The sequence below is a fragment of the Marmota marmota genome, unplaced genomic scaffold (genome assembly GCF_001458135.2).
Source record: "Marmota marmota marmota unplaced genomic scaffold, marMar, whole genome shotgun sequence".
NCBI classification, from domain to species: Eukaryota; Metazoa; Chordata; class Mammalia; order Rodentia; family Sciuridae; genus Marmota; species Marmota marmota.
The window spans coordinates 7,239,009-7,383,187 of record NW_026000077.1 but is presented as its reverse complement, the minus strand read 5'-3'; the positions used below and the strand labels follow the sequence as shown (position 1 = coordinate 7,383,187).

The window sequence follows — 144,179 nt, the reverse complement described above, 5'->3', positions numbered from 1 at the left end:
TTAAATTCCAGGGATATACTGTTTGGATCCATGTGTCTAGATTTAAATCTATTCCTCTTTAAGACTTAATGAGATCAGAACCTTGATGAAGCCACAATCAATATTCATGTCTCTATGGGCCCTATTCAAAAGAAAGAAAGATTTTGTTTAAGTTAAATTTCCTTATGTATTATGTACCAGAAATCTTGTTCCTTTTTTGCTGTGGTGGGACTTTTTCTTTGGCTATCGGGGTTACTTTATCAAAAATCAGTCCTTGATCTGTGAATCTGCTTAGTAATCCTAAATCTCCCCACCTTTTTGGCTTCCTTATTCCTTGGAGCTACCATAGAGAAAAGCATATATCGAGAGTAATCACTAGATGCCTTCTTCATTCAGATAGGTTTTGTATCATTCAGCTTACAAATATTCCCGCTTAAGATGATTGATGGTAATGCTAGGAATGTGACCCATCTCAAGAATGGAGTTCAACCTTCCTATGTCTCCTTTAGTTTAGGCAGGGTGAGACTTTCCATCTCTGACTAGGCAGGGCTAATGGCATGTCCGCTTTCAGGAAGACAGACCTTCAACCTTCATGAACCCTTGAGAATAAGAGGTCAAAATCAGGGTAGGAAGAAATAAGGTGGCGTAAAAGTCATAGGATAGGTAGAAGAGAAACAGACAGGGAAGGAAAGAAGGACCATCACTATCCATCTAAGATCTCCATGAAAACACTCACCTTTACCCCACCCCCACCCCAGGCCTGTTTCTCCTCCCAGGACCACCTTCTTAAAACTCAATAAAACTTAAGGGTATTGAAGTCCAGTTCATTTGTGCCTATGTACCTTGTTAGCTGACAGAATGAATTTTTAGACTAATATAAAAAAGCCTAGAGAGAGCAATGGGGAAAGTCTAAGCACTACGAATTGCATGGTGTCAATCCAAAGATTCTGAAAGAACCAGACTCTTGGGACCCACGCATGCTCAGCGGTCATCAAAAGAATCAAGATTATGCTGACGCCACCCCACCTCCGCTCATGTCCACCCTTTACAAAGTGTCCTTTAAAGGTCTCCTGAGCCCTTTTCCTCTAGAGTTTTAAGCACATTTTCCTCTAGAGTTCTGCAGTCCCTCTCCCTTTGAGTGCATATTTTGCTCTATTGCTTGCTTTCCTGAATAAGTCTCTTCTTGTGCATCCTTTGTCAGGTCCTGAAATTCCTTTCTGTGATGTTGATGAATCCTGTAGACTACCTTCCCCAAGTGGGAAGACAGTGGCCAGGGCCAGGCTCAGTGTCTCTCTTAATTCTCCCACACAAGACAGTAAGGGGCATGAAGGCATTCATTGGTCCTTCTTTGTCTGCTCCACTCACCTTTGATCCTTGCCCTGTTCTTTTTAGCCTTTTTACCAGTGACCAGGGCAGAATTGCCTGCCTCACACTTTTCAACTGCCCTTAATGACGAGAATGTTTTCCTTCCCAGATATATAGTGCTCAATGCTGTGGAGACTATGGAGAAGTCGGCACACTCTAACACTTGCACAGTGAACTGAAGGCTGATTTTGTACCTGGCCAATCATCAAACTCAGATTCCTTGCCAAGTATAAGTGTGACTTTTGACATGTTGAGTAGGAACAAGTTCTCTTCTGTCTCTGAGGGCATTCCCTGTTGAGCTTCGAGCAGATTTGTGTGGTGAGGCCAGGAGGATGCTTTTTAATATACACATCTTAAATGCTGTGCATTTATGATCTCATAACCAAGCAGACTCAAGGTCAAGCCGATCACTCCTGAGGTCTTGTGTTACTATAGAACATTCTGTCAACAGTGCTGCAAATTGGGCAATAGCCACTTTATCTGGCTTGTTGGGCAGTATATGTCCTTGGAGACACTAACAGAGACAGGGCTGGGAAAGATCTGGCTACATAAATGTCTTCCTAGATGCATCCTGGGCCAATGTCTAATTGAAAGCAATGGAAGCCTCATGGGTGGTTTGCTGAGGTAGTTCTACTGCTCTCTAGGTTCAAGTCTACAGGTGCTGTGGGCATCATGTTCATGACTGCAGACCCAGACTGTTGCTGGCCTTGAATAGCCACCGTTTAATGATGCTGGAGCCTTGGCCTAGCACTATATGGAGATGACCTTGTCTGTGCAGGGGAAGGTACGGGTGTGCAGTAATGGGAGAGATGCACAGAAGATCATCCACTTCTAGTGCAGGTAGAGTCAAAGTCCTAGTATGTCTTGATTAAGAGACACCCAGAGTTCAGCAACCTCTGATACATTCCCTAAATCCTGCTTATCCTGGTCCTGCATCCCTTTCCTTATGCACATCGGTTTCTTTCCTTTTTCATCCCACAGCCACAGGCTGGACAAGTGTTTTCTGGATGCTTGTTTCACTCTTACATTTGAATTCCACAAAATGTTTTGTCTGCCCAGCAGGAGACAGGGTTTCTTCCCCATTTGTCTAGGATTTTGTCAATCAGTTGTTTTGCTTAGTGGGGAAAGAAATTCTCCGAGTCAAGTCTTGGTGCATATTTTCCCACTAATTAAAATTAAATAAAGAACTCATATCAGATCGTAAAGGCCAGCATGGGCCTTAAGTGTGTGTACTGTAGCCCATGAAGCTATCCTTCTAATATTCACAGTGGCTTCATATACTCCAGCCAGTGCAGGAGGAAGTAGGTTCTGGGCTCTGGAGAAGGTTGCTCCTGCACTCATAGACAGTGTCCGGGGAAGCATTAGGCCCATCCTTCTGACCCCTGAACCCATTCTGGAAAAAGGGCTGATGTTGCTGGTACTGGGTCTTGTGTTCTGAGGATACACTGCACTCTTCATAGGGAGCTTCCAGTTTGTAGAAAATATTCACAACTGTTCCAGAAATTGCAAGCGACCCGCTGTCCTAAACTTAGGAACAGAATGGCAATGCACATTGTGTTCATTCTCTCTTTTCCTCTGTACCTCTTGATGAACCCCTTCCTTCCTCAGAACATGACTCATTCTCTGATCATTATTCTTGTGTGGCATATAGGACCAGTAAAAAGGGAAAGAAATGTCTCCAGAGTCTTCTGATGTGCATATCACTACCTCCAGTGGGATCAAGTTGTCCTCACCTAGAATCATCAAAGATGACTTTGAGGAGGATTGCAGTTTTAAAATGCAGAATGTCCTCATTTTCAGTATAAAATTATTGGGGGCTTTACTTAGCCTCAGGATTATATCTAATTTCCATTCCCATTATAATCTTTGCAACTGGTTTTTGGCTTCATGGAAGTTTTTTCTGTTTTTCCTCTCATGTTGTTTCTATCAACTCCCTTCCTCACTAACTCCTCTGCACACAGTGAAAATGAAAATGATTTCCTACCACATCCTCCCAAGGCAGTCTCTCTGTTTCTTGAGTCTCATGAGGGTGACACAATTCTTAGGTTCGTTGACACCTTAAAGACACACTGGTATTGTGTTTTTCTCATTTAAAACGTTCTGCCTTTCTGACTCCTTCATTCAGCTTCCCTGAATATGACAGCAATTCAGTTTAGCTTGTTTTTGTTCTATAGGTTTTAATGTCTATCTGTCAGTGAATCTATCCATCCATCCATCCACTTATGCTGTGTGTCCACTAGCAACATAAAGACGAAATGGTGAGTTTGCTCACAGGACACGATAATATAGAGAATTGGGCTGAATAGATAAATAAATTAGGGTTATGGAATTAGCATACGAAACACAGGGAGGTGCTTAAATGAGAAACTTCTTTTGGTGAATAAGGAACTGAGAACTATTTGCCAGCAAGAGAGTTGGGCACCCTCTAAGCAGAAGAACTCTGTGCTCACATGAAAGTACAGAATTAAGCAAGAAGTTCCAAATCATGGTTTATGGTTGGAGCATCAAGTTGGATAATGGGATGGCAGAGCAGGGGATTCATAAGAATTTAGTCTGAGGTGGTAGAGGGGTAAGTCTTCAGGCCTTTGGTATTATACTCAGGTTGTCAGACCTGTCCTTGTCCTGGGGCTCAACTCAATGTTTTTAAGGGAGAAAGTGACCAAGTTTGATGTGATTTTGGAGAGACATCTCTGGCAACTATGCTCAGAATGGCTTTAATGGGTGACTGCCCAGGCAGGGAGGCCCTGTGGGGGGTTAGATACAGAATGACAGGGGTCTGGACCAAGGCTGGGTGACCAGGGAGGAAGATGACATGTTATTTTGGAGGTAGAATGGGTAGAACTGAATGAGAGGATGGAGGAGGAGTAGGGGATGCCATCAGGTTTATGGTTTGAGAGAGTGTTGCATGGGACCGATGTGACCACCTCAGTCTGTCCACTCTGCCCTGGCTTGCCTCGGCCTGCACCCCACATTACATTTTGTTAATGTGACATACCCCAGGCCACCATCTCTGGACTTAATTCCATTCCTTTCCTTTCCCTCTCTCCCATTTCTTTTCTTTTCTTTTTTTCCTTCCCTCCCTCCCTCCCTTTCTTTCTTTCCTGCACTGTGCATTGAAACCCGGGGCACATTACCACTGAGCTGCATTTCCAGCCCATTTTGTTTTTTACTCTGAGACATTTCTCACTAAGTTTCCTAGACTGGCCTTGACCTTGGGATCCTCTGGCCTCAGCCTCCCTCATCACTGGGATTATAGTCATGTGCCATTGTGCCCGGATACTTCAAGCATCTTCCTCATCCCTTGCAATCCATCCTGCAGGGGTGATGCTGCAGTGATCTTTTCTGGGAAAACAAAGAGAGAGACCTTCACTGCCTCCCATGGCAAACTGAGTGGTGAGTGCCCAGATCTGCTCTGTGACTCTCATTACTTATTACTGTTGGAGATGACCTCTTTTGCTATAGAGTCGGAATGTTAGAGGAGATGAGGCATAAAAGTGGAAAGTAATAGAATGTCCAGTGCTCTCTAGAAGGAGCACACAAGGTGTACTCTGAGGCGAAGAAAGAAGGAGTGGGTATCTCCTGAGGAGACCAAGGTGTTTCAGGCCTGTGTCCCTCATGCCTGTGCAGGTGTATCCTCCACTTCTGGTCTGCACCTGAGCTCTCTGCTTGACCCAGACACGTCTCCTTGTGCAGGAGCAGGACCCCCTTTCCTGCATGGGCCTCTGCAGATTCCACTGTCTCTGTCTGGAGCACTGCCCTCACCTTTCTGCCTGTGGAATCCTCCTGCTCTCCACACCCAGTCCAAATGGTTGGGCCTATTGAGCCGCTGCCCAGGAGGGATCCTCTGTGTGCTCTGCACAGTTTCCTGAGTGTGCAGCAACCACCTGGTCTCACATTGTATCTCCCAGCTAGACCAGAGTCTGGGAACACACATGGAAGGGTGTAACCCATAGCACTGGCTCAGGCCACGGAACATTTTCTCAGTTTGCATACTTCTTTTCCCATATGGTGAATTTATTTTAAAAATGATAGCCTATTTCAAGCATGCAGAAATGTCAAAATAAGAGAAAATAGAAAGTGGGATCTATCTCCAGCAATGATTAGAATAGACTGTTACCTTCAGCACCCAGTGGTTAAGAAACATGATTTTATACTTAAACTTGGAACTCCACCCACATATCCCCTTCCTGGAACTGGTCTTTGAACTTTTATTTATAATGTTTAGAGTGAGTTTGCAATATTTAGAGGTAATAATAATGACATAAAATTTGTTGTTCTCACTTTCTGGAAGTTCTGGCTCAGAACTCACCCTCTGGTTTCCAGCATGGACCCCATTTGGCTTCTGAAATCCCATCTGCACTCTGAGATTTCTCCAACACTGTAGGCTCAGCTGCTCTCTCCATGCTTAGTTATTCATAGAACTTTAGCCAGTGACTGAGTACCTACCTGTCTGTTCTCTTATTTCTTTGCCAGAGGCTGCAGAGTGCCCATATACTGAAGGGAAGGGAAGGACTTGTGTAGGCTGCCACTCTCTGTCCTGTCTCTGCTGCCCCTCTGTGGTGCATTTTATATGGTGCACACAGGCTTGTGTGCAGAAGCTCCCACTGCCTGACATTCTGTGCCAGTGCATGTAGAGATAGTGGATTTTGTTGTTCAAGGCCTTATGCTCTTTCAGTCAGGTCCACTGTCCAATCCCTTCATGCTACTTGTCTTCCTTTTGGAGATGAGGCCTCATCCTATCCCTGTGAGACTGCCCTGATAGGTAGAGTGATGGATTTCACTTGTCTGAAAAGGTGAGAGAGGTTCCTTGCCAAGAACTCATGGACATCCTATGATGCTCCCTGTGGCGCTGGTTGAGACCTGGAGAAGGTGTGCATACCTCAGCAGAGCTGGGCTGCACTGGCTTTTGTTCTTCAGACATCTGAGCTGCCAAAGGGGAGGCTACATTTTTCTCTTTACCTATTGCTTGGGGACACTCCATCCCTGTGCTCACTGCTGATTCTCTGTCCCTTGAAGAGTTGCACGTGGCTCCTCAGTGGTTTTTTTTTTTAATCTTTCTCTCTCAGAGGACTGTCTTAAGCTATATCCTTGGTGATAGCCAAAGTCAATCAAATTAGTAATTTGTATATACCCAGGTGTCAAAATACAAACTTTCAATACATTGAGTTTAAAGATGTTTATTGGCTTTTACTTTTGCATCTTTGCTCCCAAGATGTAGGCTCTCTATTCACCTCACAGCCTCTAGTCCTCTCCTGTGTGCAGGGAAACAGAGGCAAAGGACAGGCTTTGCTGTCCATGGCTCTTGGAGACCAATGTTCACTCACCTTCCCCATGGGGGAAGACAATGGCCAGGGCCAGGCCAAGGGCCTATCTTTGCTCTTCACCAGAGGAGGCAGGAAGGGGAATGGGATGCTGCTACTTTCCCTTCTCTGCTCCACTTGGCACTATTTTTTCATTTATATATGACAGCGAAATGCATTATAATTCTTATTATATATATAGAGCTCAATTTTTCATATCTCTGGTTGCATACATAGTATACTCACACCAATTCATGTCTTCATACACGTACTTTGGATAATAATGATCATCATATTCAACCATCATTAATTACCCCATGCCCCCTCCCTTCCCCTCTCATCCCTCTGCCCTATCTAGAGTTTGCCTATTCCTCCCATGCTCCTTCTCCCTATCCCACTATTAATCAGCTTCCTTTTATCAAAGAAATCATTTGGCATTTGGTTTTGTGGGATTGGCTAACTTCATTTAGCATTATCTTCTCCAATGCCATCCATTTCTCTGCAAATGCCATGATTTTATTCTCTTTTATTGGTGAGTAATAGTCCATTGTGTATTTTTTTTATCCATTCATCTATTGAAGGGCATCTAAGTTGGTTCTACAGTTAAGCTATTGTGAATTGTGCTGCTATAAACATTGATGTGGCTGTGTCCCTGTAGTATGCTGTTTTTAAGTCTTTTGGGTATAAACAGAGAAGAGGGATAGCTGGGGCAAATGGTGGTTCCATTCCCAGTTTTCCAAGGAATTTCCATACTGCTTTCCATATTGGCTGCACCAATTTGTAGTCCCATCAGCAATGTATGAGTGTACCTTTTTCCCCACATCCTCTCCAACACTTGTTATTATTTGTATGCATAATAGCTGCCATTCTGATGGAGTGAGATGAAATCTTAGAGAGGTTTTGATTTGTATTTATCTAATTGCTAGTGGTGACGAACATTTTTTCATGTGTTTGTTGATTGATTGTCCATCACCTTCTGAGAAGTGTCTCTTCAGGTCCTTTGCCCATTTATTGATTGGGTTATTTGTTTTTGTGGTGTCTAGCTTTTTGAGTTCTTTATATACCCTAGTGATTAGTGCTCTATCTGATGTGTGAGGGGTAAAGATTTGCTCCCAAGATGTAGGCTCTCTATTCACCTTATAGATTGTTTATTTTGCTGAGAAGAAACTTTGAATTTTGAGCCCATCCCATTTATTGATTGATGATTTTAATTCTTATGCCACAGGAGTCTTATTAAGGAAGTCGGGGCCTAATCCCACATGATGGAGATTAGGGCCTACTTTCCTTCAATTAGACACAGGGTCTCTGGTTGTATTTCTAAGTCCTTGATCCATTTTAAGTTGAGTTTTGCACATGGTGAGAGATGGGGTTTAATTTCATTTTGTTGCATATGGATTTCCAGTTTTCTAAGCACCATTTGTTGAAGAGGGTGTCTTTTCTCCAATGCATGTTTTTGGTAACTTTGTCTAATATAAAATAATTGTAGTTTTGTGGGTTAGTCTCTGTGTCCTCTAATTTGTACCATTATTCTACCAGTCTGTGTTGGTGCCTATACCATGCTGTTTTTGTTACTATTACTCTATAGTATAGTTTAAGTTTTGTTATAGTGATGCCACCTGCTTCACTCTTCCTGCTAAGGATTGCTTAAGCTATTCTGGGTCTCTTATTTTTCCAGATGAATTTCATGACTGCTTTTTCTATTTCTATGAGGAATGTCATTGGAATTTTGATCGGAATTGCATTAAATCTGTATAGTGCTTTTGGAAGTATGGTCATTTTGATAATATTAATTCTGCCTATCCAAGAGCAAGGTAGATCTTTCCATCTTCTAAGGTCTTCTTTGATTTCTTTCTTTAGGGTTCTGTAATTTTCATTATATAGATCTTTCACCTCTTTCATTAAGTTGATTCCCAAGTATTTTTTTTAAGCTATTGAGAATGGAGTAGTTTTCCTCATTTCCCTTTCTGAGGATTTGTCACTAATATACAGAAATGCCTTTGATTTATGGGTGTGGATTTTATATCCTGCTACTTTGCTGAATTCATTTACTAGTTCTAGAATTTTCCAGTGGAACTTTTAGGGTCTTCCAGGTATAGAATCATATCATCAGCAAATAGTGCCAATTTGAGTTCTTCTTTTCCTATATGTATCCCTTTAATTTCTTTCCTCTGTCTAATTGCCCTGGCCAGTGTTTTCAAGAACTATGTTAAATAGAAGTGGTGAAAGAGGGCATCCCTGTCTTGTTCCAGTTTTTAGAGGGAATGCCTTCAGTTTTTCTCCATTTAGAATGATGTTGGCCTGGGGCTTAGCATAGATAGCCTTTATGATGTTGAGATATATTCCTGTTACCCTTGGTTTTTCTAATGTTTTGAACATAAAGGGATGCTGTATTTTGTCAAATGATTTTTCTGCATCTATTGAGATGATCATAGGATTCTTATGTTTAAGTCTATTGATGTGATGAATTTCATTTATTGATTTTTGTATGTTGAACCAACCTTGCATCCCTGGGATGAAATCTACTTGATCGTGGTGCACAATCTTTTTTATTTTTTTGTATTTGATTTGTTGTTCTTGTTGTTGATGTGTCTTTGTCTTGTTTTGGAATCAGAGTGATATTGGCCTCATAGAATGAATTTGGAAATGCTGCCTCTTTTTATATTTCCTGAAATAAATTGGAGAGTATTGGTATTAATTCTTCTTTAAAGGTCTTGTAGAACTCGGCCGTGTATCTGTCTGGTACTGGGCTTTTCTTGGTTGGTAGACTTTTGATGACATCTGCTATTTCATCACTTAAAATTGATCTGTTTAAATTGTGTATATCATCCTGATTCAATTTGGGCAAATTATATGACTCTAGAAGTTTTTTGATGCCTTCAATATTTTCTATTTTATTGGAGTACAGGTTTTCAAAATAATTTCTAATTATATTACGTATTTATGTAGTGTCATGATATTTCCTTTTTCATCATGTATGTTAGTGATTTGAGTTTTCTCTCTCCTTCTCTTTGTTAGCATGGCTAAGAGTTTGTCAATTTTATTTATTTTTTCAAAAAACCAACTTTTTGTTCTGTCAATTGTTTCAGTTGTTTCTTTTGTTTCAACTTCATTGATTTCAGCTCTGATTTTAATTATTTCCTGTCTTCTGCTGCTTTTGGTGTTGATTTGTTCTTCTTTTTCTAGGACTTTGAGATGTAGTGTAAGACATTTATTTGTTGACTTTTTCTTCTTTTAAGGAATGAACTCCATGCAGTGAACTTTCCTTTTAGAATTGCTTTCATAGTGTCCCAGAGATTTCGGTATGTTGTATCTGTGTTCTCATTCACCTCTAAAAACTTTTTAATCTCCTCCTTGATGTCTTCTGTAACCCGTTGTTCATTCAGTAACATATTATTTAGTCTCCAGGTATTGGAGTGGATTTTATTTCTTCTTTTATCATTAATTTCTAATTTCATTCCATTATGGTCTGATAGAATGCAGGTTAGAATCTCTACTTTTTATATTTGCTAAGAGTTGCTTTGTGGCATAGTATGTGGTCTATTTTAGAGAAGGATCCATGTGCTGCTGAGAAGAAAGTATATTCTCTCGTTGAAGTTTGGAATATTCTATATATGTCAGTTAAGTCTAAGTTATTGATTATATTATTGAGTTCTATAGTTTCTTTGTTCAGCTTTTGTTTGGAAGATCTATCTAGTTATTAAACAATTGTGTTAAAGTCACCCAAAATTACTGTGTTGTGGTCTATTTGACTCTTGAACTTGAGAAGGGTTTGTTTGATGAACATAGCTGCTCCATTGTTTGGGGCATATATATTTATAATTATTAAGTCTTGTTGTTGTATGGTTCCCTTGAGCAGTATGTATTGTCCTTCTTTATCCTTTTTGATTGACTTTAGTTTGAAGTCTACTTTGTTTGATATGAGGATGGAAACCCCTGCTTGCTTCCACAGACCATGTGAGTGGTATGATTTTCCCCAACCCTTCACCTTCAGTCTGTGAATGTCTTTTTCGATGAGATGAGTCTCTTGGAGGCAGCATATTGTTGGGTCTTTTTTTTTTTTTAATTCCAATCTGCTAGTATATGTATTTTGATTGGTGAGTTTAGGCCATTAACATTCAGGGTTATTATTGAGACATAATTTGTATTTCCAGCCATTTTTGTTTATTTTTGGTATTTAACATGACTTGGTTTCTCTTCTGGTTAGATTTTCCTTTAGTGTAGTCCCACCCAATGCTGATTTTCATCATTGTTTTTTATTTCCTCTTCTTGGAATACTTTGCTGAAGATGTTCTCTAGTGCAGGCTTTCTAGTTGTAAATTCTTTTAACTTTTGTTAATCATGAAAGGTTTTTATTTCATCATTAAATCTAAAACTTAGTTTTGCTGGATATAAGATTCTTGGTTGGGATCCATTTTCTTTCAGAGCTTGGTGTATGTTGTTCCAGGATCTCCTGGCTTTGAGGGGCTGGGTTGAAAAATCTGCTGAGATATGAATTGGTCTCCCCCATATGTGATCTGATTCCTCTCTCTTGAAGCTTTTAAGATTCTGTCCTTATTCTGTATGCTAGGCATTTTCATTATAATAGAATGGTGTAGATCTGTTGGAAGTTTGTACTTTTGGTGTCCTGTAAGTCTCTTGTATTTTGTTTTCCAATTCGTGCTTCATGCTTGGGAAATTTTCTGATATTATCTCATTGAAGAAATTGTGCTTTCCTTTGGTATAAAAATCTGTGCCTTCCTCTATTCCAATAACTCTTAGATTTGGTCTTTTGATGCTGTCCCATAATTTTTGGATGTTCTGTTCATGGTTTCTTACTGTCTTCACTGTGTGATCAACTTTATTTTCCAAATTATATACTTTGTCTTCATTATGTGACAGTCTTTCTTCCACGTGATCTAGTCTGTTGGTTATATTTTCTATTGAGTTTTTTTTTATTTGATTTATTGTATCCTTCACTTCAAGGATTTTTGACTTTTTTTTTTCAGGGTCTCTCTCTCTCTCTTGAAGTAATCTTTTGCTACCTATACATCCTGTGGTAGTCAAGTTTAGAAATAGATCCAAATATTTAAAGATGAAAACGTTTGAAATAAAAATTCTATTCAGTGCAACACACACCTCTAGTTCCTGGGACTGCGGATGCTGAGGCAAGAGGATCACACATTTATGGCCAGCCCTGGCAATTTAGTGAGAACCCCTCTAAAAATTAAAAAGGAAAGAATACTGCTGGGGATAAAGCTCACCTGGGCTCATTCCTTGTTCTGATAAGAGAAAAAAATGTCCTTTCTACCACTAGGACTTGAGCAGGACGTCACCCACTTGGACATTCCACTCTAGGTGGGCCCTCTAGGCTGGGCTTGCCCAGTGCAAAGGTCATTCTGGCACCTATGATACCTAATCTCCTCCACCAATCCCTGCTCAGCTGGAGTCAAGCCTCTGTGCTCCCCTCGGGTCTCCTCTCCTTATCCCTCACCTCACCCTGCCCTCCTCACCAGCTCTCAGGCTGTTACTTAAGGTGAAACCACTTGGTCTTCTCCCAGAGTCCCACCTACTCTCTTAAGGTTCCCCCAACACCTTAGGCTCAGCTCTTCTCTCTGTGCTCATTTCCCCTTCTAGCACTTAAGCCAGTGGCTGAGCATCTACCTTGATTTTCCTTATTCCTCCGCCATAGGCTGCAGTCCCCAGGAGTAGGTAGGGGAAGGGAGATTGCAAGCTGGAGCTGCCTGCCATTGATTGCCCTGTTGGCTTTTCCTCCTCTGTGTGCTGCATGTCATGCAGGGCATGCTGGTGTGTGTGCAGGAGCTCTGATTGCCTGTAAGAGGCAGTTCTGTTGCAGTCTGAGGTAGGAATGGAGGACCCTGTTGTCCCAAGCATTTGGAGGCCTTATGCTTATGAAGGACTCCATGGGCTCCAGGACTCCATGGAGGCCACTGTCCAATCCAATATCCACTTCTCTTCCTCTGTTCACCCTTGTCTGCCTTTTGGTGACAATGCCTCCATTTGTGAAAATGCCTCAGTGTGTTCAATGACAGAAATCACTGGGCTAAAAGTGAGAGTAAAGGCCGTTCCCAGATCCCACCTATCACCTTTACTTCTTGTGCTACTGGAATAAGAAATATTGAAGGTGTATAGACCTCATCAGAGTTGGGTAGAGACTTACTCTTGTTTTACGGGCATCTGAGGTGACTGAAGGGACATTTCATTACTGACATTACCCTTATCTTGGACTCCCCGCTAGGTGTGCTGTTCTTTCTGCTGCTATGGGTGTTGCAAGTGGTTCCTAAAGGTATTTTCCCTCCTTTATCCTTCAGACCACAGGAATAAGATATGTCTTAATGGTAATCCAAATCAACTGAATTTGTGATTTGTGTATTCCCAGGTGTCAAAATGTAACAGACTAAGTTTATAGATTTTCCTTGTGTTTTACTTGTGGTTCTAGGATGGGGTAATGCATATTGAACTTAGAGTGTTCAGTGAGTATAGGACAGGAGGTGGCTTTTAGGTGTAAAAGGCCTGAAGGAAACCAAATCAGATAACACAAATCAGATTGATCATTTCAAAGGTTATTTCCCTGTGAATGTGAAAGCAGAGTGCCCCTTTTTTTTGTTTTGTTTTGTTGACTCTACCTGGCCTGTGTGAGAATATGGTCATTATCTCCTTCCTGATTTCTTGATGGTTGGATGAATAATTTATTTTCAGCTTGTGGTGTGGAGTTTCAGCATGAGAAACTCCACTTGGCTTTGGTCTGTGGGCCCTAGCGATGAAGTTCAGTACATGCCTGAAACCTTGCAGCCTGCAGTCAGTCTCAGGATCCAATCAGGCCTTAATCTTGTTTTTCACACCCCTGTTCTTCTCTATTTTTGAACCAGAGGTAGCCATACTTCAAAGACAAAGGAAAATAGGAAATTGCAATTCATGAAAACACCCTTTCTCCTGGTATGCATTAAAACATTTATTGGTCTTTTCATTAAGCTTTATGAAGGAATGAGAGACATTCAAGGAAAAGAAAAGCTTTAGCACTGGAAAGAGGAAATAGAACCAAAAGGAGGCCAGAGGAAATCACTAAGTTGACCATTGTGTGAAAGGGAGGCAGCAGAACCTGGGATGGTTCATTGGTCACTTTCTGGAGGGAGCCAGGTAGAGGAGCTCGACATATAGCTCCTGACAAAACCCAGGCCCCTTCCCTGCCATCTGCCCATCAGGGAGTCTTTTTCTTCAGTGCTCCCTTGTGTTTTTCCACCAGTGAGCCAATCCACTCCACAGTTTTCTCTTTGGCTTCTTCCCAGGTGTTTAAGGGCTTATAACCCAGATCTCGCTGAGCTTTCTTGTAGGAGAAGGTAAACACACTATTTGATGTTGTCAGTAAATAGCGGCTCAAGGGAGGTTGATATTTGTAAATGGGACTCAGAAGGAAGCTCACTGTCTCCAACAGGAAGGCAAGCCAGTACCTCAGAGAGAGAGGAAGTCTCAGCCTGGAGTCAGGGCGGAGGCCCCATTCTTTGGTCAGGTTGTTATGCAGTTCATCATAGCTTTGGTGAGGTGTGTCATCTGTGATGTAGTAGAACTGTCCTTGGATGCTCACGGCCTTCTTGGGGTCCCTCAGAGCCCTGCAGGCCAGAATGTGTGCCCAGGCCGCATTGCCCACGTAGACCGGGTTAGCTACAGAGAACTTTCCTGTATTTTCCAGGACTCCATTGTTCCTGAGGGCCCTATTCACAATTCCAGAAAGTACAGGGCTTCCTTCCCCATAGATGTATGGGGGCCTTAAGGAACAAGTCCACAGGTTGCCCCCATTTTTCAGAGTGCTCCCATTAGCTGCCAGCACAGCCTTCTCAGCCAGCTTTTTGCTGTAGGGGTATGAAGCCGTCCATGTAGTTTCATGATGCTCTTCCTCGTGGCCATTCTGGACAATCTCCTTGTAGGAGTTGGGTCCAGCTACCGCTATTGAGCTGGTGTAGATGAAGAATGGCACACTAGCTTGGATGCAGGCATCCAACAGGAGCTGGGTACCTGTCCATGGGGAATAAATTGTCAGTGTCAGAAAATAAGTCACTATGGCCATTGATTCATATGAACCTCTATCTGCTATCACAATAGAGCGGTTTACTCCTGATCCAACTGTATTTTTCCCTGTCCTAAATTCACAGCTGCAATACTAAGGCCTTGGGGAAAATTGCAGAAAAGATTCTGACATTTGTGATGTATAATGAATAATTTCTTGCCTTTCAGGTTTATAGATCTGTCTTTTCCTATATGTGTGTATCTATTCATGTTTTGCATGTGTGTGTGTGTGTGTGTGTGTGTGTCTGTGTTTTGATTTCAGAAATGAGCATAGGATTTCCAGTTAATATTTTGCCATGTGGCTATTAACATATTGCCATTTGTACTGGGATTATTATTCTGTGGTAGAGTGCTTGTTTAGCATGCTCTGGGCCCTGGGTTTGATTCCAAGAACTTTCAAGAAAATTGGTCAATCAGTCAGCCAATCTTTTTCATGCATATCATTTCATTAAAGAAAAGACCTTGAAATCTAAAAACTCCAGAGCTCATACCGTCAAGGATGGTTGGAATTTTACATTATATAAGCTCATGCATGGTTGTTTATAGAGGGCATGCACTGTTAAATAGATATTACTGTGCTGCCATTTTTCACATTTGCTGAGGATTAAAAAAAAAACAAACTTGGTGACCAGGACATTGTTTGGGTCACTGAGCAACGGTTATTGAGTTGTGGGGAAGTACTAGTGACCCAGCTTCTATTCCTGACAGTGTGTTCCCTCAAAACCCACTCCAAAGTTTTCTATCACTCTGCCTAGTTATGAGCAGTAGCAGTGATAATCATTCCCTTCACTTAGCTTTCTTTAGTGTCAGACTGGACTTTACTACTGAGCTTCTTTGAAACCAAAAGAAAGAATGAGCCTTCTGCTGGGAAGACCTATAATGTTGGCATTGTGTGAAATCCCTGTAGCAGAATAGACCTACAAGTCCTGGAGGTGATGCAGAGTTTCTTGCCTTAAGAAGAAATACTGTATTTGTGAAGTGTTTTATTTATTCTCCCCTTTAAGGTGTAATTTGATTTCTGGAGAAAGAGCCAAATTTGTTACAAAAATCAATACATATATTAGAGAAAATGTTAACCAGCCGGAAACATCGACATTATATTTCTTTATTTGTGCCTCCAGTACAAATTGTTGAAATAGAAGCAGAGAGTAGATAGGAGTACTAATGAAACTCAGGTTAAGTCATGGAAATTCCTACCTTGTGGGTGGTCAGCATATGGCTATGTAAGAAATAGCCAGTGGCATTCTTCTAATGATTTGGGGACTCAAAAGTACCTTTTGGTAGCTTTGGGAAAGGAGTCTCTGAGTCACTAAATGTGGACTTCAAGGCATGGAAGACAAAGAAGCCAGGGCTTGGATTTCACTGGTGTGGTAATTACTGTCCTCTGAGGCTCAGCATAGCAGGTTTCCCTAAGCTAATGTGCCTAATTTGAAGAATTAAAAGGCAGAAATTTAGAACGTGTCACCTAGAATTTGGTAATGAGGATCTGTGGAAGAGTTACCTTGTATCTGAGTAGGACCTGCCTCACAATGGTGGGCTCAATAAGCTCAAGAAGTAGTATTATGGACAATGGAAAATGATAATTGCTTAAATATATCACGGGTTGGGGAGTGCTGGGCCACTCTGTCTAAGCAGACCTTTGTGGGCCAGCTTTGCCAGTATTCTGGAGAAGAATCCTTCCCTGAGGTGGCTAGGAGGGATCGGGATGTTCTCAACAGTCCTGATTGAAGAGCTGAAGCATGAAGGAGGAGGCACTTTCAAGGTCTCTTCTGGCCCAGGCAGGCAGGGGGTGGATGAATCTCAGGAATTTGGAGTAAGTGACTTCGAGACCATGAAATAGAGAATGATGCTTTCCTGTTTGCTCCATGGTGAGAAACAAAAGAAAGCAGATAGGCAGCTTCTCAGCAAGGTGGGTGAACAAAATAAAGGAGTGAGTGCTTTACTGGAACTTAATACTGGCCATTCAAAGCAGATCAGGAACTCAGGAGGTTGGATATAATAAAATAAGGAAGAAATCCCCCAGCACCATCCAGAATGGTCCCTTTGAGAACAAAGTGGAAGGATCAGGGAATTAAGGGAAGCTGCATTTTTAGATGTCCTGAAGCATGTCTGGGAAGAGAGTTTACAGATCAAAGACACTGCCCAACTAAACTGAAAGGCATGATGAACAAGAACCTTGTATGGGAAAAAAGCCACATCTCTCCTGGCTGTGTGTGGAGGACAGAAGAAGGATACATTTTGCAGCCACAGCTCAGAGACGTGCACAGAGGGAACCAATTCCTGGCAAACTGGAGTTTGTCCCAAAACACGGGCTAGAAAATACACACTGTATGAGACAGAGTATGCCTAAGTGACCAGGAGAAAATCAAACATGGAGAGAGTTTTCCACAATCAGGGGACAACTGGTTGTGGAAACCCACCAGGCTATTCCCCTCTATCTCCAATCTGGTTGCTTGTAGGACCATCTGGGAGAGATGCACCTGGCCAGGAACTCAAAAGGGCAGGGATGAGAGAGATTGAGATTATAGACTGAATCTGAGATCAGGAAATACATGGCCTGCAGGCGAGGTAGTGGAAACCAGAGGAGATCCCTGGGGTGCAGTCTTCCAGCATGGATCCCCAATTGCTGGGCCCTGGAGGTGTTCTGATTTAAAATCTTCAGACCAATTGGCATTCGGCTAAGAACGTGGAGCATACCTAAGCCTAAACCCTGCATTCAGGAGTTCTGCCTAGGGAATTAACTCTCTTACTCCAGCAACCTCCATCCTGAAGGTAAAGCAGGTATAACATCCAGACGATCTTACATAACACTGCAGAGAAGGAAAGCTGAGAGTCATTTGAACTCCAACAAAAAAATTCTTTAACTTTTCATTGAGATTTTTTTCTTCTTTTCTCTGTTCAATTGTGATCTTAATAGTTAATGAACACATACTCATATTTGTTCTTTATCTCATTTCTAGAATTTTTGAAATCAGTAATTTTTCATGGATCAGTATTTTGAGGACTAAAATGTTTGGTTAGTATATTTCAGTTTTCTTTTGAATTCTTTATTTTATTTTTAATTTAAAGAATTTTACCTCAAAAAAATATATGTGTATGTGTGTGTGTGTATATATATATATATATATATATATATATATATATATATATATATCACTTATGTGTTTCTCTTGATTATCTCTCTCTCTTTTTTCTTCTGCTAATAGCCTATATCTGTTGTTCTCTCTTTCACTTTTCCTTTAAATTTTTTACTTCTATCTTCTCTCCTCCACCCTCGCAATCATCACATTCTATATCACCTCAGTCCTCTCCCTATCTAACTTTCAAAATTGTAAACCCTTTTACAAATTACAGTTTTTACTGTAGGCAATAACTAATCATATCATTTCTGTTGATTGTGACAATTGACATTTTAGACATCATAGGAGGAACTATTTGATTTAATGCTGTATATAGTTTGCATTAGTGGTTGTCATTATTTGTCTCCCCCTAAATGGTGAGATACTTGAAATTCAGGGACACACTAAGTCCACAGGGTAGAATCACTACTGCCTCAGATCCACAGTGCTAGATGGGTAGACACACAAACATGGAAAAGCTAGGAACGAATCACTCAAACAAACCAAGATATTTCAATAACAGAATCCATAAACACCACAGTGGAAGAAATGTCAGAAAGGAGTGCAAAATGTATAATTCAATCGATCTATGAGGGAAAGAATGTTGTAAGGAGCTAAATCAAAGAAAAACACAGGAAATGAAAGATCGCTTCAATAAAGAGATAGAGATTCTGAAAAAAAAAATCAAGCAGAAACCCTTGAAATGAAGGAATCGCTAAACCAAATAATAGATTCATTGGAAAACATTACTAACAGACTAGACCACTTGGAAGACAGAGTTTCAGGCAATGAAGACAAAATACATAATCTTAAAAATAAAGTTTGCCATGGAGAAAAGACATTAAGAGACCAGGTACAGAACCTTCATGAAATATGCAATAACCTGAAAAGATGAAATTTAAGATTTATCAATATATATATAAAGGCTTGGAGATACAAACCAAAGGAATGCACGGTCTTTTCAATGAAGTAATATCATAAAATTTCCTAAACCTAAACAATGAAATGGAAAAATCAAATTAGGAGGCTTATGTTATGCCTAACATACAGAATATGGGTAGAATTTTAAAGGCTGCCAGAGACAAATGACAGGTTGCTTTTACAGGAAAATCAATCCAAATCTCAACTGATTTCTCAACTCAAGGCACTCAAAGCTAGGAGGTCTTGGAATAGTATGTACCAAGCTCTGAAAGAAAATGGATGCCAGCCAAGAATATTATACCCAGCAAAAAATTAAGCTTCAGAGTTGATGATTAAATAAAAACCTTCCATGATAAATAAAAGTTAAAAGAATTCACAACAAGAAAGTGGGCAATAAAAAAACATACTCAATAAGATATTACATGAAGAAGAATGAAAAATAAATGTGAAAGCCAGCAAAGGGAGGAACTATACTAGAAGAACAGTCAATCAAAGGGGAAAGTAATTCAAAGAAAAATCAGAAATAAATCAAAATCAAAGGGTATAAAAATAATTTCTCAATAATAACATTGAATGTAAATAGCCTGAATTCATCAATAAAAACACAGAGACTGACTGATTGGATTAAAAACAAGATCCAACAATATGCTGTCTCAAAGAGACTCACCCTTATAGGCAAAGACAGCCAGAGACTGAAGATAAAAGGATGGAAAAAAACATATCATTCACATGGATCTCGTAAACAAGCAGGGGCTTCTGTCCTCATATCAAATGAAGCGGTCTTCAAGCCAAAGTCAATCAGAAAGGACAAAGAAGGACATTTTATACTGCTTAATAATCATAAATATTTATTCCCCACACAATGGAGCATCCATGTACATCAAACAAACCCTTTTCAATTTCAAGAATCCAACAGACCACAACACAATAATACTAGGTGACTATAACACACTTCTCTCACCACTGGATATATCCTCCAAACAAAAATTAAATAAATAAACTATAGAATTAAAAAACCCAATTAATTTAGACCTAATGGACATATATAGAATCCATCAATGATTGAATATACTTTCTTCTTAGCAGTATGTGGATCCTTCTCTAAAATAGATCATATGGCTTAGAAAATACCCCCAAAATGGAAATAATGTCTTGAATTTTACCAGATCATAACAGAATAAAATTAGAAATCAATGATAGAATTAAGAATAGAAGCTACTCTAACACATGGAGACTAGATAATATGCTATTGAATGACCACTGTATAGCAGAAGAAATTTTAAAAATGCTTAAAGGTAAATGAGAATAGTGATATACAAAAATCTCTCTGACACTATGAAGGCATTGCATTGAGCTTATTCATTAAAGGAATAGAAAGTCAAGAAATAAATTACCTAACATTATGCCCCAAAGTCCTAGAAAAAGAAGAGAAAACCAACATCAAAAGCAATAGAAGACATGAAATGGAAAGGGAGGGAACCTGTCTAAATCATTTCATGAAGCTAGTATCACCCTGATACCAAAATCAGACAAAGACACATCAAGGAAAAAAACTTCAAACTAATAAACCTGATGAACATAGATGCAAAAATTCTTAATAAAATACCGGAAAATCACATACAAAAACATATTAAAAAGATAGTGCTCCATGATAAAATGGGGTTCATTTCAGGGATGCAAAGTTGGTTCAGGATATGGAAATCAGTAAACATAATTTATCATATCAATAATTTTAAAGATAAGAATCACATGATTATATCAATAGATACAGGAAAAGTGTTTGACAAAATATAGCATCCATTCATGTTCAAAACAGATTCCCACTAGGGATAATAGGAACATATCTCAACATTGTAAAAGTTATACATGTTAAACCCAAGGCCAACATCATTCTAAATGGAGAAAAATGGAAAGCATTCCCTCTAAAAACTGGAACAAAAGAAGGATACCCTCTTTCACTACTTGTTAGTCCTTGAAACGGAGCCAGAACAATTAGATGAAAGAAATTAAAGGGAGAGAAATAGGAAAAGAAGAACTCAGACTATCTCTATTTGATTATGACATGATTCAATATTTAGAAGATCCAAAAACTCCACCAAAAAACTTCTAGAACTCATAATTGAATTCAGCAAAGTAGCAGGATATAAAATTAACACCCATAAATCAATTGCATTCCTTTATATCAGTGATGAATCAACTGAAAGAGAAATTAGGAAAAGTATCACATTCACAATAGCCTGAAAAATTAAAATATTCAGAAATCAATCTAACAAAAGAGGCGAAAGACCTCTACAATGAAATCTACAGAACACTAAGGAAGGAAAATGAAGAAGACCTTAGAAGATGGAAAGATCTCCCATGTTCTTGGAGAGGTGAATTAATACTGTCAAAATGGTTATATTACCAAAAACATTATACAGACTTTAATGCAATTCCTATTACATTTCCAATGATGTTCTACATAGAAATAGAAAAGGCAATAATGAAGTTCATTTGGAAAAATAAGAGGCCCAGAATAGCCAGAGCAATCCTTAGCGAGAAAAGTGAGGCAGGATGCATCCCGATACCAGTTCTTAAATTATACTACAGACCTATAGTAACCAAAATGGCATGGTATTCACACCAAAAGAGACATGAAGACCAATGGTACAGAGTTGAAGACACAGAGACAAACCTATATAAATACAGCTATCTCATACTATACAGGCACCATAAACATACATTAGAGAAAAGATCATCTCTTCATCAAAAGGTGCTAGGAAAATTGGAGATTCATATGTAGCAAAATGAAATTAAGACCCTATCTCCCACCCAGCACAGAACTCAAGTTAATGTGGATCAAGCACCTGGGCATTAGACCAGAGACACTGCACCTACTAGAAGAAAAAGTAGGCCAAATATCTGTCATGTCAGCTTTGGAACCAAATTCCTCAACAAGACTCCTAAAGTACAAGAAGTAAAATTAAGAGTCAATAAATGGGATAGTATCAAACTAAAAAATTCTTTACAACAAAGAAAATGATCAAGAAACTGAAGAAAGAGCTTACAGAATAGAAGACAGTCTTTGCCACCTGCACCTCAGGCAAAGCACTAATCTCCAAGATATATAAAGAACTCAAAAAATGTAACACACACACACATACACACACACACACACACCCCAAAAGGAAACCAACAACAAATAACCCAGTCAATAAACAGGCAAAAGAACTGAAAAGGCGCTTCACAGAAGAAGAAATATGATCTGTCAACAAATATATGAAAAAACAATCAACATCTGTAACAATTCAAGAAATACAAATTAAAACTACATTGATATTTCATCTCACTCCAGTTAGAATGGCAATTATCAAGGACATAAGCTTGGTTCAGTTTGTCTTTGAACCAAACATAAATGAACAGTAGCACCTCACTATAAGCTATATGAAGGGGAGGCAAGTCTAATCCCCAGATAACTGATGAAGTTTAATATCACTAGAGCCAAAATACTGTTTTCAGATCCTAACTCCAGATCTATTATGTGAATCATGTCAAGCTGGAGCTTCAGATTTGATTTACAGTTTGCCCATCAGGTATATTATTTATGTGTTAGTGGTAGCATGCAAATTGGAAGAAATTGTGTGGGAGTTTTTTGGTTTTGAATTATGTGAGTGCCCTTAGGCCAGCCATTGAGTTCTCACCTAACTAAAAAGGGTTTTAGCTGCTCTTCCAATCATGTTGTGAGGACCAGCAAAAGTTTTATGATTTTTGTTAAGATTGCAAAACATTTATAATGGAGACCTTCCTAGTTAAATCTATGATAGTGTCCATTTAAATAGTGCGATTAAGAATATTCTGAAATAAATACAACACAAAATTGAAATGTGCCAGTATGTCAGCTTTCTACTGTACATTTGGCAAAGGTTATGCTTCTCTAAATAGATGTGCTATTTAATAAGCCATATATGCTTCTCCATATGCCCCTTCAGAAACCCGGAATTTTACATATGATTGATTTTAGAAAGATTTTGAAGCTGGGGTTTGATCATTTAATTAAGATAAAAACATATGCATATGTACTATGTTTGAAATATTCAAAATAAAATTTCATGTACATTTATTAAAATAAAGTGTTGTATTGCCATGTGGCTTATTAAAAAGTGAAAAAAGAAAAGAATACAAATAACAATAAATGCTGGTGAGAATGTGGGGAAAAAGATACACTCATCCATTGCTGATGGGATTGCACATTGGTGCAACCATTCTGGAAAGTATTATGGAGATTCCTCAGAACCCTTGGAATGGAACCACCATTTGACCCAGTTATCCCACACCTTGGCATATACCCAAAGGACTTAAAATTAGCATACCATAGTGACACAGCCACATCAATGTTTCTAGCAGCTCAATTCACAATAGCTAAGCTATGGAACCAACATAGGTGCTCTTCAATAGATGAATGATAAAAGAAAATGTGATTTATATATACAATGGAATATTACTTACCTATAAAGAAGAATGAAATTATGGCATTTGCAGATAAATGGATGTAACTGGAGAATATTATGCTAAGTGAAATAAGCCAATCCCCCAAAACCAAAAGCCGAATGTTCTCTCTGATTTGTGGATGCCAACACACAATAAGGGGGGAGGGAAGAATATAAGTTTCAATGGACTAGACAAAGGGGAATGAAGGGATGGAAGCAGGGGGACTGAAATAGAAAAAACAGTAGAATGGATTGGGTATAACTTTCCTAGCTTCGTATTTAAACATAAGACCAGTAAATCTCCACATCATGTCCACATCATAAGAATGGGAAATTTTATTCCATTTATGTGTAATATGTCAAAATATACTCTACTGTTATGCATATCTGTTGGGGTTTAAGTGTGCAGAGTTTAGCTCCCTCAGGCCTGACATTTTGCAAGAGCTGTGGCTGTGATTTAGGTCAGCTGAGGCAAACCTCAGCTAGGAGGAGGAAAAGTTCTCTTCCCCTTATCGCAAGTCACAAGTTCTGCATGGTTTGGCCAAGAGGAAGAAGCTTCCTGCATACTTATCCTGGGAACAGTACATTCTGAAGAAACAAATGCATCCTCAGAGGAGTAGATAATGTCTACAAAGAACTTTAGGAGGGTACTTATCAAACAAACAGGTACAATTTGAATCTAGCTCTGTGTATCCGCTGAGGCATGATATTTGGACAATGTGGGTAAAGTGTTATTGAAGAATTGCTTGCTTTGTTAGAAGAAGTGTATAAAAGGAATTTGCAAATAAACTTCAGCATGCAGTTGTGATTGCTGCCTTGGCTCTGCATCCCCTGTGTCCCGGTTATTTCGTGACCCTTACCCAGGGACCCGAACGCTCTAGACGTTCACACATATCTAAAAAGAACAAATTTAAAAAAAAAGAATTTGGAGTGAGAATCAAGTAAGTTTGGAACCAAGGAACAGTAGAAAGAAGTTCATGGCAGAAGGACCACAAAGGTGTGAGATTACCTGGGGGGCCTTGCTCTATCTCAGCCCTGGATTCCTCACATAAAACCCTCAGAATAACATCCCTGAGCTTTTGTCAGCTGGGATGGGTGAGCAAAGACAACCGGCCCAGAGAACCCCAGGTTTCCATGACGGGGGCTTCTCTACCCCTCCTGATCCTGCTTTGCTACCCTCAGCTTCACCTGTCCCATGTCATCCCAGGCCACTCTACCTTTCAGATTGACATTTATGACGGTCTGTCTCTGAATTATACCCGTGGTGTCAATAATGGCGGCTGTATGAATGACGACTGAGATGCCCTGGCAGGCGGTCCTCAGGCACTGGGCATCCAGAATATCTCCTTCCAACAATGTAATCTTGGTCTTTGTCTGCAACCCTGTGGGGACACAAGGCAGGTGATTAGGAAGCTTTTTGAATGGGCTTGGACATTTCCTAATAAAGCAGACTGCTACCTATATCTTGAAGGACCATCATAGAGGGTCCATGGAAAAAGCAAGTAAAGAAATGCACAGAAATCAGAACATGTAGCATTTTCTCAGAAAGAAAAAGAATGACTGTTTTTAATCACTTTCCAGTTTGGAAAGTGAAACTGTGGAGAGAGCTTAGAAGGATGCCTGGAACACAATTGTTCAAATAGATTCATGGGAAGTTTATCACGTTCATTGAGAAGAGTGGGGAGGTTGTAGAGATCTGGATTTGAGGGGAAAGTTGAAATTTAAATTTATAGGAATGAAGAATCACATATGGATTTGAAATTGATGGAGAAGCAGACAACAGAGTATGGCATAGGAAGCCAACCTTGGCCTCAGCATGTCAAAGGCACAGCTCTGGGGTTTAAGAGAGAGAGCGAGCAGGGTAAGCAACAGGTTAACAGGTATGTCTCTGCTCCAGACCCCATGAGGAGGATCCAAGTCCCAACAGTGGGAGGAGAGGAGGGAGACCCACTGGTGTAAGTATCAGGCCTCCCCCTGACAGGTCCTGTTTGTCACTGGGTCTGGGCCGAGCAGAAAAGAGGAGATCACATCATCCCATGTGTTTTCTGCTTGTGTGATAGAGGACCATGGAGCCATTATCAGTGAGTTTAGGATGGGTTCCTATGATGGATTTAATGGAACATATCTTATCACATATAATCAAAAGTAGACATCAACCCTGAAAATGAATTAGTCTCCAAGGGACTTCCCTTGTAGGCATTTAGTGTTGGGCACTGGATACAACATCAGTGTCTTCAGACTTGCCTTAAATCTTCAGGAATGACACTGTCACCTCAAGTTAGCCCATGAAGCCCACACTGTGCTGCCTGCTGTCTGTGTCAATATCCTACACACTTGGCTGTGCTTTATAATTTGCACATAAATTCTAGTTTGCTACCTTCCTTTCTTCACTATCTTGCAGAGTGTCCTTGTCTCCTCTATAGGTGAGGAGAGTGAGGCTCAGAGAAGTAAGGGACAGCTCTAACTAAGCACAGACTTCTAGCAAAGATTCCACTCTGATTCTACCTCCAAGCCTTGGTCACTTTTCTATGCAGCTCAAGGACAGAACCAGTTGTTTAGAATCAACTTTTCTGAAGGAGAGTATGGAGAAGTGAACTGAACTGAAATTGGGCACGACATCCTAAAATAGCAGGAGGGACAATCTGAAGAGAAAACTCAGGTTTAATGGTGGCCTTTCCTTGGATACAAGTAGAACTGCTCGTTTCCTGGTCCATTTGTGTGTCCTCCAGAACCCTTACCCTTGCAGGCAACTCCAGGAAGGCCCCTGTAGTAGAGGGTGAAGGGGTGGGGAATGGGAAGGAGGAAGGTTTGTCATGAGAGTGGCATTGTGCTGGCTAAGTTCCTGGCACCTGCTCCTTACTCTGAGTCTCCTTTGTGGCTGCCTTCAAAAGGACTGGTGATGAAACTCAGAGCCCAAAGACAAAGGGACTTTCACTTATCCATGCTCAGAGACCCTGAGAATGAGGAGAGGACACATTGGGTGCCATAGTTCCTGCCTTGCCCAAGACATTAAAAACTTGGCCTCTTTTTGTGTACACAGAATAAGCAGTTGCTTTTCTGGTGGGATCTGCATTGGAGGGAGTCCCAGAGATAAGTAATTTGACTCACTATGTTTTAAGAGCTCAGTTGCTATAGCTAGAGCCCCTGGTCTAAAGCACTGATTGATTATTCTAGCTGTGGAGCCTCAGGCAAATTAATTAACCTACCTGTGCCTGTCTTCTTGTGTGCAGAAATGGAATGTAGCAATGTTTCCTATAGCCTAGGGCTGTCATGGGGAAATAATGACTTGATGCTGTCAAGGTGTCACAAAGTGCCTGGCAATGGATGGACACTGTCAGGTTTCTGTACTGGTACCATGCTGCTGGCTCCTGCCTATCCTTCATGCCTTCTGAACTATGACCATTAAGAGGCTATTCCTTAGGGTAAGTATTGCCCTCTCCTGTCATTAGGTGTTAATTTGAAAATATTGCTGGACATAATACATAGAGTTACTGTTGGTGAAACATTAATATTTGTTCATTACAGACCACAATGAATCAGTTAGGGGAGGACATGGGACATTGGAAATGGACAAAGAGGAGCAGAGAAGAGCAAAGGGATGGCTAGGGTCCCAAAGTACTATTGAAGACCCACTTTTTGCAGGACAGTATCCTCTGGGCAGTTTGTTTCTGCAGGTAGACCTCTAGAAAATCCCTGGGATGGGGAAGGAGGCAGGTGACTCATTTGGAGCAAGGAGAGCAAGAGAGACTCTGAGGACTCACTGTGTCAAGATTCATACCCAGTGTCAAGCTGGGCCTTAGTAGTGGGGCTTTAGTCTGGCTTCTGCTCCCCAGGGATCAGATAACCTCAGGCCAGTTGCTTCTCCTTGCTGCACCTCGAGGTCCATTCTGCCCAGGTGGATAATTTCTCTTCCCTGCCTTTCCACAGGGTTGTTTGAGGATCTGGGGATGGAGCAGGTGGGAAAATGCACCATTCATGTTGTGGTTATATTTTTACCAGGAGCAGCCAATTTAGAATAGAAACATGGGCTGCTCAATCAAATCTGCAGTCCTTCACGTTGTGGGTTGAAGAACATAAGGGGACGGTGAGAAAGATGTAGTTAAGTCCAGGTGATGCACATTTGCTCATGTTGGCTCCCACTTTGTGTCTGTCCTTCAGTTGACCTTCTGCAAGTGATCATTACTTAATTTTCTCTGTTTATATCTATGTCTTTCTCTATCTTACTCAGATATTCAAATGCAGCATTACTTTCAACTCATTTTCTATCATCTCTACAAAAAATGCTAAGTGATTTGCCACATTTACCTCCCCGCACCACGCTACCCAAACAGAGCAAAACAGAACAAAATGAACAAACAAATAAAGAGATCCAGGACAATGTTGTGAGGCAGGCTCCAACTGCTGAAGAATGCGGGTGAGTAATCCTCGTGGATGTTACACACCAATTGCCACACCAACACCTTCAGTACAGTGAAGAGTAGTGAGCAGAGGAAAGAACTGATGTGACATTCTCTAGATGGGAGGGACAGAATCCTAGAGGCTCGGTGGCCGTCTACTGCCACCCTGTCCAGTTCTGAATACACAAGGATCCAATCTCCTGACAGCAATGCTATCCCAGATTCCTCCTTATGAGTGTAGACATGTAGCCTTATGGCTCCAAGTTTCCTTGAGTGTGTGACAGTGGAGTTACACACTCAAGCCTTGAGCTCACTTATTAGAATATACATGGGTATCTATATATTGCTATATCATGCTGACTTTAATTCTCTGGGATATAGACTGAGGAGTGACAGAGCTGGTCAATGGTGTTTCCATTTCTAGTCTTTTGTGGAACCTCCATTCTTAATTCCACAGTGTATTAATTTAAAATTCCACCAACACTGTAACATGTTTTCTTTTTCTCCAGATTCTCTCCAGCATTTATTGTTGTTTATATTCTTGATGGCTGACATTCTAATGGGAGTGAGATGAAATCTCAGTGTAGTTGTTTTTTTTTTTTTTTGGTGACGGAGGTACTAGGGATTGAACTCAGGGGCACTGGACGACTGAGCCATATCCTCAGCCCTATTTCATATTTTATTTAGACACAGGGTCTCACTGAGTTGCTTACTGCCTCGCTTTTCCTGAGGCTGTCAATCCTCCTGCCTCAGGTTCCTGAGTCACTGGGATTAGAGGCGTGTGCCACTGCATGTGGCTCAGTGTAGGTTTGATTTGTGTTTCCCTAATTGCTAAATATGTTGAATATTTTTCATATGTTTGCTGGCCATTTACATTTCTTCTTTTGAGAAGTGTCTGTTTAGTTAATTTGCCCATTTATTAGTTGCATAATTGATTTCTTGGTGTTATTTTTTTAAGTACTCTATGTATTTTGGATATTAATCCTTGGTCAGAAGAGTAATTAGCAAATATTTTCTCCCATTCTGTAGGTTCCTCTTCACATTCTAAATTGTTTCCGTTGCTCTGCAGAAGCTTTTTAAGTTGATGCCATTCCATTTATTAATTCTTGGCATTATTTCCTGAGCTTTAGGGGTACTACTGGAAAGTCATTATCTGCAACTCTGTGTTAGAGTGTTGACCCTATCTTTTCCTTTAGGGTTTGTATAGCTTCTGGTCTAATTCTGAGATTTTATCCATTTGGATGTGAGTTTTGTGCCAAGTGATGTTTTAGAATCTGGTCTCATTCTTCTGCATATGGATAGCCAGTTTTCCCAGCACCATTTGTTTAAAACTCTGTCTTTTCACCAAACTGTATTTTCATCAAGGATCAAACGACTGTATCATTGTGGGCTGCAAATTACATCATTTGCTCTGTACCATTGATCCATGTGTCTTTTTTTGCCAGTACCATGGGGTTATTATACTCTGTGGTACAGTTTGAAGTCAGGTATTGTGATATGTCCAGAATTGCTTATTGCTTAGGGTTGCTTTGGTTATTTTGGGTCTTTTATTTTTCCAATTGAATTTCAGATCTGTTTTTCCTTGTTCTGTGAAGAATGTAATTGATATTCTGATGAGGATTGCACTGAATATGTATATTGCTTCTGGTAGTAAGGCCAGTTTAGCAGTATTAATTCTGCCTATCCATGATCATGGGAGGTCTTTCCACATTCTGATGCTTACATTCAATTTCTTTCTTCAGGGTTTCTTAATTATCATTTCATTTTACCTCCTTAGTTAGATTTATTCCTAGGAATTTTTGGAGGATATTGTGAATGGAATCATTTTCCTGATTTCTTTCTCAGTAGATTCAGTATTAGTATTTAGGTAAGTTATTTATTTTTTAAGTTGATCCTGTTACTTTTCTGAATTTATTTATTAGCTCTAACAGTCTTCTGATGGAACTTTTAGACTCTTCTAAGTACAGGATCTTATTATCTGCAAACAGTGAATTAGACTTCTTCCTTTCCTATTTTAATCCCTTTGACCTTCTTCCCTTGTCTAGTCATCCTGGGTGGATTTCCTAGTATTATATCAAAAAGAAGTGGTGAAAGTAGACGTAGATACCCCTGTCTTGTTCCAGATTTTAAAGGAAAAGGTTTCAGATTTTTCCACATTCACTTGGATATTGAATTTGGATTTGTCATATATATATTTGTTATATATATATATTTGTCATATATATATATATATATATATCTCCTAGTTTCTCCGGCCCGTTATGACCTCTATGACTCATTTCATGCTGGCATAGAACTCATTTCTTAAAACTCTTAGGTACCACCTAATATGAACCTTTTCATTCATATCTGCTCTCTGCCTTTGCATAGCATACTGAAACCTGTGGCCAACTTAACCCTCTGGTACTTTCTGTCTCTCTCCGTGTGTGTGTGTGTGTATGTGTGTGTGAGTGTGTGTGTGTGTGTGATGTATGATATGCACCTTGAGTGTTGGAAATATTAGAGATTAAAATTAAGATTGAAATGATAAAAGAACTTGTGATTGCCTTGGTCCTGACACCAAGTGAATCAGGTGAATATTCTGTGAATTACAACTGGTAAAAGTGGTGTAGCTTGTGAACTTAGTGAAAAACAATGAATTATTGTATTTAATATTATCCAGTACATTTTGAAATTTTGGGAAGAAACAAATGTGTCCAATCTCTTTTAATGGCACAGCTATGACTTGACAGTATTAATTTTTTTTTGACCTGTCAATGTCCATTTTATTCACTACACTTCTCAGTAACTGGGTCAATATTTACACTCTACTGGGATGAGACCCTTGACTCTTCTTTTCAATTTTCTACTTTCACTCCCAACAATGTTTTTGATAAGACTCCAAAATTCTGAGATGTTCTATATTCAGAGGTAGGCCAAAGAATGGAAGAGAGCAAAAGATTTTTTAAAGTTATTGCAATAACAGCTTAGGACAAAAAAATCAAGGAACTTCTCCATAATCCTAAGCATATTTTGAAACCCTTGACTTGGAAGGACAGGAGGATGACTATCAAGGGGTCATTGGGAGTCACTTTCCACCCAGAACACTCACCAAGTACTTCTTACAGATTATCCCCCGATCCCCCAACCTCTCCTACTAAGCATTGTCCTCATCTATGGCCAGTGGAGATCGCAGCACTTTTCTTCCCAAAATTCATCCAATGCTCTTAGATTTGGTGTGGCAGATATGTCCCAACCTGTAACTTTTTCTAATGCTGGTAGCTGTAGGACCCACCCAGGACCTGCCTCCTACTTCTCCTCACTAGCATTTGTATGGAAGGGCTCAATAAGCCCTTTTATTTCAGACTTCCCTTAGCCACAAGAGTTTTTCTTTAACAATTTCTACATCCAACTTAACTCTCAGAAACCTTTTAAAATAGTTTACCTTCCCTGGGATGAATCCTATAATTCTACTTCCATTTTCACCACTTTTTTTTCTTAATTAGCCTCTTGTTTATGTTACCAATGGTAAGAGCTATAAGGGGAAACCGAGATACCCACATAGAAAAGTTTTCTCAGAGGTACCGTTACACAGGGTGCCCAAGAAGAAGGGACCTATTAACCAGAGCATCAACCTGTGCTTGACAAACAGGTGAATATCCCAGTCATATTGAATCTAGCGCCACACACGTGCATAGGAGGCATTCAAGCTACTTCACGTGGACTGCTCCAGGCAGCATTTGTGGGGATGTGGCAAGTCCGGTTCTCAGCATGAAAGGCATTGTACAGTGGCTTTGTATAGTTCCCTTGAACAGCTGTTCCCTTGGGATAATCTAGTGTGGGTCTCCATCAGGAAAAGCCATCTGAGATGGTTCCATCTGGAGCTGTGTATCCTGCATCCACCCAAACAGTCTCTTCCACTCTGTAGCACTTAAAACAAACACACTGCTCCTAAGGGGGTTACTCTCACCGTCCATTTGATGAAAGTAGATGAAACTATTTCTTCAAACCAAACCCTCTGATTTCCATAGAATGTTGGTACTGTCCTTCCTCATATGGGTGGCCAGCTGGTGCCCAAGTCCTAGAGGTGCTCTCTGTTATTCTAGCAGCTTTTCCCAGGAGGTCACTGAGGCTGGTGGTCTGAGTTCAGGCAGACTGAATTCTGAGCTTGGTCTAACCTCAGTCAGACTCAGGCTCTCTTCCATTTTCACTTTAGGCATCCTGGCTAACAATGGCCAAGGGACTGGAGATTTTACTGTTTCCTGGTTAAATGCATTTCCACGTGCATCCAAGGGAGAAACTCCCCAGGTGTTATTCCCATCTCCAAATTCCAATGGTAACTTGTGTCCTCAATAAATGTTTGCAAGCACAGCTGCTTTTCTAGACCATGGGTGACCAAGATGCCAGCCAGGGACAGAAGTATTCACATCTCTCACTGTTTTATCATTGGCCTTCCCGCATAATAAGTTTTTGTGAACCAGGGCCATTCTAGCAAATTCCACTTCACTCATCAAGAATGTTCCCTCACCCTTTAGAAGCCAGTTGAAAGTCTCAGGTTGACAGAACTTTGTTTCTGACCAAGTAGCTAGGAAAGAGTTTGATTTATTTGCTTATGTTAATCAAATATCCCAGGAAAACATCTGTGTTTTCTGGTGAAAGAGGATGGGAAATTTCCCATGTGATTTCTGAAGCTTTCCTGGAATAAAGTAACAAAGATGAAACAGAAACGTATAAAGTATTATCTTGCTAGGAAAGGGAAATTCACTGCATGGGGGTATATCAGAGGAGTACAATTTCCCAGTACTCCAATATCATTCAGAAGCTGATAAACCCCTTTATCTACAGGGAGGTGCAAAATGGGGTATTGGACAATTTGGGGGTAGCTATTCATTAATTTTCAGGGAAACACACTGTGCTTGAGACAAAGTATACTTTCCTCTAGAATGAACAGTGATTCTATGGGACATGAATAGAGCACAATGGAATAGAACAAGTCTGAATAGATGTGTTGAAAGACTTGAGTCTTCCTGTGATATGAGTTTAGTTTTAAAATCTCAGTGAAGGAGGTAATTTCTTCCTCCCTGGGTTCTAGACTTTAAGTAGCATGGAGAAAAGCTTTTGTTCAACTACTCTTCCTGTTGCGGGGGTGGGGTGAGAGTGGAGGGGAACCTGGGATTTTCAATGTAATAGACGGGAGAACACACAAGTGTTGCTATGTAATGATATAGATAGTTGTTTTGGTTTGGGGCCAAAAGGGAAAAGCATGTTCTGGCACTTTTTACTCTTTATGTTACAATTTGTGTATATAACCAGCATTTTGAGATGCTTGATTTTGAAGTAAGAGCCTGGAAATCCTTTACCAGTTTATATGATATTATAACAATGACACACATGTAGAGATGCATAGGGCAAAGCATTTGGGAAGGAAAAATACAGCCACTCTCTCAGAACCTCCTTGTGTTCATCCATCAGGAAGCTGTTTGAACCTTGTTCTTTTGCTTTATTAAGGGTACTTCACTGCATAGCTATGATTGGCACTTGGAAAACATTGTGGCAATATCATGGGAAAGAAGGGGATTGGCACAACACTGACAGACTGAGGAGAAACTCAGCAAGAACTATCTGTGTAGCTTTTTCAGCATTTCCCCCTTGAGTGTATAGAATAGGATTTTGGTAGAACCAAGAGGATTTTGTGATCCAGTATGCTTTGTCTTAGAGAGTGATGAGTCAAAAACTGGCCCCAAACCGAAACAACTATATATATCATTATATAACAGCATTTGTGTTTTCTCTGGTCTATTACATTGAAAATCCCAGGTTCCCCTCCACTCTCACCACACCCCCATAACAGGAAGAGTAGTTGAACAAGTATGGAAAGTTCTAACCTCTTATAGTATAAAGGGCAGCTGAAAGAGCCACTGTGCTCCTCTCCTCATTCTCCAAGGCAGGACTGGGTCTTTATATCCTGTGCCCTCTGCCTGAGTCTAACAACCTTGAACTCTTGCTGCATGCTCATTGCCCACCCTCTCTTTGACAATTTAGCCTGGGTGAATTGCAAATGTGTTAATATTAAACACTGGCATTTACTTACTAAGATCTTTGTCTTCAATCCTTATCAATGTGTAAGTTGTTGGGGGAAAACTTCAGAGACAGGTGGGTATGGAGGATGGAACCTAAGGTGCTGGTGAAAATATCAGAGAGCCAGTGAGATCTGGGGAAGAGACCAAAGGGTACACCTTGAGGAAACAGCCTGAGAGCTGGTGCAGAGGGGAGGCTGAGTGTGCAGGTAGCACCTGAAGAGAAATAAGGGGAGTGCAGAAACTTGATGCCAACTGAGCAGGATTAATTGGGACACTTTAGGGAGCACAGGTGCAGACTGACCCTAGCACTAGGTAACCATATCCTCAGAGGTGCCAGGTAGAGTGTCCAAGCTCTTCTCTCTGTGCTCATTTTTTGTTTAGCTTTAGCCAGTGACTAAGCATCTGCCCCTGTTTTCCTTATTCCTTCCCACAGGCTGCAGTTCCCAGGAGCAGGTAGGGGGAGGGAGAGTGCAGGCTGGAGCTGCCTGCCATTGCCCTGTTGGTTTTTCCTCCTCTGTGTGCTGCATTTCATGCAGTGCATGCTGGTGTGTGTGCAGGAGCTCTGACTGCCTGTAAGAGGCAGTTCTGTGCCAGTCTGAGGTAGGAATGGAGGACCCTGTTGTCCCAAGCATTTTGAGACCTTTTGCTTATTGAGTGGAGGCCACTGTCCAATCCAATACCCACTTCTCTTCCTCTGCTCACCCTTGTCTGCCTTTTGGAGACAATGCCTCCACTTTGTGACTTTGCCTCAGTGTGTTCAATGACAGAAATCACTGGGCTAAAAGTGAGAGTGAAGGCCTTTCCCAGATCCTACCTCTCTGCTTTGCTTCCTGTGCTACTGACATAAACATGCTGAAGGCTGTACATCTACCAGAGCTGGGCAGTAACTGGCTTTTGTTTTTCCACATCTTAGGGTCCTGAGGGCATTCTCCTTATCAATTCCTGACCTTTCTCCTGCCAGAGACCCTCTACCCTGATGCCTGCTGCAGACCTAAAGGTGTTTCAGGCAGTTCCCAAGGGATTCTTTTCCATTTCTCCTTCAGACCACAGTTTACAAGTATAGCTTTAGTGTGAGTGCCACTCCACAGAATTCATGATTTGTGTATTCCCACAGGTGTCAAAATGCAAACTGGTAACTTTCCCTGTCTCTTTCTGTAGCTTTCTGAGACCTAAATACACAGTTTTACCTTCAATTCATTTTTATTCACTTCCACTGAAAATGCTAAATATACCCCCACCTCCCAACAAAACAGAGCAGAACAGAACAACAGAAACAAAGAAAGAACCCAATTATGGGCAATTAGGAGAGGCAGGGTTCTACTTATGAATGTCTATGTGATAATCTTCTGTTGATGTTACACACCTATTGCCACACCAACCCTTCGCCACAGTAAAGAGTTGTGAGCAAAGGTGAGATCTGATGTGATATTCTCTAGATGGGAAGGAAGGAGACCTAGAGACCCACTGGCTGCCTACTACCACCCTGTCCAGTTGTGAGTCACAAGGATGCAGTCTCCTGAAAGCAATGCCATCCCACATTCCTCCTGATGAGTGTAGACATTCAAGGAGCCTTATGGCTCTAAGTTTGCTTGAGGGTGAGAGAATGGAATCACACTTTCAAGCCTCAAGGTCACTTACTAGAGAATTCCTCCCTGGTTTCCAGCTTGAAGATCTTGTCCAGAGCCCTAATCTCCTGCAGTTCCTCCTCCTTCACCAACAAGTGGATGATCCTCTGGCCTAGAAAGCCTCCTGCTCCTGTCACCAGGCAGCTCCAAGCAGTCATGGCCAATGCAGGAAGCAGAACTCAGCCAGTAGGAAGTGCGAAGACAGGGTGACCCTGCAGAGGGCTAAAGAGAAGTCCAATGAATACAGTACACAGAAAGCCCTTGTGGATGATGTAAGGGAAAAACCCAGTCCAACTAATTTCTCTCGCTCTTCTCTCACCACACACATCACTTTCATGATCCCATAATATGTGGGAATTTCTCCCCACCATGCAGGGAGTCAATTATGTAGAGGTCACCAGCTGAGCAGTCTCTACTCCAAGCCAGTTTTGACACTCTCTACCTGGCCATGGTTACAGACCTCATAGGGTAATGTTCCCATTTCCAAGACTGTCCTCTTACAACCTAGACACCAATTGTACGCCCAGAGTTATTTGACCTGTTTTTTTTTATGCAATTGTCTAAAATTCCTGGTTCTAGCAAATTTCTTCTATTAAGCTTTTATTGAAGTGATTGAGCAGCTCAGAGAACTCAGAGAAATATTTGCTTGCATTAGATGGTTATAAAAAAGGAGATTACAGAGAATACAGAAGAAGAGATGGACAGGGTGAGGTGTGGGTGAAAGTACGTGCAGCTTCCTGGTCTGTGCTAGACACACCACACTCCAGGCATCTCCACGTGTTCAGCTCTCTGAACTCTGTCCTTTTGGTGTTTCATGGAGAATTCATTGTGTAAACATGGTTTAACCATGGACCAATGTACCAAGACATGATTGGCAGAAAGAGGATGACCAAAAGCAAGCAGACTAGATGGGTGGCTCGGCAGCCCAGTCTGTTTAGATTACTCAGCGTTTCTTCCTAGAGGGTATGGGTTTGGACTCCTCTGGAATGGAGAGGTTTTCATGACCTCCTGTGTCCTGCATTGGCCAGATATAAGAGCAAGGGAATTTAGCAATCACCACATGGGTTCTACTATCAAAAATTTTTATGGTGTGCAAAGGAATAAAACCCATTTTGATATAATTATACAAATGTGAAATATATCTTATACTAATTAGAACCCCAGTCTTGTGGATGTACACTGGTGAGATTCACTGTGGTTTTGTCATATATGTACACAGGAAAATTATGTCTTTGCTATATATATTGAGAAGGGGGATAACTAGGTCAATGGTGGTTCTATTTTAATTTCTTGAGGAATCTTCATACTTTCTTTCCAGTGGTGCAACAATTTGAAGTCTCATCAACAATGTATGAGCACACCCTTTTAACCACATCCCAGCCAACACTTATTGTTACTTGTATTGTTGATAATTGCATTTCTAACTGGAGTAAGATGATATCTCAGTGTTGAAATGAACTCCAATATCATATATATCTAAAAAAACCCAATTTAAAAAAAAAAAAATATATATATATATATATATATATATATGACTAGTAAGAGGTATTGTTATGTTTGAATTCTTGACCTGGGTAGTATCCACATAGTCATGTGACAAATAATACTTCATGGAGTTTTACATTCATATTAATGTGTCTTTCTCCATGTGTGTGTATTATATGTTGAAAAAAGTTTACATTATATAGTAATAATTTATTTATGATTTATCATCACTGTTCAGAAGTAAAGATGTCTGTAGTTTCCTCTTGATTTTATTCTTTTTTTTTTTTTTGAGAATTAATGTGTTTATTTCATTAAAAGAACATTGAAGAGTGGATCCAAGATGGCGGACCAGAGAGGCAGCATTTTGGGTTGTTCCATGACCTGGGACTCAAATAATGACAATAATGCTTCTCTTTGAGCAATATTCCTGCCCTGTGTATGAATCATGGCCACCAGCCATTCAGGGCTCTGTAAGACTGGAAGACACCGCACCACACTATGAATGGGAGACACCACATGACACAGATCACCGAAGAGGTTCCGCTTTATTACAAAAGGCTGTGTGTTTATATAGGTCTAAGGAGAGGTCGCAGGGCTGAGGTAGATAACAGGTCACCCGTTTATTGGCAAGCTCTTCCATATGTCAGTTCCAGAGCCCAAGAAGTTAATTCTTATTGGGGCTAAGGCTTCCACCAGCAGGATTTGAACATTGGCGCCGGCGGGAACGTTTCACACCAGTGAAAGAAAAAAAGAGGAGAAAGAGGGTCGTTAGGTGCCATGTTGGGGTTTTTCTCTGGGGTGCTGCTGCCATTATATGTTTTCCCAACAGGCTCAAGGTCTCAGTATCAGAGTAGGTCTCCCAACTACTCGCCCACACAGGACTACTGGGTGCCTGAGCCTGACCATTGGCCTCAGCACCTGCACAGCAGAAATCATGGATGCGGCTCCCACACAGGACACTTGGCAGCTTCCCACTGCAGGAACTCTGGCCTGGGCAGCCCCCGTGTGGACCCCTATCTACCAAGGTGGGCCTTCCCTGGTGGCCGCCATCTTGGGACTCTGCAGCAGCAGAAATAGTTCCCTACCAGCAGTAGCCTGCCTGCATCAGAGAAGCTCACACAAGCTCTGAAGTAAGCATGCCACAGAGCTCATCTCTGAATTCGTCATCCAACGCCATTGTCCAGTTCCCCCCACTGGACCTGACACCCCATTGGCAAAAGCAACCACCTCCATCTTGGGTCTTGGGTCACCTTCATCATTATCTTTAGTGGGGGCAACTTCCAATTTGGAACTCTGGCTGGCCAGGTACACAGTTTCTTTTTTCTTTCTTTTTTTTTTTAATTTTTTTTATTTTTTTTAATTTTTTATTGTGGGTTGTTCAAAACATTACAAATTTCTTGACATATCATATTCCACACATTGATTCAAGTGGGTTATGAACTCCCACCTTCACCCCATACACAGATTGCAGAATCACATCAGTTACACATCCATTGATTTACATATTGCCATACTAGTGTCTGTTGTGCTCTGCTGCCTTTCCCATCCTCCACCCTCCACCCTCNCTTTGTAGAGCCTTTTGGGTCTGCTAGGTATAGAATCATATCATCTGCAAATAGTGATAATTTAAGTTCTTCTTTTCCTATTTTGATGCCTTTAATTTCTTTCTTTTTTTTAATTGATTTTTTAAAAAAATAAATAACTGGAATGCATTACAATTCTTATTACACATATACAGCACAATTTTTCATATCTCTGGCTATATATAAACTATCTTGACACCAATTCGTGTCTTCATACAAGTACTTTGGATAATGATGTCCATTACATTCCACCATTGTTGCTAACCCCCTACCCCCACCCCTCTGTCCTATGTAGAGTTTGTCTATTCCTCCCATGCTTCCCCTCCCTACGCCACTATGAATCAGCCTCCTTATATCAGAGAAAATATTTGGCATTTGTTTTGTATACCCAAAGGACTTAAAATCAGCATACTACAGGGTCACAGTGACATCAATGTTTATAGCAGCACAATTCACAATAGCTCAACTGTGGAACTAACCTAAATGCCCTTCAGTAGATAAATGGATAAAAAAAATGTAGCATATACACACAATGGAATTTTACTCAGCAATAAAAGAGAATAAAATCATGGCATTTGCAGGTAAATGGATGGTGTTGGAGAAGATAAAGCTAAGTGAAATTAGCCAATTCCAAGTACCCAGTTTCTAACTACCCCTCTCCTCAGCAGCTGCTAACCAGACATAGTGAGTGCCTAACACAAAACAGCTCTCAGTGGGGCAGGTGTGCAGCATCCAAAGCACCATGGTCAAGACCCTTGGAGAGAAAGGTCCCTCATTAGAAAGTAGTAAGGGAGAGGTTGAATGTGATACAGTTTAGAGACTAGTACAGAGACCAGGAACTGGGAGGTCTTCAGGCGAAATAAGGAGATAAAGACAATGTGCTCACATCACATGAATGGGCCCAAAAATGATCCCTGAGATGTAGTCTTTCTTTGGGGATTGGCAGGTCCCATACCCAACTTCCAGGTGCCCTCCAACCAGGACCAACCCTCCCACCCTGGTTACCTTCACCATCCTGAGGGCGGAGATACCAGCTAACAATAGAGGACTCCACCTATTGGATGAGAAGGTAAGCAGGAAAGATAGTGATCTACAAACAAAATAATCCCTGTGTCTTCCTTCAAGATTTTTTGTTTCTTCTCCCTCTCTATTCTCCTGCCCTCACATCCCCAACATACATGAAGCCAAGTACTTTGCAGGAATTAGGATTTTGAGGACTAAGATGTCTGAATAGTATAATACAGTTGTGTTGCATATTCTTGTTTGTTTGTTTGTTTTCTTTTTTCCACCAATTTTTACTATTTTAACATTTTTTATTTTTCTTAATATATATATATATGTGTGTTTATTTTATGTATTCTACTGTCTTTCTACTTACTTATCTACCCAAAATTACTTTCTCTCTCTTCTCCTGCTACTAGTCTTCCTATTTGGTTTTCTTTTCACACTTCCTAAGATATAATAACTCTGTATCCTCTCTTCTTATCTCCTCAGCATATCATCCTTCTCCTCACCCCCGGTTATTTGTCCACCATCAGAAACTGTGAACCCTTTTACAAACCTACTGAGTATATTGTAAATAATAATTGAATTCATCATCTCTGTACATTGTGACCAAACTGTAAATGTCTTAATAGCAAATATTCATTTTTAGTTGTATATTGTTTATATTGGGATCTGTTAGCATTGTCCTTCACCTCAAAGGAGAGGTATTGGAACCCTACAGTGGCACTATAAGCCCATTGGGTAAAAATGGTAAGGTCTTGAAAACACAGTGCTAGAAGGGAAGAACATGAAAAGACAAGGGAAGAAAGTGCGCAAAACAAATCAAGATACCACATTATTAGAATGGCCAGCAAAGTAGAAGAAATTACAGAGAAGGGGTTCAGGATATACATAATAAAAATATTCTGTGAATTAAATGATAATACAAGGGAGCAAATGCAGGCAACAAAAGATCATTTTGACAAAGAGCTATATAAACAAATATAGGAAGAAAAATATTACTTCAATAGGGAGATATAGGTTGTAAAAACAAACAAACAAACAGAAATACTTGAAATGAAAGAAACAATAAACCAAATTAAAAGTTCAATTGAAAGCATCACCAATAGATTAGACCACTTGGAAGACAGGACCTCAGACAATGAAGACAAAATATATAATATTGAAAAGAATGTAGATCACACAGTGAAAATGGTAAGAAACCATGAGCAGAAAATTCAAGACATATGGGATAAGCATGAAAAGAGCAAATTTAAGAGTTATTGGGATGAGTTATTGAAAGAGTTCCAAACCAAAGGAATGAAAAATCTATTCAATGAAATATCAGAAAAATTTACGAACATAAAGAATGAATTAGAGAACCAAATTCAAGAGGATTACAGGATGCTAAAGGTACAGTATCACAACAAATCCACACCAAGGCACATTATAATGAAAATGTCTAATATACAGAATAATATTAAAAGCCACCAGAGAAAGGAATCAGATTACATATAGGGGGAAACCAAAAAGGATATCTGCAGATTTTTCAACCCAGACCCTGAAAGCTAGAAGATCCTAGAACAACATATATCAAGCTCTGAAAGAAAATGGATGCCAACCAAGAATCTTATATTCAGCAAAATTAAGCTTTAGATTTAATGGTTAAATAAAAACTTTCCATGATAAACAAAAGTTAAAAGAATTCACAACTAGAAAGCCTGCACTACAGAACATTCTCAGAAAAGTATTCCATAAAGAAGAATTAAAAAACAACAATGAAAATCCACGGAGGGAAGTATTTTACACTAAAGGAAAAACTAATCAAAGGAGAAACCAAGTCAAATTAAATACCAAAAATAAACAAAAATGGCTGGGAATACAAATCATGACTCAAAAAAACCCTGAATGTTAATAGCCTAAAACTCACCAATAAAGACATAGACTGGCAGATTGGATTAAAAAAGACTCAACAATATGCTGCCTCCAAGTGACTCATCTCATAGGAAAAGACATCCACAGACTGAACATGAAAGGTTGGGGAAAATTATGCCACTCACACGGTCTGCAGAAGCAAGCAAGCATTTCCATCCTCATATCAAATAAAGTAGACTTTGAGCAAAAGATAATCAAAAGGGATAAAAAAAGGATATTTCATATGGCTTTAGGGGGTTATTCATCAACAAGACATACCAATAATAAATTAATATGCTCCAAACAATGGAGAATCTACACTCATCAAACAAACTCTTCTCAAGTTCAAAAGTCAAATAGACCACAACCCAATAATTCTGGGTGATTTTAACACACCTCTCTCACCACTGGATAGATCTTCCAAACAAAAGCTGAACAAAGAAACGATAGAACTCAATAATACAATCCATAACTTACATTAAACTGACATATATAGAATATTTCATCCTTCAATGAATGAATACACTTTCTTCTCAGCAGCACATGGATTCTTCTCTAAAATAGACCATGTATTATGCCACAAAGCAACTCTTAGCAAATTCAAAAACTAGAGATACTACCCTGTATCCTATGAGATCATAATGAAATAAAATTAGAAATCAGTGCAAAAAATTATAAAAGCTACTCCAACACATGGAGACTAAATAATATGCTACTGAATAAACAATGGATTGCAAAAGACATCAAGAAGGAGATTGAAAAAATCTTAGAGGTGAATGAGAACACAGATACAACATATTGAAATCTCTGGGACACTAGGAAGGCAGTTCTAAGAGGAAAGTTAATTGCATGAAGTTCATTCCTTAAAAGAAGAAGAAACCAACAAATAAATGACAACATTATGTCTCAAAAGCCTAGAAAAGAAAAACAAATCAACACCAAAAGCAGCAGCAGAAGAATTTAAAACAACAGAAGACAAGAAATAATTAAAATCAGAGCTGAAATCAATGAAATTGAAACAAAAGAAACAATTGAAAAAGTTGACAGAACAAAAAGTTGATCTTTGAAAAAAATAAATAAAATTGACAAACCTGTAGCCATACTAACAAAGAGAGGGAGAGAGAAAACTCAAATAACAACATGTTTTTCATTAAAAAGGAAATATCACAACAGACACTACAGAAACACAGAAGATAATTAGAAATTATTTTGAAAACCTGTTCTCCAATAAAATAGAAAATATCAAAGGCATCAACAAATTCTAAAGTCAGATGATTTACACAAATTGAATCAGGATGATATATACAATTTAAACAGATAAGTTTCAAGCAATGAAATAGAAGATGCCATGAGAAGCCTACCTGTTGGGAGTCACCCCGGCTCCAAAGACTAACTTCCCCTTCCCCGGAGAAGAGCCTTCCAATGGTGAGCCCTGCTGGCTCACATGGTCCTTACCTACCAATCAGACTAGCCCTGCTGGCTCACATGATCCTTACCCACCAATCAGACTAGCCCTCCTGGCTCATATGATCCTTACCCACCAATCAGACTAGCCCTCCTGGCTCACATGATCCTTACCCACCAATCAGAAAGCACCACATGCCAACTGTCAAACCCTTCAACCATTAAACTGTCATAACTGTCAAACCACCCCCGACTCTATAAATATATAGAGCTGTTCCTCAATAAACGGGCATTTTCTCTGACCATGAGCCTTGTTTGTTCTTTCACTACCAACCAAGAAAAACTCAGAATTGGATGGATACCCAGCTGAGTTCTATAAGACCTATAAAGAAGAACTAATACCAATACTCTTCAAATTATTTTGTGAAGTAGAAACAGAGGGAGCGCTTCCAAAGTCATTTCATGAGGCCAATATCACCTTGATTCCAAACCAGGCAAAGGCACATCAAAAAAAGAAAACTTCAGACCAATATCTCCAATGAACATAGATACAAAAATTCTCAATAAAATTCTGACAAATACAATACAAAAACATATCAAAAACAGTGCACTATGATCAGGTGGGATTAATCCCAGGGATGCAAGTTTGATTCAACATATGAAAATCAAAAAATGTAATTCATCACATCAATAAACTTAAAAACAAGAACCGTATGATCATCTCAATAGACACAGAAAAACCATTTGACAAAATATAGCATCCCTTCATGTTCAAATAATTCTCAACATTGTAAAAGCTATCTATGCTATGCCCCAGCCCAACATCATTCTAAATGGAGAAAAATTGAAAGCATTTCCTCTAAAAACTGGAACAAGATGGGGATGCCCTCTTTCACCACTTCTATTTAACATAGTTCTTGAAACACTGGCCAGAGAAATTAGACAGACAAAAAAAAAGGAATACAGATAGCAAAAGAAGAACTCAAATTATCAATATTTGCCAACAATATGATTCTATACCAAGAAGACCCAAAACATTCTACCAAAAGACTTCTAGAACTAGTAAATGAATTCAGCAAAGTAGCAGGATACAAAACCAACACCCATAAATCAAAGGCATTTATGTATATAAGTGGCAAATTCTCTGAAAGAGAAACTAGAAAAACTACCCCATTTATAATAGCCTCAAAAAAAATACTTGGGAATTCAACTTAACAAAAGAGGTGAAAGACCTCTACAGTGAAAACTACAGAATGCTAAAGAAAGAAATTAAAGAAGACCTTAGAAGATGGAAACATCTCCCTAATTCTTGGATAGGCAGAATTAATATTGTCAAAATGACCATACTACCGAAAGCAGTATACAGATTTAATGCAATTCCAATTGAAATTCCAATAACATTACTCATAGCAATAGAAAAAGCAGTCATAAAATGCATCTGGAAAAATAAGAGACCCAGAATAGCCAAAGAAATCCTTAGCAAGAAGATTGAAAAAGGTGGCATCACTATACCAGACCTTAAACTATACTGCAGAGCAATATTAACAAAAACAGCATGGTATTGGCACCAAAATAGACCTGTAGACCAATGGTACAGAATAGACGACACAGAGACTAACCCACATAATTACAGTTATCTTTTATTAGACAAAGGTGCCAAAAACATACATTGGAGAAAAGATAGCCTCTTCAACAAATGGTACTTGGAAAACTGGAAATCCATATGCAACAAAATGAAATTAAACCTCTATCTCTCACCATGCACAAAACTCAACTCAAAGTGGATCAAGGACCTAGAATTAAACCAGAGACCCTGCATCTAATAGAAGAAAAAGTAGGCCCAAATCTTCTACTTTCTAATAAGACTCCTATAGTGCAAGAATTAAAATCAAGAATCAATAAATGGGATGGACTTATATTAAAAAGCTTCTCCTCAGCAAAAGAAACAATCAGTGAGGTGAATAGAGAGCCTACAGCTTGGGAGGAAATTTTTACCACTTGCAGATAGAGCATTAATCTCTACGGTACACAAAGAACACAAAAAGCTAAACACCAAAAAAACAAATAACCCAATCAATAAATGGGCCAAAGACATGAACAGACACTTCTCAGAAGGTGATATATAATCAATCAATAAGTATATGAAAAAATTTGACCATCTCTAGCAATTAGAGAAATGCAAATCAAAACTACAGGAAGATATCATCTCACTCCTGTCAGTATGGCGGCTATTAAGAATACAAACATCAGGGGCTAGGGTTGTGGCTCAGAAGTAGAGTACTCACCTAGCACATGCAAAGTCCTGGGTTTGATCCTCAGCACCACATAAAAATAAAGATATTGTGCCCAACTACAACTAAAAAATAAATATTAAAAAAAAGAATACAAACAACAATAAGTGTTGGAGAGGATGTGGGGGAAAAGGCACACTCATACATTGCTGATGGGACTATAAACTGGTGCAGCCAATATGGAAAGCAACATGGAGATTCCTTGGAAAACTGGAATGGAACCCCCTTTGACCCAGCTATCCCACTCCTCAGTTTATACTCAAAGGACTTAAAAACAACATACTACAGGGACACAGCCTCATCAATGTTTATAGCAGCACAATTCACAATAGCTAAACTGTGGAACCAACCTACATGCCCTTCAGTAGATGAATGGATAAAGAAAATGTGGCCTGTATACACAGTGGAATATTACTCAGTATTAAAAGAGAATAAAGTCATGGCATTTGCAGGTAAATGGATATAGAGTTGGAGAATATAATGCTAAGTAAAGTTACTCAATCCCAAAAAACAAAATGCCAAATGTTTTCTCTCATATAAGGAGGCTGGTTCATAGTTGGGTTGGAAGGAGGAGCATGGGAGTGTTAAATGAATTCTAAATAGGGCAAAGGGGTGGTAGGGCAGAGGAGGGGTAATGGGGGTATGAAAAACAGTGGAATGAGATGGACATCATTACCCTAAGTATGTGTATGAAGACACGAATGGAGTGAATATACTTTTTATATAACCAGAGGTATGAAAAATGGTGCTCTATGTATGTAATATGAATTTTAATGCATTCTACTGTCATATACAACAAGTTATAATAAAAAAATTTTAAAAAACCCAATGTGTTAGTGAAGGGTCAGAGAGATCATCCCAAATGTGAGGGTCAACTTTCTGTTGAGGGAGCCCTAAGACCAACAGACTACTCCAGCAGTATTATGGACCTTGGGTTTGAATGGAGGACAAAGTGAGGTATAAGAGTGGAAAAGTGTAGAGTTTTGAATCAGAGTGGTGACAGTGTGCTTTAACCCACAAGCAGACCTCAGTAGGCACTGAAAAATATTTCTGTCCAAGGTCTTAGATAAGGATATCTATAGAAGTGGATGTCCAGGGATTAGAACGCAGATGTGTGAAATGCAGGACAGCCCAGAGGAGCTTTAGTGTTGTCTACAATTACCTTTAATGACTGCAATGTCCTGGCTGTGTACCAAGTCTGGTGAGGGGCAGATAGTTTCTCCCCATCAAGGTTTATAGGTAAAGCCTCAATCAGGCCTGAGAAAGCTTAAACACGTCTTTAATCATGTGCTGGACTCATTAAGAACATCGATCTGTAAATTCATTCTGGGACGATATGGATTATTGTAATTTGGACCTAGCACAGTTTCTGGCATTTAGTAGTTACACCATGGATATTTCTTAAAAAATAGTATTTTTAATGAAAACATCAAGATTTGCCTTTTCACTCTAGTGTTAATGAAATTTCTCTGCATGAGAGAACTCACCATGAGGAATGAAGGAATGAAGTTAGCTGACAAGACTACCAGTGACCCATCAGAGGACTTTGTGTTTCCAATCTGCTATGGTTTGGATGGATCCCCTCAAAAGCATGCATTGAGAACTTACTCCCTGCTGTATCAGAGCCAGGAGGTAGGACCTAGTGTGAAGTGTTTTGGTCAGGAGAGCTCCGCCCTTATGAATGGATCAATGCTGATTATAGAAGAGCTTGAGGCTTTGAATTCAATCTCTTGCTCTTTTATCCTGTGATGACTTCCAGCATGTTCTATGAAGCAGGGAGACCTCACCAGGTGCAGCCCTTTGTTCTTGGACTTTCCAGCCTCCAGAATACTGAGCCAAATGAATTTCTTTTTTTCCTAGTATTTTTATTTATATATTCCAAAGCAAAACTCCTTGTCCCCAAAACAACAAACCATATATTAATGCATAAAAAGTGTATTAACACAAAGTGACAAAATCATGTTAATTGTACCTCTTTACTTTGACCCATGGATTTTTCTCAAAATTCTACCATTTCTTTTCATCTTTCAATTTTCTTCACAGCTGGCTTGCTTAAAATCTTTTTACTGCATGCCCCTTGTATTGTTGTTCTCTCTACACATCTCCTCTGTGTCCTCAACTATTGTTTACAAATGAATTTCTATTGTTCTTAAAAAAAAAAGATTTGCCTTTTCACTTATGACTTAAAGAACATTAGTCCAGTGGTATGGTTTTTACAAAACATAGCAAAAGTAAAGCCGAAATCACGAATTTAAAGTTTTTCATTAAAGAATGCTGATTTATTATTCCTGGTACTTTAGCTTACTTAAACAATATTTATAGTTTATATAAGCTGCAATTTTTCTTCTTAGCTCTATTGTTAGCAGTTTCTCTCTTTTATTAATGCTAGATCATAGGTGAATCGGTATATCAAGATGCTTATGAAACAGTTATTATTCACAAGAACTATACAATCTTAATCGAAACATAAATTTTTCAGTGCTTTAAGATTACATAGTTCTAGTGACAAATGTTATCAGGAACAGAAGAACAGAATAACAAAAAAAATCTCATATACAGTTGAATACTCGATAATATAACTTATTTAATATTTTTCATATCTTTGTTCAAATTTCCATCTTTATTTTATTGAATCATCGGCTATTTGGACATTGAAAAAAAAAAGAACATGGAGATTTCCCTTATTAGTCTCAATTCAGCAAATTGAAATCACTTGCTTTTTAAAGATTAAAAAAATGAATCGGGGAAGAAACTACTAATATAAATGAATATGTATATGTACATATATATGCATATTAAAATATATATGCACACTTACACACAAAGAGATGCATATGTGTATGGTTGTCTATCAGCATGCTCCTTTTTTGGCAGGAGTTGCACAGTCTTACCACCATCCTTCCCCTCTGTCCCCCCAGTCCATCAGGACTACAGAGCACTATCAAGCGGGGATGTTCCTTGAGCCTCACTGCTGCTGAATGTGAGCACAGACTTGAGAAGGGGTGTATGGTAGCCCTTTACGCCTTTATCTCTTCCACTTTCAACAACCAGTGATTCAATTGTCCCATCCACTCTCCTAGAAAATTATTACTGAGAACCGTCTCTCTTTGTCCACTGCAGACCAGAGTTGCTTGGTCTGCAGAACTAACATTTGTCTAAGCTTGAGCAAGAATTCTGCTGTGGTCAGTAACCCTCTGAACATTTGTCTCTGGCACTGGGTAAGCAAAGTACAATCCAGAGTTAGTGTCTACTCCTGTCAGGTGCCATGTGTGGCCCTCAGGTCTACCAGCATCAGTATCACTGGCCAGAATGTTCAAGACCTTCCCTCCATGAATTCTGTACCCATCTACTGCCTTTATCCCTTTTGCAGGAAGACAGAGAAATTCCTACTGGCAAGATCCCTGAAAGGATGGGAGAAGAACATGTCCTGATTGAGCCCCATATCTTTCTGCAGTACCATATCCACTTATTTTGTGGACCTAAATGGTCATGTTAATTGGTCACATGGGGACATGGGTTGCCAGTTCTAACAACCTTCCCTACCTGGAAGGAGGTTTTTACGACGGGTGTCATGTCCTACTTGAAAGCACTCCTGATATCCACAGGGTTGCTCCCCACATGGTGGTCCTTTTAGTGCATTGTTTCCTCTGACCTTCTGCCTGACCATGGGAGCATGACTTTTGGCCACTTCCCGTGATTCAGTATATGCCCAGACCCAGGGAATTTTGCCATGGTTTGAGTGTCATTTGTGCAGTTCAGCACAATGAGCTGACTTTTTTTTTAATCTTCTCCAATCAGAGCTGCTTCCATGAAACATGATGTTGTCATTTCAACTTGGACCTGCCACCCACAAGCAGCTTTCTGTTGGCCAGCTGAGAGCTGTTCCTAGGTCTGGGTCCAAGTGTTGATCGACTTCAGAAGCTCTTTACATAGTCCCAATCCTAGGGAAATGGGTTGTGTGCTCATGACTACCTCCTCCTTGCCTCCCTCAGGTAGCATGGTCCTGTGTAAACCATTCCTATTTGATTGAGGTCTCTTTGGGAAGTACCATGCCCACTAGATTTCCCTGATGTCACCTAAGACATTGTGGTATTTCTGGTTTCAGGATGAGTTTAGAAAATCTGTTCATGAGGGTGGCTTGAATTAATTATCTGATAGTGGAAAAGAAAAGTGAAAATGGTTAGAATCAAAATGAGCTCACCGTGGTCAACCCTTACAAACTATCAAGAAAGGTGGGAGTCATGAAGGAAGTGCTTTTATGCATATTTACCTCAAATCCATGATAAAAGTCTCTGCCAGAAGCAAACCTGCAGGAATGCCATGGTCACCAGGGTTCAAAAAGTACTTCAGCAAGGACATATTCTAGGAACTTTATTTCCATTTTCAACTATCCTCACCATAATTTTTAATCTTTGTGGCTAGATAATATTCTTTCAAAATACTTGATGTAATCCTTCTCAGATTTCTCTATAAAAAAATCTCCCATTGCAACAGCATCTTTTAATGGGCCCACGGTTTTCTAGGGCACACCTATTCTCATTGCCCTGCACTGCTATTACAATGATGAGTCTCATTAACTTTTGGAGAATTTATCTTTAATTATTTTTGCGATTCATTGACAGTATCAAGAAAGTACATTCCATTTCAGTGAAATTTACTGAGTACCAACCTCAGTATTCCCTGGGAGGTGCTGGGAGGCCTTTGTCATCAGCCCTAATTTATGTCCCACTTGGCGATCTTGTAGAGAGAATGTGTCCCTGTGAGCACAGCAGAGGTTACTCTACATGCTATGGGCTGAAGTAATCTGACAATTCCCTGTTTAGCATTAATAGTGCGATAAGGATGTAGTTCCGCGCTTTCTGTTTTATAGTATTGGTTAATAAAGCCATCCCACAATCAGATCCTTCCCCATAACACAATCAAGTGGAAAGAGAGGAAAAGATTCACTTTAAGTTGTATCAGGGCAGCTCCCTTGGGAGTTGTTGTTGGGTTACTTAATTTTACTCCCCCTTCCCTGATTTTTTCAAAGACAACATACCCATCTTTTGGCCAGTACCACAAAATTTTAAAGAGAGCCCCACATAAATGGTTAAATGATTACTGCCAACCAGGCAGTGACATACACCCTTTAATCCCAGCTACTCAGGAGGCTGAGGCAGGAGGATCACAAGTTTGAGGCCAGGTTCAGCAACTTAATGAGACCCTGTCTCAAAATAAAAAATGAAAAGGGCTGGGGATGTGGCTCAGTAGTAAGGTGGCCCTCTGTTCAAACCCTTGTACCAATAAATAAATAAAAGATAACTGCCAGATAATCATTCTTGAAAGTTACAGAACCCAGGTTATCTGGTGACATTTGCAATGCCTCCACTTAAGTTCTTAGTCCTGTGTATCACCTATCACAAAGCATAAAAGTGGCTTGAAGTTTACCTTCCTAAGATATAGCATTTATGTATTGAGGAAATACAGGCAGGCATGGTAAGTCAAAGCTGGGATCCCAATGAGGAGTTGCTTTGGTTATTCTGGGTCTTTTATTTTTCCAATTGAATTTCAGATCTGTTTTTCCTTGTTCTGTGAAGAATGGGATTGGTATTCTGATGAGGATTGCATTGAATGTATATATTGCTTTTGGTAGTAAGGCCAGTTTAGCAATATTAATTCTGCCTAGCCATGATCATGGGAAGTCTTTCCACCTTCTTGCGCTTACGTTCAATTTTCTTCAGGGTTTCTTAATTATCATTTCATTTTACCTCCTTAGTTAGATTTATTCCTAGGAATTTTTTGAGGCTATTGTGAATGGAATCATTTTCCTGATTTCTTTCTCACTAGATTCTGTATTGGTGTCTAGGTAAGTTATTTACTTTTTAAGTTGATCCTGTTACTTTTCTGAATGTATTTATTAGCTCTAACAGTCTTCCGATGGAACTTTTAGACTCTTCTAAGTACAGGATCTTATTATCTGCGAACAGTGAATTGGACTTCTTCCTTTCCTATTTTATTCCCTTTGACCTTCTTCCCTTGCCTAGTCATCCTGGCTGGATTTTCTAGTATTACATCAAACAGGAGTGGTGAAAGTAGACACCCCTGTCTTGTTCCAGATTTTAAAGGAAGTTTTCGGATTTTTCACTTTCACTTGGATATTGACTTTGGGTTTGTCATATATATAGCCTAGTTTCTCCGGCCCCTTATGACATCTATGACTCACTTCATGTTGGCACCTGAAACTGACACTTTGAAACAGTCAGCCATCCTGGGTCTTTTACTGTAACTCTGCTGAACTTGTTCCTTAAAACTCTTATGTGACCACCTAACGTGAATCTTTTCATTTATATCTGCTCTCTGCCTTTGCATAGCATCCTGAAACCTGTGGCCAACTTAACCTTTTGGTTCTCTCTCTCTCTCTCTCTCTCTCTCTCTCTCTCTCTCTCCCCCACCCCGTGTGTGTGTGTGTGTGTGTGTGTGTGATGTATGATATGCACCTTGAGTGTTGGAAATATTATAGATTAAAATTAAGATTGAAATGGATAAAAGAACTTGTGATTGCTTTGGTCCAGAGACCAAGTGAATCAGGTGGATTTTCAGTGAATTACAACTGGTGGAAGTGGTGTATGTGGCTTTTGAACTTAGTGAAAAACAATGAATTATTAAATTTAATATTTGTCAATACATTTTGACATTTTGTGAAGAAACCAAGGTGTCTAGTACCTTTCAATCACACAGCTACAACTTGGCAATATTAAATTTTTTTTTAACCTGTCAGTGTCCATTTTATTCACTCTCTGTCTCAGTAACTGGGTCAAGATTTATACTCTACTGGGAAGAGAACTTTGAATCTCCTTTTCAATCTTCTACTTTCACTCACAACAATGTTTTTGATAATACCCCAAATTCTGGGATGTTCTAAATTCAGTGATAGGCCAGAGAATAGAAGAAAAGAAAAGATTTTTTCAAGTTATTCCAATAACAGCAGAGGGCAAAATAAACAAGAAACTTCCCCATAATCCTAAGCAGATGTTGAAGCTCTTGACTCAAAAGGGCACTAGGACAACTATCAAGGGGTCATAGGGAGCTGCTTTCCACCCAGAATACTCACCAAGTACTTCTTACAGATTAGCCCCCTATCCCCAAACCTCCCCTGCCAAGCACTGTCCTGCTCATCTATGGCCAGTGGAGATCACAAGCACTTTCCTTTCCCAAGGTTTATTCAATGCTCTTAGCTCTGGTGTGGCAGACATATCCCATCCTATAACCTGTTCTAATGCTGGTAGCTATGGAACCTGCCCAGGACCTGGTTTCTGCTTTACCCGACTATCATTTGTTTGGAACGGGTCAATAAGCCCTTTTATTTCAGACTTCCTTTGGCCTCAAGAGTTTTGCTTTAACAGTTTCTACATCCATTTTAATTCTCAAAAACCTTTTAAAATAGTCCAACTTTCCTGGGATGATTCCTGTAATTGTAACTCCATTTTCACTACCTTTTTCTTAATTAGCCTCTTGTTTATGTTAGCAATGGTAAGAGCTATAAAGCGAAACTGAGACACCCAAATAGAAAAGTTTTCTCATAGGTACAGTTACACAGGGTACCCAAGAAGAAGGGTCCCCATTAAATCAGAGCGTCTAACACGACATGGGGGATGAGCTTAATAAACAGTTGAATATTCCAGTCATATTGAATCTAGCTCCACACACGTGCATAGGAAGCATTAAAGCTGCTTCACGTGGCCTGCTCCAGGCAGCGTTTATGGGGATATGGCAAGTCCTGTTCTCAGCATGAAAGCCATTGTACAGTGACTTTATATAGTTCCCCTGGCCAAATGTTCCCTTGGGATAACCCTGTGTAGGTCTGCATCAGGAAAAGCCATCTGAGTGGTTCCGTATGGAGCTGTGTATCTTGCATCAACCCAAACATTCTCTTCCACTCTGTAGCACTTAAAACAAACACACTGCTCTGCAGAGTTGAAGTGAAAGTAAAGGATTTTACTCTCATCATCCATTTGAAGAAAGAAAATGAAACTATTTCTTCAAACCAAACCCTCTGATTTCCATAGAATGTTGGAACTGTGCTTCCCAACAGTAATGGCATGGTGCCCAGAGTCCTAAAAGTACTCTCTGTTATTCCAGCAATTTTTCCCAGGGAGTCACTCTGAAGCTGGTGGTCTAAGTTCAGGCAGACTGAATTCTGAGCTTGGTCTAGCCTCAGTCAGACTCAGGCTCTCTTCCATTTTCACTTTAGGCATCCTGGCTAACAAGGACCAAGGGACTGGAAATGTTACTGTTTCCTAATTAAATGCATCCAAGGGAGAAACTCCCCAGGTGTTAGTCCTGTCTCTAAATATCAGTGGTTAATGGTATCCTCAGTAAATTGTTGCAAGCATAGCTGTTCTTGAACACCATGAGAGGACTTCCCTGGGACGTCTCCACATCCCTCACACTTTTATCATTGGCCTTTCCACGTAATAAGTTTTTGTGAGCCAAGGGCTATGCTAGCAAATTCCACTTCACTCACCAAAAATGCCCATTCACCCTTTAGAAGCCAGTTGGAAGTCTCAGATTGACCGACCTGTGCTTCTGATCAACTAGCTTAGAAAGGGTTTGATTAATTTGCTTAAGTGATTCAAACATCCCAGGCATACATCTATATTTTCTGGTGCAAGAGGATGGGAAATTTCCCTTCAATTTCTGAAGTTTCCCTGGAACAAAATAATAAAGATGAAATAGAAAGGTATAAAATATATTCATTCTGGGAAAAGGAAATTTACTGCATGGGGGTATATCAGAGAAGTACAATTTCCCACTACTCCAATGTCATTCAGAAGCTTATAAACCCCCTTTCCTACAAGGGAGGTGCAAAATAGCATATGTAGACAATTTGGGGGTAGTTAGCTATTAATTTGTAGGGAAACTCCCTGTGCTTGGGACAAAGTACACTTGCCCCTGGAATGAACAATGATTGGTAAATCATTCTCTATGGGATGCGAATAGAGGACTATGGAAAAGGACAGGTCTGGGCAGATGTGTTGACAGGCTTGAGTCTTCCTGTGATATGAGTTTAGTTAATGAAATTTCAGCGAGGTAATTGCTTCCTCCCTGGGTTCAGGAATTTAAGCATCAAGGAGAAATCAGGGGGAAGCTTGTTCTGGCATTTGGTGCTCTTTATGTTCCAATTATGTAGCTAACCAGAATTTTGAGGTTCTCGATTTTGGGGTGAGAATCCCTGAAATCTTTCATCAGTTTACTCTATAGGATGTTACAACAATGAATAGAGGTGCACAGGCTAATTTGGCAAAACATCTGGGAAGGAGACAGCCACTTTTCAGAACCTCCTTGTGTTCATCCATCAGGAGGCTGTTTGAACCTTGTTCCTTTGCTTTCTTAAGGGTACCTCACTGCATAACTATGATGGGCACTTGGAAAATCGTGAGGCAATATGATTGGACCCAGGGGCTTGGGACAATGCTGACAGACTGAGGAGAGAAACTCAGCAAGAACTGTCTGTGGAGCTATTTCAGCATTCCTTCCTTTAGGGTATAGGACAGGACCCTGGTAGAATGAAGAGATATTTATGACTCACTATGCTGTGCCTTAGAGAGTGACATGAGTCAAAATCTGGCCCAAAATCACAACAACAAAATATATCATTCTCCAATCTATCTTGGTGAATATCCCATGTTCACATCTGCTCCCCACCCCTGCAACATGAAGAGTAGTCCAAAAGAACACAGAGAGTTCTAACCTGTTATAGCGCAGAGTGCAGCTGAACGCGCCTCGGTGCTGGTCTCCTCATTCTTCAAGGCAGGACTGGGGCTTTAAATGCTATGCCCTCTGCTGGAGTCTAACGACCTTGAACTCTTGCTGCAAGCTTCATTGCCCATCCTCTCTTTGACAATTTAGTCCTGGCTAATTGAAAATGTGTTTCTAAACACTGGTGTTTGTTTAAAAAGATGTTATTCCTTATCAATGTGTCGACTTTTGGGGGAAAAGTTCAGTGGCAAGTTAGGATGGAGGATGGAACTGTTTCACAACTAATCTACACAATGTATTCCTGTCAGCACAGTGGTGCACACCTATAATCCCAGCTATTCTGGAGTGCTAGACAGGGGCATGGAGAGTTTGAGGTCAATCTGGACAATGTGGTGAAATGCTGTCTTTTTGGAGCGGGGGACCAAGAATACAATTCAGGGGCACGCAACCACTGAGCCACTGCACCTCCCTATTTTTTTTTCTATTCTACTTAGAGACAGGTCTCACTATGTTGCTTAGCTCCTTGTTTTTTGCTGAGTCTGGTTATGAACTCTCCATCTTCCTAGCTTATCCTCCCAAGCCACTGGGATCACAGGCATGTGCTTCCATGCCTGGTGAGATGCTGTATCAAAAAAAGAAAAAAAAATATTATATCTTCCTGAATCTTCCTGTCAATGAATCACATGAAAGTGTTTCTTTACTTCCTCAGGCACAAAAATGTAAACTAATGATTACCAATTATACTGGAGGGAACTTATCAATTGGACTAGATTATGTTCAAGTCATTTCTTAGCTAGTCTCTCTGTCCACCTCGTGGAAACTTGCATCAGGAATTTCTCGGAAGAAGTGATCAAGACATAGACAAGAAAAGCAGGAAAAAACATCCTATTTTGTGTTAATAATCACGGCTGGGTCCTGCTTGGTGTGTTCACAAGCCCCTTTTCTACCCAGCAGGATCATGGGAAGGCTGGCTTATCATCTGGAAGGAGGGAGGTCTTGTCCAAGCCTCACTGTGGTGGCTTGAAGCTTGAAGCAGACCAGCTCTTGGTTGCACAGGCACCTCCTGACATCACTGGGATTTACGTAGATAGTGATCTGAAGGAAGAAAACGGGGGCTCTGATCCTCAGAGCTAAACCTGAAGCATTTCCCAGCCTCCATATGCAGGTGGAGCCTCTAACCAAGGACCAATGAGAGAAACTGTGTCTGGTCACCCTGGAATTCCTTGGCTGTATTAGTTGAGGCTAGAGATAGTCTCAACTTCAGAGTGGCTTTTGAACATTTACTTATAAAATGTGGATGTTGAGTAAATAGATTGGGTGGTCAAGCATATGCAATTTTATTTAAGCTATACTAGCGATTTTAGTGGCAAAGATGGTCAAGAAGGGGCTAGGCTTGTGGCTCAGTGGTAGAGTACTTGCCTTGCACATGTGAGGCCCTGGGTTTGATCCACAGCACCACAAAAAATGAATAAATAAAATAAAAGTTTCCATCTACAACTAAAAAAATATTACCTAAAAAATGGTTGGGATGGCTGTAGTATCAGTTATGCATCTCCTTTCCTTCTTTGGGATGATATAAATTAAAAGCCATCAGCCTAAAATCCTTTCAAGTGTCCAGGTGAACAGAGGCAAGCATTGTAAGGCCCTAGGCTTTGCTGTAATGGCTCCGGAGGACCACTTCCACACAGCTTCCCCAACTGGAAAAAGAAAGGCCAGGGCCAGGCCAAGTGTCTGTCTTAACTGTTCACCACACAAGACAGGAAGGTGCACAGAAGGATGCCAAAGGCCAGTCTCTGCTCTATTGAACACATTTTTGGTAAACTTTAGAAATAGTTCAAATGTTTAAACTCAATATAGTTGTTAGGAAAATTTACAGTTGACACTTTCCCACCAGGACTTGAGCAGTACATCATCCACTTGGACACTCTACCTGGCACCACTGAGGTCAGCGTTACCTAGTGCTGGGGTCAGTCTGCACCTGTGCTCCCTAAAGAATCCCAGTTAATCCTGCTCAGTTGACATCAAGCTTCTGCACTCCCCTTGTCTCTCCTCAGGTGCCACCTGCACACTCAGCCTCCGCTCTGCACTAGCTCTCAGGCTGTTTCCTCAAGGTGCGCTCCTTGGTCTCTTCCCCAAATCCCACCTGCTCTCTGGTGGTTCTCCCAACACCTTAGGCTCAGCTTTCTCTCTGTGCTCATGTTTTCCCCTAGCACTTTAGCCAGTGGCGGAGCATCTGCCCCTGTTTTCCTTATTCCTTCCCACAGGCTGCAGTCCTCAGGAGCAGGTAGGGGAAGGGAGAGTGCAGGCTGGAGCTGCCTGCCATTGCCCTGTTGGCTTTTCCTCCTCTGTGTGGTGCATTTCATGCAGTGCATGCTGGTGTGTGTGCAGGAGCTCTGACTGCCTGTAAGAGGCAGTTCTGTGCCAGTCTGAGGTAGGAATGGAGGACCCTGTTGTCCCAAGCATTTGGAGGCCTTATGCTTATTGAGTGGAGGCCACCATCCAATCCAATATCCACTTCTCTTCCTCTGCTCACCCTTGTCTGCCTTTTGGAGACAATGCCTCCATTTGTGAAAATGCCTCAGTGTGTTCAATGACAGAAATCACTGGGCTAAAAGTGAGAGTGAAGGCCTTGTCTAGATCCCACCTCTCTGCTTTGCTTCCTGTGCTACTGACATAAACATGCTGAAGGCTGTACAGCTCACAGAGCTGGGCAGTAACTGGCTTTTGTTTTTTTCACATCTGAGGGTCCTGAGGGCATTCTCCTTACCACTCCCTCACCTTTCCCCTGCTGGAGACCCATTACCCTGGTGCCTGCTGCTGAACTAAGCATGTTGTAGGTGGTTCCCAAGGGATTCTTTTCCATTTCTCCTTCAGACCACAGTTTATAAGTATAGCTTTAGTGTGAGTGCCACTCCACAGAATTCATGATTTTATCTCCTCCACTTTAGACATCCAGTGTTTCAATTGCCCCTTCCACTCTCTAGAAAATTATTATTGAGGAGCATCTCTCTCTGTCCACTATTGAACATAATGGACTATAAAGAGATTTCCTTGGTTTTCAGAACTAATATTTGTCTAAGCTTTAGAAAGAACTTCTACTCTGGCCTGTAGTCTTCTGAGCATTTATTTTTCTCTGGCACTCTGTAAGCATAGCATAGTCCAGAGCCATTTCTACTCCTGTTGGGGCCCATGTGTGGCCCCCCTGCCAGAACGTTCAGGACCTTCCCTCCATGGATTCTTTAGTCACCTGCTGCCTCTATCCTCTTTGCAGGAAGACAGACAATTTCCTATGGCATCATGTCCCTGAAAGGGTGGGAGAGAAACTTGTCTTGATTAAGCCCCATCTCTACTGCAATAGAACCCTCATGCCAATTCATTTTGTAGACCTAGGTGAACACATTCAGTGACAAAATGGGGACATCACATTGTCAATTCCAACAACCTTCCCAACTTGGAAGGAATTTTTTTTGATGAACATCAAGTCCTACTTCATTATGCACTCTGGAAATGTCCACAGGTTGCTCCCCAAGTGTTTGTTCTTGTATGTACCAGGGTTCCACTGCACTTCTGCCTGACTTAGAGCATGACTTTGCTTATTTCCCACGACTCATAAAACCCCAGGACAGAGAGGGATTTTCTCATGGTTTCATTTTTATACATGCAATTCAGCCTTTTATACATGCTTTTTACACATGCTTCCATGGTAATAATTTTCATCCATTCATCTTGGACCTATTAACTGCAAACCAAACGGGTCTCTGTTGGTTAGTTGAGAGCTGTTTCTAGGTCTCCATCCACGTGCTGATAGACTCTAGCAGCTCTTTAAACAGTTCCAATCCTCAGGAAATGTGTTGTGTGTTTGTGAATACCTCCTCCCTGCCTCCCTCAGTAGCATAGTCCTGTGTGAAACATTTCCAATTGATTCAGGTCTCCTTGGGCAGTATCATGCAAGTAGAGTGTTGCCCTAATGTCACCCAAGACGCTGTGGTGTTTCAGGTTTCAAGATGAATTTATGAATTCTATTCATGAGAATAACTTCAATTAATTTCTGATAGTAGGAAAGAAATGTGAAAATGGTAAGAATTAAATGGGCTCAGTGGGGTCAACCCTCACAGGCTATCAAAAAAGCTGGGAATCATGAAGGAAGTACTTTTATTCATACTTACCTCAAACCATGACAAAAGTCTGTCCCAGAAGCAACCTTGCAGGAATGCCATGGCCACCTGAGTTCAAAAATTATCTGAATGTTTCATCTCCAATTATACTCACCATATTTTTAATCTTTGTGGCCAGAGATCATTCTTTCAAAATATTCGCTGCAATCCTTTTCAGTTTTCTCTTTAACAAAAAAAACTCATTGCATCAACATATTTTAATTTGCCCATAGTTTTCTATGGCACACATAGTCCCATTGTCCTGCTCTCCTCTTACAAAAGTATCATCATTCATGGGAGAATCATCCTGTGATTTTTCCCCACCTTTAATGAATAGCATCACAATAGTACACACCCATTGAGTGAATGTCCTCTCTTGCAAAGTCCTATTAGTTGGTTTTCTCTGGATGGTGCTCATAAGTCTTTGCATAAACCCCACTTTTGTCACACATAAGGCTGTTGCACACTAGGGATTACTCTGCATTCTCCAGGCTCAAGCAAAGTTACAAATTTCCATTCACCAATTGTAATTGATATGGTTTGAAGGATGTGTACTCATGCTGTTATGTTTGTATAGGAGCCCACTCCAAAGCTCCTGTGTTAATGCAGAAAAATTCAGATGTGAATTTTTTAGATGAACACAGCTATTACCTAATCAATTGATTCTAGCTTAATGAACTGGCTGAGTTTTAACTGTAGGCAGGTGGAGTGTGGCTGGAAGAGGTGGGTCACTAAGGATGTGCCTTGGAAGGGTTGTTCTTTCCTGCAGCAATTTCCCCTCTCTCTTATTCTGCTTTCTATCAGACATGAATTACGAGTGCTCCTCCATCAGGCCCTTCTACCATGATGTTCTGCCTTATCTTAGTCCCAGTGGAGTGGACTTGGTCCACCATGGAATAAAATATATGAAACAAGGAGCCGAAAGAACCTTTCACTCCTCTACATTTTTGTTGTCAGGCATTTTGGTCACAGCCATGAAAATCTACCTAAAATACATTTTCTATTCTATGGTACTTGTAGGAGAAACACTCTCCCAATTAGATACAAAGTATGTTCCTGTAACATAGTCAGGTGAAAGAGGGGCAGGGACTTCACATAAAGCCTGTTGAAAGATCACACCTCTCCTGTATGCTTTCATTGTATTCCATCAACCCTTACTTTGCTAGCAGTGGCCTCTATTAGGACCTTACCCATGGGTTTTGGCCTCTCTCTTCTCCATAGGGAACCATTCCTCTGCGAGATGTAGTCTTCCTTTGCATCAAATTTTAAGCTAATGAGAAACAGTTTATTTACATAAGCCATTTTACACATTTCCTTTCTCAGAATTCGGTCAACCTTTCAATTTTATGTTCCAGAAATTTCTCCTTCCCCAAGACCTTTATCCCCTCTCCTGTGCAAAAGAATTTGTGTCCCCAGCAGGAGCTCCAGCCAAGGGACCTTGGACTGTGGTCAATCTGTATCTTGATTCCTGACTATTGATTATCTTGATTTCTGACTATTGCCCCAGGCAATATCAGATTCGATTTTTGCTTTGTGTTTGTGCACAACCCTGTTAAGCAACTGGCCTTGGGTCATTGATATTTGAAAGATGTGGTAATAAAATCTTTGTTCAACCCCATCTCTATTCATGGGTTTCATTTTATTTCTTAGTAACCATTTATAATTTCCCATCTACTGTGAAGACTTCTGAGAGTGTTGGCTTACATTTTTTTTCTTCTTACTTTCACCACTACCAATGTTTTTAATAAGTGTATTTTGATATGTCTTTAAATTAGCACAAGGCAAAAGATTAGAAGAGAGCGTAAAAAAGAAGCTATTTGGCTAACAATTTGGGGCTAAACCTATTCAGAAAATACTGATCCACATTCCTAAGTATATGTTGAATCCAGAGACTCAAAACACAAAAGGGCCAGTGGGTTTTTTCTAGCTACCCAAGACTTGGATTTGGTAGGCAGCACCTTTAAGGTAGAGAGAGGGCAGGTGGAGAGAAGTCAAAAGGAAAAGGAGGACAATTATCTGTCAAATGTTCATCATGTTCTGATTTCAACCTGCATTAGTCAAGAAGCAAAATGTATTTGCTAGTATAATCTAATTTCCAAATGTATCCATGGACAATATAGCATCTTCCTTCCCCCAAAGTTTACACGAATGCTCCCACCTGTGGTGGGACAGACATCTTCCAGTGGCTACCTTGACCTGTTGCTGCTGGTTGTGGGAACCTGCCCAGATGTGGTTCTTTCTTGTCCAAGCCAGTGTTCGTATAAAATGGGTCAAAAATATGTCTAGTTTCAGACTTCCCTTGGCCTCAAATGTTTTACTTTAACATTTTCTTTATCCATATTATTTCTCAAAAATCTTTAAAAAATTTCTGCCTTCTTAGGATGAGTCCTGTGGCAGTCCCTCTGCTTTCCACTATTTATTTCCTAATGAGCCTCTTGTTTTTATTTGCATGTGGAAGATGTGGGAAGAGAAGCTAATACAGCAATTTTCAAATGGCTTCTCTGACCACAGCTTGATTTACCTTGAGTGAAGTTATATGGCACCCTTCACTGGAACATTGACTGTAAACTTGGTGATGAGATTTTTGAACAGCAGGGTGTCCAGACCTTCTGGATCTAGTCCCAGAAACTTGCATAGGAGGCATGCTGCTGCCTCTCTTTGGGGCTCTACTCTGCATTTATAGGGGAGTTGGGAGTCCCCTTTTCAGGGAAAAAGACCATACAATGGCTTTTATCCAATCCACAAGGCTGGCTGTTTCCTTGAGAGTAACAAGTATGGGTCTATAAAATGTGTTCTTAAGAATCGTTGGTAAAAAAAAAAAAAAAAAGAATCGTTGGTAAATGGGAAATAGTTTAGGATTGATTTGTTTGGGGGTCTTCATTAAAAGTCAAGGTTTTCAAGAGTTAAAGTTCTAATTAATATATGTAAGTGTATATTCAAAGAATGCAAAGAGTTTAGATGTGCTTTGATGAAAAACCTAAAGGAAAAGCATACAGCACAGTATTTCATTTAGAAAAAAAACTAATCTTTCTAAATTCAGAAATTTTGTAGGAATTGTTCCAAAATACAAACTTAAGGAAAAATCAGCAAATTGGTAAAAGACCTAAAAAGGCTAAAAACAGGAGAACTTTTTCTTTATTTTTGGTACTAAGGATTCAAGTAAGGGGCACTCAACCACTGAGCCACATTCTCAGCCCCACTTTGTATTTTATTGAGAGAAAAGGTGTCACTGAGTTGCTTAGCACCTCAGCATTGTTGAGGCTGGCTTTGAACTTAAGATCCTCCTGCCTCAGCCTCCCCAGCCCCACTGAGATTACAGGTGTGCAACACCATGCCCAGCAGGAAAACATACTTCCAAGGAGTATTTTTAAATGAATAATAATTTCATATGGTACAGTAACATTTTTGTCCTACAACCCAAGACACACATTTCTGGTATGGGATAAAAGAAGGTAAGACAAGAATTAAGGATGTGAACAATTGTACAGTGTCTTAGTTGTAAAAGTTTATAAGTGACAATGTTCTTAAAAATTATGTGTAATTAAGTTGGCTACAATTTTTTAAAAAGCTATTTAAAGTGTTCTTTGAATTTACAATCAAATGTACCAATATCAGGCCACAAGCTAGTTCTCTTAGCTAAGCATGGTTTACCTAAGAGATTGATTTGTTCCTTTGAATGTTTACAAAAAAACTTATGTAGGAAGCAAAGGTTTTCCATTTCATTAAGATAATTTCTTGGGTTTTTCTCTGTTTTTTATAAAGTTTTGATTTCCTAGATAAACTGAATGTTACATTTAAGTTTCATTTAAACATCTATTTGTTTTAAAATCCATCACATGATCACTGTATGCCTCTCGTTAAATCTGGTTTATAATTCTAAATGAATGAGCAATTATTATTTTATAATGATATATGGGATATATATTTTATAATAATATATGGGATATATGATATGGATAAAAACGTTCAAAAGACATTCTAAACCTTAGAAAATCCAATGGTCCTGCCATAATACTATCAATCATGAGGGCTATGTTAAAATACTGTGTACTATGAAAGTAGCTAAATTGTTATGTTAGTTCCTAAATTCTCATCAAAATCCCAACCATAGCTGTCCTGAGTCTTTTGTGGTCCATAGGTCTGATTCTTCTCAGAAACATTTACAACCAGAGTCCTAGAACAGACTCTAACAAGTACTCATAGATATAGCTTTCTGATAAAAATCAAACTTTTTCATAGACAAATGGGTTATCCTTTAATTATCTTATTAGGATTTGGTATGACTAAAAAATCGTTTCTTGATTCAAAAATGCTATACAAACTAAATTTGTTTTGATCTTCTTGGTTTTGTTTCATATTTTTTTAAATTTACAAATAACTTTGTAAGGGTAAAAGAAATTGAAGTTAAAGCGTAAAAGTTAAAGGGTAAAAGACCGGGTGTTGTAAAGTTTCTAAGCTGCAAGGTCTGAGTTAAAATGTAAAGGATTAGGTATTGTTAGGTATCTATGCTACCTGCAAAACCTGAAATTTCTGTAGCTGTTGAGACAATGCTTGGAACTGCCCAGTAAATATTTCCCCTGACTATTGGTTGTTTAATAAGGGCTCTGTGTGGTCGCACGTAGGCATTGCAGGGCCTGGACCAATCAGTTTAAATGTAAACCCCTCCTTAGAAAAGACCTATCACTCCAGCCTGACCTGTTCCCGCCAATGAATGAACCAATCATGTTTAGGAGTTGTTGTTCAATTTTCCCGCGCCTCATGATGATTTGTTCTGATGTATACAAGGCCCTCCGCCCTCCCCAAAAAGTGTACTTAAGCAGTGCTCACCCCCTGCTCGGGGCTCTGGGCTGCTTTCTCTTCTTGAGTGGGCATGGAGCCCCAGCATGCTGGTTCAATAAATCCCCCCTTCTGCCAATTGCATGAGTGGTCACTTGGTGGTCTCTTTCTCCGACATTTCGCGAGATCCTTACAACTTGTTTAAGAAGATCTGTGTCAGCAACAGTTTTTAAATTAATTTTGTTTTTATTAGAAGTATTTTCCTTTTAAAGCTTTGTTAATGTATCCTTTCGGAATTCTGCAGAACTGCCACACCTCATAAGGATCTGGACTGATGTTTTGAGATGCAGGCCATTCCCTACAGAACATACAAGATTTTAAAAAACCTAACAGTGGACTCAGGTAAGCTTGGCCTAAAAACCACTCCTTCTAATCCTCCTTGTTGCCCAAATATGTCAAAAGAGACTTTGACACTGAATCCCATTCAGTAATCACTATCCCTCCAATGTGGGACAGACAGATGCATCCTAGCAATGAGGGACAATCAAACAGGATCAGTGATCAGCAATTGTCTTCAGGAAAACTGTCACAAAGACAAGGCAGCAATTGGGAAAAAAGAAAGAGGCGGGGGTGGGGGGCATCTGAATGAAGGTGAAGTCACTTGTGTCAGTTCTACCAAGAACTAAGTAAAGCCAGGAAGTTGTAAAGAAAGTTCTTATGCATAAAAGTAGCTAAATTGTCATGGTAGTTCCTAAAACAAGTTATTTGTAAATTGGAAAAAAAAAAAAAGGAAAATAATGAAACAAAGCCAAGAAGATCAAAACAAATTTAGTATGTATAGCATTTTGAATCAAGAAACATTTTTTTCAGAATTATCACAGAAGACTCTGCCAGAATCTTAAATTGAAGATTCTGATCTAACAGGCCTACTTACCACTTGGATTTCTGGAACATCTGCTAAAAAAAAAATACTACCAAAAAGTGATGGCTCACACCTGTATTCCCAGCAGCTTGGGAGGCTGAGACAGAAGGACCTCAAATTCAAAGCCAGCCTTGACAATTCAGTCAGGCCCTAAGCAATTGAGTGAGACCCTGCCTCAAAATAATACATAAAAAAGGCTGGGGTTGTAGAAAACCCATAATCTGTCAAGCACATCTAGTTTGTCCCAGGGATATTCTTTTCATAAAGGGTTAAACACCTAACTTTTATGTATGTCTTTATTCTTCCTTTTGGCCATGAGATGAAAAGATGTGTGAGTGGGCTTACATTCTTGAGGATTTTTTTTTTAATGCAAAATGCAGGGGTTGGAGGAAATGGTCCAGAGGCTGAGAAGAAATATGTCTGTGTATTAAAGGCAAAGTTGCTCAAGTCACTGGTAATTAACAGAAGGAATGATCTAGCCTATTTATTTCCAATCAAGGCTGCTTCACCAGTTGTAAGGACCCCAAAACCAAAGGTAGACAGTAAAGTGAGATAGGCCAGTGCTGCTCATCCAGGTTCACTATGGGAATGTATGAGCCTCCTGGAAACCTTACAAAATAAGTATCCTAATAGGGAAACTGGGGATAGAGCAATGTCTCATCCCAGTTTAGATTATATGGAAGAAACTTTAAAAAATGTCCTGTTTTTCTTTAATTTTTTTTTCCAGAAAGATATAAGGAAAGCTTTGAACATGTGCTTATAAGATTATGGGTTGGGCTGGGATGTGGCTCAATCGGTCGCGTGCTCACCTGGCATGCATGCGGCGCTGGGTTCGATCCTCAGCACCACATACAAATAAAGATGTTGTGTCCGCGAAAACTGAAAATAAATATTAAAAAATTCTCTCTCTCAAAAAAAAAAAAAAAAGAAAAAAAAGATTATGGGTAATTCGGAGTCTATCTCTGAAAACTAAACTCAGGTACATATTAAATAACTGGAATTATTTTAAGGCAGAGCACTAGAGGAAAAAGAAACTGATCTTTTTTTTTTTTTTTTTTTTTGTAACACAGCTTGGTTCCAATATAAGTTAGAGAGCAGAAAATAAGAAGGCTCCAAAGAAATGAATCCAGGCTTCAGAACAGGCCTAATTGCTCGCCTTACCTTAAGCAAAAGCTCCCCCCTCCTTCAAAGATGCCCCAAGGCGCCATACAAAATAAGGGAAAAATAACTCTAGTCCCAGAGACCCTGGACACTGGAGCAAGGACTGCCCCAGAGTCCACCCACACTTGCGTTATGCCCCCTATACAAAGAGGGAAATCATAAGAGATAAGATAGTTGATGTGCCATGAAAGGCTGAGGGTACCTGAGGTCTCTCAGAGCTCCCTTTGATCAACTGGAATTACTTCAGAAGAGCCTTGGGTAATTTTGCCATGTTTGACGTGGCAAGGAAGGATGTTAACTGCCCTTTGGACATAGGGGCTTGATTTTCTCCATTGATTGAAACTCCTGGACCTCTTTCCAATCAAACTTGTCTTGTAACCAGAGTTGATGGGACTCCTCAGCCTAAAGGATTAATATACTAACAAGGTCCTCTGGCTCTTGAAAACTCAGCTCAGACACCAACATTTCAACTTGGTGATTATATCTAACTTAAAACTTATGGAAAGGATTTTTCCCTCACATCTGCTCCTTGCAAAGTGAGAAGATCTGTATCTAGATATCTTAAGGAGGCTTTCAGGAGATGGAAAAGCACGGAAGAACGTGCACAGCTTTAAAAAGTTTTTATGATGGCTCCATGGGTAATTTTAGAAGGCCGCGGCAGGGTGCTGGCATGATCTGAGCATGGTGGTGGCCGCAGGAGCATCCTTGATCTGGGTGCAGAATCTGGAATTGCTGAGATATTTGCAATGCAGAGCAGCCTCTTCCCCGCCCCCACCGCAGCCTCTAGGGCATTTTCTTGGGAGTTGGGGCACAGGAGCCCTTCCAAGAATGGTTTAAAGGCGCGGACAACTGCAGCAGAGCGCCCCCTGGGAGAAAGGCTAGCGCAGCGCGGGAAAGCGTGTTATAGGTTTTTTCTTCTTCTTTTTTTTTTTAATAAAAAAATTTATTTATTTTTTAGTTTTCGGCAGACACAACATCTTTGTATGTATGTGGTGCTGAGGATGGAACCCGGGCCACACGCATGCCAGACGATCGCGCTACCGCTTGAGCCACATCCCCAGCCTGAGTACTGGATTCTTCCCTCCCTTCCCCCACCCCAGTAGGATGATAACAGACTTGAAAGAAGACCATGCATACAGAAGGAGAGACTTCAGCATGCAAACTTTCATCAGTTCGGCTTGCACTGTATAGATGCCCCATTCACATCAGTACAGTGACCACCACCAGCCAAATATAAGTGACTAACAGGGTTTTTTCTGCCTTATCATATTCTGACCGGATTTAGCAACCTCTAACTAAACAGAGGCGGATGCCCCAAACCTTCCATGATCCCCTAACTGCTCTCCTGAGAAACTTTCTGTTGACTTGATCAAAACATATAAGCATATTAATGAAGTTTACTATGCAAAAAAGAAGCAGAGACACCAACAGGTCAGGGAGACAAATCTAGTCATAAGAAGGAGTGGAAGGTTTACAATAATGGTTATGATGATGATAGCAATGATTATTGTAAAAAACAGAGAAAAGTGGATGGATCGTTGCAAAATTGACTCCTTGATAGGCAAAGGTTCCTTTGGACAGGCTATAAAGGCATATGATTGGGTGGAGCAAGAATGGGTTGCCATTAAAATAATAAAGAACAAGAAAGCTTTTCTAAATCAAGCCCAAATAGAAGTGTAACTTCTGGAGCTCATGAACAAGCATGACACAGAAATGAAATACTACATAGTGCATTTGAAACACCACTTTATGTTTGGAAACCATCTCTGTTTAGTTTCTGAAATGCTGTCCTACAACCTTTATGACTTAAGGAACACCAGTTTCCTAGTGGTGTCTTTGAACCTCACATGAAAATTTGCACGACAGATGTGCACTACACTGCTTTTCCTTGAGACTCCAGAACTTAGTATCATTCACTGTGGCCTAAAACCTGAGAAAACCCTTCTTTGTAACCCCAAATGTAGTGCAATCAAGATTGTTGACTTTGGCAGTTCTTGTCAGTTGGGGTAGAGGATAATACCAGTATATTCAGAGTCACTTTTATGGGTCTTCAGAGGTGCTACTGGAAATGCCTTATGATCTTGCTGTTGACATGTGGTCCCTTGGGTGTATTTTGGTTGAAATGCATGCTGGAGAACCTCTGTTCAGTGGTGCCAATGAGGTAGATCAGATGAATAAAGTAGTGGAAGTTCTGGGTATTCCACCTGCTCATATTCTTGACCAAGCACCCAAAGCAAGAAAGTTTTTTGAGAAGTTGCCAGATGGCCCTTGGCACTTATAGACCAAAGATGGAAAATGAGAGTACAAACCACCAACAACCCATAAACTTCATAATATTCTTGGAGTAGAAAGAGGAGGACCTGGTGGGTGGCATGCTGGGGAGTCAGGTCATATGGCAGCTGACTACTTGAAGTTCAAAGACCTCATTTTAAGGATGCTTGATTATGACCTCAAAACTCAGATTCAACCTCATTATGCCCTGCAGCACAGTTTTTTCAAGAAAACAGTTGATGGAGGTATAAATACAAGTAATAGGGTATCCTCAAGCCCTGCAATGGAGCAGTTCCAGTCTTCAGACATAACCTCCAGTACATTGTGGAGCTCAGTGGATCACAGGGGAGGAGCAACAGTGGGAGAGACAGGTCAGACCTGACACACCAGCATGGGCACAGTGGCAGGCATTTCACGGCTGCCATCCAGGCCATGGACTGTGAGTCACACAGTCCCCAGGTGTGTTAGCAATTTCCAGCTTCTCTTGGCTGGTCAGACACTAAAGGTCCTACACAAATCACTGCTGAAACCCATCCCATTCAAGAAACAACCTATCATATAGCCCTTCAGCAGAATGCATTGCATCATCAGCATGGAAACATTTCCCATCATTACCACCAAAACCATGGACAGCAAGCTTTGGGTAACTGGACCCAACCAAGGTCTACAATTCTTCAACAAATAGCTCCTGTACTCGGGATTCTATGGAGGTTGGCCACAGTCACCACTCCATGACATCCCTGTGTTCCTCGACATCTTCCTCCTCTTCTGGTAATCAAAGCAATCAGGCCTACCAGAGCTGCCCAGTGGCTGCTAACACCTTGGACTTTGGACAGAATGGAGCTATGGACATAAATTTGTCTATTCCAGTCCTTGCCAAGAGACTGGCATAGCTGGGCATCCAACTCACCAATTTTCTGCTAATACACCTGTATATTACATGACTGAGGGACATCTGACAACGAGGCAATAGGGCTGACGGAGAAGAATCTCCCATGACAGGAGTGTGTGTACAACAGAGTCCTGTAGCTAGCTCATGACTACATTGAAACATGTGTTTTTATAGAAGTGGTGTATTTTTTCCAAAAACAACGTGAAAAACTGCTTGAATCAGAAGGAGATTAACACACTGAACTGCTACAAGTGGACAAAGCTGACTCTTTTTTTTTTAAACTTGAAAAGATTGCAAAGGGACAATGAAATTTTTTAGAGTCATGTCCAAATCCGTCTTCATGGATAGCTCAGAGGTACCCTCTTTTTGCCTCCCCCATTTAACTTGCCACCTCTTCGTCATAGTGGGTTTTTTTTTCCTTCTAGTCAATAAAAAAAGTTAATGTTCAGCTGTTGGTCTTGGTCATTTGCCAACTAATTTTGAAATAAAAAGGCACAGTACATAATTTGCACAGGGCCCATGAGGTTTTGATTGTTTGTTTGCACCAGCAGGTCCAAACTAGGAGCAGGAGTAAACCAGAACTCTCAGCATGACCTGAAGTGAACCGGCTGGTATTTAACACGTGCTTCATTTTGAGATTATGCTGTCTTAATGTAACACAGTTTGGCAGTTGCTAAATGTGTGCTCCTATTTTAAATTGACCAATTTTAGGGTGTTATACTTTTGAGTAATTAAATTGGGAGAATAAAGATATAGTAATTTATTACCTGTCCAGAATCAAAAGAAGCCTAGAAAAGAAGCAGTTCTACCTCTGCTGATAATCCTGTTCAAAACAGTTCAGCAGAACACCACGTTACTTTTTATTGGTTAACTCCATGTGGCTGACTAGGTCAATTTTTTTCTGAATAAAACAGGTTTTTATATGTAGTCAGTGACAAAAGAAAGGCTTAAAACTATGTAAATGTGAATGGAAACTTGGAAATATTCGTTTTTATAAACCACAATTTGCTTGTTGTTGTTAATCAGGAAATCCATATTTATTTTGTAATTAAATGTCAAGACTTTGGATGAAAAAAAGATATTTTAAGTGTATTCACAGTTAAATTTCAGGGATGCACTGCATGGACCTATGTGCCTAGATTTAAATCTACTCTTCTTAAGAATTTACAGGATCAGGACCTTGCTGAAGCCACAATCAATATTCATGTCTTTATGGTCCTGTTCAAAAGGAAGGAAGATCTTAAGTTTCCCTATGTATTATGTACCAGAAATCTTGCTCCTTTTTGTGGTGCTGGTTCTTTTTCTTTGGCTATGGGGATTACTCCACTCTATCAAAAACCAGTACCTGATCGGTGAATCTGCTTAATAATCCTTCATCTTTTACTCTTCAACTTCTTGGCTTACTTACCCCTTGGAACTACCACACACAAAAGGATATGTCAAGAGTAATGACTAGATGCCTTCTTCATCTTCTGATAGATTTTGCATCATTCACATTACAACAATTTCTGCTTAAGATGATGGTAATGCTAGAAATGTTTCGACCCATCTCAACAATGGAGTTCAACCTTCCTGTGTCTCCTTTAGGTCAGGCAGGGTGAGACTTTCCATCCCTGACTAGGAAGGGCCCACACCCTTGTTAGCTTGAAGCAGTTCTGGAAGATAGATTTTCAACCTTCATCAACCTTGAGAATAAGAGGTCAAAATCAGGGCAGGAAGAAATAAGGTGGCATAGAAGTCATAGGATAGGTAAAAGAGAAACAGACAGGGAAGGAAAGAAGGACCATCACTATCCATCTAAGATCTCCATGAAAACACTCACCTTTACCTCACCCCCACCCTAGGCCTGTTTCTCCTCCCAGGACCACCTTCTTAAAACTCAATAAAACTTAAGGGTATTGAAGTCCAGTTCATTTGTGCCTATGTACCTTGTTAGGTGACAGAATGAATTTTAAGACTAACATAAAAAGCCTAGAGAGAGCAATGGGGAAAGTCCAAGCACTGGTGTCAATCCAAAGATTCTGAAAGAACCAGACTCTTGGGACCCACGCATGCTCAGCGGTCATCAAACGAATCAAGATTATGCTGACACCACCCCACCTCTGCTCATGTCCACCCTTTACAAAGTGTCCTTTAAAGGTCTCCTGAGCCCTTTTCCTCTAGAGTTTTAAGCACATTTTTCTCTAGAGTTCTGCAATCCCTCTCCCTTTGAGTGCATATCCTGCTCTATTGCTTGCTTTCCTGAATAAGTCTCTTCTTGTGCATCCTTTGTCAGGTCCTGTAATTTCTTTCCATGGTAAATCAAGAATCTGCTGGGGCTTACATGAGCCGTAAAACCCCACAAATCGATAAGGAATGAAGACAAAGATATTCAGAAAGGGTTTTAAGGCCCATGTCGCACACAGGCGGTGGACATGGGGTTCCCCTCTGGTGGAATGGGCTGGCTGAGAAATAAAAGCAAAGAGAAATAAAATGGCAAAATAATCACAGAACACAGAAAGTAGTTTCAAAGGAGGAGCAAAACAGGGAAGCTGACCAGATGGGTCCAGCTTCTGACACACAAAGAAGCCCACATCTGCTTTATTTATATCGGGAAATATCAAAGACTTTCCATAGAAAGTTCTTCAACAAAATAGGATAGTGGTGGAGGTTGGTAGGCAGCTCAGTTCCTAACAGGTTACTGCCCATCCCTGGTGCTACTGCGAGGGACCTTTCTAGCTGATTGGAGGGGAAGATCACGTGCACTGGGTGGTCTGTCTCTGTGGGAGAGTCATGGGAAGTTCCCAATGCCAGACCTATTCCCTCCCTAGCTGCATGCCTAGAAAAGGTCCTCATGCATTTCACAGATGGCTTCCTGCAGGGCTTGGGGGAAAGTTCAGGGATAGGTAGTTGTCTAGAGGAGGAAATAACCTCTAATTTATAAAATTCTTGAATCACAATGTATTCCCTCAGCTCTCAAAAAATGTATTCCATCCATTCTTGGAAATATAACTTACTGGTTTCTGATGATACTGAAGGGAACCTGTCAGCTAGACTGGATTTTGTTCAAGTCATTCCTTAGCTAGTCTCTGCCCATGATGTAAGCATTGTATCAGCAGTTCATCAGGAAGAAATGATCAAGACACAGACATGAAGAAGCATGAAAGGCATCTTATTTTCATTTAATAATCACAGTTATGTCTCCGACTTTCTTAGTTCACTGACCAGAGCAGATTTTCTCCCCTCACACTTTCTCCTCAGTGTAAAGAAAACAATAAGAGACACAGAGACAAGATGCAGAAGCAGGAAAGATGGCAGAATGGCAGAATGGCCAAGCTACCAGCTTAATTTATATCAATAGGTTATAGTAGGTCAGTGGCATCAGTATTACATTATTGTCCATTGTCATTAGGTAGGTTATAGAGTTAGCAACATCATGCAGCTTATTCCTCAGTTACATACTGTAGTTGCAATACGCAATGTTAGGAGCATTGTGTAGCTCTCAAGAAAATTCATTGTTTAAAGTGACTGTTATGTGGCCAGGTTCAGGTGCAGCAGAGCTTGGTGAAACATTGTGGTTGTCTAACAAGAGAGTTTTGTTATTTCCAGGAGGTGTGTGCTTGAGATCAAAGTCGAGGCTGATAAGACTCTAGTACAGAGCATAAAGTGGGGCACTGCTATAGCAGCCAGGCATCCTGTATCTTTGCAGCCAGGCATTCTGTGTCTTTGCACAGAAACTCCCTAGCCACCAAGCATGCCAGTCATCAATCTATCAGAGACTTCTATCCCAAACACAGAATCCTTACACCTCAGCTGCCCTTTGCAAGCAGGATGTTTTGATGGTGGGAAGATGGGAAGGAGAAGACGGAGAAGCTGGCACATTCTAACACAGTAAGTGTGAACATGAAGGCTGATTTTGTTCACTGACTACAATCAACTTTGACTTCTTTGTGGTGAATTACTCTGCCAACTAGAAGTGTGACTTTTGATGCATGATAGAGGGTTAGGTGGTAAGGACAGGAGGATGTCTTTAGTACCAAGATCTTATCTGCTGTGCATGGGGGATTATTAACCCAGCAGACTCAAGGTCAGTCAGAATCTCTCCTGAGGTCTTGTGTAACTGTAGAACATTGTGTTGAAAGTCCTGCAAATCAGGCAATGGACACTTTATCCGGCTTGTTGGGCAGTGTGTGTTCTTGGAGATACTAGTAGAGACCCGGCTGGGAAAGATCTTGCTAGAAGTGCCCTGAGTATAGGTCTAAGTGAAAGTGATGGAAGCATCATGGGTGGTTTGCGGAGGTAATTCTAGTGCTCCCTGGGTTGAAGTCTACAGAGGCTATGGGCATCCTGTTCATGACTTCAGACCCAGACTATTACTGGCCTTGGATAGCCACTGTTTAACGATGCTGCAACCTTGGCCCAGTGCTGTATGGAGATGAATCCTTGACCTTGTCTATGCTGGGGTGGGTGGGGAGAGAGGAGAGGAACAAGTGTGAGGTGTTGGGGAAGGAGCTCATGAGATCGCAAGTCAGAAGGATCTTGGTAGATTCCAGGAAAAATGTCAGAGGCCAGGAATGGCAAGGTAGTCGCACCCAGGGCTCCTGTGAAGGGTTAAACTTAGGGTTAGGTTACGTGAATCTCCATTTACCCATGATGCCTGCATATGGGGTGGATTCCATCTATCATTTCCCTGGCACATGTCAAATACTACATAAAACTTCAAACACGATGGTAAATCCAAAACCACAGAGGAAAGAGTTAGTTCCCAAGGGACCAGAAATACCTTAATAATATAAAACTTTATCTAGAATATATCATAAGGGTCCCGCGAAACGTCGGAGAAAGAGACCACCAAGTGACCACTCATGCAATTGGCAGAAGGGGATTTATTGAACCAGCATGCTGGGGCTCCGTGCCCACTCAAGAAGGGAAAGCAGCCCAGAGCCCCGAGCAGGGGCTGAGCACTGCTTAAGTACACTTTTTGGGGAGGGCGGAGGGCTTTGTATACATCAGAACAAATCATCATGAGGCGCGGGAAAATTGAACAACAACTCCTAAACATGATTAGTTCATTCATTGGCTGGAACAGGTCAGGCTGGAGTGATAGGTCATTTCCAAACGGGGTACACATTCAAACTGATTGGTTTTAGGGCCTAGAGGACTACGTGACCAGTTACACAGAGCCCTTCAGTTATTAAATAACCAAACAGCCAGGGGAAATGTTTACTGGGCGGTTCTAAGCATTGTCTTAACAGCTACAGAAATTTCAGGTTTTGCAGGTAGTATAGAAACCTAACAATACCTCCTTTACATTTTAACTCAGACCTTGCAGCTTAGAAACTTTTACAACACCCGGTCTTTTACCCTTTAACTTTTACGCTTTAACTTCAATTTCTTTTACCCTTACAATATCTGCCTTAAATTAGTACTGCTGAAATAATATGTTGAGTATTTACAGTAACACCTGGAAATTCTTTCCAATGTACATATAAATAGAATTGTGGAAGCTTTTTAGGTTACCTGTTTTATGGCCTTATGGATTTCATGAACCCAATGAAAACTGAATCTCCATTCCGCATTCCATCTTTTACCTCTAGATATAATCTATTCTTGTTTTCAAGGTAGAGTTTTAAGTGTCTATATTCTTAAGCCTCATTCAAGGAAATTTTGATGTTATATCCTTTATTTCATTCAATTTTGGATGTTATATCTTTTTATCTTGTAGGTGAAACTCCAGATGATCTAATATTGGCATTAATCACCTGTGAAATCCTTCATATGTCCTTCAAATCAATAAAATTTGGAATTATCAACATTTCCTGTGCCAATAAAATCAGGTGTGGAATTGGTAGATTTTATGCAGACCTGCTTCTTCCTTGACAAACTGGAACTACAGTTGCCATTAAGATTGGGTTTAGAAAATGGGAAAGTAGAGATGTTCCTTGGCCTGTGTCTCCAACAGAAGAGATATGTGTGTGTGTGTGTGTGTGTGTGTGTGTGTGTGAGAGAGAGAGAGAGAGAGAGAGAGAGAGAGAGAGAGAGAGAGATCATCACAAGGTATAGCATTAATTGAATTGGGGGTGGCAGAGGTACTTTGTGAGTAGTTACTTGAAAATGTCACAATAGCTGTTTGGTTTGAATAAATTTGCATTTGAATAAATCTGGGTAGAAGCAGCAGCAGAGGCAGCAACCCTGGCCCCAGGCTGGCCACCATTGCTCTGCCCATGTCTGTTCCGTAGGTGTACTATGTGTGTGGCTGGATGTTAGATGTGAGGAGATAGGATAGCTCTGGCTCCCGGACTGTTCAGGTAAGGTGGGTGACATGACCAGCTTAGTATGGCTGGAGCATGCACAGGTGATAGGAGGAGATGTGGCAGTTGCTGTAATATAATCCAGCCGCTCTTGGTGGCATTGAGCTTCTCCTCATAAGTCTCTGTTTCTCAAGCCCTGCAGACACTGCTTCACACTCTTCCCTTTCTAAGTGTAGGCGTGTCAACCTGTTCTTGGGCAGCAGAGTGGTGAGATGGTGGTTACAGCCCCGCTTTACTACTGATCATTTGGGTGTATTTAGGCAAGTCACTTCATCTAACAGGCCTCAATTTTCTCATTGGTGATAGGAAGGAAACCAGAGCTGCAGGCAATGGAATCCCACAAAGACTTTGATCTGCCCATCAGGAGAGAAGGCTCCTTCCCCATTTGCCTAGGATGTAACCAGGGACAGTTGTTTCCCTTGTGACCTGACTTTTGGACTTTTGGTTCTCTGGTTCATGCCTATGTAATTTAAGTCCCTGCACTTGTCTCAGTTGGGCCCCTGTCCTTAGGGAAATTGAGGAGGGCAAGAGGGAGAGATGGAGGGAACAGAAAGAGGCTAAGAATATACAGGGATAAAGTAATATAAGATGGGACCAAAGGCAGAGGGGAGAAGGAAGAAGGAGGGAAATGCGGTTAAATCTGGAACTGAGAGAGAGTGTGATTCCACTTTGCGGGGTGTATAGGCTATATAGAGGTAAATTTTGAGAGGGGATTTGGACCTACTCTCTTTAATTTCCCAGGAATTCATGGTTTTTCTTTATTATGTGGGTTGAAAGTTTGAAAAAGGGTTATGAAGATCCAGAAGGGCCAACACACACATGTTCAGGTGTGTTCTAGAAAGTTCAGGGACTCTGACATTGGAGGTGGAGGCTAGAAGCCTCCAGTCTCATCTTTTTTGCCCAGGGCCATTTATGAAGGCATAAAGACCTCCCAGGTACCCCTCAAGGATTCTCTTGGTTCTAGAAATCCTCCTGCACTGGGCTGGGAAGGAAGGAGGTAAATCAAGGGACCCGTGACTCTACCAGAGGGAAGTAAGCCTGTGCTCCATAGCTCTGCTGTCCCACTGACAAACACGGTGCAAATTGCAGGATTCAGAGGCAAGATGGGAGCTTTCAAGGGAGTCTCCCTGATGAACGGGCCTAGCCATGAACCAGTGACTGTGAGCAAAGTTGCCTCAATTGTGACACGGGAACTGGGATCCCTGCCTTCTAGTGAATCTGCTGAGGCTGGAATGTCAGCCGTCTAGTACATGCCTGAAACATTGTAGGTTAAATTAATCTCAAGTCCTCCTCCAGGCCCCAAAACCAATCTGCCAATGGTTTATTCTCCTTTTCTAAACAAGAGGCAGCCATAACTGGAAATGCAAGGGAAAGTTAAAAAAAAAAAGTGTGTATCAACAGAGAGACACCTCCTGCAGATTAGTTTTTAAACATTTATTGGTCTTTTCATTGAGTTTGTGAAGGAACAGGAGTTTTCCAAAGAAAAGAAACACTTTAGCTTAGGAGCAAGATAATGGAATCAATAGACAAAACTCTAGGTTATAAGATGTCCCAAACAGTCCCAAACTGGCAACAGAAACTGATAACAGCAGGTTAAGCAAAGCAGCTTAATTTCCTCAGAAATTAAGGCAGAAAGCTTTTGGTTGGACCAGTAACTGGGAAGTTTTCTGAGGAAGAGACTAAGTTGGCCATTGTGTGAAAGGGAGGCTATTGGACTTGGGCTTCTCAGTTTCTGGAAGAAACCAGGAGTAAGAACCTGACAGATAGCTCCTGACAGCACCCATGTCCATATCCCTGCCATCTCCACATCACTTAGACTTGGTCTTCATGGTTTCCCTGTGCTCCTCTATCAGGGAAGTGACCCACCCCATGGTTTTCTCTTTGGCTTCTTCCCAGCTATATAAGGGCTTATACCCCAGATCTTGTTGAGCTTTCTTGTAGGAGAAGGTGAATACACTATTTGACAATGTCAGCAGGTGGCGGGTAAATGGGGGTCGATACTGGTGAATGGGACTCAGCAAGAAGCTCACTATCTCTAGCAGGAAGGCAAGCCAGTACATCAGAAAGAGAGGAGGGCCCTGCCTGGAATCAAGACAGTGGCCACCTGCTTTGCTCATGGTGGAATTCAATTCATCATAGCTTTGGTGGGGTGTGTCATCTGAGATGTAGTAGAACTGTCCTCGGATGCTCACGGCCTTCTTGGGGTCCCTCAGAGCCCTGCAGGCCAGAATGTGTGCCCAGGCCACGTTGCCCACGTAGACCGGGTTAGCCACAGAGAACTTTCCTGTATTTTCCAGGACTCCATTGTTCCTGAGGGCCCTATTCACAATTCCAGAAAGTACAGGGCTTCCTTCCCCATAGATGTACATGGGCCTTAAGGAACAAGTCCACAAAGTGTCCCCATTTTTCAGAGTGCTCCCATTAGCTGCCAGCACAGCCTTCTCAGCCAGCTTTTTGCTGTAGGGGTATGAAGCCGTCCATATAGTTTCATGATGCTCTTCCTCGTGGCCATTCTGGACGATCTCCTTGTAGGAGTTGGGTCCTGCTACTTCTACTGAACTGGTGTAGATGAAGAATGGCACACTAGCTTGGATGCAGGCATCCAACAGGAGCTGGGTACCTGCATATGGGGAATAAGTTGTCAGTATCAGGAAATAACCCTAAAACACCATGACCATAGATTTATATGTATCTCATTCTCCTCCTAGAAAAGAGGGTTTGCTACAGATCTATGTGCAATTTTTTTTCTGTGCTGACTAATGCCATGCTATAGCCATAGAAAGAATATAAAAAGGGAGGCTGGGGACATAGCTCAGTTGGTAGAGTGCCTGCCTCACATGTACAACGCCCTGGGTTCAATCCATGACACCTCACACACACAAAAGGGAAAAATAAAAAGAATACACAAAGGATAGGAGGCTAACATTTGGGTTCTAATAACAAAGGATTTCTAGGCTTTGGAGTTTCATAGATTGTGTATGTGTGAGTGTGTATGTGTATGTGTGTGTCCTTTGATTTTGGAAAAAGACATAGGGTTTCTACTCTATTGTTGGACATTAAAGAATTATTTTCATGTGTATCATTTCATTAAAAATAAATCTTTTGAAATCTAAAAATTCAGGAATCCATACTCTCAAGGACAGTTGGAATTTCACATTACATTAACTCGTGCACAGTGGTTTATAGAAGACATGCACTGTTAGATGGAAATTAGAGTGCTGCCATGTTTCCCATTTGTTGAAAGTCAATAAAAACTTTGTCACAAGAGCATCGTTTGAGTCCGTAAGTAAATGGTTATCAAGTTGTGGGGAGGTGATGGAGACCCAGCCTCTGTTCCCAACTGTGTGTTCCCTCAAAGGCTCACTCCCAGCTCTTTCTGTGATTCTGTTTGCCTAGTTATGAGCAGTAGGGGTAGTAATCATTCCCTTTACTTAGCTTTCTTCAGTCCCACACTGGACTTTACTATTGAGCCTGGTTGGAACTGACGAGAAGCATGAGCTTTCTGTTGGGAAGACCTATAATATTAGAGTTGTCTGGAATCCCTGTAGCAGTGTAGATCTGCAAGTCCTGGAGGAGAGGTAGAATGCGTTCTCTTGAAGAAGGAAGTGATGTCCTGAGCAAAGGATCATTTTCATTTGTTTACCTATATGTGCATTTATTTATTTTTATGTTTTTCCGTTTAAAACTTTTACAAAAATTTGATTTTCTGGAAAGGCAACCTCATTTATTTGAAAATTGTTAATGTAGTATCTAGAAAATTTTGACTTGGTTTACTAGCAGAGGGAAAAGTCAATAATTATGATGTATTTTTTAAAGCTGTGACAGTATTTTGGTAAACTGATGCATATAATCCTGCTGTTTTCATTTTGTATTCTGTTGTCAGAATAAACAAAGGCCTTAGAGATAGGGACCGAAAATGAATATCTAGTTACTCACAGTACCATCCTGCAATGTGGATGGTTAGTGGTGCAGCTATGTAGAAACTGGGAAAGGCTTCATTTTAGATAGTGCTGGAGATCAGAAAGCACCACTGGGTTGCTTTGAAAAAAGGAGTCACTGAGTGAATTGAGGTCAAGGCATAGAGGACAGATGGGCCAGGGGCTTGAGGACACTAGTGCAGGGAAGACTGTCCTCCAGAGCTCAGATATTATATGACTTCCTTGAACTAACCTATCTCAATTTGGAGTAGATTGGAAATGCAATTCAGGAAGAACCACCTAGCATTTAGTGATGAGGGTCTGAGGAGGAGTTACTTTGGGCACTTGTGTAGGAGCTACAACATTAAGTATAGACCCAGTGGGAGCAGAAGAGTTAGGATTATGGAAATGGGATCCAATTATTGGTAACGAAATATCATAGGATGGCAAATGCTTGACCATTCTGTCCTCTGTGGGCCAGCTATGCTAGTTCTCTGGAGAGGAATTCTTCCCTGAGGTGGGAATTTTTGGATGTTCTCATTGTCCCTCACACAAAATCTAATAGCATGAAGGAAGAGGCACCTGCAAGGTCTCTTCTGGCCCAGAGAGGCAGGGGGTGAATGGACCTCAAGAGCTTGAAATGAGAGTCAAGGTGACTTTGGAATGAAGGAGCAGGAGGACAAGGTTCAAGTTGGATGAAGCCGCACAGGTGTGAATTTAAATTTCTTCTCTCTAGGGTCTACCTGTGGGGCCTTGGCCAAGTTCCTTGTCCTTTCTCAGCCCTGGATTCCTCATGTAAAATCCTGAAAAAATAATAGCCCTGGGCTCTGTCAACTGAGATTGATGAGCAAAGACACCTAGGCCAGAGCACAGTTGGAGTTTGGTGGTGGGGGCTTCTCTACCCCTCCTCATTCTTTACTGCCACCCTCATCTTTCACCTGCCACATACCAACCCAGGTCACTCTACCTTTCAGATTGACGTCTATGATAGCCTGTCTGGAATGGATATTCCAGATATCAATAAGAGCAGCTGTGTGGATGACAACCAAGATGCCCTGGCAGGCTCTCCTCAGGCACTGGGCATCCAGAATGTCTCCTTCCACCAATGTCACCTTGGTCTTTGTCTGCAACTCTGTAGGAACACAAAGTAGGTGATTAGAAAGCTTTCTGAATGAGCTTGAAAGTTTCCTGATAAAGCAGTTACCTGTGTCTTCCAGTACCCTCATAGATGACAGGGAGAGTGTTGGTGGGAGACACCTTCCAAGGAAAAAGCAAGGAAGGAAATCAAAATGGATAGCAGATTTACTCAGAAAGAAAAAAGGACTATTTAATTCTATTCCAATCCAGAAATCAAAATCGGAGCATAGAGCTAATGATTGAAGGTGAAGCAGAGGCAGAGGGTAGGCAGCATACAAACCAACCTTGTCCTCAGCGTGTCAAAGGCACAGCTCTGGGGTTTAAGAGATAGAGAGAGCAGGGTAAGCAACAGGTTAACAGGTATGTCTCTGCTCCAGACCTGATGAGGAGGATCTAAGTCCCAACAGTGGGAGCAGAGGAGGGAGACCCGCAAGGTGTATCAGGCCTCCCCCTGACAGGTCCTGTTTGTCACTGGGTCTGGGCTGAGCAGAAAAGAAGAGATCACATCAGCCTTAGTGTTTCATGCTTGTGTGACTAGGAGACTGGAGCCATTAACAGGGAAGTTAGGATGGGCTTCAATGACAGATCTAATGGAACATCTCTAATTGAATATGAGATATTATTAAAAGCAAACATCAGTCCTGAAAATGCATCAGTCTCCAAGGCACTTCCACTACAGCCACCTAGCTAGGAGCAATGGATACAAGACCAATGTCTTCAGGCTTCTCTGAGATCCTCAGGAATGATACTGCCAGTCAGGCTGTCAAAACTTTGCTGCAGGTGATCTGCTTCAATACCCTTCACTTGATTTCTTATACATAAATTTGCAGTTTGCTTACATTTTTATTTCTTAGTTATCCCATCAGATAGGAGTTCTGATTGCAAGAATTGCTTATCCTTTTTAATCCTCTGCAGACCTTTGTGTCTTCCAGGAAGGCACTACAGTGAAGGAGGTCAGGACAGGGAATGGCAAGGAGGTAGGTTTGTCCTGAGAGTGGCATTGCTCCTTCCTCTGAATCTCCTTTGCTGCTGCCTTCAGAGGAACTGTCTCAGAGAAAGTGATGGGATAAGGTGGTGAAGCCCAGAGCTCTGAGGAGAATTGACCTTTATCTGCCAGCACTGAGGCACCTAAGATCCAGGAAAGGACATTTTGGGTGCTTTAAGTTGGCGCCATAGCTCCTGCCTTGTCCAAGACACTGAGGACTTGGCCCGTGTTTTATTTATATGGAATAAGTATTTGCTTTTCTGGTTGAATCAGATTGGAGGGAGGCCCAGAGGGAAATGATTGGACTAATCCATCTATAAGAGCTCAGATGTTGCAACCAGACCTCCTGAGATCAAACCCCTCAATGTCTTATTCTAGCTGTGGGGTCTTGGGCAAGTTAATTAGCCTTTCTTTCCTCATCTGTAAAATAAGGATAACACCATTATCTAACTTCTGGTGATCTCATGAAGAGATGATTAGTTAATACTGCCAACACTGTACCTGGCAGAGAAAAAAAACTGTAAGGATTCTCCACTGGTACCCCTGACCTGTTACCATTAGGAAGCTATTCCTCTAGGCTGAACATTGCCCTCTCCTGCTGTGATACATTAGATTGCAATTATTGTTGAAGCATCAGGCTTATAGTAAGTATTGGTCACGTGTCAGTATTTGTTTGAGAACACACTGAAGCAGGTAGGAGAGAAAGATGGAACTTTGGAGGCAGTCAGAGGAGCAGAAAATACTACAGTGATCATTGTGGTTCCAGAGTGTTGTCCTGGGTCCTCTGTGTGCAGGACTGGTTCATTTGAGAACCTGTGCCTGTGGGTAGACACCCAGTGCCTCCAAATTGTATGTGTAGGAAGGCAACTCTTTGGAATACACAGGGGCCAATGAAAGACTCAGGACTTACTGTGCCAGGAGTCAGTCCAGGGCCAGGTGATGGACTTTAGACAAAGTTCAGGAATAAGACTTTAGACAAAGTTCTGATTTCCAATAATGAAGTAACCTCAGATCAATCTCCCACCCTATTAGGACTTTAATATCCTCACTAACTGAAAGGGTGAATCCTCTTTCCTACCTCCCCACAGGATTGTTTTGAGGATCTGGGTTTAAGCAGGTTGGAAATGCACTGGGGTAACACTTTTGGCAAAGAATAATATGTTGCTATATCAAATATGCAGTCACCTTTTTGAGAGAATGAAGAGCAGAGAGGATTGGTGAGTAAGAGGAATTCAGATGAGGCAGGTCTGGTTTTGTCTTGCCTGTAATGTTTACTCTGGCTACTGCTACCCACTACTGTTCTCTCTGTCTCTGTTATCTTTCTCTGTTATCTGTCTCTCTTTCCTGCACACACATGCATCCTTAGTCAGCTTTACCTTCCCTTCCTTTTCATTCACCTCACAGAAGATACTGAGGCATTCTCTTAAAAAGCAAAACAAATGAAAGCAAAACACAAAAACACCAGTTAATCAAGGGGGCAGTACCCTATTTTAAGGTCTCCCTCAGAATGGCCCTTTTCAGATGCTGCACGCCAATTCTGAAGTCCCAAACCTTCAGCACATTAAAGAGCTGTAGGCAGAGAGAACTGATGTGTCCTAGAAGCCCATTGGCTGCTTATGGCCATTTATCTATTTCTGGTTCTTGTCAGAATCCAGTCTCCAGAGAGTTTCACAGCGTCCTTATGCAATAGCACCTGTGACTACTCTGGATATTCAGACATAGGTGGAGACTTATGGCTCCCTATTTCCTTCATTTGCTGGACAATAGGCCTTCAACACACACTCCCCCAACACACACACACACACACACACACACACACACATATACTCAGGATTCATAACGGAGACAGACTTTCAAGCATCCAGCATACTTACTAGACAATTTCTCCTTGATTTCTGGTCTGAAGGTCTTGTCCAGGGCCCTGACCTCCTGCAGCTCCTTCTCCTGCACCAACAAGCTGATGATCCTCTGGCCCAGAAATCCTCCGGCTCCTGTCACCAGGCAGCTCCACCCAGTCATGGCCAATGCAGGAAGCAGTACACAGTAGGGGACAGGTGTACAACAGGGTGACCCTGAAGAGGCTAAAAAGAGAAGTCCCATGAGTACAGGGGTACAGAAACACAATATATTTACTCCACTCTATTGTTGAAAGCTCCCATATCCCCCCCATCTCCACCACTACCACTAGGAGTAGCAGAAAGAACATGAACAGTTCTAACATATTAGATTGTTAAAAGACCGATGAAAGAGCCTTGGTCCTGGTCTCCTCCTTCTCCAAGGGCAGGACTGGAGCTTTTTATGTTGTGCTTTCCAGATCAGCCAATCACCTGAACTCTTGCTTCACTTTCATTGCTTGCTCTCCTCTCTGATGCCTCCTCCCCCAAGGCATGGCCTTGGTGTTACATCCCTTATTCCTTCCAAGATCAGGAAAAGAAAATAGCTTCAAGGCCACAGTGTGATTAAGAGTCTGTATTTTAGTCTTAGTCAGATACTTGTTCATACAAACTGTCTGTTATTCCCAATCTATGAACTTAAATTAGAAAAGGAGAAATTTCAAAGTAAAATATATGATTTGGTCTTGTTCAATAAATACATCTGGAAGGAAAATCCACATCAGCCCGTAGTCTCCTCTCTCACATAGTTTGAGATGTTGCTGCTGTCTTGCAAACTTTAGAAAATTTTAATGGTGGTAGCTTCAATCAGCAAGTCATAGGTCAGGTGACTTCCTTTCCCACCAAATATATTCAAAACTTCAATTTCCTTCTCCCAAAAGAGCTGTGATTTCCTAGGGGGAGAGCATCTTTAAAAGGAAGCCATGCAGCCATTTAAAATTTATGGCTCACATCCCAAGAGTGGGGTTTTGTAGTTGTGTGACGCTGTGGATCTCAACGTGGATGTTTGCACTCACTCCACATTTTGGCTATAAAACCACTTGCAGAAAATTCCTGAACTGAAGATGCTATGAATGCTTTTAAAGCCTATGCCCCAGAGGTGCCCAAACGTCACTGCCAGAAGGTACTCTGATACTGTGTTTCCTCCATTTTTAAACATTTAGTTATAACTCATAGACATTAAAATGCCCAGATTTTAGTTGTTTTTTTTTTTTTGGTTAACCTTAGACACTTGTAAGTACCACCCCCAAAAAAATATATGAAACATTTCTGTTACCCCAGAAAGTTCTTCTTGACTCTTTCCAAAAGTGACTCCTTCCTCCAGTCTACTCCTGTAGATACCCTAAAGGCATCTACTTTTAGAATTTTATCTCCTTAGAATTCGTTTTATTTCCACAGTTTGGTATTTTCTTCTTCTAAGATGTCAGTGTTCCTGGATAGATATTTAAATAGAAAATCCATCTGAAATTAAGTTTTGTGAGAGAGGGCAGAATTGACTTGATTTTTTTTCTATTGTTTGTCAGTTGTTACATTTTATTGATTTCTTTTATTTTTATTATTTGCTTTTATTTATTCAATTTGGGCTTAATTTATTATTCTTTTTCAAAGTTCTTATGGTAAAAGCTAAGATAAATGATATTAACTGATTTTAGCCATTTTGTCTCTTCAACTGTAAACATTTCATTTTTCTCTGTAACAATTTAATTAAACTCACCCTGTGTTAACTGCATCCAAAATTTTGAAGTATTGGGGTTTTAATCGTCATTTAGATACAGATATCTTCCAATTTCCTTCATATTTCTTTTCTTTACCCAAGTGTCATTCAGAAATATGTCACCCATTTGCTAAAAGTGAGGCTTTTTTTCTATAAGGCTTATTATCATTGATTTTTAGTTTAATAACTTTGTAGCCAGAGTATATTCTTTGTATGATTCTGCAATATTTATTGAGACTTGCCTATGGCCTTATATATACATGTTTTATATTGTGAACATGACATATGGACCTTAAATGAATGTTTTTTGCAATTGTTGGGAGTAATGGTCCATAAGTGAGTGAACTTGACCCATCACTTAAACCCCCTAAAATGTCAGTATTCCTGGATAGATATTTAAATAGACAATCCCTCTGTATCACAAATGTTCTCCTCTTCCCACCTGGGACCTCACTGACAATATTTCAAATACACTTTCTTAGGAGAGTTGACCCTATTCATTGTGTAGCAACTTGTTTTCTGAAGTTTTCAGCACTAGCTAAAGGCCTCTGTTCTTGCTGAGACCGGAGTCAGGGACTCTCTGAGCCATGCAGTTGCATTTTATGCCTTTGTATGTTGTAGTGGACACTGAAGTGTTCCTTAGAGATCTCCTATCACCTTCAGCTCTTGGGAGTGTTGGAGGCTGGTTGATTTCATCTAGAATCTCTCTGGATGAAATGAATTGCCTTCAACCAAAAGAGCATTTAGACTCTGAAAGGAATCAATAAATATGAACCCTAATGAAATTGTGAAAGGCAAGGCCAAAAGGATCACAGTATGACCTTTCTTTTATTAATTTTTTTATTAGCTCTTCTTAGTTACCCATGGCATAATTTTCCTTTCTTTTACTTTTAAACATCTTTTTTTTTAAAAAAAAAGTATCATTTACATGCCATAACACCTGTTTTAAGTATACAATCTATTATTTTTGGTAAAACGTGGACTTGTGTAACCATCCTCATAATCTTGTTAGGGGACAATTCTCTTATCCTCTAAAAGATCTCTTATACCCCCCAGATATTCCTCCTTATTTTTACCTCCCCACCCCCCCAGCTCTAGCCAACCCCTAACTGACTCTAAAGATTTGTTTTTTTCTGGACATCAGATGAATGAACTCATATAATATGCAGTCTTTTATACCTGGCTTTTTTATTTAGCATAAAGTGTTTTGGGGATTCACCTATGTTGTAGCCTGTATTAGTATTTCATTCCCTTTATGTGCTGAACAGTATCAATTATATGGGTACACCACATTTGTTTTCTTATTTTTTAGTTGATGACAATGTTGAGTGTTTCTACATTTTGAACTGTTCTGGAGAAAGTTGCTATGAATATTTACATAGATGTGTTGTTGTAATGATATGTCTTTATTTCTCTTGGGTAGATACCTAGGCATAAAATCACAGGGTCATATAGTAAATTTATCTTTAACTTTTTAAAGGAACTGCCAAACCAGTTTTCTTATTTTTAAGTCTATTGATGTATTACATTTATTGATTTCCATATGTTGACCCGACCTTGCATCCCTGGAAGGAGCCCCACTTGATCACGGTGCACTATTTTTGTAAATATGATTTTATATGCAATTTTCCAGAATGTTATTGAGAATTTTTGCATCTATGTTCATCAGGGATATTGGTCTGAAATTTTCTTTCCTTGTTGTGTCTCTGCCTGGTTTTGGTATCAGGATGATACCAGCTTCATAGAATGAGTGTAGAAAGGATCCCTCCTTTTCTCTTTCATGGAATAATTTGAGGAGGATTGGTATTAATTCTTCTTTGTAGGTCTTATAGAACTCAGCTGTGACTCTGTCTGGTCCCGGGCTTTTCTTGGTTGGTAGGCTATTGATGGCATCTTCTATTTCTTTGCTTGAAATCGATTTGCTTAAATTTTGTATGTCCTTCTGACTCAGTTTGGGTGGATAATATGCCTCTAGAAATTTGTCAGTGTCTTTGAGGTTTTCTATTTTACTGGAGTATAGATTTTCAAAATAGTTTCAAATTGTCTTCTGTATTTCAATAGTGTCTGTCACGATATTTCCTTTTTCATCATGAATTTTAGTAATTTGAGTTCTTTCTCCTTCTTTTCATAAGGGTGACTAAGGGTTTATCAATTTTATTTATTTTTTTCAAAGAACCAGCTTTTTCTTTTGTCAGTTTTTTGAATTGTTTCTTTTGTTTCAATTTCATTGATTTCTACCCAGATTTTAATTATTTCCTGTCTTTTACTACTTTTGGTGTTGGTTTCTTCTTCTTTTTCTAGGGCTTTGAGATGTAGTGTCAGGTCATTTATTTGTTGACTTTCTATGAACTCAATGCAATGAATCTTCCTCTTAGCACTGCCTTCACAGTGTTCCAGAGATTTTGATGAGCTGTATCAGAGTTCTCATTTACCCCTAAGAATTTTTTTTATCTCCTCTCTGATGTCTTCTGTAACCCATGAATCATTCAATAGCATATTATTTAATCTATCTGTGCTAAACCCAAGGCCAACATCATTCTAAGTGGAGAAAAATTGAGAGCATTTCCTTTAAAAACTGGAATAAGACAGAAATGCCCTCTTTCACCATTTATATTCAACAGTCCTTGAAATTCTAGCCAGAGCAATTAGACAGACAAAAGAAATTAAAGGGATACAGACAGGGGATACGGACTGGAAAAGAAGAACTCAAAGTATCATTATCTGCTGATAACATGATTCTATACTTAGAGGATTAAAAAAATAAAAAAAAACTCCACCAGAAAACTTCTAGAATCAACAAATGAATTCAGCAAAGTAGCAGGATATAAAATAAATACCCATAAATCAAATTTATTTCTATGCATCAGTGATGAATCCTCTGAAAAAGAAATTAGGAAAACTATCCCATTCACAATACCCTTAAAAACAATACTTGGGAATCAATTTAACAAATTAGGTGAAAGACTTCTACCACGATAACTACAGAACACTAAAAAAACAAATAGAAGAAGAGCTTAGAAGATGGAAAGATCTCACAAACTCTTGAATAGGCAGAATTAATATTGTCAAAATGACCATACTCCCAAAGCTCAGATTCAATGCTATTGAATACAATGTCATTTCTTATAGAAATAGAAAAAGCAATCATGAGATTCATTTGGAAAAATGAGAGACCTAGAATAGCCAAAGAAATCCTTAGCAAGAACAGTGAAGTAGAGGCATCAAAATACCAGAACTTAAAATATACTACAAAGCTACAGTAACAAAAACGGCATGGTATTGGCACCAAAATAGACTTGTAGACCAATGGTAGAGAATAGAAGACACAGAGACAAACCCACATAAATATAGTTATCTCATACTAGACAAAGGCACCAAAATATACATTGGAGAAAAGATAGCATCTCCAATAAATGGTGCTGGGAAAACTTGAAATCCATATGCAGCAAAATGAATCTAAACCCCTATCTCTCACCATGTACAAAACTCAATTCAAAGTGGATCAAGGACCTAGGAATTAGTCCAGAGATCCTTTGCCTAATAGAGGAAAAAGTAGGACCAAATCTTCATCATGTCTGATTAAACACCAACTTCCTTAACAAGACTCCTAAAGTGCAAAAAATAAAATCAAGATTCAATTAATGGGTTGGATTCAAACTAAAAAGCTTCTTCTCAGCAAAAGAAACAATCAATGAGGTGAAGAGAGAGCCTACATTTTGGGAGCAAATTTTTGCCATACGCACATCAGATAGAGCACTAATTTCTAGGATACATAAAGAACTAAAAAAACTTAACACCAAAAAACCAAACAACCCAATCAATAAATGGACAAAGAAACTGAACAGACATATCTGTTGTACATCTTTTCTCAGAAAAAGATATACATTTGAACAACAAATATATGAAAAAATGTTTAGCATCTCTAGTAATTAGAGAAATGCAAATCAAAATTACTGTAAGATTTCATCTCATGCCAGTCAGAATAGCAGTTATCAAGAATACAAACAACAATAAGTGTTGGTCAGGATGTGGGGGGAAAGGCACATTTATACATTGCTGGTGGGACTGCAAATTGTTGCAACCAATCTGGAAAGCAGTATGGGGATTCCTTAAAAAACTTGGAATGGAACCACAATTTGACTGAGCTATCTTATTCCTTTGTCTATACCCAAGGAACTTAAAAACAGCATTCTACAGCGACACAGCCACTACAATGTTTATAGCTGCACAATCCATAATAGCTAAACTGTGGAACCAACCTAGGTACCCTTCCATAGATGAATGAATAAAGAAACTGTGGTATATATACACAATAGAATATTCCTCAGCATTAAAAGAGAATAAAATTATGGCATTTGCAGGTAAATGGATGGAGTTGGAGAATATCATGCTAAGTGAAATAAGCCAATTCTAAAAAACCAAAGACTGAATGTTCTCTCTGATAAGTGGATGCTGATCCATAATGGGTGTGGATGTGGAGAATGGGGAGAATGGGCAAAGGGGACATGGAGGTAGGAAAGATGGTGGAATGAGATGAACATTTTTACCCTAGGCACATGTATGATTGTATATGTGGGTGCGACTCTACATCATGCACAACCAGAGAAATGAAAAGTTGTGCTCCATTTGTGTATAATGAGTTGAAAAGCTTTCTTCTGTCATGTATAACTGATTAGAACTAATAAAAAATAAATTAAAAAATTATTGCCTAGAAAAAAATGGTCCTTGGTCATTAAGGTCAAGAATTCTACAGTTACTGATATGGCATTATGTAAAAATGTGGATGTGTAACCGATGTGATTCTGCAATCTGTATTTGGGGTAAAAATGGGAGTTCATAACCCACTTGAATATAATGTATGAAATATGATATGTCAAGAGCTTTGTAATGTTTTGAACAACCAATAAAAAAAATTAAAAAAAAGAATTCTAACCCATCAATATTGTAATGGTTAAGGAATGATGTCAAATTTCCTTTAAGATCTCCTTAATTCCAGTTCAGGGGCCCCAAAATTTAGAGCACTAGTTCATCCATGTGTGTGAATAAACCTGAGTTCTCCAATCCTGTGAGTGATGGTTGGTCTTTTGCTAGTGTGATTTCCATAGCACTACTGTGGCTGTAGCTGTATCTACTCAGGAGCTAGGCCCCAACCTCCCTCTATCAGTGCCTGTCTGAGGACAGGTCAACTGCTAGGAGCTTTAAGTAGAAATGTTCACCAGGGTTTTAACAGGACTTGAAACTTGGTGGCCAAAGCTGTATTTAATTCTTCCCTGCTGAGCTAGGAGTATAACTCAGAAACAGAGCACCTGTCCAATATGTGCATGGCCTGATGTTCAATCCCCAGCACCAGGAGAATAAAAAAAAAAAGGAAAAAAAGAAAAAAGAGAAAAACATTAAAAAATAAAAATAAGAGGAGAGTAATAAGAATAAAGAAATGATGATGACAATACTATTAATAATAAAAATAGATGAAGAAAAAACTGAAAATTAGCAAAATATCCCTCCCAGCTAAGATGCTTAGAAATGCTTCTCTCTAGATCTTGCAAGGTTGGAGTCTGTCCTGGAGAGTTAGTGGATTCCAACTGCAGCTTGATGTAATTCCTCTCAGCTCTGCCCAAGGTCTTGGGGTGGTGTGCAGGCTATAATACCCTGTGTTTCTTGCCATAGGGATTAAGGTAGAATGTTGAACCTGCAAGGGGTATGTCTATTTGCAACCAAGATTTTTAGTCTGTGCACTGGCAAGTGTCAAAGCCCTAAAGTGGGTCCCTGGAAGGCAACTGAACCAGAGAATTCTGTGCTGGATGGGGTGATATGGGACAGAGAGACTGGCTAGCCTCGAGCAGGAACCTGTCACCTGGTCCTCATTCAAAATCACATGTGACTCCTGTTTCTTCATGTCACAGGGCAGAATGGCTGAATCACTGGGCCTACCACACACACCCTGTTGCAGCTCACACTCCATCAATATAAACCTTTCAGTGAGTTTGTGTCAGAGTTGCTTCCCAAGCCATGACTATCTTGTGTGGTCACTGTCTGCCTAGTCAATCCAATGGGTGTCCACAGGGAGCCTGAGAGGTGATTATGCTGGATTTTCTGATTCCCCCTAAAGTGGTTTAGTCTTTGACAATAGTGAGACAAGAACAAAGAGGCAGTCAGTGTAAATAGATGATCAGGTCAGATCTGGAAGATGGGGATTGGTTTTAAAGACAATGAAATGCTAATACCTCCAGAGCACTTCCCCCTTCTCTTCACCGGTTGCTAAGGTCACCTGCCTGCAGGAAATTGTTCCTTTCAGCAAGGAATTGTTGACAAAAACTCCCCTGGGCGACTCCTTTCCAGTCTTTTCAGGCAGATATGGAAAATAGGGAGAGGTACCCTGTAGGGATGGTTCTCTTCCTGCCCTTGGGGTCACTATATAGGTGGAAAGGGAGGAAAGGGCATGAGAATAAAGGAAACCTAAAATCTATAAAGGGGCAGGATACCCCCACTCCCTCAGGTACCAGCTTTGAAACCCCTCCTCTCTGGAGGAATCTCTCTCTCTCTCTCTCCCCACCCCCCCATCATTTAAATGAAACTTTTTGCTCTTGCCTCCATGTTTCTTGGGTGTTCAATCTACAACACTGGAGGAATGGAACCTGTTGATAATTTTCAAGATGAATTTCAATAGGACCTGTCTAAAGTTAGTTCCTAGTTAAAGTACTTTAAGAGTTTGCCAAAAGATGCAGTGATATTTTCACTCTAAACCTAACTTGTTGTGCAGACTCCAGGTTACTTATTTATTTGAGCCGTTTGCCTTCAGGGTGCTGCCTTCTGACCATGCTATGATTTTTTCTCTTTTACCTTTACTCCCTTGGAGGGAAAAGTCTCCTTCCTGTGCCTGAGATATGGGTGTCAGGGGCTCAGGTACTCTGCTTATCTTGCTTGGTTATTCTCCTTACATAACAGTGATCCTCATTACCTTTGGAACAGTAGCCCTTGCTGCTTATTTTAAGAGAGACATGTTTTTCTTTTATTCTTCTCTCTCTCTCCCTCCCTAACCTGGGGGCAGGGAATAAGATTACCTTGAGTTATCTATTCTTCAAAGGAAGGAGACATCCCGCAAGAACTGGGACGTGACTGTCTCCAAAATTAACAAGTGAGTTTCAACACATTATTCAGGGCACACTTGGGACCTCCTGCCAGGGCACACCTGGAATGGAGCCTCTGAAGAGCTTCTTTAAAAGCCCTCTGTTTTCCCTGATGGGCAGAATCAGAACCTCTGGGACAGGAGTCCCTTGTGTTTTTCCTTTGCTTGCAAAGCAATAAATCTTCTTTTTCTTTTTTCTCAATACCATGTCCTTGTTAAAGGATTGACATTGGGGACAAGGACCAAGCTTTTGGTAATAACTTGTCTCCAGAATTCACTAGGTTCCTGGAAGATCAGGCAATGGCAGTGACCAAAGGAAGCAGATTATAAAGGCCACTGAACAAGGCTGTATTTGAGACTCACTTCCAGGCGGAACTTGATCAGACAGACAGAGTGGACAGGAGGAAGGTCTGAGGAGAAACGGCGTGGGAGCTTGACAGGACTGGAATTTTATGGGGCTTACAGCAGGAAGTGTAGTGCCAGATTTGTGGGACCCCAATAGACCTCCAGGAGCCAAATCCGATGCAATCACACAAGAGTCTTTATTGCAAGCTCGAGCCTGGACTCACCACCGTTCCTGATGCAGTGGTCCCAGGGAGTGAGTACTGGCACTTTGTCCAGTGAGATTTTATAGGTTTTGGGAGGATACTCTATGCGTCACAACATCACACAGCAAATCATTTCACATCTCGGGAAAGTCAAACAACAACTCATTGATTAGCACATTCACTGGCAGGAACAAGTTGGGTAGGGGTGATTGGTTAGTACAAGAGGGGGATTCCTTTGAACTGATTGGTTTAGGCCATGAGAGGTGTATGTGCTAAACTACATGGTTTCCCAACATGTTATCAACCACCATAAACTACTGGGGTGGGGAGGGGGGTCAATCTGGTGTCCCAGGTATTTTCCCTGTCTCATGCTGATTGGTGATTGCTAGGGGGTTGCTATGGGTCCTCACCTAGCCTAACTGAGTCAGGGACACCTGGTGCCACAGATCTCTCCTGTTATTGGCAGACAAACAACTCAGCAGGGTGGGTATGTGCCTAGAAAGGCTCTGTGGGTTTTTCCAAGGACAAGGGTCACGCCCCCCTTCCTTAGGACAGGCCTTGAGTTATCTATTCAGGTAGAAGCTGCTGTTATTTATTTATTTTCAAAAGTGGAGTCACATCAGTTTCTCAGAAGGAAAGGGCTTGGGACAGGAAAAGGGATTTTTAGAGTCCCTTGTCCCAATGGAGTTGTTCAGGGGAAGTGGCTGAGATCCAGGATTGGCCAAGAGACCCTGCTGATTGACAGGCAGTACCTTGGGTGCCTGGTTGTTGTTTCTTTCACTCGTGAGGGCTGCTTGGTGCTTTATTCCTAAGTCACCGCCACCCACCTGACAGTTTGATTTTCTGTGATGTCAATTTCTGCTGTTAATCTACAGCCACTCACCTCCACAAGCAGTTATACACCTATTGCTTTGTTTCCATCCTGTAGAGGAACAAACTAATGCTGGATATCCATTCCATCATTTTTTCTATAAAAGTGTTTTATATTCTAGATACAAGTCCTTTAATATATTAAAATATTTTTCCAGTCTGTAGATTTTCATTTTTAAAGGGTACTTTCTGAAGTGAATTTTTAATTTTAATGACGTTCTATTTTTCAATCCTCCTCCCATTTACTACTCTCATTTTTACCTAATTCGAGGTCACAAAGATTTTCATCTGTTTTCTATAAAGAAGTATATCATTTTGGCCATCATTTAGGACTATAATACATTTGGATAGAAATTATACATGTGTTAGTTAATGGTCTAAATTCAGATGATTAACTGGTTTAAATTCATTGGGCTGGGGAGGATAGTCTTTAAGTAAGTAATGCTTGACAACTGGATTGTCCACACGCTTAGGGAAGGTCAGGGCATGCTACATAAAATGAGGCTCATCAATAATTGGCATTAGAGGTATTTTCTTAATATAACAAATCACAGATTAAATGATATTTTGTATTAGAAGAACTCACAAAGTTCACAGGTCAGCAAAGGAATATATAAGTTATGATTTCCCTATTCTCCTATCAAATACAGTTGCAGAAGTGGTCAAGAGATTGTTGGGCTCAAAGTATTGGTCTTCATTCCAGCATAGGGATATTAGCCTCCTTTATTATATTTTTGTATCAGGTAAGTCCAAGACATTAGCTTTATCAATGAAGAAACCCAAAGAACATTGGTGCCAGATTCTGAATTTGGCATGCTGGCTGTTCACAAAAGTTATATGGGGAAATCAGATTCCTTGCATCTGGAGTCCTTGGGACTCGTAAGAAGTATTTTCCTCTCCCTAGAAAAGAAAGTCACCTACTCCATGGGGTGTGCTGGGCACAGTTCCTCATGCTGGGAAAAGGGAAATCCCTCTTCTGAGATATCTTGTTAAACTCCTTTGGTTGTTATGCTCAAATTCGGGAACCCCCAAAAGACCACCAGAGACCAAGATCAATGTAAGCAGCAAAGAGGTGTTTATTGCGAGCTAGCTCAATCCTCCGCTTGCACTCAGCAACTGGTGACGCTGAGAGGCCCCGAGCCTAGGGTTTGCAGCAGTTTTATACACTCTTTGGGAAAGGTAGGGACTTCACATACATCATAACATCTCTTAGCAAATCATCACACACCACGGGAAAATCATAAAACAACTCTAAAACATGATTAGCGTATCAAGTGGCAGGAAAGAATCTGGAAAGGATTATTGGTTAGTTCAAGGGGTTGATGCACTTAAAAATGATTGGTTTAAACCGTAAGGGTGTTGCAAGCGGGGTATGTGCCAAGCTGCAGGGCTTCTAGTTTAGATATTGGTCACCACACCTAGGTGGGGGCCATCTGAAATTTCAGATATTTCGATATCTTGGCCTATCTTAGGTGATCACCATCTGCAGCTTTTCTGAGAACTGTTTCCACAGAGCTTTTCTGTGGTATTTTCCTGACTTTAGGACTACAGTAGGTCAGAGGTTAAGTTTCAGAGCAAAATGAGGTCCCAAGTAGAATGAGGTTGCTTAGGTCTTTCGTGGTCACTTTAGAACCATTATGCTCCTTGTATGTCCTGGAGAGGTAAATTTGGGAAAGAAAAGCATATGATAATTTTTAAAACTACAGGAGTAGATGAAATAATTTAGGGTGAAATTATTTGTGGGTAAAAAGAAAAGTCTCAGGAGTGAATCCTGAACAGAGATACCAACATTTAGAGTCTGAACAGAGGGGAAGGAGGGGCCAAGGTAAGGAGACTGAACAGGAGTACTGGGAGGCAGGAGAAAAGGAAGAATGTGCAGTTGTGCAAGTCGAGTGAAGAAAATGTTTCAAGAAGGAGAATGTGGTTCACTATGTTGGAGGCTACTGAGACACCAGATGCAATGAAGGAACTGACCACGGGTTTCAGCAACATTAAGTTCATCAGTACCCCAGTAAGAGCAATTTTCAGGAAGTGTTGTGTGTAAAGGTCAATTAGAAGTCAACACACTATCATCTATGTGTGGAGGAATAGATGGAGAATAGTGAAGAGAGTGACTACACAAAAAGCTTGTTCAAAAATTTGTGGCATACTTTTTGTTCCTCTAAGACTATGTTTGGTACATAAAGCTCCTCAGGTGGGTTGCTGAAGCACATAGGCCTAATTTAATTTTTAATGAGTTCAGAACAGTCTTGTAATTTATTCTTCTACTTCTTTAAAGAAAAGATTCTCCTTAAATCTTCCCACTATTTGGAAATGAAAAGAAACTCAATAACTCATATAATTGCATTTTTCCCTCCACTGTGAGAAACATCAGACATTTTGAGGGAGATGTATCCCCATTAGTTAATATGATTAATATTATTTAAATCAGGTATTATATGCAATTTATATCATGTAGAAGCAGAGCACATTTTTGTATTGCCTCTTATAAATACTTAAAGTAATTGTTATGTATAATTCCTTTTTGTTTTGTGTTCTAATGAACTACTTGTGCAACTCTAGATCTAGTTCTAAGAACTATTTATGCCAAGAAAAAAATGTGCAGCTCCAATACTAAAATAGTATTGCCAATATAAAAAAAAACAAAAAATTTATGGCATAAAGATATCAGTTAAAAGGTGTTATAGACAGCAAGGCCAAGAGTTTGTTATTGTCGTGATGTTGTTTTACTCTCCTCCATTTATTAATCTTTAACTCCTAGCACAGATAGTCAAAAATGCATGATACAGACTAGATCTTCATAAAGCTAAGTGAAATTAGCCAATCACTCCCAAAACAAATGCCTAATGGTTTCTCTGATATAAGGAGTCTGACTCAGAGTGGGGTAGGGAGGGGGAGAATGGGAGGAATAGATGGATTCTAGATAGGGCAGAGGGGTGGGAGGGAAAGGGAGGGGCAGGGGGTTAGCAATGATGGTGGAATGTGATGGACATCATTATCCAAAGTACATGTATGAAGATATGAATTGGTGTGAATATACTTTATATATAAACAGAGATATGAAAAATTGTGCTCTATGTGTGTAATAAGAATTGTAATGCATTCCACTGTCATGTATTTTAAAAAATGAAATAAATTAAAAAAAAGGAATAGATCTTCAAAAATTTTTGAATGTTTGACTAAACAAAGTGTTTATGGATCATACATATTTACATCACCTAAGAACTAGCCTTGGATCTAACACATAATAGGAACTGAATAAATTTTATTGGATGATTGAATAAGTGGCTAGGAAGATAAATAAGCAATAAAGGACTCTAGAATATCTTGGTGCTTTGGAAAACCATGTAGACTAATAAATAAGAGGAAATAGAAGAGAACAGTGAAAAAAAAAATAAGACTACATACTAATGAAAAGTCAGAATTACTGTCCAGGCCAAAGCAATTTGTCAAGGAAAAGCAATTTTATTCCCATCTAAAGGATGGATATGAGTAGATTTCCGGGTATCTGGAGTGTTTTTTGAAGATCCAGTTGTCATAAATAAAAAAAGAATGTTCTATAACATTTACTATAAAGGGAGGCTTACGTCCAAGTTGTTTCTGAGTGCAACTTGGCTGTCTTTTCTAGCACAGCAGTCTGTGGGAGGAAGGAAAGGGGAAAACATATACCTATGGATCTCTTCCCATCTACCATCTATTATTCTGCCTGCCAGTTCTCTTGGGAAAAGGTCACATGGATGCTCTTCAAGTGTGTAATCCAGAGGCTAACAATGTGGTGTGATAGCCAGTTTCTACAGAGGCCTCCTGGCATTCATGTCATTGTGTAATCTTCTCTTGAGTTGGGTGGAATCTAGTGATTTTATCCTAACTAATATGACAAAGGAATGTTACTCTTGTAAATAGAAATAATCATGGTTACCATGCTGCTAGCAGATTTCCTTGTTTGCATTGAGTTTGATAAAGCAAATTGCCATGTTGGAGGTGAAAATACAGCAAGGAACTGAGGGAAGCCTCCAGGCAATTGTCACTGAACAGCTCAGAACCATTGTCAGTAGCATCCAAGGAACTGAATCTTCCAACAGCGATGTAAGTGAGCTTGGAAGTAGACTATGCCCTAATTGAGTATTCAGATGAGATCTCAATCCTGGGTGTCATGAGAAACCCTGAAGCAAAGGACACAGATAAGCCATATCTGAGTTCTTCATGCTCAAAAATTATAAGATAATAATTACTGCAGTTTAAGCTGCTAGGTTTGGGACAATTTGTTACACAACAACAGAATACTAATACAAGTGGAATCTCAGGCAGTGGTGGAATGTTGATCTGGTGACTGAGCACAAGCTAAGCCTAGCATTACACAAGGTCACTGTAAAATTCATCCATGCATTTCTCTGGGATATATGGAGTGAACTCATAGGGCACTACATCAGGAGAGATCTGGATTCAAGTACTGATGTAGTTTTAGATATGTCACTTCATCCCTTTAGGTCTGACCTAAAATATGAAGGCATTTAGTTTGGAGCTCTGGAAATTCCAAAGAATCCAGTAGAAAAATGTATTCAAGGTGTCAGAGGTCTTCCGGGGAATATCTTTTGGGATAATGTTGACAATTAAACACTTTCAACAAAATTAAACATTAACTTTCAAAGTTAAAAACTAACTTTCCAGCTACTGATATACTTCATGACTTATAATGTAACTTAAAACATATGGACTTAGTTGGAAAACATATTAACCTTTCTTGGGCCATGATTCATGTCTTATTTATCTTTATATCTCCCCAGGTGATTGTCACATAGAGGTATAATGCATATTTGTTGAACATATTAATAAATAAATGATGAATGAATGCCAGATGACCACATTCATGCCTTTATGAGTGTCTTAGCCTGTTTGGTACTGCTATAACAAAAATATTAAAGACTGGACAATGTATAATAAACGAAAATTTAGTGGCTAATAGTTCTATAGACTGAAGTCCAGGATTGAGGGGTACATTTGACGAAGTTCTTTTTGCTGCATCATCCTATGACAAGAGGGCAAAGAGTGAAGGAGAGAGAGCAAAAGTAGACCAACTTGTTTTTTATAAAAGGAAACTACTCCCTTGATAATAAAACCACTCCTGAAATAATGGCATTAATTCATAAAGGCAGAGCCTTAATCCCTTCATTGGCAACACTTTTGCAGTGAGGATTAAGTTTCTAGCATGTGTTTATTTGGAAGATACATTCAAACCACATCGATGGACAAGGTCTAAATGTCTTAGAGGGAAAACGTAAAGCAGACTCAACTTCTTCCCTTTTAATAAAACTAAAACTAAAACTCTTTGCTGCATGTTTTTTACTAAGTTGATATGTGGGCAGGGGGTGATGAGAACTGTTGTAATTCTAGGGAACTCAATTAGAGCAGGACCAAGAGCTTTATCCAGAGTCAGAGTATGGAAAATACAGAACTATCCACTATTTATCACTGATGCAACTGATTGGTTGAACTGATTGATTAATCATGTCTCTGTGGCAGAAGCCTCATATTTATATTTCGTTCACTTATTTTTTTTCTCTTGTTATGCTTTTATGTTTATTTATTTGTTTATTTTATTGGTGCACTCTAATTACACATTATAGTAGAATTTGTTGTTACACATTTGTACATGAAGCCATGTGCAAACCTTTTACACTAACAAAGCACTCTTCTGTTTACTTCAAACTTGTGTCATAACTGATAGACCACGGCCTTAGGATTCAGTTCAAGTGTTGAGAAAAATGTTCTTTGATGACCAAATGCACCCAAGATTTTAGGATGATTTTTTTTCTAGCCTTTAGTCCTTGAAAGTCCTCAAGATATGTTCCCTTATCTTATCGTTGTACTACATTTTCTCATAATTATGATTTTTTCAGCCCACAGGATCATATTTTTTTTCCAGTGGGAATATGTTTTTAACCCCTATTCAGTCATTAAAAACCTATCTATTGGGCAATAGTGAGAGAAAAGCTTACTGAAAAAAAAGTGTGGAAATGGGGTAGAACAGGAACTCCCTGATTTCTTATTCAAGTTAGCCCAACTCTGCTCTCTTCCTGTATCTGCATTAAGAGTGGATCCTAGGATTCCACCCTAGTCCAAGAAAATCCTAGCCAGAAGGAATCAAAACTCCTGGGAGAAGAATTTCTGGGTCCATACTATTGAATGTCCCTTCTCCAAGAACACCAAGTTCTCTAGAGAAGAAGGAAGCTTAGGATTGTGGACGACTCAGGGACCTCACACTTTCTTAGAGAAACACAGGAGGCCATCCTGTGATTGATGATGAAGGTGCAATTAGAGTGATGTGTCTACAATCTACAGAACACAAAGGTTGGCTGGCAACCTCAGGAAGCATAAGAAGGAGGCTCTTCCCTAGAGCCTCCAGAGAATTATGGCTCTGCCAGCACCTGAATTTTGGACTTTTAGCTTCAAGAACTGTGAAAATAAATTCCTGTTGTTTTAAGCACAAAATGAAAAACTATAAACAAACAAAACCATTGAAAGTGACTGATTTGTAGCAGAACATGTGCTAAAATGTAGAGGGAATTAAGGGTGAACAAGACAGAGCCTTTGCCCTTGAAGAACTACCATTCTAAAATTGAGAACGTATTCAAAGAGTTCCTCATATTGCAATTGAGTTGTGGCTTGAGACAGGAAGCCAGAGCCATCTACCCCTAGGATTTAGTCAGAACTGGAATTGTGTTTGGAGACTTGGTATAGCATAGGTTTGAGTTAAATTATTCACCTGGCTCTCTTCTTCATCCTCAACTTTTTTTTCTTTCCTCCTCCTTAAAAAAAGCATTAAAAACATTCTGCATAAAGATTATATTACTTACTTTTTTCTTTAGACAGCTTTCCTTACATAATTTATATACACTATGATTCACACATTTAAAGTGTAAAAGGTTTTTACGTAGCCACAGAGCTGTAAAACTGTCATCACAATGTAATTTTAGAGTATTTCTCACCCCACAAAGACTCCCCACACCCATTGCCAGTAATTACCCATTCTTCACCTTCACCCGTAATCCTGGGCAACCAGTAGTCTGCTTTCTGCATGTCAGTACATAATGTATAATCCTGCATGCAATATTTGATCATTTTTTAACTTTCACTTATCACAATGCTTTTAAGGATTATCCTGGTTGTAGCATGTCAGTACTTCATCCTTTTTATTATAAATATATTAGAAACTAGAGAAAAGTAAAAAGAAGAAAAGTAACCATACCCAGAGGTAACTCTTGTAAACATGTCCATAAGTTTCTTTCCCACTCTTTTTCTTGTATGGTTTTATGTGCTTGCCTGTGTGTTGTGTATGTGTTTGTGTGTACTTTGCATTGAGTTAATAGCAGATATGATTTTGTATCCTGTTTTTGGCACTTATACTAAAGACTGATTTCTCATGTCATTGATATTCTTTGAAAATATTGTGCCCATGTGATATTTCATCATATAAATGTACTATGAAACACTTAGCTATTTCCTTATTATTGAGTATTTGGGTGATTTTTCATTTTCACTATTAAATTATTATTTATAATCTTGAATTGAACCTCACAATAAAACAATAGAATAAATAACAATGTGCACTGGTGTGGGTCTGTAGTAATTTTGTGTATTTGGTGTCTTGTAAGACCGTATATTTGATTTCCCATTCCATTCTTAAGGTTCAGGAAATTTTCTGATATCATTTCATTGAAAAGATTGTGCATTCCTTTGGTTTGGATCTCCAAGCCTTCATCTATCCTAATAAATTTTATATTTGGTCTTTCTCTATTTTTTCCCCCATGTTTCTTGGGATTTCTGTTCATAGTTTCTTAGTATCTTTTTTCCATGGTCAAGGTTATTTTCAAGATTATATATTTAGTCTTCATTGCCTCAAACTGTAATTCAAATGGAAGATCACTATTGAAATTATCTTTCACTTCCTGTATTTTCTTTTTGATTCAGTCCTTACTTTTTCTTATACCTCAAGATCAGTTTATGCACATTTAAAATTCCTTCTCTGACATCTCTTCCACTTTGGTGTTGAGGGATTTGGTTACTGAAGTATCTTGGTTTTTATGGGGCAATTTTTTCCCTTGCTTTTTCAGCATACAGAACAAGGATAGCAATTTAGAGCCTGTCAGAAAAAAAGGATAGGTCACATTTATAGGGAAATCAATCCAGATCTCAGCTAATTTTATAACCCAGATACTCAAAGCTAGGAGGTGTTGGAATAGTATATACCAAGCTCTGAAAGAAAATGGATGCCAGCCAAGAATACTATACCCAGCAAAATTCAGCTTCAGAATTGATGGTTAAATGAAAACCTTCCATGATAAACAAAAGTTAAAAGAATTCACAACTAGAAAGCAGGCAATAAAAAACATACTCAATAAAATATTTCATGAAGAAGAAATAAAAAATAAACATTAAACTAGCAAAGGGAGAAATTATACTAGAGAATAGTCAATTAAAGAAAGAACTAATTCAAAGAAAATTCAGAAATAAATCAAAATGAAAGGGTATGAAAATTATTTCTCAATAGTAACATTGAATGTAAATAGTCTAAATTCTTCAATCAAAACACATAGTCTGGCAGATTTTATTTAAAAATAAGATCCAACAATATGCTGTCTCAAAGAGACTCACCATATAGGCAAAGACATCCAGGACTGAAGGTGAAAGGATAAAAAAAAATTGTTCACATGGATCTTGTAGACAAGCAGGGGTTTCTAGCCTCATATCAGATGAAGTGGTCTTCAAGCCAAAGTCAATCAGAAGAGACAAAGAAGGACATTTCGTACTGCTTAAGGGAATAATACATCAACAAGATATAACAACCGCAAATATTTATGCCCCAAACAATGGAGCATCTATGTACTTCAAACAAACCCTTCTCAATTTCAAGAATCAAATAGACCACAACACAATAATACTGGGTGACTGTAACACACCTCTGTCACCAATGGATATATTCCCCAAGCAAAAATGAAATAAAGAAACTATAGAAATAAAAAGTACAATTAATAATTTAGACAGGTATATAATATAGAATATTTCACCCCTAAATGACTGAATACACTTTCTTCCCAACAGCAAAATTGATCCTTCACTAAAATAGACCATATCTGAGGCCACAAAGCAACTTTTAGCAACTGCAAAATGGCAAGAGAAATAGGGAGAGACAGACAGAGAGAGAGAGATAGATACTATCTTGCATTTCTTCAGATTATAATGGAATGCAATTAGAGAAATTAATGATAAGATATAAAATGGAAATCATTCTATAGACTAAATAATACACTATGGAATGAACAATGAATAGCAGAAGAATTCAGGCATGAAATTAAAAAAAAAAAAAACTACTTAGAGGTAAACGAGACTAGTGATACAACCTACCAAAATCTCTGGGACACTATGAAGGCAGTTCTCAGAGGAAAGTTCATTGCATTTAGCCCATTCATTAAAAGACTAGAAGGTCACCAAATAAATAACCTAACATTGCATCTCAAAGCCCTAGAAAAATTAGAGCAAATCAACACCATAACCATAGAAGACAGGAAATAATTAAAATCAGAGCAAAAATCAATGAAATTGAAAGAAAAAAAAATGAACAAAAAGTTGGTTTTTGAAAAAAAATAAGTAAAACTGAAAAACCCTTAGACAAGCTAATGAAGAGAAAGAGAGAAAAAACTCAAATCACTAAAACTTGTGATGAAAAAGACAATATCACAATGTGAAGATGATAATCAGAAACTATTTTGAAAATTTATACTCTAATAAAATAGAAAATCTTGAGAACCTCAACAAATTTCTAGAGACAAATGGTCTACCCAAATAAAATCAAAAAGACATAGAAAATTTAAACAGATCAATTTCAAGCAAGAAAATTAAAAATACCATGAAAGATCTCCCTTGTTCGTGAATAGGCAGAATTGATATTGTTAAAATGGCTAAACTAGCAAAAGTGCTCTACAGATTTAATGCAATTCTTATTACAATTCCAATGAGGGGATATAAGAGGGCAGGCTAGAGGGAGGCTGCATTTTGTGTTGCTCTGTGACCTGGGATTCAAGTAGTGGGAATACTATTTCTCTGTGAGTGGTTAGAGGACCCTTGACAGCTGTTCCTATGCTGAAATCATGGCAGCTGTGCCTGCACAGGTCTCCAAGCCTCAGTGTCAGTGCAGAACTCCTAGCCACTTGCCTACGCAGGACCTCTGGATGCCCGAACAGGACCACCAGCATCAGCACACTTGCAGGAATTCTGGCTGCTGCTCCCATGCAGGACCCCCAGCCGCCACTACTCTGTGGACCCTCATCTAACAATGTGGGGCTCCCCAGGTCGCCTCCATCTTGGGACATTGCAACCACTGCCATACTCCCCTACATAGATAGCTTGCACCTGGGGACACCGCACAGGGTCTGGAGACAGCCTCCAGCCACAACACTACATGCCACAGAGCTGCATCTTTGAACACACCACCCAATGCCACCTCCAGGGCCCACCCAACACAACACTCCGTTGCTGAAAGCAGCCACCTGCATCTTGGGACACCTTTGTTGCCATCTTAGTTGGGGCAACTCCAAGCTTGGGACATTGGCTGGGTCTTAGAAGCAATATCAAAGTATCTATAGTCCCCAACTTTCCTCTTCCCAGCAGCCACTAACCCGGCATTGTGCTTGCAGCTATGCAGCCGATCTGTAGCTCACAAAACCTGGTCCTGAACTTCCCAATACAAAACAGCTCTCTGCAACAGGTGTGCAGCACCCAGAGCACAGCCTACAAGACCTTCGGAGAGAGAGGTTCCTGATTGGGAAGTAGAAAGGGAGAGGGTGAGTGAGATACAGTTTAGAGACTAAATTAGAGACCAGGAATTGTGAGGTTTACAGTCCATATAAGGAGATAAGACCAGGCACCCACGTCACATGAGCAGGCCCCAAAGGAAATCCTTGGGGGTGCAGTCTCCTATCAGGGACCTGCAAATGCTATACTCCACCTCCAGGAGCTTTTCCCTGTAGACCAACCCTCTCACCCTAATAACTTTCACCATCCTGAGGGTGGAGATACCAGCAAACAGACAACCCCATCTATTGGATGAGAAGGGAATCAGGAAAGATACTAATCTCCAGCAAAAACAATCCTTGTATCTCCCTTTGAGATTTTTGTTTCTCTTTTGTCTCTCTCTCTCACTTCTCCCAGCCTCACATCCACAACATTTGTGAAACCAAGTACATTTTATGAATTATGCTACTGTCTGAATAGTATGTTACAGTTTTGTTGTACATTTTTTAATCTCCTATTTTTACATTTTTTAATTTTTCCTAATATTAGGTTTGTTTTTGTTTTTTTACTCTCTCTATTGTCTTCCCACTTACTTGTCTCCTGAAAATCAATTTCTCTCTCTTCTCCTGCTACTAATCAACTTCTTTAGATTCCTCTTTCATGCTTCTTAAGATCTAATAACTCTGTATCCTCTCACCTCCTACCCCCTCAACATCTCATCCCACACCTCATCCCTGGTTCTTTGTCCACCATCAGAAACAGTAGACCCTTTTGCAAACCTACTGAATATATTGTAGGTAATAATTGAACTCACCATTTCTGTATATTGTGACACAACTGTAGACATTTTCATAGCAGCTATTTTGTTTGAGGCTGTATATTGTTTGTATTGGAATTAGTTAATATTGTTCTTCCCCTTAAATGAGAGGTATTGGAGCCATGCAGGAACATTATAAGCCTATAGGTTAAAAAATGTAATGCTAGAAGGGAAGACACAAATAATAAGAAAAAACAAGGGAAGAAAATGCTCCAAACAAACCAAGATACTACTTTAAGAGAATCCATGACAAGCACAACTGAAGAAATTACAGAGCTGGAGTTCAGGATGTACATAATTAAAATGTTCTGCAAATTGAAAAATGATATAAAAGAGAAAATACAAACAGTAAAAGATCATTTTGATAAAGAGCTACATAAGCAAATACAGGAAACAAAAGATTATTTCAATAAAAAGATAGAGGTTCTGAAACAAACAAACAAACACAAATCCTTGAAATGAAAGAAACAATAAACAAAATTAAAAGTTCAAATGAAAGCACCACAATTAGATCACTTGGAAGACAGGACCTCAGACATTGAAGACAAATTATAAAATCTTGAAAAGAATGTAGTCCACATGTAAGAAACCGTGAGAAGAATATTCAAGAATTATGGGATAACATAGAAAGACCAAATTTAAGAATTATTGGGTAGAGGAAGTCATAGGATTCCAAATCAAAGGAATGAACAATCTATTCAATGAAATAATATCAGAAAAATTTTGAAACATGAAGAATAAATTGGAAAATTCATTCTTACAGGATGCCAAATGTACAAAATCACAACAGATCCACACCAAGGAACATTATATAATGAAAATGCCTAACATACAGAGTAAGAAGAGAATTTTAAAAGCCACAAGAGAAAATTTTCAGATTACATATAGGGGAAAACCAATTAGGTTATCTGCAGATTTTTCAACCCAGACCTTGAAAGCTAGAAGATCCTGGAATAACATATACCAAGCTCTGAAAGAAAATGGATGCCAACCAAGAATCTTAAATCCAGCAAAATTAAGCTTTAGATTCAATGACAAAATAAAAACCTACCATGATAAACAAAAATTAAAAATATTTACAACTCGAAAGCCTGCACCAAAGAACATCCTTGACAAAATATTCCATGAGGAGGAAATGAAAAACAACAATAAAAATCATCAAAGGGAGGTATTACACTAAAGGAAAAACCAATTAAAGGAGAAACCATTTAAGTTAAATACCAAAAATAAACAAAAATCATCAGAAATACAAATCATGTCTCAATAATAATCTGAATGTTAATGACCTAAACTCACCAATGAAGAGACATAGACTGGCAGGTTGGATTTTAAAAGACCCAACAATGTGCTTTCTCCAAGAGATCATCTCATAGGAAAAGACATCCACAGACTGAAGGTGAAAGGTTGGGAAAAATCATGCCACTAACATAGAGTATAGAAACAAGCAGTGGTCTCCATCTTCATATAAAAAGTAGACTTCAAGCCAAAGTTAATCAAAAGGGATAAAGATGGGCATTTCATACTACTTAAGGGAACCATTCATCAGGATACAAAATCAACACCCATAAATCAAAGGCATTTATGTATATAAGTGACAAATTCTCTGAAAGAGAAACTAGCAAAACTACCCCATTTACAATAGCCTCAAAAAATAAAATACTTGGGAATCAACTTAATAAAAGAGGTGAAAGACCTCTACAATGAAAACTACAGAATGCTAAAGAAAGAAATTAAAGAAGACCTTAGAAGATGGAAAGATATCCCTAGTTCTTGGATAGGCAGAATTGATATTGTCAAAATGACCATACTACCAAAAGCAGTATACAGATTTAATGCAATTCCAATCAAAATCCCAATAACATTTCTCATAGAAATAGAAAAAATAGTCATAAAATTCATCTGGAAAAATAAGAGATCCAGAATAGCCAAAGCAATCCTTAGCAAGAAGATTGAAGAAGATGGCATCTCTATACCAGGCCTTAAACAATACTACAGAGCAGTATTAAAAAAAAAACAGCATGGTATTGGCACCAAAATAGACTAGTAGACCAATGGTACAGAATAGAAGACACAGATACAAACCCACATGAATACAGTTATCTCATATTAGACAAAGGTGCCAAAACATATATTGAAGAAAAGATAGCCTCTTTAACAAATGGTGCTTGGAAAACTGGAAATCCATATGCAGCAATATGAAACTAAACCCTTATCTCTCACCATGCACAAAACTCAACTAAAAGTGGATCAAGGACCTAGGAATTATACCAGAGATCCTTGCCTAATAGAAAAAAAGTAGGCCCAAATCTTCATCATGTTGGATTAGGCCCTAACATCCCTAATAAGACTTCCATAGTGCAAGAAATAAAATCAAGAATCAATAAATGGATGGATTCAAACTAAAAAGCTTTTTCTCAGCAAAAGAAACAATCAGTGAGGTGAATAGAGAGTCTACAGAATTGGAACAAATTTTTATCACATGCACATCAGATAGAGCACTAAACTCTATGATATTTAAAGAACTCAAGAATTTTAATACCGAAAAAAAAACCCAAATAACACAATCAATAAATGGACCAAGGAACTTAACAGACACTTCTCAGAAGATAATATACAATCAATCAACAAATATATGAAAAAATGTTCAACATCTTTAGCAATTAGAGAAATGCAAATCAAAACTACTCTTAAGATTTCATCTCACTCCAGTCAGAATGGCAGCTATTAAGAACACAAACAACAATAAGTGTTGGCGAAGATGTGGGGTGAAAGGTACACTCATACATTGCTGGTGGGACTGCAAATTGGTGCAGCCAAGATGGAAAGCAGTATGGAGATTCCTTGAAAAACTTGGAATGGAACCATAATTTGACCCAGCTATCCCACTCATCAGTTTATGCCCAAAGGACTTAAAAACAGCATACTACCATGATGCAGCCACATCAATGTTTATAGCAGCGCACTTCACAATAGCTACACTGTGGAACCAAGCTAGATGTCCTTCAGTGGATGAATGGATAAAGAAAATGTGGTATATATACACAATAGAATATTACTCCGCATTAAAAGGGAATAAAATAATGGCATTTTCAGGTAAATGGATGGAGCTGGGGAATATTATAAAGTAAGCCAATAAAAAAAATGCTGACTGTTTTCTCTGATATGTGGATGCTGATCCATATTGGGGATGAGGGGCAGTGAGGAGCATGAGAGAAATGGAGGAGCTTTAGATAGGCAAAGGGGAGGGAGGAGTAGGGTAAGTACATAGGGTAGGGAAGATGGTGGAATGAGATGAACATCATTGCCCTAAGTACATGTATGAAGATATGAATGGTGTGACTCTACTTTGTGTACAACCAGAGACATGAAAAATTGTGCTCTGTATGTGTACTATAAATTGAAATTCATCTGCTTTCATGTATAATAAACTTGAATAAATAAATAATAAATAAATAAGAGTTCCAATGTTATTCTTCATAGGAATAGAAAAAGAAGTCATGAAATTAATTTGGAAACATAAAGGGTCTAGAGTAGCTAAAGTAATTCCCAGTGAGAAAATTGAAGCAGGAGGTATCACAATACCATATCTTAAATTATACTACCGAGCTATAGTAATAAAAAATGGCATGGTATTGGCACCAAAACAGACATGAAGACCAACTGAGCAGAATAGAAGACACACAGACAAACCCACATAAATACATTTATCTCATACTAGAAAAATGTGACAAAAACATATACTGGAGAAAAAGATAGCCCCTTCAACAAATGGTGCTGGGAAAACTGGAAATCCATATGTTGTAAAATGAAATTGAACCCCTGTCTTTCACCCTGCACAAAACTCAACTCCAAGTAGAACAGGACCTAGGCATTAAACCAAAGACCCTGTGTCTACTAGAAGAAAAAGTAGGCAAATATTCATCATGTTGGCTTAGGAACAAAATTCCTCAACAAGACTCCTAAAGCACGAGAAGTAAAATCAAGAATCAATAAATGAGATGGTATCAAACTAAAAAGTTTCTTCACAGCAAAGTAAATAATCAAGAACATGAAGAGAGAGCTTACATAATAGGAGAAAATCTTTGCCACCTGCACCTCAGAGCATTAATCTCCAGGATATTTAAAGAACTTAAATAAACCTAACACCAAAACCCCCAAACAACCCAATCAATAAATGGGCAAAGGAACTGAATGGGAACTTCACAGAAGAAGAAATATTAATAATCAACAAACATATGAAAAAAATGATCAGCATTTCTAGCACTTGGAGAAGTGCAAATTAAAACCACACTGAGATTCCATCTCACTCCAATCAGAATAGCAATTATCAAGAACACAAGTAACAATAATTGTTGGTGAGGATGTGGGGGGAAAGATACACTCATACATTGTTGGTGGGACTGCAAATTGGTGCAACCACTCTGAAAAGCAGTATGGAGTTTCCTCAGAAATCTTGGAATGGAATCATCATTTGATCCAGTTATCCCAGTCCTCTTTATATACCCAAAGGACTTAAAGTCGGCACACTACAGTGATGTAGCCACATGATTGTTTATAGCCCCTCAATTCACAATAGCTAAGCTATGGAACCAACCCAGGTGCCCTTCAACAGATGAATGGACAATGAAAATGTGCCATATCTGCACAATGGACTATTACTCCACATCAAACAGGAATGAAATTATGGCATTTGCCAGTAAGTGGATGGAACTGGAGACTATCATGCTAAGTGAAATAAGTCAATCCCATAAAACCAAAGGCTGAATATTCTTTCTGATATGGGATACTAACACACAATAAGGGGCAGGAAGAGGGAAGAATAGAAGTTCATTGGAATAGACAAACAGGAATGAACAGAAGTGGGGATGGGAATAGGAACAAGAGTGCAATGAACAGGACATAACTTTCCTATGAATACATCACCAGTATTCTACCATACTATGTATAATCACAATTAGAACACAACCTAATTAGAATAAGCTATACTGCATGTATGTATAATATGTCAAAATACACTCTACTATCATGTACATCTAAAAAATAACAAATAAAAAATGAAATAAAATGGTGATTTTGGAGTCGGAATGTTCACTTATTCCTCTTTCTGGATTCTGAGCATGCCCTAGTCATGAGTAAGTAGGAATATACCTCTTGCCACCACATCTTACTTTCTCTTTCTAGGTATGTAGGTAATGTAGGCCACATGCATGTATCTGGGTTAGGTAAATAGCATTAGCAGATATAACCAGGGAGACTGCTGTGGGTCTGTTTTCTCTTTCAGTATTTCCCACCTTAATGATCCCTTGACCAGCCCTTAGTTATGTGGGATAAACTGGGCAAAGTGGAGCTATAAAAGGGCATGGGTTCGTGCAGAAAAGCATCTAGTCCAGGAATTGTAGAAACTCTGAATGTCTCTTGGCTTAGGCAGAAACCCATGCCTCTTGGTTCCATTCTAACTTGGGTATTGCCATAATTCTCTAAATACAACAATATAGTGTGATCAGTCTTTGACTTCCTAGGATAATTCATTTAATAAATACTTACTCAAAGCCCTCTATGGTGTTAGACATGATTCTAGGCTCTTGGGAACCTGGCACTGCACTAGACTAAGTTTCCTCTGCTCTTGCAGATAATAATCAGCAAGCAAAAAAAGAAGGTTAATTAGGGAAGATGAGTGTTTAGATGAGTACAGTCTTTTCTAGATTGGATGGAATCTTACCTCCTTCAGGAGGTGACGTTTCAACTGAGAGCTAAACATCAGGAAAGAGTCAACCATGGGAAGAGGATGGGAAATGACATTTTATGTATAGGAAATAATAAATGTGAAGGACCAGAGATAAGAATTTTGCTTGTTTAAGGAATAGAAAGCAAGTCAATATGGCTAGTGCATACTGAGGGAAGGGGGAATGATTAAGAAAAGAGATGCCGGGTTCAGCAGATCCTGCAGTGCCTCAGAGACCTGAGGATCAGTTTAGAGTTTATACTAAGTGGAATGGGAAACCATAAAGGTTTTATAGGCAAGATATAGATTTTTGCTTTAAAAAAAAAAAGCCCTCAGGAAATCTCTCAGGCATCTACATGGAGTGTTCTCCATGTAGACAACAAAAAAGACATGGGGAAACTTGTTCTAGACTATTTATATAGGACATAGGTTTTCTTTCTTAATTTTTTTGATGTCTTTAAGCATTAGGTCTTAATCAAATGAGTGCTTCTGTTCTAGAAATATATTCTAGCTGACTACCAGTCTGGTTTACTTTGGTATGACATATATTCATTTCTCCATCTTTCTTTTATCCTTTTATCTATAATCTATCACCCACAAATGTTCATTGAGATGCTACTGTTTGCCAAGCCCAGTATTAAGCATACAATGTTTAAATTTTTTTTTTTTGGTCTGGAGCCATTCATAGTTTATTTGTAAAGAAAGACATGCAAATAGATAAATATAATATGTTTCAATAAAGGTTATAATCATGGGTGCATAAAGTACATACATAAGAGGCAGGGAGCAAGTAGTCCCAGGTAAGATTTGGTGATATTTGAACAAGGTTTTGAAAGATCAGTAGAAAATTATCCAACAATAATAATAATAGCTATTATTTCTTAAATTTCTAGTTGCTGAGGATTGTATTCTGAACTTAAGACATATTATCCTACTTAATCTTTCTCCCAACCTATTGTGACAGGTAGTATAATTCCCATTGCATGCAAAGACAGAAATACTGAGAGATCAACAGCTGCAGCCCAGACTATGAAATCCATTTGTCTCCAGAGACAACATCCCTAACTCTACAAATTTCCTACTGTATATAAATAGAAGTGTAATGGGGGGGGGTGTATGTATGGTCTCTCTTTCTAGAGTACAAAGTTCCACAGTTATTTCCTAGAGATGCATAGGATATGTGAAAAATATAACACGCTAGTTGTTTCGATCATTGCCAACCTGCTTTTTAAAGATATTTTATTTCAGGTAGAATTTTAGCCAAGAGAACAAGGTATGAAAGGCAGGGAGGCAAAGAAGGGGACATTTGAGGAGGATTGGGGGTTTGGAGCACTGGAAAGCACAGGGATGAAGAATTTGAGGAGGCAGGGCATGAGCCACTGGACAGGATGGAGCCCGGGCAGGACATCACTGCACAGCGTGAAGGGGGCTTGCCTTCCTCCTGCAGGCAGTCTCAGTGGTTCCTTACAACCTGGAGAACTGGATCAGGTCACGATTGATTTCAGCAACTGACCGGCAGCCTGAAAGAACCAGATGGTTACAAAGCTTGGTTCTCTCATTTCACAGGCATGGGATGATGCATTGGGAAAAAAGATGATGATTTAGGGGCTCATGCAGAAAAGTGTCTAGCCCAGGAATAGTAGGTGTTTTCATGTCTGTTGACTTACAAAGCAACCTATTCTTCTGGGTTCCACCCTAACTTATTGTCTTCCTTCTAGAATTGTCATAATTCTCTAGAAGTGACAATGTAGCTGGATCTACTTTTGTCTTCCTAAATTATATATATATATATTTGTGTGTGTGTGTGTGTGTGTGTGTGTGTGTGTTGTGCTGGGGATTGAACCCAGGGTCTTGTGCATGCAAGGCAAGCACTCTACCAACTGAGCTATATTCCCAGTCCCTGATAAAATATTATGTGCACAGAATGAATCATTTAATTCTGATTGCATTGGAAATTATTTTATGATGCCATACCATGTCATGTTTCAACATTTCAAAATGTCAGGGTAAAAACTCTATTTTAATATTTTAAAAAAATCATCCTTGCGTACTGTAGATATCTTTGAACTTTATCTAAATTTTGATAAGGTGCAGGATGTTGAAAGCAATTTCTAAGGAGAGACAGACTCAGGGATAGTGTAGGAGGTGGGCTAAGTCCCCCATACACCAGCTGCTTTTAATGCAAAATTCTGTCAAAGGAAAAAGATCTTTTTTAGCAGAAGATCTTAATTAATATGCAAAATGGGACTATAGTAGAGATTGCATACAGGAATTCAAAAGAGTCTTTTCAGACAAAAAGTGAAAAAAGAAGGGAGAAAGAGAAGCTAGCATGGTGGTGTGGGACTAGAGAGTTGTGGACTCGGGTAGACAAAAAGAAGTCCCTAGTAATGCGAAGGCTGAAAGAACTTAATAACAATCAGTGTGATTTTGAACTTCACATTCTTTCCATATCTATGATTTATACACCTTCGCCTCCCAAACGTAATATTAGCAAAATCTATTACCAAAATGTTAACCAATGAGAGAATCTTTTTCTAAAAATAGAAACAAATAAAAGGGTTAAGTTTCTGGGTTGATCGAATCGAACACAAACAACAGGCATGGGATCTGTAGACAGCCTGTGAACTGAACACAGAATCAGGAAATTAGAGACAGAGGTGACCCTCTCCAGAAATTGCAATGATCTTGAGGAAAGTTCTGGGTTACCACTGGCAGACAATAGTGCTTGATCTTTGTGTAGGACAGTTCTTCCCTGTTCTCTCTTCTGGACAGCTAGGAAAGGACTCATTCAAGGGAAAGGCTCTCGCTTCTGTTCTACAGATCTCCCACTTAAAGCCCTAAATCCAGAAAAAAAAATAATAAAAATAAAAACTTACCTATAAGTGACATGGAAGTGTGGAACTCATTTTTTAAAATGTTTAAAACTTCCTCAACACCATCTTCACCCTGCTCCCAAGACAGAAAGGGCAGAGGCCCCAAAAGAGACTTGAAGGAACATTCTGACCATCTGCTGGGTAGGAACCGTGGATATAGTGAGAACTATGGCAGGGATGTGGAAGAATATCTAGGACATTAGAATTATCTGGGGAAGAAATGAAAGCAAGAAGGAAAAGTTAGAGATGAGAGCTCTTGAAAGTTTCTGGCACGCATCAGAGGGCATGTGTAGGAGAGGTGATTATCCTCTGGCACCTCGAAAAGTGGTGAGGGTGGAGGATGAACCACAGAAAAGCATGAAAATGAGCAAGAATCTCTGTATCTTCCCAATGATTCACATTGTGCCACTCTTACCTTATAGGCAAGACCCCAGAGGATTGGTCTCCCAAGAAAAATGCACTTAGCTCCGAGGGCCAGAGCTTTCAACACATCGGTACCAGTTCGGACCCCACCATCGAGGTATACTTCAATTTTCCCTTTTACAGCAGACACCACTTCTGACAGAGCATCAATCTGAAAAGGAGACAGACATGTGACTGCAGGGACTTCTCTTTTGACTTTCAGGGAGTGGGTGTGGGGGGGTAGGTGCCCTCCACTAGTTTGGCCAACTGGTCCCTAACTCCCTCACAGTTTATCTGAGAAATGGAAAGAAGAATGTAACAGCAGTGTTGTGAAAGTCAAGTGCAAGCCTTCCAAAGACAGAACAAAAGCAGCTTATCACTGTGGCTGCATTTCTCCCCTGAATTTTCTATCTTATCTACTCACTTCATTTCCAGCCACTGAGGCTGACAGGCCTTGACTCTACAAGATGCCCAGGGCCACTCCAGGCTCCTGGCACTTCCAAGTCTATGAGGAGGATGGTAGCAGGCCCCTCAGGATTTTAGCAAGAGGATCCTGGGGAGGGAGTTCGGAACTACCTCAGGGTTCTTGTTCGTGCTTCACTGAGGGATGCCAGAAAAGAGGACTTGAAATTGGGCTCTAGTGGGCCTTCTGTTGCAGAGGAACTCATCAGAATTCTACCTGGCTTGAGACTGAGCAGCCTAATAAACTAGTGAGAAAATTTGTGCTTTAATTTACAAACAGAGGGGTTAATTGAATATATTTTGGACTCACATAGAACAACCAGAGAAAATTCATGTCCAAGTATTATTTGGAATATTTCAATGATGTTGTGAAAAAGAAATAAAAGTATTTGTACAGACAACCCCTCTAGCCATATTGGACAAGGGAATTGACAATAAGTTTGGAAGTCGAAGAGGGAATGAATTTCAGCCAAGGGTACAGTGTGGTTTTTAGAGTTTGTTTTTAATAGGCCAGATCAGGATATTCATTGGAGACTCCCAAGGACAACAGCTGACTTATCTTGTTCCCTAGAAACACAAGGACATTAGATATGGAACCTCATAGAGGTGGGATCTATATTCAAAATATATCAGGTATTATAGGGCTGGCATCAGCCAGGGGAGAATAAGGGACTTGCCACAGGAAGAAAACTTACGAGGGCACCAAAAAAAAAAAAATCTCAGATAAATGATATTGAAATATTTTAAACAAAGGCAGGATCTGCAGAAAGAAATTGACCAAATGATGCTATATGTACATACATAATACACCACAGTGAATGTTACCTTCATGTATATCTATGAAGCACTAATTTAAAAATCAATCAATAAATAGAAGAAAGACCAGTAGAGAGAGGAAGGGGAACAAGTAGTAAAAGGAGTAGAGGGAAAGAAAAAGTACTAGGGACCGAAATGGAAAACGTTATATTCCGTGCATGTGTTATTATATTAAAATAACCCTCACTATTATGTATAATTATAATGTAATAGTAAAAACATTTAATAAAACAAAAAAAAAGGTAAATTCTGATTTGTGAAGATTTATTTGTATAAATAAAATGTTCCTGGATCCAGGGTAAGGATCAAGGTGAAATAAGTGAGACAGGGTTATGTAGATGTGGGGGCAGATCCTGTCTTTATTTAAAATATGTATATCTTGTTCATTGCAGATTCTTTTGCATTGATTTTTCAATTTTTTTAAATAGTGTATTGAAATATTTATCTTACTAAGTCCTTTAGTACCTGCTTAAAGTTTGGAATCCAGGGGAGCATCTCACTAGCCTCACACTACTCTGGATGCTGTCCCTGGATGAACTTGTATTTGAATGATTAAAAAAAAAATGGTTGATCAGCATAGTTTGAGGGAGGAATGCTCCTAAATCTCTCTCTGGCTCAGTGTGTTAGCCAGTTCTTGTTCTCTATTGAGGAAGTACAGTGGGAGATTAGTTGGTCTCTTTCTACACTCATTAATCAGTCCTCCCAAGGGAGTAGCACTAGCTAAATGGATTAATGAGAGCCTGACACCTATGGTAGCTGCCTCCTACCCTGCTTGCTGCTTGTGGGTGGTAGGCTCTTGCTTTCTGCTTCTATCTGGTAAGCACATTTGGGCAATTCAGGAGACCTGCAAGGATTTTGCATTCTCTGTTCTGTTAATGGCTGGATGTGTGAGAAATAGGCCCTTGGGCATCCTTGCAGGAGCTGGTTGAGAGCTCAATGTGTGCACTGCAGATCCACTTTCTCTTACGGTTACAGGTCAAGAATTGGGAGTATTACTCAGCCATAAATAAGAATGACTTTATGACATTTGCCAGCAAATTGATGCATCTGGAGACTATCATGCTAAGTGAAATAAGCCAGACCCCCAAATCCAAAGGTGAAATGTTTTCTGTGATATGTGGAAGCTAACCCACAATAAGGGTGGGGGATGAGGGGAAGAAGAGAAGTTCAAAAGATTAGACAATGGGGGATGAAGAGAAGAGAGGGGAAATAGGAAAAGGAAAGAAAGTGAAGTGAATCTGACATAATTTTCCCATGTACATATATGAAAACAGCACAGTGAATCCCACCATCATGTACATCCATAAGAATGGGATCATAGCTAGAATAAAATATGTGCCATGCTTGTATAATTATATCAGAATGGATTCTGCTATCATGTATAACTAAAAAGAACGAATTAAAAAAAAAATAAAAGATTTGAGATGGAAAATCGGAGGCCTGACCAATTCATTCAGTCCAGCTTTTACCAAAAATCCACAATCAAGTGCATATAGAGTTATTTTCCCCCTGTGGGCTGGCCATCCCTGTGTTTTCTACCAGGGAAAGGAGGGGAAGAGGAGGAGAAGAGTGATTGACACCTGACCCCTCCAAACATCACAAATCTTGGAACATGCCAAAGGGCTGCTGCAGCATTTCTACTTCCTGGAATTTATCTTTAAGAAGTAATTGAGAATATGCTAAAGATTTTAACCTTAAGGATGGTCACCAATGCACTAAATACTGAGATTGGAAGCAACGCAGATGATGGACAATAGGATATTAGTTACATAAATTGTCCATTCATCTGACACACTATTAAAAATACAAGGAGAATATTTATTGAAACAAAAAGTTGCTCTTAATTCATTGTTAAATAAAAAAGGAAATTACAAAATGTTATGTATTTAAATAGAAAAAGTATTTGCATTAAGAAAATTGATGACAAAAGTACCAAATACCGGGGTTGGGAATGTGGCTCAAGCGGTAGCGCGCTCGCCTGGCATGCGCGGGACGCTGGGTTCGATCCTCAGCACCACATAAAATAAAATAAAGATGTTGTGTCCACTGAAAACTATAAAATAAATATTTAAAAAATTCTCTCTCTCTCCCTCTTTCTCTCTCTCTAAAAAAAAAAAAAAAGGTACCAAATACCTAAAAGAACAAAAATTCTTAAAAAGAAGTAACAAAAATATTGACATTAATGACAGAGATGAAATTTGGGTGATTTTTATCTTTTTCTTTTTTCTTATGTGTATTTTATAATTTATGTGCATGTTTTGCTCCCCAAAAGCTTAGGATAAAAAAGCTTCACTTCCCTTTCTTAATACAAGTCAAACAGCAATAAAACAACCTTTTGAAAAAAGATAATATACACATCTCCATGAAAATAAATCAACAACTAATTCCCATTTAAATATTCTTTTTAATATCTAAATATTCTGCCTCCCTTCTCCTTGTTATCTTCTTATAAACCCCATCTATAATGAACATAAGTTCATGGGTTTGGGAAGAAAATTATAGGCTGTTGTAGATTTTAGTAATGAATTCATTGGGGGTGATTTGGGGTTTTAATGTGCAAGACAGTTACTTATTAGCTTAAGTGAGCACTGCCCCTTCCTGGGATGTATCAGATGGGAAAACATGGGGTTATAATCTATGCAGACATGCAGTCTTCAATCTGAATGCTTTACAGTAGGCGGGAAGTTTCATTCCTTTGAAAAATCTCTCTGATTCCACCTCAACCATGTTATCCATGTGAACCTAGACAAGTTACTTGACATCTTTTAAATCCAGTATCCCCATCTGTAAAATAAGGATATGCCTGACTTGTAGCACTGTCAAAAGACATAGAGATAATACTTGCAACGCTTGTAAAAAAAATAGTCTGGTACAACTAGACTACTGTAATGATAAACAGTCCTTAAGATCATGGGGGCACTAGGGTAAGGGAGAGGGGAAGGGCACCAGATTGCACAGAGGGTTTTGAGGTGGACACACACACACACACACACACACAGCTTCACAGTCACACCTCCTTCCCTCCCTCTGAGATCGTCCTACTTACTGAAGCAGGGACCTCATCAAGCTGCCTCCCACCATGGTTAGAAACAATGATGCCATGGACATTGTGCTCCACTGCTAACTCTGCATCCTCTTTTGTCAAAATCCCTTTGAGGATGATGGGGAGTTGAGTTATACTCTGAATCCAAGAGAGGTTATCCCAGCAGAAAGATGCACTGATGGGAGGCGCCTGGGTACAAGGCAGGGAATTTCTCTGTGGGGAATAAAAAGCCAAGTCTTAGTCCTGAACTCCTGTAAGACTGCTTGACGTATTCCAAAGAAGAAGCGCATTTGGAGAGCTGCCGTTTATAAGCTTGAAAAGAAAAAGAAGGAAATCCAAAATGCTTCTGTTTTTCCTAACAAAATTTGTATGAAAGAATTTTTTACTTCAGTTGCTTATTCATTAACCACTGGTTATGTCCTTGATTAATAATTATGCTAAAATATGAGGACACAAAAAAGATTAAAAAAATATAAGATAAGATCCTTTTACAAAGAATTCAGAGTTTATAATATGAAACAGATAAGCAGACATATTTACTGGTCAGTGTGACATTTTATGGTTGAGATATTCACAGGCTAAGACTTAAGCAATAATTCAAGAATCCTAACTCAGGTTATTTCCCAATATTTACAGTTGACTCACTATGAGCATCAAATACCCATAAATCCCAATGTACCTAATTTTTTGATAAAGTTTCCAGAGTACCTGATGGTCAATTTGTGGTTAAGGAGAACTGCTGAGTATCTCGGCTGGGTATCACAGCTGCCCATTGGCTGAAAAGGCTGTCCTTACCACCTCTATGACAGTCAGTCAAGGGATTCCAACTTTACCATGGTATTCCCTCTCTGGAGTACTCCATCCCATTCAAATATAAGATTTTAATGAAGGAAGTGCCCACTTAATTAAGTAGTCACTTCATTCAAAGATTCCAAGCAGATGAGTGTGCAGCACTCTGATGTTCCAGAGTGTGATATTCTAAGTGTGCAGAGATACCGACTCCTTAGTTTTGGCAAGGTGGAGCCTGGGCTAGACTAAACTGGATGGCCAGTCATCTTGACCGTGAACATCCTCTTCAGAGAACTAGTTTATCTATGTGTACGATCTACAATTATCTTCTCCTAAGTATGCCTGGATGTAGAAAACGTTGGATGACATTAATTTACTCTCCTAATCCTGCTAAATTCCTTTCCAGGGATTTCTTATTTCTCAACATCCAGTTCTGGCCTGAATACTGCTGGTGTTCAGAAGTGTTCAAGTTGGGAAGCTCCAGAAGTGAGAATATTGGTCTTGTTTTCTGCTTGTTTACAGAGAAGAAATCAGATATTCTTTTTGAATAGCTGCATCCCTAGTGTCTGGCATAGGACAGGCACTCAAAAAAAAATAATTATGGAAAGGAAGATGGGAGGGAAGGAGGAAAGAAGGAAGGAATTTTGGCTTCTGTACTGCCTGCAAGCTGAATCTGATATCTTTCCTACCTCCGTAGGTAACCGAAGATTCTTTAGCTGTAAGCTCTTCATCAGGTCGAACTGATTTCTAATGTCCTCTCGCCTTTTGCCAATTATGGGTGCATCCACTGTGATCACCAAAGCTTTGAAACCCAGGGATTCTACTCTTTGGATAAGCTGTTTGTTTAGCTGCCAGTCTGACTGCACATAGAGTTGGAACCATCGGAGGCCTTGGGGAGCAGAAGCGACAATATCTTCAAGGGTACAGCTGGCAAATGTGCTGGTGATGTAACAGATGCCGGCTGCTTGGGCAGCTGCAAAGCAAAGGACATGACTCAGGTTGGAGAGCACAGGAATTCTGGACTGTTGTGAGAGGCCCTAGGAGTCCACACTGCCCCTGGCCAGCTTGCCCTGGATGTGAAGATAAAACTTGACTTCCTTCTGTTTCCCTGTAGGGCAGGGACTGGAGACAGTTTGATCAGAAGGAGAGGCCTAAAGCTGTTCTTGTCCCTCTTCTGTACCATCTGTCTTACAAGTCCTGTGACCTATCATAAAATGTTTCCAGCTAGAGATATCATTTAATCCCCAGAACCATGTTGGATATATTACAGTCTTCAGATAAGAAAGGAGGCTTCTTATGAATTCCCCTTAATGAAGGAAGAGAATTACAGAGGCCAGAGGAAGGGAAACACGATTCTGGTGGAAAAGCCTAAACTGTGGAGTAGAAACATCATGATATCACAAATAGAGGAATACTGGCTCTACTACTGCTTCCTTGCTGTGTGACCTTGAGTCTCATTTACTTTATCCATAAAATAGGGGAAAGAATAATATCTGTCTTTTGTTGGGAGACTAAATAACATACTAGATACGGAAGCATTGTTTAAATTGCAAAGTGACATACTGCACAGATGCCAGTGATAAGGAGGTTGATGGTGACAATGGTGATGATATTGACATCACCACTACTGCAGAATTGAGTATTTCTCACTTCCTACATTCAGTCCTTCAGGGAGCTTCACCAACAGGTTAATGTCACTAATGTTACAAACCATGGCAGAAAATTTGGACTGACCAAAAATTAATACCAATATCTCATGTCAATGGGAGGTACCTCATTCTCAAACCAATGCCTTCAACTGTGTAGATTTAATAAACTATTCAAATTCTTATAGGAAATTCATGTTTCAATTCAGCCAGACCTGGCTATGTTACTTTTAGCTCTAGAATACTTGGACTTGTTATCTCTGTATCACGGAGTCAAAGGAAAAGACCCCAAAGAAACTCTGGATAACTAAAAAACAATAATAACAACAACAACAACAACAAAAAAACCCCAACAGATTCAGCCTAGAGTGAAGATTACAGAATCTTAAGAGAATTTTTATTCCCATCTCTTCTCATTTTTATTATTGATATTAATATTATTATTATTATTGGTATTGGTGGAAGACATGGAAGTTACTAGGAAGGATAAATACACAGAAAAAAACAAACTATTTTTTTTTTGTTAAAGAAGATGACAAGGTCAATTGAGGAGAAGGGAAATGGAACATTTACACAAGAGAAAACTACGGGGCCTTGTGTTAGAACCTAATGTCATAATTTTCTCTTCACTTAATTCAGACATTCATCATTCAGCCCCATACCTGATCCCTAAAGAGCCAGACAGACCTACTCTTGGGGTCATCCTCAGGATCTACTCATGGAGTATTCCTTTCCCCAAAGATAGTGTGGTTCATCAGGCCAGCACCCTTCTTCTGAGTGACAACTTGGTGGGATCTTAGCACACTCCTCTTTATCTGTGGTCCTCCCTTCACTCTGTTTGCTATTAGAGTGCTGGGTGTTTTCTCAGCATTAGGTAAAAAGACATACCAACAGCTTTAAGCATTCCTTTTCCCACTTTCCAGTCAGACTGCTGTCCCTAAGGCCTTTCTATGAGGAGTCCTAAAGCTCCCTGCTGTTGTTCTGAGGAGGCCTCCTGAACACATCTGGCCTTCTGGAAAGGAAGCCTTGAGATGGGGTTAGTTTATACCTCTGGCTGTGCTCACTTCTCCATCGGGCCAGAAAATGCCATGGAAGGCTGTGGGCGAGATGCAAATGGGGGCACTGATCTCTTCCCCTTGGATTGTGGTCCTGGTGTCCACCTCTGACACATCTCGCAGGTACCGGGGACGGAGGCGGATTCTGTGGTAGACAAAAGTTCTATTGGTGTGATTATGCTTCAGCATGATGGGGCCCCCTGATTCCTGGTGCAGGTCTAAGCCAGTCTAGATCCTGTGAATCCTTGGTGAGTTCACTTGACGGATCCTGAGTAAGCAGTGTAGGTCCTGCAGGGGCCTCATCTGATCCCAATGTCCAGTTCCACACAAACCCCACCCTCTCTAAACTGCTAGTGCACTACGCTCCATGCCAGGCCCCACCTTCTGTTTGCAGAGTCTGTGTCTTTTAAGGGTGCCTGCCTGACTAGGGTCTTCAGTGGTTGGACAACTTGATTGATCCATCATAACAAGGACTAGAAAGGGAAAGAAGAGATAGAAGTTCTAGGCTCATTTCCTTCTGGGAAAGAAAGAATTCCCTAGAAAGTATGAAGGAGCCACCGAGAGAAGACACATACCAGAAAATAATCATGGCTTTGTTGGAGGATGCTGATTCATTTGATTATTTGACTTAAGTACTACTTTAGAAAAAGGTAGGAGAATTATAAATAAATACACCTGTAAGATATAATTTTAAGTTGAGTGAAGACCGAGCCTCCTAAACTGAGCCTCCCAAACTTTTAGTTTTTCGTGAATTATTATTGTTTCTGTTCAAAAACTTAGAGTTTCTCAAAATACTCATTGGAAAACTTGAGTAAGTGAGTCTCAGTTACTTCATCCGTGAAATAGGAGTCATGATTTAATTTACTAACATTTTTTTGTGAAGACAAACTGAGATGGAGCATTTAAAGTGCCCAGTGTTGTTCCAGCTAAGTATGAAAGTACAGAATAGAATGTTCACTTGGTGTTCCTTTTTGCAGTTTTCTCCTGACTTTTCTATCACAGGGATTGGCAAACTCTCTTTAAAGAGTCACATGGTAAATATTCTAGAATTTTAGGGTCAGATGGTCTCCATCAGAATTATTCATCTCTGTTCTTAAAGTAAAAAAGTAGCCACAGACAATAGTACATGACAAAGTATGACTGTATTTCAATAAAAACTTCATTTATGGATACTAGGATTTGAAGTTTATATGTAGTCATGTGCCATATAATGATGATTCAGTCAACAATAGACCCCATATATGAGAAAGATCACATAAGATTATATCCCCTAGTGACACAGGATCCATCTTTTATTGTATAAATACACTCTACAATGTTTTCACAATGATGAGATTCTTTAACAATGCAATTCACAGACTGTATCCCATTTCTAAGTGACACATCTATAAGTTTTACATATCTTCTTCTTTTGGCTTTTTGCCCCAAATGGGTAAAAATGCACAACCATTCCCAGTTTTTTTCCAATACAAACAAAAAATAGGTGGTGAACCAGACTCCGTTTGTAGCTATTGTTGGCTGATCCATGCTCTATCCCCTGTTTTTCAAGTCTACCTATTTTCCCTTAAAACAATCTTCTCTCATCCTGGAGACTTGCTGGGTTTCATATTTTCTCCAAACCCAAATCCACTCTCCTGTCTTACATTTTCTCCTCCAAGATAGAAGTCTATGAGCTCAGAGCATCTAGGCTTCCTGCCCTATGGCTGGTCTTCCTGGGACTCTGTCTTATCTTTTCGGGTTGCAAAATTACTGGAATACAAAGGAAGGATGACTCACTTGTGTTTGTTCTAAGATAAATTCTCTCTCCATCTTCTCTCCAACCCTCTTCCCCCTCTGCCTCTCCTAACCCCCCCTCAAAAAAAATCACCACAACAAAAACCCATATTACTATATCTTGATTATTCCTTCTTCTTCGGAGGCAGAAGCCAGCACTACCAATATCTAAGGAGCTCCCAACCAATGCACTTTAGTTTAACAATAAGAAGAATATGAAAGAACAGACTTTTTAAATGCTGCAATGTTCTCGTCCCGTGTGATGCCTTCATCAGCCACTCCTTCAATAAAATCCCAAGATGACTTCGACAGCCGCTCTCGGGCATGTGCTTTAAAGTCTTTCAAACACACCAATGGCATTTCTGGACCTTCAAAAAAGCAAACCGAACCAAACCTCATAAGAGCACTTCAGATGTAAAAGAGAGAGTAAAGGGGGACTGTGGTGTGAAATTGCTGGGGTGCAATATTGGTCTCCCTTGTTCTTTAATTTAAAGGAATTACTGTCCAGGACATGATCTCTAAGCCAGAAGGCAGGGAGCCAGGCATTAGTCCTCTATGTCCCACACCCATTCCTAAGTCTTAATTATTTTGTCTTCTAAATGTCCCTCATGTCCATCCCCTACAAAGTGCACACTGCCCTAGATCAAGTTGAGACCCTACCACCTCTTAAGAGATTATTACCAAAAAACTTTTTTATTTTGTTTCTTGCCTCCAGACCCGCTCTCCATCTCATCTCCCTGCAGCTTCCTGAGGTAATCTAAAATGCAAGCCTGTTCATGCCTCTGGTCTTTCAACGCGTCCATATCATAGCACTTGGAGTTTTCCAGGTCCTGCTTCCTAACTGCTTCACTAGACTCATTTCTTGTTGGCTTTTCCCCAAGAGGAAAAATAGGGAATGAACTGGTACTAATGGGAGCTCCCAGGAACCTCAGATATTTGAATTACCTGAGGCTGTGGGTGAAATGGGGGCGGGGGAGGCAGCTGGGTTTTTTTTTTTTTTTTTGTTCACTCCTTGACCAGAACATTAAACATATTCCTTTATATCATTAGGACAACAAAATATCATTACCTATCTCTTTGTTATTTTTTATAATGTTGAGGCCAGAAAAAAATGGCTTATGTTGCTTCTATTTATTCGCATCCAGTCTGAACCTATAAACCTGGAGCTTGGTACTTCTGATACAATTGTCCCAGAAAGAAGAAAGAGGGCAGAGTTTGAGGTCATTAGTTCATTTTTTTAACAGGAGCAAGGACTGTGGGATCAGTCACTGCTGGCTACTGCAGTGGCTATCGTCAGTCACAGCACATAGAGCTCCTACATGAAAGGATTCCAGAAGGAAAAGCTGAGAAACCCGAAGTTTCAAGCTCCAGCCAACTCCCTTCTGAGCCTAAGACTGCAAGAAAAACTAGAAGGCTTTTAAGTGATTGACTGAAGAAAGGGAAAGGTCCCAGGAACTAGAACTTCAAACAGGAATGGGTTTAGTTCCATTAATGGGCAAGGGGCCAAAGTCCCAGATGTAACAACGTGAGGTGCTGGATATCTTGGCTGAGGTAGAGAAGGAGCAGAACTGGCCTGAGGGTAATCCTGAGCTAAGCCCAAACCCAGTAAAGTCAAAAAGAGAAGTAGCCCCGTAACATTAACCCAAGGGGCTGAACAGAAAATTATATGACAGAAAAAAAGAGCCACTGGGATGTGTAGGTTACAGATGGAGGAAAGGATGAGGAATGTGGACCACAGCTGCAGAGCTTTTCATAGGCAGCCTTGTCATTGGGTGGGCAGGAAGCTGTTCTGCTGCTGAATTGAGTCTGACAAAGCACAGCATCTGCACCTCACTTAACTCATTCCTACCCAACCCTTGAAGGATCAATAAACCTTAGTCCAATCAATCATTACATTGATCCAACTATATTTCAATTACACATTTATACTTCTGTGTGCATAAATGAATTAATATAGCAGGCCCGAGAATGCTATTTTTTTAAGTCCTGCCTGCAAGGTTAGACCTTGGCTGGTGTCCATGAACTTGCATCTTAACAGGGTCCCTAATAAGAATGGCTCCTTGTATGCGAACTGTTTGTACAAACAGCATTATTTATGCTGAACACCTGCTTTCCCTCTGGGAGTCTAGGGTATTGGTACAGAGTGACCAAATGACCATCTCCCAGCATGAAAGTCTTAGTTTTGAGTCTCTAATGAGCTTTGGTAGACAGCTCTGTACATGTGTTCTCACATCGCAGGACTGGGGGAATTAAGTGCATCCTGCCTAACTCCACTGGGAGTGGACTCTTGGGAGCTTATACCTGGTTTCCTCCATATTTTGTCCTGTGATCCTTTCCCTTTGCTAAATTTGCTTTCAATCTTTTCACTATAATAAATCAGAGCCTCAACTGTATGCTGAGCCCTGTGAATCCTCCTAGTAAAACATCAAACCTGGGACCCTGAACACTCTCTATCCTTGGACTTTAGGATTGTACATGACATTGAGTAAACATTCTTAAATGTCCACTACTGGAATGAATATTTCTCTGTATGTCATCTCTCTGCTTTACTGGATGAGAATTCCCCACACCAAGTTTTAACTCCCGATATCCTGTATATTAAAACCTCACAGATGCTCTCCTGAATATTTCTAGTACAGAAACTACACAAAGCTTATGTATAATCCAGGAGAAATGGCTCAGACTCACTCCAAATTACTTGCCTTGAATAGAGTAAACTATGTCATTTGAAAACTGCTTGGAAATAAGGTTGGAACCCTGCTTAGAAATAAAGCATTAATCCCAACATCCTTATATATAGCAAACACTATCTTATCTGATTTCATACCTTTTATAATCTTTCTTTAGCCTTTCTTCTATCCAGTAGTGTCTCTCAATTTCCCTGTGAAATATTAGAATTAATGGGGTATTAATCTCCCCTGTTTTTCATTTGAAGAGAATGAGGTGTAGGAAATGAATATCTTGTGAACGATTGGGCAGTAAGTTACTATAGGAGGTGGGGTTCTGGAATCCTGTCTCTTGGTGGCTTCTAAAGATGAAGTTCTCCATTTTCAGTTCAAGAGTGAAAAGCAAACTAGTTGCTCAAATAAATTATGTTATATTGAATTTAAAATCACTTTGTAGATCCAAAAAATATAATTGTGCATTTTTTTGTTGTTATAACATGTGAGCTTAGTAGAGTACTTAGTAGTCTATCATTCTTATTAAAGAAACAATGTCAGACTTAGAGGCGAAAAGAAAGATAATTTGGCTGTTCAAAGCTTTTCCTTAAATTTGGGAGGGAAGAATTTAGCACAGTATGTTTTTGTGTATTTCAGTCTGCACCCGTCCGTACAAGACTAGAAAACACCAGAAATTAAAGAGAAGATTGACGTTATCTCCTAGTTTTCTTGTACACTCATTTTAGTTCATTTCCATTCCAGTGTTTTTTTCTTCTGTTTGTTTCTACTCCAACTGTCTAAGAGACAGGAGGAAAATGATGAAAGTCTTTATTTTTTATTTTATTTTATTTTTTTTGCACATTGACCAAATAACAGATCCTATTCTAAGAACATTGGTTCATTTTTCCTCTTTTACCTTCTCAGGCTCTTTTTTCTTTTTAATAGCAAAATAAACAACTAGGTACAATTAGCAGACCAGTGACAAGAAAGTGAAAAGGCAGAGACCTTCATTGGTACCTGTTGCTAAACAGTCTAATGTTCAAACTCTTTTCCCTGACACTAGACTCGGACTGGAGCTCATGGGCATCTTGAGGAAGACCTTGCTTTCTTCAGTGTTGCAATCTGACCTGATACAGTTCAGCTACATAAGAAGTTGATTTCTTTTGAATATCTCAAATAATTCATGTGATTAGGAACTCTGCACTCTCAGAGTTGGTGTCTGTATGGAAGGGAAATCTCAGGGTGAAGATCTCAGGGCAGGTTGTGGAGACAGGGTGGGCAGGGGGGTGGGGGACAAAAATCTGCCCCTGATGACTCACCTTAAGGTACCTATCTTTGGCACGACTGGATGTGTCCTTCAAGAGCCCTGACACTTTCCTAAAACTCATGCCAAGTTTCTTTGGAATGGCAGAGATAACATCAAGGCTGCATTCTGGGAACAAGGTTGGAGACACTAAACGGCTCAAGGGCTGGCGGAATTTCATCCTACGTGGGATGACTCTTCCTCAGCCTCAAGGATAGTGACTTCAAAGAACAGAGAGTCAGCTGAGTTATCAAAGAGATTACAGCCACAGAAGTTTCTGGTAATGGCTTGGATGCTAGCCGAAGGATCAGGGGCCCAGAGCTGCAGGGACCCTGTGAGCCTTGGTGCAGAAGGCAATCATCCCAGGAATGGAAAAAGCCACTAGAACTGGGGCAGATGAGCACCCAGGGAGATCCCAATGTGGGGAGACGAGGTAAGGGGCAGGACTTGGATTCCCAATAACAAACAGCAAGTGAGTCCTCAGAGTAAAAGTGGAACCAGAATGTTCCTGACACGGGGGTGGCCTGAGGAAACCAAGGATGTGTCTGTCAGGAAGGGAACAAGGGGCCCAGTGTGGGTCTGACAGGCACCATTCCAGTTAGATGCTGCGAGAATTGACTCCTGGTCTCCTCCAGCCCAGGATCAGCTCTGGCCTCTTTCTGAGCCCTCACACTTTGTGAGCCAAGGACCCAGGACCCCTTCCTTCCACAACATGATGGTCATGTCTTTGTTTTATTCTGTTCTGTATAAGAATAATTCTTCCTTGTCAGCCCACTAGCCCTCCACCTCTCTCATCTGCCTGTTTTCCTTCCCAGTACTGAAACGTCTTCTCTTGAACTGTACGCATGTTCTATCACGAGGATTGTGATGTTTGGGTTCTTGGGACTAAATCAAACAAATTTGACTCTAGGAGCTTTGTGTGTCATGGGTCAAAAGAGTTTGAGAGGTTCTGGGTCAGGGGACATATTTATGGGAGTCTCATTCTGGAGTGCTGTGACCTAAATTAGGCTGTCCTGCCTCCTCAGGCCATAATGACCACAGATCCTGTCCATCAGCACTGGAAGACAAAACAGTTGCCCTTGATGGAGCTGAGACAGACCTCAGAGAGGAGAGGCATGCCTGAGCTTCGCGGCAGGATTAAGAAACGAGCCCAGGTCTCCTTCCTCCACACTCAGTGCTCTTTCCGAACTGGCTTATTTAGCTTCTCAGCACAGAGCAAAGAATCCTAGAAACTCACTTTATTACACTTGATGCCATCATTCCACCTCCTCCTCCACTCCTGCAGATTCTGCTTAGCCAGTGTCAGCAAAGGAGGCTGCACTTCAAGTGGGACATATTAAATAAACTGGCTTCGTCCACTGGTGTTTGTGACAGCTGCAGGGAGTCTGCTTTGAGGAGAAGGTGACTGACAATAGTTCTATCAGTGGAGGCGTTGCTTCTCTCTAAAACTCAGTTCCTTCATATGAAAAGGTATGGGTTTTTGCATATTTCAGTTTAATCCATATTAAATTCAAAGGCACCAGAGGGAGCTGAGGTCCTTCAGATCCTCTCCTGTGCTTCCCATAAACACAAAGGCCTCTGGATAGATGAAGTCATGTGAGCATTCTAGTTCAGCATTTACTTCGTAGCCAAAAAGTGCAAAAGAGGGAAGTGGCACATTATTTAGACATATCTGCTAACAAGTCAGTGCTCACAGCCTGCCTTGGCTCCTTCTCCCCAATCTTATTTTTTTTCCTTTTTTTTCTCAAGCTGTTCTGGCTCTGTGGTGTCACCTTATGGCTCCAGTGGGAATTATTTGACAATTCATCTACCTTCGAGGAGAGGACTAGATTCTCAGAACACCTCTTTTCCCTGCTTCCAGACCTAGTAATCAAAAGCCATCTTCCATAAGAATTCCTCTTCCTCATTCCTCAGGGGCTCCAAACTATTGGCTGATTTTCTCATTCCTTCTTCCTTCTCCCTAATCTCTTCTATTCCCTTTCCTTGCCCATTTGTAAACCAAAAATAACTCCATTATGGTGGATGAAATCCATGTTACTTAGGCCCTGTGTCAAGAAGCAAAAAAAAACCAAAAGGTCAAAATATGCTAAAATCACATTAGACCTCACAAAGAACTTCAAAAGCCTTTGAAAATACCCTCAGAGGCATCTAAGAGTCTTTTTCAAAATTTCCAGCGAGCTCTTTCTTTCTCTAATTAAGACTGCTGTTCCTCACCATTAATGTTCATGACAAATAACAGAAACCATTTATTACACAATTTTCAGTTCTCAGTGTTGGTTAATGACTAGCAGTAGAGTAAGTTTGCTTTATAGTCACTTGCATCGCAAATACGCCAATTTTCTGCTACTTTGTGAACCAAGTGGGTATTTTCAGTCATCTGAGGATACAATCATTATTTTAGTAGCATTCTTTCCATGGCAAAACATGTTCTGAGTTCCAAACAAATGTCTTTCAAGTAGAGTTTTGAAGGCCAGCCATGCTGTACAGTGTGTGTTCTATAGTGGGATAGAGGCAATCAAGGCACACTGGGAGACTGGTACAAGTGTTTACATGGTGTTTTGAAAGGTTGAGGATATCCGTATTCTATTCAGGATAATAGGATAATTTTATTATTCAGATAGCTTTGGAGACAGGCTGAGGGAGCAGTGCAGAAGAGAAGATAGACTCTTTCACATGCTTTGTGACTTGGCTAATGGCTCAAATCTCAGCTTTGCTAGTTACTCACCATATTTCCATGAAAAACTAGTTTCTGAAAGAAGAATATTCACATGAGAATCCTTGTAAGGCTGAACCCTATAGTCATGTAAAGTTTCTAGAACTGTCCCTTATAGTAGGTTGTCAATAAATGGCAGGTCTATTTTCATCATTCCTGTTGACAGGTGCATTTTCATGGCTCTGAAGTGAAAGCTGTTCCAAGATTCTAGGAATACTGTGATTTAAACCTTATATTCTGTCATTTTTACCCAGTGTCAGATTTGCTTATTAGTTTATCCAACACGGTTCATCAAAGCATGCTCTCAGCCAAGATGGCAGAGGCAGGTACTGCTCTCCCTGGGCTCCCAACACTTCCCAGTTGCTGAAAGATAGACAGGGTTATACTACAGGGTTATATGGGCAGGAATTGGGAGTGACATGCGTTAGTTCTCCACCAAGATTTAGGAGTCAGTATGTGACCTTCTATCTTTTTTCCTACTACAACAAACCAAAGGTCACATCCTCCAGAAGGTACAGCTTTAAGATAACAGTAGCTTGGGTCCCCCAATTGCCACCTGGAAAGGAGTAGTGTGGGACATTAGCCGATATTATATGAACAAGAGAAAAATATCTGTGCATTAACCCACTAAGGTTTTGGGGTCTATTCTTGACTACAACATAGCCTAACTTGGCCTAACTAAAATATCTAGGCATTATACTAAACATTAGAGAGCAAACAAAGAGCCCTATGTCTTCTCAGTCTCTGATATAAAGAAGCCAGACTGCAGCCCTCATGCTCTGCTTGTTAATGTGACTTACAGTATAACAAGAGTGTTTTTCTATGGAGAGTTACTTGGGAATATGGAAATATTTCCCATTGTTTCTCAAATGGTACCACCCAGAAGATGTTCAACTTTATCTGTGTAAGCTCTCAGTTCTCATCTATCTATAGTAGTAGAATATTACTACCTACCTGAGAGAGCTTGTAAGAACCAAATGATCTAGTAAAGACATAATAAGCTGAGTGGTTCAGAGTACAGGCTTTGGGAGCTTTGCCTATTGTTTGGAGGTAGTCGACCATAAAAACCATTTCTCCCTCAGTCCTGTTTTCAGACTGTCCTGTTCCACTCAGTTATCTTTATGCAAACACCACCCTAGCTTTCTATCAATACCACCCTATCTTGATTACTGATCTTATATAGTTCTGCCCAAATTGATCAATAGATTTTCCTTGACCTGATCACAACCCCAAGAGGCTCTTTCACTGCAGGGAATTTGTACCTAATTCCAAGCAAGTGAATATCCCCAAAGAAACACCACCAGTTCAGTTGTTTGAGAAATAATAACTTTGCTTTTTAGAAGCAGTAGCCTTGACATTGTTTTTTTTTTTCTATTTGTGGTCAAGAAATAGTAATCAATATATTACCTGAGGGTAGGGGCTATACGTTTTGGATTTTCAGAACCTTTCACGTGAACATATTTTTTTTTTTTAAGAGAAAGAGAGAGAGAATTTTTTTAATATTCATTTTTTAGTTTTTGGCGGACATAACATCTTTGTTTTTATGTGGTGCTGAGGATCGAACCCGGGCCGCAGGCATGCCAGGCGAGCACACTACCGCTTGAGCCACATCCCCAGCCCCCAATGTGAACATATTTTGACCCATTTGTCCTCCTAACAACACATACAAATATTCCACCATGTGTCTCTTAGACTTAACTTCACTAAACCTGACCTTCTCTGTCTGTATAATGTCAAGGCTTCCTCTGCCAGGGTCATGAGCGTCCCCATTGCCGGCCTCCATGTGAACCTCTTTGTCACAGCTCTTGCCTTGTGGACTCACAGTCAGCTCCCACCGTGACTCACACAAACAGGGCGCTCCTGGCGGCTCCATCTCCTCCCCCAGCTTCAAGCACACTTGGGGAACCCCACAACAAACCTGATCCTGAGGTCTTCGAGGGTTTGGGAAATGTGGTGTTCCCCACACAGCCTGGCTCCCTGCTGGATGTGGTAGGAAACAACAGCTCCCTGCCTATATAGCTCAGGAGTAAAATACAAGCTCAAAGTTAAACATTAATCTTTTAATTAAGCTCTCTGGTAACAAGTAACAAAGCCAGAGTGAGGTTGGATGAAATGAACTTGATTGGCTTTGCGAAATTCACCCCCAAAAGAAGCTCTCCCCCCACTCTCTGTGTGTGCGTGTGTGTGTGTCTCCCCTCGTGTAAATCAAACTTTATAAGTAGATAAATGATAGAAAATGTGGGGATTGATGTGCAGAAACAGTTTCCCAGAATGTCAAGTTTGGTCAAACTTCTGAACCAAAAGAAGTTATTTAGTTATAAGATCTTACAAGACTTACAAAGTAAATTCAAGACTCTTGAATTCATTATAAAATTAAACTGCAAAACAAACCAGTTGCTTATTCACTCCCAAACTGTAAGGTGGTCACCTGTTCGTCAACGATGGCTAATGGAAGGGAGTGGGTGATTTTAGAGTTAGAATTATGAAACACCACTGTTTGGAAAGGAAGGGCTAGTCTGGATATGATGTTGCGATGGTGGCAGAGAAGAGAGACTGGAAGCAGTGAGGACCCGGGATGGGAGTCCCTCAGGGGGCACATGGTGTAGCACCCCTCTTGCCTGAACAGACAGATTAACGGGGGAGGCAGGGACAACCACTGTTTTCGAGTAGAGACACAATTCAGTAATGCAATGTGAAGGCTGAGCAGAGCAAACACAAAAGTACACAGAGAAAACAGAATGGATTAGCTGGTCAATGCCCCAGCTGATTCCCGTCAGGCTTCCCTAAACATTGCTAACTGGCTTCTAATTGGTCCAGTCCTTCCTTTATTCTCCTATCCCAGCTCTTGCCACCTGTCCCTCGTACTGCAAGAGCAGCTAACCTTTATTAAGTGCTCCGATGCCCTAGACACATTGTGGGCATTCTTTTACTTGATCTTGTATTTTACTTGAATCTCACAGCAGGTTCAGTACCTTGCCCAAGGCCTTTCAGCAGTAATGAGCAGATTTCATTGAACCTAGACTGACCACACAGTGGCACATGGAAACTGTGGGCTGATCTGATGACCAATGCAGAGGGATCCGTCTCTTAGAATCTGTAGTTAGAGTAAAAAAGAAAAACCTTCCCTCTGATTTTTCACACTTTCTCCACTCAAGGCTCCTTTGCATTTTTTTAACATTAAGTGCTACCTGTCCTCTGACCACTTGATGGCGGTATTACCTCAAAAATACTTCCAAAGCTGCCATCTGAATTTGGAGATTCTTTTGGCAAGGCAGGTTTCCTCTTTAGGTTCTGTGCCCATGGTCAGCTCCCACATCACCCAGCCTGTCTACAGCCCCTGGATCTACACTTTCCACAGCACTTTCCAATCCTCAACCACATTACTCTCTTCCATTTCCCTTTTAGAAGGCAGTTCATAGGAGCATGCCTGAGTTCCCCTCTGTGGCCACCTACTAACCTCCACGTGTTATTTAATTTCTCTGTACCTCATTTCCTCACATCTCTCCTACTGTAATAAGAAATAAATAAGTTAATACATCAAAGTGCCTGTAGTAGAGCTGTAGGAATTCTCATAGGAGATTCACCTGTGCATTCAGGGAAAAAGTTTCAACCCTTTTAAATGGGCTCGGCATTATGCTTAGTACCAGCAGATGCTAATAAATAAAAGTAGTGTTGGTAGCCTCTATGAAGGTAATCAGTAATAAATCAGTAATAAAAATGGATAAATCAGTAGTAGATTAAAAGACATCTCTGCCCTAAAGGGGAGGCTGGTTGGGTACACCTGGCCATGTTGGCAGATTAAGAGAAATCTCTGCATTGGTTGCTGGCGATTGAAAGTTCGGGAGATCAGAAGATATCTCCTCCTGCAGATGTACATCAGGGTAAAGTAACTCCGAAGGGAAATGTATATAATTATCATCATCATCATTCCAGAAACAAGTTGTTTAATTTTATGCTCTAAAATATTGTAACAGTAGACTAAATTAGAAAATTAGATCTGGGTAGGTAAAGAATTGTGGGATTTGCATTTTGACTAATCTTTCTTTCCAGACTTTAGATAGCTAATATGGGCAACAAGGTATCCCCACCAAGCAGAGCCAGTCTCCATCACTGGCAGATATTTCACAATGCACCAATGACTAAGAAAATTGCCCTCAGAATTCCTAGGAACACCCTTGGTGGGGGTTCCAGTGGCAGCTTTTTGGGGAACTATTTTCTCCCGTTTTTTTTTTTAGCATTATTGAGCTCAGGGTAGCAACTTACAGCCTTTTCCTGGTGAATTCACTTTGGGATCTGTACACCTAATTAAATATTTTATTTGATCAACATTCCTAATTTAGAATATTTCTAGTGAACACCTTCAGACAATCCTTAAACTGCAATTATGGGATTCACATGTTAAGGCTTTTGGCTCCTGATCTATCCAACCTGTGACATGAACAGCATGGTTTGCAGACTTCCTAAGGCAACGCATGAACAGGTGACCTTAACTTGTTCCATTTTGTCAGGAATATGATTTGGATTCAATTTTTGATTCAATAATTGTCTTTTTGTAAACTGATAGATTTGTATTACTGAATCACCTTGTCTCATGAATAAAATTATGCAATGTCCATTGCTTTCTATGTTTCAAATGTAGCAACAGTTAGCAAATTTTTTTTCTTTGACAAGGAAATAGCTCAAAATAATTATGGTTGTGTGATTGGTTTCATGGATAATCTAGGGATAACTGTTAAAAAATAAATGTAATGCCAGGTGGTGGCACATGCCTGTCATCCTAGGGGCTCAGGAGTATGAGGCAGGAGGATTGTGAGTTCAAAGCCAGTCTCAGCAAAAGCAAGGGGCTAAGCAACTCAGTGAGACCATGTCTCTAAAATACAAAATAGGACTGGGGATGTGGCTCAGTGGTTGAGTGCCCCTGAGTTCAATCCCTAGTACTCTAAGTAAATAAATAAATAAATAGATGTAAATGGACTAAATGTTTATAAGTGTACTCTTCATGTAATTTAAAGTTTGGAAGTTATGTGATAGAGTTAAAACATCTGGATTATTTCTAATTCAATTGAAATACTGAAATATCAATTGCTAAATATAAATTCAAGTATGCTTGACTTCTTAAATTCTATCAAAAGCAACATTATTTGGGATCTATTAATAAATGTGTTTGCAGGAATTGTAGGCATGTGGATAAACAGTCTAAAATGGCTTTTTTATGGGTCTTAATTAACAAGCAAGGTTCCTAAGAGCTAAAATTTAATGTATGTACATCTAATGTAAAGAATACAAAAAGAAAGTAAGTTTGTGTTTATGATGAAAAGAATAATCATCTAAATTTGGAGGTTTTGTACCAAATCTAAATTTCAGGAAGGAAATGAGATCCATAGGAACCAGTAAGGAGGATTAAAGAGAATATGAAGGAAGTTATAAGTATGAGACTACTTGGGGATGAGAAAAAAATTTATATCGGAAAAATAGGATTTCTGTCCTTAAGTGGAATGACTAGAAGAAAAATAGGACAAAACTAAAGGTGTAGGCCAGTTCTTAGGGTTTGAGCAAGTGGCAGAAGGTTTGTGAATGAAGGCAACCAGGTCATACGCCAGGTTCTAGAGATCAGTGAACAGAACCGACATGTTACGGAGCAGCGTACGAGGTTGAGAGCCAAGGAATACGTAGGAATGTGGAAAATGGAACAGGGATGGGGAAAGTTGGTGCAGTGAGATCAGGTGTAGGAAGGGAGCAGACCCCCATGGAAGAAGAGGACTCTATCTGTGGGAAAGGCAGGTATGAGATCGCTAAGAGATGTGGGCCGCAGAAAAGACATGGGATAATTCCCCTTGGGTGGAGGGAAAGAAGGAATGAATCACCAAAGAGCTGCAGAAAGACATGAGTGTGGGAGGAAGGAGTGGCTGGTGCCACAGCTAAGCTCATGCCTCTGTCTGGATAGATTTTCTAGCTGCCTTTGATTCCCTCCCTGCCTCTCTATAAATTTGCCCCCTCCCACTTGGAAGAAGACATGAAGAGAGCCAAAATGGCGGGTTTCCAAACATTTCCTGTCTCAGAGGGATGGATGACAGACAAGGAAGGGAGGTCTGGTTGCCAGAAAACGTGACCTGGGCCATTATTAAATTTGTCTATGGTTCAACTCATTGTGGAAAAGAAATCCTATACAACTGGCTTCTTAGAGGAATAAAGACCCCAAACTTACAGGGGATCATAAAGAAACTTGCCTGAATATTGTGTATAATGCCAACAAAATAACATTTAAATAAGGCCACCTGTACCCCCATGAGCAAAGGAAGTACAAGTCTGAACATGCTAGACAGACAGGACTGGAGAGTGGATTTTACAGTCCCAGGGACCCAGGAGGATTTTAATATCTCTTGGTGTTTTGGATACCTTTACTTGGTGGATGGAGGTCTTCTCTTACAGAACAGATGAAGCTAAAGATGTTACAAAAGGACTATAAGGGGAATTATCCTGAGGCTTAGACTCACCTACTTTTATTCCAAAGATACTGGGTGGGGTTTCCCAGGGTCTTGGAGTACAATGGAGATGACATACAGCCTGGAGATCCTAGTCAGACCTCAAAGGGTCAGTTGTATGCATAAAAACACTTTGGTCAAATTGCACCAAGAAGCTCAGGATATGTGGTTAAAACTTTTACTCCCAATGGGAAGCTCAATTGCAGCTGTTCTCGGTCCTTTCTGGGGGGAATCTACCTCTAGAATATACCCTGATTTGGAAGTGGAACTGGTGATAAAACACATAGTCAATCTAAGGTAGGCAATATCTGTCTTAATAGGTATGCCAACTTAAATCTTCCTTCTCTTACAGGGACAAGATTCTACCTCTATGAATCAGGGAACTGGTATATTTAAAAACCTATGGATCAGAGTTCCTGGTAGGTCCAGCTTTGGACAGGGTCTTATTTAATCTTAGTACTTACTCATCCCTTAAATTTCAAGGCATATCTCCCAGTTTTCATCACACCAGAGTAAACAGGGACCAGGAACAGGAAGACTTAGGTGAGCCCAGAAATGCCTACTCCTGTGAACTGGGACCTGAACTCATAGTGAAGCTGAAAAACTTAAATAGATAAGTAGAGTTAAGCAATGAATGACTCCATTTGTCCTATTATCTTGGTCTGTTCACCTGCACAGTTGTTGGTCTTCCATCTGTTTATGCTCTGTGTCTTAATAGAAGGGTGGACCCATATTCAACGTAGATATATTATAACTAATGCATTGATTGCATGCAATCACAAGTAGGGCAAGACTAAGGTATGTTTTCTGTTTATATTATTGTTTTCTTGCATTTCCATGGGTAGGTAAATCTATGATAAGAATTTCCAAATCCTGACTAAGATAGGAAATTTAACAAAGAGTTGTATATGTCACTGAAAGTACTTCTCAGTTCATGACCATGGACCCCTTGGTCTTGTCAGTAACTACCATTTCCATGGTTCCTAACTTCATTGTGAGATATGATAAAAAGCCCTCTGTAGCAACAAATGGAGTTAAGCACCCAGGACCGGACACACTCAAACTTGTTTGTTATTAACTCCCCTGTGGAGGAGCTTGAGTTCCGTCAAGAATTTTGAGAATGTTAATTGCTATTATTTATCAGAGTACACACTCCTCTGATAAATCTTTAAAGACCTGGTCAATAATTTTGAACTTGTTAGAACACTGACCCGAAGTTCAGACCCGACCAGTTATAGAGACCTGAATTGATCCAGTCTAGAAAAATTTGCTCAACTCAGTGCTAAATTTAAACACTCTATCAGGAGTCCTATGTACTCCATCAGAATACCTGCTTGTTTGTGGATGGCTTTGAGACATGCTGAAGAATTGGGTGAACTTATCTGTTTGGATATCTGGCCCCGAGAAACTAAGCATTAGATCAGCTCATGAAAATTATTCTCAAGAGCTAGAAAACAGCCTCATAACTATTTATCTGGCTAACAGAAAGATGATTTTCAGGATACATTTGATAGAACCTTCTTGCCCTGGTAAGGAGTGGGAGCCCTTGAACATATGATTAGAAAACTGTCTTTCACCTTGGGAGTATAGTACTTGAGACTGTGCCATTTCTGTTCAGCAGAAAGAAATAGAATCCTTAGCTAAAGTAGTGTTTGATAACTGAATTGCTTTAGATTATAGTCTAGTCAAGCAAGAAGTGGACAGTGCTATTGTGAACACTTCCTGTTGTGCTTACCTTAAATACTTCTGCTGAAATTGAAATGCACCTCAAAAGGGTTAAAAAAATAAAAATAGGCATCCTGGCCTTAGCAGATATCCCCCAAAATACCTGGAATAAATGATTTGTTCTTATAATTGTTTTCCTAGACTTCCTGGATCACTAAGTCTGTATTTCCTAGGGATTTTCATTTTACCTGTGAATTATGTCATAATTAAATGTGTTTCAAAATGTTATAGTAAAATAATTGTAAAGGGAGCTCAAAATATGGTTTTAAAGAGGGTTTCACTCCTTGAAAGAGATATCGATATATACAATAGCAACTCCATTTAGCAGGAAGTAGTTTCCAAAGAATGACCTCTGTCCCTAAACCCTTTGAGATTGAGGAGTGAAATGTTTTAAGGAGGTAATTTGTTACCTACTAGTTAAGTACTTTTAGGGGCAATCACCTATGTTTGTGGAGGGGGGTGAACTGCTTTCCCTTTAATGACTATTAATATGCCTTCAAAATTTTTGTTGTTTCAGATAGGGCCTTCCAGAGAAACTTGTAAGAAATGAGCACAAATCACCAAGTCATTCTGACTCTCCCCTTTTAGGTAATCTTGAGAAAACACTGCTCTTTATAATACTAAATTTTCCACCCAAAGGCATTCCTGTCCACCATTTTTTGAACACTCAGTGTATAAAGAAGTATGACTTCAAACTGAGCATGCTCAGTTATGTTCACCTCTACATGTGATGAGGCTTTCCTATATGCATATACACATGAGTTTCCCAAATAAAAGCTTTCTTTGGGGGAACCTTGCTTTCTTTACTTCAGGAGACACTGCTTCGGGAATTATTCTCAATGCTCTCCTTACTTGCTGCAAGTAATAAGCCTTTCTTCACTCTTTTTATCTTCTGGTTGTGCTTATCGGCTTCGCGTTTACCTAGGAGTAAACACACTGTGTTCAGTATTATCCTCAATAATAATAATTAATAAAATGTATAAGACATTGGCTGTGGGCCAGGTCATGCTGTAAGGGCTTAGCACAAGTTAAATCATGAGGTAGGGACCATCCTTATTTCCATTTTACATATAAGAAAACTGAGGTGCACAGAGAGAAAGTTCACATAGTTAATAAATGGCAAAACTGGGATTCAAAGCCAGGCAGTTTGGCCTCAGAGCCTACACTTAATTGTTAATACATTTAGTTAATACCACAAAGAGTTGTCTGTAGGACACCAGAGCAGAATGAGACTCCTTCCCGTTGGAGAAACTAGCGAAGACTTCGCAAATGGGTATTTCAACTATTCTTTTAACATAAATAGAACCAGATTTTCTGCTTCCAATACTAGTTCTTGGGTCCAAAATTAAGCCCATGGGTCTTGCTTCTATGTGAATTGCTGAACTGAAAGCCCAAATGAATGGAAGAGCTGTGGCTGTGCTGGTGAGGACCTCTTTGGAGCTGCCTGTGTCTTTAGGAAAGGTCTAGCAGCCTACTGGCTGACTCTTGGCCTCTATTTGCACCAAAATTCATTGTTTTCATGCCTCAGTACCTTCTACTTCCCTCTTCCTTCTTCCTGGAATATTGTTATTGCTCCTACCCATTCTCAGGACTCAGTTAATTTGTCTGTCCTTCCATGAAGCCTTCCTCAGCACTGCGGGCAGAGCTGGCTATGTGTGTATGCACGTGCATGTGAGAAACTTGTCACTGTATTTCAGTTGATCCATCACAGTGTACTTGGAATTCCTTGGAATCAGCAGAACTTGGAATTCCTTGAGGCCAAGAACCATGTTATATTTATTCTTGAGTCCCATTACGCAGCCCAGAACCTGGTCCCTAGTACCTGGTAGCATTACTTACTGTGGGATTAGAGCAAAGATATTATAAAACTGAATACTTGCCAAGTACACTGGCATATGCCTGTAATCCCAATGACTTGGGATCCTGAGGCAGAAGGATCACAAGGTCAAAGCCAGCCTCAGTAATTTAGTGAGGCCCTAAGCAGTTTAGCAAGACCCTATCTTTAAATAAACGATAAAAAGCATCCCTGAATTCAATCCCTGTTCAAACAAACAAACAAACTAATAAATAAACTGAACGTTCTGTCAGAAGCAGGGTTAGAATGCAGTCAGCATCATTCATTCCCATCTTTACCCCTTTTCTCCCTCCTCTCTCTCCTTTCTACTGTGGTCCCACTGAAGAGTATGGTCAATGTAATGAAAAGGTCAGGATGTGTTTGGTTCTTGGATTGTTGAATGATGTTTTTATTTCTGAACCTGTGAGGACTTTAGCAGATCCAAGGGTGAACTTCAAGTATACATACAAGATTGCATTGGTATAATGAGCTTTATGGGAGAGTTGCTTTGTTAGATCCTAAGAGTCTAATGAGACCCCCAGAACTTACACCACTGACTCCCAGTGTGGTTCCCAAATTTCTGGATTCTGAGTGAGCTTCCCTGGGTCAAAGTGCATTCATCAAGACTGCTATGCCACTTGGGGACATGATACCTTGGTGCTTTTGAAAAGCAGGTGCCTGAAACTGCTCTTCTGCCCCTTAATACACTAAATTTAGAAATCCTCCTCCTGTAGAATCTCCTGTGTATGCCCAGGGTTCATTATATTTGGGTTCCTGAGCATGCTTCTGGGTGCTCTTCTTACACTCTGGCAGTGGGACAGGGAGCAAAAGGGGAGGCAGCAATCACTGGTTGTGCCTCAAATTTATTTAATGCACAGTTTGCTGAATGCATTTCTGGAATGATGAATTGGCCATAATTTTATACATCAAAATATAATTCACCCAATTCCCCAGGCCCCCACTCCAAGGATGCACTCCCAGTAAAAGTTGATTGTGTGATTCTTGATAGTTGAAGGTCTGAGACATGAAATCAGTAAGAAGAAAAGAAGGCAGAATAGAAAGAGAACCCAGACATGCTCCCCTAGTAGCAGAAACAACAAAAGAGGTTTCATTTTTCAATTGGAATATGATCTACACACTATAAAATGAACCCATTCTAAGGACACAGTTTTGATATTTTCATTACCTCGGGATTCCAGGTTCCTCTTTTCCCATTCGCACAAGGAATCACTATTGAGATTTCTAGCACCATAGATTACTTATGCCTACACTAGAATTTAAATTACTGGAATCAATTAAACATTTCTTTATTTGATTATGTATTTCTCCTGTCAGTCCAAAAAATACTTTTGAGATGCACCTTATGTTGTTTTGTATGAGTAGTTTATTTTTTATTGTTAAATACTGCCCTACTACATAAACATAACACAAATTTGTTTATCTAGTAACCTGTTCTTGGGCATTTAGATGGTTTTCAGTTTGGGGGCTCTTGGGAATAAGGCCACTACAAACATTCCTTACATAATTCTTTTTTAAACATGTTTTTATTTCTCTTAGATAAATGCCCAACAGTGAAACTACTGAGCACGAGGGTAGGTGTATTTTTTAACTTTGTAAGAAAAAAATTCTCCAAAGTAGTTTACATTCCTGCTCCCAGAGTACAAAAGATGGGGTTACTTCAACCTCTCTTAGGCTTCTTTCTATCAGCTCGTAGTCAGTGTTAGAGAGAGCTCACCCAGTCGTAAAATTGGTTCTGAAAAACTGATTTCACAGTATATTCTGCCCTCACGAGATGCTTCACACTTGGATACTCTTGATGGGATAAAGTTTTCCACTCTTGAGACCTTACTTAGGGTCTGCACACAAGTTTAGGAAGTTTGTTCAAGATGCAACACAGGCAGATGGCAGTACATCCAGCCTACCAGGCAGGATCAAACCCAACATCCATCTGATGACAGATGTTCACGCCAGATCACCATTGTATCCAAGAGAAGCTTTGTAAGGCTTCTATCCCATCCCTGAGAGTAATCAGAGAATTTATTTGCAGTCTGTTGGCTAATTGTTCCCATACTGAGCACAGATCTTAACTAAATGCCCTAAGTGACATTTAGATTTCTGGTCTCTATTATAAAACAGTTGATAAATTACCATGCTCATATCCTGCCAGTAGAGTTTAATTTAATTTGCTTAAGATTGGAACAGATTTCCGAGATTCCCCAGAACAAAATATGATGTAAATATCACAGGATATGATGCAAATGCTGAGAAGATAGGGACTTTGCAATCCGTAGAGAGACATTGCATGAATGTTCAAGGTGATGGATTTAATCATTACACATTGCATGAATGTTAGTCAGATTTACATTGCTGTAACCAAAATATTGACAAGAACAACTTAGAGGAGGAATAGCTTATTTTGGGCTCATGGTTTCAGAGATTCAATCCATGGTGGGCCAACTCCACAGTTCAGGGTCCAAGGTAAGATAGAGCATCATGGCAGAAGGGCATGACAGAACGGTTCTGCTCTGCTTTTGGTAGCCAGGAGAGGGGGAAAAGAAAAGGGTAACCAGGGGAGCAAGATACAATTCCCAGGTCACAGCCCCAGTGACCTAATTCCACTAGTCACTTCCCACCTACCCATAGTTACCACTCCCACTGGGCACAGAAGTCCTTTCATATTATTACTCCATCAAATGGATTAATTTGCTAAGTATGTTCCAGCTCTCAAAAGCTAAGCGTTTCACCTCTGACCATTTCTACATTGTCTCACATGAACTTTTGGGAGGCACTTTATATCCAAACCGTAACAATGCAGTATCGAAATATCATGCTGTACCCCACACGTATACAATTATTATGTGTCAATTAAAAGTCTTAAGAAAGAAGAAGTGGGACATGGCACACCAGCAACACAGCATTGAGCAAGTCACATTACTGCCCACGTGACTCAAAAATCAAAGTGGTTTTCTATCACCTGCTTACTAGGGTGAGCTTGAGATTCAAATATGATAAAGCTGCATTCAAATCCTGGCTCTGCCACATCCTGTCAAGAGCTTGACCAAATCTGTGTTCAACTTTCCAAATGTGGGTTTTCATCCCTGTGAATATAAAAATACATGCCTTGTGGAGCTGTTATACAAATTAAACTTGTTAATGTATATAAAGCTCCACACTGTGCTTGATAAACCAAAGCCTCAATATGAAGTTGGCTACGTGTCTAAGGTATACAGGACACCAACCGCCAAATGGCAGAGCGGACAACCAACCTTTGCTCAGCACCTGCTGTGAGCCAGGTACTTCCTTTATCCGGCTCATACAACTCACACAATGACAGTAGCATCCCTTGGGCTGTGATTCATGTGTCAGACTCCTCAGTGTCCCTGGCCCTCTAATTATATGGGGCCATGCCCTCTTCAACGTTAAAAAAACAAATAAGCTGGTTCTAGCTCCCATCTCACATAGGGTGGGAAATTCCTATCAATTCCTCTCCATATTTCAATGGATTCTCAGAGATTTGGGGTTTTTGTTTGTTTTTTTGTTTGTTTTTTGGTAGCAGGGATTGAACCCAGGGGAGCTTTAACACTGAGCTGCATCCCCAGCCCTTTTTATTTTTTATTTTGAGACAGGGTCTCCTTAAGTTGCTCAGGACCTCGATAAATTACAGAGACTGGCCTCAAATTGGAGATCATCCTGCCTCAGCCTCCTGAGTCACTGGGATTACAGGCATGCATCAACATGTCTGGCTCCTTATATACTTCTTAATTTCCTACTTCTGCTGAATTCTTAATCTTCACTAGTAGCTCTTTTCTTGTAGCTCTTTTCCTTTTTCCATTCTCTATTTACCCAAATGTAAAACACATCTCCTTTTCTTTCTTTGTATTTCTCATTACATACCAATAACCAGGCTGGTCTGTATTCCTGCTCTCTTGTTTT

The 144,179-nt window shown here is 40.0% G+C and overlaps 2 protein-coding genes and 1 pseudogene across 15 annotated transcripts; 1 reads left to right on the top strand and 2 right to left on the bottom strand.

Moving 5' to 3' along the window:
* Positions 1-13,575: 13,575 nt before the first annotated feature.
* On the bottom strand, positions 13,576-54,835 carry LOC107156207 (3 beta-hydroxysteroid dehydrogenase/Delta 5-->4-isomerase-like). Its single transcript, XM_015502253.1, has 4 exons — positions 54,681-54,835; positions 35,303-35,511; positions 24,426-24,590; positions 13,576-14,651 (listed from the first exon to the last, which is right to left on the bottom strand). The coding sequence occupies exons 2-4, from the start codon at positions 35,445-35,447 to the stop codon at positions 13,840-13,842; spliced, it is 1,122 nt and encodes a 373-aa protein (XP_015357739.1). The 5' UTR covers positions 35,448-35,511; positions 54,681-54,835; the 3' UTR covers positions 13,576-13,839.
* An 11,126-nt stretch (positions 54,836-65,961) lies between these two features.
* LOC107156206 lies at positions 65,962-69,921 on the top strand (annotated as a pseudogene).
* A 6,652-nt stretch (positions 69,922-76,573) lies between these two features.
* Hao2 (hydroxyacid oxidase 2) lies at positions 76,574-132,234 on the bottom strand. Of its 14 annotated transcripts, none has more exons than XM_015502243.2 (11): positions 132,124-132,210; positions 126,357-126,410; positions 123,759-123,897; positions 121,750-121,901; positions 119,745-120,028; positions 118,270-118,479; positions 113,959-114,117; positions 113,547-113,616; positions 83,068-83,274; positions 80,039-80,203; positions 76,574-77,774 (listed from the first exon to the last, which is right to left on the bottom strand). In XM_015502243.2, exons 3-11 carry the CDS (start codon positions 123,887-123,889, stop codon positions 76,963-76,965), a joined length of 2,190 nt encoding a protein of 729 aa, XP_015357729.1. In that variant the 5' UTR covers positions 123,890-123,897; positions 126,357-126,410; positions 132,124-132,210; the 3' UTR covers positions 76,574-76,962. The 14 variants fall into 14 exon arrangements, with proteins under 14 accessions (XP_015357729.1, XP_015357731.1, XP_015357728.1 ...); XM_015502245.2 differs by lacking the exon at positions 132,124-132,210 and adding an exon at positions 132,051-132,068; XM_015502242.2 differs by lacking the exon at positions 126,357-126,410 and having other exon boundaries at positions 132,124-132,228.
* Positions 132,235-144,179: the final 11,945 nt, after the last annotated feature.

Coding starts and splice junctions, on each gene's coding strand:
- LOC107156207 (XM_015502253.1), bottom strand. CDS start 35,447: ATGACTGCTTGGAGCTGCCTGGTGACAGGAGCAGGAGGCTTTCTAGGC. Junction 24,591..35,302: donor AACCAGGGAGGAATTCTCTA/GTAAGTGACCTT, acceptor GTGTCCCCACAG/GGTTGCAGACAAAGACCAAG. Junction 14,652..24,425: donor CATAAATGTCAATCTGAAAG/GTAGAGTGGCCT, acceptor CCCCATGGACAG/GTACCCAGCTCCTGTTGGAT.
- Hao2 (XM_015502242.2), bottom strand. CDS start 123,889: ATGCCATTGGTGTGTTTGAAAGACTTTAAAGCACATGCCCGAGAGCGG. Junction 114,118..118,269: donor TTGATGAGGTCCCTGCTTCA/GTAAGTAGGACG, acceptor TCTCCTTTTCAG/ATTGATGCTCTGTCAGAAGT. Junction 80,204..83,067: donor AATCAAGGAGAAATTGTCTA/GTAAGTATGCTG, acceptor GTGTTCCTACAG/AGTTGCAGACAAAGACCAAG.